The sequence below is a fragment of the Sebastes umbrosus genome, chromosome 2 (assembly GCF_015220745.1).
Source record: "Sebastes umbrosus isolate fSebUmb1 chromosome 2, fSebUmb1.pri, whole genome shotgun sequence".
Lineage (NCBI taxonomy): Eukaryota > Metazoa > Chordata > Actinopteri > Perciformes > Sebastidae > Sebastes > Sebastes umbrosus.
In genome coordinates, this window is record NC_051270.1 from 35321704 (window position 1) to 35437284 (window position 115581).

General features: G+C 40.1%; 3 protein-coding genes and 2 long non-coding RNA genes across 7 annotated transcripts; 2 read left to right on the forward strand and 3 right to left on the reverse strand.

Moving 5' to 3' along the window:
- The first annotated feature begins 9944 nt into the window (after positions 1-9944).
- On the forward strand, positions 9945-74926 carry kcnq1.1 (potassium voltage-gated channel, KQT-like subfamily, member 1.1). Of its 3 annotated transcripts, none has more exons than XR_005205305.1 (17): positions 9945-11569; positions 23448-23538; positions 32350-32476; positions 32956-33034; positions 34852-34948; positions 41180-41320; positions 46815-46925; positions 48760-48855; positions 49040-49156; positions 51047-51185; positions 58703-58759; positions 64989-65118; positions 69986-70061; positions 72545-72639; positions 72793-72859; positions 72961-73022; positions 73860-73934. XR_005205305.1 is itself a non-coding variant. In XM_037759234.1 (17 exons), the coding sequence occupies exons 1-17, from the start codon at positions 11232-11234 to the stop codon at positions 74124-74126; spliced, it is 2070 nt and encodes a 689-aa protein (XP_037615162.1). In that variant the 5' UTR covers positions 9947-11231; the 3' UTR covers positions 74127-74926. The 3 variants fall into 3 exon arrangements, 2 of the variants coding, with proteins under 2 accessions (XP_037615163.1, XP_037615162.1); XM_037759234.1 differs by having other exon boundaries at positions 9947-11569; positions 72813-72859; positions 73860-74926; XM_037759235.1 differs by lacking the exon at positions 73860-73934 and having other exon boundaries at positions 72793-72976.
- LOC119481932 lies at positions 24376-48240 on the reverse strand. The gene is made up of 3 exons (XR_005205321.1): positions 48210-48240; positions 31951-31953; positions 24376-24583 (listed from the first exon to the last, which is right to left on the reverse strand). It is a non-coding gene; the product is annotated as an uncharacterized LOC119481932 (long non-coding RNA).
- LOC119481929 lies at positions 64372-67683 on the reverse strand. Its single transcript, XR_005205319.1, has 3 exons — positions 67478-67683; positions 65678-65739; positions 64372-64570 (listed from the first exon to the last, which is right to left on the reverse strand). It is a non-coding gene; the product is annotated as an uncharacterized LOC119481929 (long non-coding RNA).
- Positions 74927-79043: 4117 nt separating the features above from the next.
- LOC119477893 (cyclin-dependent kinase inhibitor 1B-like) lies at positions 79044-80282 on the reverse strand. The gene is made up of 2 exons (XM_037752102.1): positions 79724-80282; positions 79044-79604 (listed from the first exon to the last, which is right to left on the reverse strand). Exons 1-2 carry the CDS (start codon positions 80139-80141, stop codon positions 79504-79506), a joined length of 519 nt encoding a protein of 172 aa, XP_037608030.1. The 5' UTR covers positions 80142-80282; the 3' UTR covers positions 79044-79503.
- Positions 80283-84706: 4424 nt separating this feature from the next.
- trpm5 (transient receptor potential cation channel, subfamily M, member 5) lies at positions 84707-114860 on the forward strand. Its single transcript, XM_037756835.1, has 26 exons — positions 84707-84790; positions 86858-86925; positions 88900-89056; positions 89151-89331; positions 89739-89914; positions 90015-90192; positions 93156-93220; positions 93631-93816; positions 94144-94243; positions 94401-94519; positions 96498-96845; positions 99062-99205; positions 102062-102185; positions 102391-102536; positions 104397-104509; positions 104603-104704; positions 105810-106068; positions 110243-110361; positions 110566-110698; positions 111795-111969; positions 112167-112335; positions 112501-112679; positions 113806-113938; positions 114332-114404; positions 114484-114574; positions 114715-114860. Exons 1-26 carry the CDS (start codon positions 84764-84766, stop codon positions 114858-114860), a joined length of 3711 nt encoding a protein of 1236 aa, XP_037612763.1. The 5' UTR covers positions 84707-84763.
- The last annotated feature ends 721 nt before the right edge of the window (positions 114861-115581 follow it).

Below are 115581 nucleotides of genomic sequence, written 5' to 3' on the forward strand. Positions count from 1 at the left end.
ATAAGCTTTCCATCACTGGGATAGTCTGAGAGTCTCTAGAGTCTGGTGGTTCTGGCTGAAATGGCTGTAAATTTAACATTTACATATGAAAAACATGCAAAAGTGCTGCATAGGTTTGTGATGCAATAAAAACACATTGCCTGGGCGTCTGGGTTAGCTCAGTTGGTAGAGCGGGCGTCCATATATTAAGGCTTGGTCCTGACCGCGGCGGCCCGGGTTCGAATCCGGCCTGTGGCTCTTTCCGCATCCACTCTCTCTCTCCCCCCTTTCAAGACTCTATCCACTGTCCTGTCATAAAAATGGAAAATGCCCCCAAAAAAATAACTTAAAAAAACCCAAAAAAAAAACACATTGCCTGAAGCCATACATAAACAAGTACTGCATTTGCCTTATTCAGAGTTTAATATGTCCATGACTTTAGATTGGAAATCATTTAAAGAAAGTAAATATGTCATTTCAAAGTGATAAAATAATGTTAAAGAATGAGAATCAGAATCAGCTTTAATAGCCTGGTATCAGTACACATACCTGGAATTTGACTCCGGTTTCTAATGTTCTCATTGTACACAGAAATACTGTAGAAATGCAGCTAAAAACAAGAACAACAAAGCTGAACATGAATAAACAAATATTAAGCTATTATATACATATTAATACAATGTCTATAACTCAGACAGCAATTGTGCAGAGTGCAAATATGCTGGAATAAATATTGAATGACTATTGTAACAGGTTGCTTCATATACATGGGTCAGGTGGATATGTAGGCTACAGTATATGCATCGATACATGTCAGTTTACAGCAGGGGTCTCCAACCCATTTCTGAGTGGCTCGTTAAAGGTTCATAGAATATGTACATAATTCGATAACACAAATTCACTTTGATTCTATTTTTTTTGTTTATACATTATTTTTTCCCTTTTTTCGAGGTTGTTTTCATATTTGCAATTTACAGTTCGTAATTACAATAGTTTATAAACCATTTTTTTAACTAGTTGAGCTTATAGACAAACTCATTAAGTACACTAAGGAAAATAACTTCAACATTCAAAATTGAAAATAAAATTGAGAAAATAAATAATAATAATAATAATAATAATAATAATAATAAAAAGAAAGAATAGAATAAAACAAAATAATAATAATAATACAAAAATAAGAGAGTAATAATAATAAATTTAAATAAACAAATAAAAATAATAGAAAATAAAAAGGGGGGAGGGGGGGAGCGCAAATATATAGTAATATCATTTACATGGGCACACATATGCATCCTCCTTAACATCATGTCACCTCCAAGCATATGTATATGTGCATGCGTGTTAACCCATGTAGCTATATATTTCCTTCTGTTAGACTCCATCTCTTCTCAAAAACATCCTCCATATTCCTTATTTTGTGAGTTCCCTTTTCCATAACTTTTACTTGTTGAATTACACTTTTCCATTTTATAAAATCCGGGGGTTTAGTTTTTTTTCCACCCTTTTGTTATTTGCTTCAGTGCTGTGATTCTGAGTATTCTAAATAAATAACGTTCATCTTTGCCAAGACCAATTGGAGGTTTAAACAGTATAAACGGCTCATTCTAAGGTAATGAAAACACAACGATTGTTATTTTCAGTTTCAGTTTAGTAAACACTAAACAAAATATACTTATTAATATTATACACCATTTCTGCCAATAGATCCCCCTAAATGTTACTCACCATTCCTCTAAATTTTGATCTAGTCTTTCCAGCTGATAGCGGTGTGCGAACAGAGAATGTTAAGGAGCTGAAAACAATGCTTAAAAGACAACAGTCTGTGTTTACCAAACTGACGAAGAGTGACTTCGTTTAGTGGCGCACATCCATACGAAACACAAAAAACCCTTCACCTATGGCGGAATGTAATAGAGGTGATGACTGTGGTGGCGGAAACATTATTAAAGGATCATAAAAGTAAGACAGAAATGATGACCGCTATTGGCGATGTGCAATGGTGCTATGTGTAGCTCTCGGCCACTTTCATTTTGGCAAATTAGCTCTCAGAGGAAAAAAGGCTGGAGGCACCTGGTTTACAGTAAATTCAGTATATACAGCACCTTAGATTTATAGTCCTATTTGACAATGATATGTACATGTTACAACATGTCTACAGTGTATAATTAAATGATAAAAATATCAAATATATAGTGTCATTCATCCGATGTTAACTGTTAATCACAGTGACGGCCTGTGGGAAGTTGGCACAGGTTGTGTCCAGGGTGTGACGGGTCTGCAGTGATGTTACCTGCCCACTTCCTGACTCTGGATGTGTATAAGTCCTGGATGGAGGACAGGTTGGCACCAGTGAGTTTTTCTACAGTCCTGATTGTCCGCTTGTCTGTTCCTGTCCTGTTTGGTGGCTGATCCGAAGCACTAAAGCATTAGCATGAAAAAAACAAATGTCAAGAACTGCCCACCATATATGCCAAATGTTTATCCGTGTACCCATAACGCCTGAGGTTGGATTCATCTCTTTAGTTCCCACAGCACTGCGTCTCATCCCCGGCCTCCCTTTGTGTGTGTGTTTATGTCTCTTTTTCAGATGCTGACATTTCCCACCTGTCCACCAGCCACCCTCACTGTGTTTTCCCTGGAGCCTGACTTTCTGCACAGCTGCTACTCCTCTCCTCTGCTGAGTCTCAATCGCATATTATACCTTAATTCTGAGTATGTAGCAGTAAAAAAGAAAAGTATATCTATAGCTGTCATAAACAGGTGTTTTTCTGGCACCATAGTGGTATAGAGCAGATGAAGGGTTGCGCAACCATGACGTGGTTCATTAGAGGGTATTATGAAGGTTCTTCCTGTTACGTAAATAACATCAAACGGTGGCTCCTCCACGTTTTCCAATGCTGAATTTGATGTTTGATTCAGAGAAGGTTCATGTAGTTTTCATCAAGTAGGGGAGAAATATTGCCAAACTATAACAGTATAAAATGATCCCAAGGACAAACCTTGTTTGGCCAGATGACACAAAATGTACAAATGAATCTTGACTGATGATAGTAAAGGTTTTATCGGTGCTATACCAGTGCTGCAAGCCCTGAATACAACAGCATAAGTTAGCATTGTTGCTAACCGGGAGCTTCCTCTCGTGAACACAGTTTACCCTTTTCCAAATGAATACTTCTGTGACGAAAATGCAACATGACAGTGACTTACGTTTACTCCAATAGCCTCCCCACCCAGTCATTGGATTTGAACCCAACAGAAAAGCTTAAGGCCTCAGAGAGTTACAACAGACTGAAGAATCTGCAGGGAACATGTTTATCAAGTCAGGATGGACCAAGATGTTTGTGTAGTTTCCACAGCTCTTTGTTGAAGCCCTTCCTTGAAGTATCTGCCATAAATCAAGGGTTGATGAGTAATAATGTTTCACTTTAATGGTAATAATATTTGTTTCAATTAATTCATTCATTGTGTTCATGCTAACCCATTTCTTGTTGGAAGAGAGGGGTGTTTTACCCTATCCAATCAAAGTGGACTGCAGCTGTTCTGTCACAAAGTTGCAGTGTTTCAAAACTGTGGTAGCAGCTGCTAGAGGAAGTTAATGTTTTCCACAAAGTTCAAGAAAATTGTCAAATTTAAGAAATGTATTTCTGTAAGTCGACAAACAGCCTTTGTAGTTTCAATGTCATATGCACTTGTTGTAATTTTTCTGGTCAATTGTCTATTGCTATTTTTTTAATGGCTGTAGCTACCTTTAGCTAGCTAGCTGTGAAGGAAGAGGACGTTCCCATTCATAATACCACCTACAAAGCTCTGATTGGTCAATTGTTTCTCCAACCGGTGGAAGCAGCCATCGGTGACCACAACGCCAGACATACTGTATATCTGCCTGACAAATCAGAGATGTGGGTGGTGATTCATTAGCTTGCTCGGCAAGATCATGTGAGTATCTTGTCAGGCTTCAAGTAATGCGTCGTGTCGAGCCAGCCAGGGCCAATCAGCGTCCTGCGAGGAGCTACCGGCAGCTACAGGCGTGGTTTAGGTGTGTGTGAGAGGCAACTGTTCGTTCTAAACAACAATGGCAGTTCCTAAAGAGGTTAGCAATAATGCTGCAGTAGCATCATTTGTATCAGAACTGGAGAGTGTTTCTTCATTGAAAAAAGAGCAAGAGCGGCACTGAAGGTTTTTTTCTCGAAGGAAGAGATATATTTGCTCTTCTCCCGACTGGCTTCAGCAAGAGTTTGATTGACAGATGGTTCAACCAATCACCTGCCACCTGTATTTTTTGAAAGTGCCTGCCCTTTTCTAGTTTCCAATGGCGGCTTCTCAGATGGTTCTGTGTAAACAAACCAGGTTAGGGGATTCAGAGGTTTGGAAATACTTTCAATTACAGTAAATTCAAACAAAACAAGATCCCTCAGGAGATAACATCACACTGTGGACACAACAAATGCTACCAGTGTATTTCCCCATTATAATGTTTCCAGGCTGCAAACAAACGGGCATTTATGTGTGAATTGCAATAATATTTGCACATTTCAGTGTTTCTTTATTTTACTTGGGCTACAAGTTTGACCAATGATCACTTGAACTTCAACTTCACGAACAAGCTGTGGGCACATGATTTGTCCCAACTTCATGAATTATTCAGGACAACCAGAAAGTGCAAGTGACTGGAGTGTAAGAGATTTGGGATAATAGCCATCTATGCAGACATTTGCAATTGCATTTTAAAAAAACAATTGTTTTGTTTCAGGGTGGTCTGAGATTGGCTAATCATATGACTGCAACATAACATAAAAGAAAAAATAAATAGGACATAGTTCTATTTTCCAGCCAGCGCAAGACAAAGTTGTGCACCAAGAGTGTTTTCAAATGGGAGTCGATGACAGTCGACTCTTTGTTTTGCCGTCTACAGTTCATTTTAGCCTCAAGTATCTGCACGTAGAATGAAGGTCACAAAGGATACACCAATTGTGTCCTTCATATTCAGGCGAGAGCGGGCCCATTTCTCAGGCTGCGTTCAGAGGAGCCGTTGGAAGGGGACAGCCATGTCATATTTGGTCTAGAAACGGAGACATCAAAGGCTGCGGCTCCTGAATTGGGCCACAGTGAGTATGTGCACAACTCAGTGATGCACATGCTGGAGACTCTTCATCATTATTAATTGGGTTATATCACAAAATGCAAAAAGCCTCACCCATCTTTACACATTATATGCCGCGGCTTGATTAGCCATGTCTTTACATGAATAGGCTCGACACTGATAATTTGTTTATACGGCCATCGAGGGATGGCTCCCCGTCCCTTTATGTGTTTATATTACTCATAAATATGGAGGACAATACAGTCTGAGATCCCATGACTAATTTCTCCTGACTGCCCTGAACGCTTGGACAGAGCCCGTTTGGAAAGGCTGTCTGTGCTACCCTGCAGAAACATTTCAACCTTATGTAACCAACTATGAGTTCCAAGCATTTATGACAAGGAAACTGTGGAAACTGTTTCGATATTCCAGTTATAATATTAAGGATGCTATCTCTGTATTATCTCTCCTTCTCACTGTTTCTTTTTCTCTCTGGCTTCAATTTTCTTTTATTTGAGATCATCAATTAATTAAGCATATCGTCATATAATGGTTCGTTCAGTGGGGACATGTCCAAACCAATATTTGAACAAACTCCATTACCTTTGGAGTGAATTCATATTAGATAATTCCGATATGCCCTTCCAGAGGCCACCTCTCCAAGACAACCTACTGTAGCATGCTAGCATTTGATTGGCTTAAAAGGAGGGGGCTCACGTCACACGCAAATATCGTACTTAAAGCTGCAGTGGGAAGAATTAGAGCAAATAGGATTATTTTTATATCCTGACAGTAGTGCATGAGACGGGTAATCTGAAAAAACATTCATGTGCCTCTGCGTCCTCCGGTGCTCCTAATGGCATCTGCAAGATTTCCCAGACCGGAGGAAAACAACCAATCAGAGCTGAGCTGGAGCCTTGCTGTCTCTGAGCAGCTGTAAATCAAATATTAATCAATATTCTGTTTCTGTAATGCCTATTTCTCTCCTCAAATGTTTTCAGAATCATCTTGTAGTGCATGATTTAGCTGTAAAATGAGAAAGTTTGTGATCCGGCAGCCATGTTGAGGTCTGTTGAGGAAATACCAAGCACCGCCCACTACCTGCAGCAAACTTTCTCATTTTACAGCTAAACGGTACACTACAAGATGTTTCTGATATTTGATCAGTGCTGCCTAGTTTGATCAGAGTTCGCAAGTGATTGACAGCTGCCTCCGTTGAATGAACAGCCAATTGGAACGCTCTCTCCCTCTGAAATGACCTGTGATTGGTCAAAGTCTCCCGTCACGGGCTGGATTTTTTAAAGCCTGAAAACAGAGCCATGAGGAGGTGCAGAAGTCTAGTTTTCTCTCAGAACACTTGAATTACAATATGCTGAAAGGTTATTATGGAATTTTTGCCCAATGAAGCCAAAAATATACTGCCTACTGCAGGTTTAACTGCCAGACACAGAGGAGGCAGAGAGCTGATCAGTGTGCTTCAGTTATTTTGACTTGTAAAAAGGTTTCATCATTAATTTATCACTGACGTGAATGAGTGCCACATGCACATTTAAATAGGTTACTCCTCCAAACAAAAGACACAGAAGGGGTTATATACAAATTATAGTGGCTCACAGTGTATGAGAACAGAGTGATTAATTACTATGGAATGTTATTAGTTGTTTCCCTCTTGTAAACTGGATTGATTGCTGCTGTGTCAGCTGGGGTTTGGATAAGAATCCCTTAATCTCATCTGGATCAGCCTTGGTAAATAACAGTTAATAAAAAACCTGCTTGCTTCATGTGCACCCGTGGAGGAAGATGAGCTTCTACATTTCTTTAACCTTATTGCAATGAGTGACACCAGACTCCAATAGCTTTCTGACTGCCCTCTGGTGTCAACCGCAGACAGTAGGAGGCATTTTCCTCTTAAGGCAGTCTTCTAAATTACTTGTTGGACATGGGTTGAAATGCGTAATATTATTCACTCGTGGGAGAATGAGTAAAGGATGATGCAACATGAAGGTTATACAATAAGTGTAGAATTGTCAAATGTGCATATAATACCTGTCGCAACTGATTTGAAAATAGTAAAATATAGCACATCTTTGGTTTGATTGACATTTGAGAAATCTTACCAGAGCAGTTTTCATCTTATGAGCAACATCAATAACCATACATATGGAGTCTACTATTTAAAAAAAAAAAACAACACTTTCTAATATGCATTATCTATTAATCTGATATTCTTGATTAATCAATTGGGCAATGAAATGTCAGAAAATAGTGGAAAATGCCCATCACAATTTCGTAGAGATTAAAGGGGAACTACGCCCATTTTCAAAATTCATATATGTTGTTCCTATTGGTCTAAGACAGCCAAAAAATATTAGTAAACATGAACAACTCTTTTCCAAATCCAAAAATGAGGGCTAAAAGTCAAATTTGTGATGTCATAGTGTATAAAGTGTGGAGCTGCTCCATAGACAATGAATTGGGAAAGTTGTTCTAGACGCTCTGAGAGCACCCAGGGGGATGTTCTGCGTATATTGGAACATTTCCTGTTTCACAACTGACAACACTACAATAGAATAAAGCTCATTTGGGTATTTAAAAGAAAACAAACATTCTTTGGATGCACAAAATCTGTCTCCCATTCATTGTCAATGGAGCAGCTCCAGAAGTTATACCCTATGACATCACAGGTTTGAGACTTCTTGCTCTGACTTCTGGGTTTGAGAGAGAGTAGCTCATGTTCACACATATTGGAATTTTTCATTTGGGTGGTGTTCCCCTTTAAGTTGGCGTATCGTTGCTGTCCAAAGAAAACTACGTATCTCCAAATTTGATGTTTTTGAGTTTTTCAGATGAACTTACTCTCATACTTCTTAAGCTAAAGAAAAAAAGAATAATTTTTTATTAGCTGAAAAATGCATTGTCACAAAACTGAAAAAGAGGCATTTTTTCTTCTAAAATGTTGGTAGTCCGACGGTGACTACATTCATATTGCTTGTTTTGTCTAACCAACAGTCCAAAATCCAACGGTGTTCAGTTTACTATCATAAAAGACTAAGAAATCCAACAAATCTTTGCATTTAAAAAGCTTGTATCAGAGACTCTTTGACATTTATGCTTAAAAAAATAACTTCAATGATTAATTGATTATCAAGATGGTTGATCATCAAATATTACATTATATTCAATATTTTATTTCCTTCACACAATCAAATATAAGAGCATGAGTGACCTTCAACATAACTACCCTGTCTGTCTTGATAACAAACACTCACATGTAGTGGGTGGCATCTAACAGCCGGAGTTGTGTTTAATGTCTACCTGGCAACAGATCCTGTCATCACATTGATGCCACTCGACTCCTATTAAAACCTGCCGCAGTGAACATGTTTCCTCCTCCTTGGACTAGCATGGCCAAGGTCACTGCAAAAACAAATCCACAGGGTAACCTTGTCAAACTAAGCTGCATGTGTCCCTAGAGTTTCCCTGGATTACACCAACATCAGGGTTGACGGTTGAAAGTTACTTTCAAACTGTAATTAATCACACTATAGGTCAGGGAACAGAAATGGTTTTCAAGCAGTAACATGTTGTATTCCTCCTGCTCAGGTATATATTAATGGTAATATGATCTATATCTTATCATTCATGTGTAGGCATTTCATTTTCTTCTTATTTTAAACAGCTAATTGTGGAGGAAAGAAAGAGATAGGAAAGGTTTTTAGTTGAAAAACTGAATGTAAAGTTAAAATCTGTACGCACACGATGCAGAGCTGCTCCGTGAACAATTGCTTCATCTAATAGTATTTACAGTCTCAGCAGTTACACATCTGAGTACTGTTGATGATAAGCAGTGGAGGACTCAAGCTGTCTGAGGGGCAGGGGCAGTACCCGCGGGTACCCGACCCAGTGCAGGACTTTGCCCTAGAGGGCACCACATCACGTTTTCTCCACTGTATGGGGCACCCTGGAGGGCACCTTATCACATTTTCACTACTGGAAGGGGCACCCAGGAGGGCACTTTATCACATTTTCACTACTGGAAGGGGCACCCTGGAGGGCACCTTATCACATTTTCACTACTGGAAGGGGCACACAGGACGGCACTTTATCATGTTTTCTTCACGGGCACCCTAAAGGGCACTTATAATGTTTTCTCCACTGAAAGGGCAGCATAGAGGGCACTTCTTCACGTTTTCTCTACTGGAAGGGGCACCCTAGAGGACACTTCATCACGTTTTCTCCATTGCAAGGAGCACCGTAGAGGACACTTTCTCATGTTGTCTTCATTGCAAGGGCATTTCATAATGTTTTCTTCACTGGAAGGGGCACCCTAGACGGGGCTTGATAACGTTTTCTCCACTGGAAGGGCATCGTAGAGGGCACTTCCTCATGTTTTTTCTACTGGAAAGGCACCCTAGAGGGCACTTTATTATGTTTTCTTCACTAGAAGGGGCAACGTACAGGGCATTCATCATGTTTTCAGAAGGGCAACCTAGAGGGCACTTCATCACGTTTTCGCCCCTGGAGGGGCACCCTGTAGGGCATTTGATAACATTTTCTCCACTGGAATGGCACCGTAGAGGGCACTTCCTCATGTTTTTTCACTGGAAGGGCACCGTAGAGGGCACTTCCTCACGTTTTTTTCACTGGAAGGGCACCCTAGAGGGCCCTTTATCATATTTTATCTACCATATAGGGGTATCCAAGAAGGCACTTTTGCAGCAGTTTGTTCGAAGAGATAACTAGGAGAGGAGAGGAGAATTGGGTACATATATCTTCCAAACATGCCAGACACTTCTTCACAATAAGTGTCATTTCTAACTTGCTTCCAAGTAACTGACAGTTTAATGAGGGAAAATGACTCTTAGTATCAGCTCAAACAATGGGAGGCCATTATACACTTCTGCACAAATGAACTCAGCCAATCAACACATTTTCTTTAGAGATTCATCTTTTCTAAATAATAAATGAATTCAAGAACGACAGCGTACAAAAAAATATGAAATTCAAGACATGTTACATATGCATTCATTTCAGTATAAAGGGGGATATACAGTATGTGTGTGCAACATGTGCAACAAAACAGTTTGCTGCACCTGCTGAAGGCCTTGGATCAACCTTGAATGAATCTTTCATTACTTTATACCATAGTGGTTATACACCCACTCTCTGTATACATTGCTGTTTTTATAGAACTTATTCCTCATAAAAAAAAATCTGTTCAGTCATTTTGACCACATACATACATATAACATCTATTCACATATAACATTGTAGAGCTTGTCTTATAAATACATATTTTGTGTTTCTAACTGGTCATAATTTAAGTTACAGAAACTTTTTTTCTTTTATATTGATTTTTAAAAAACCTGTAAATCAATTTAGGAAAGATAGCAACTTCCAATCTTGTGTTTTGAATTTTGATGGTGGGGTCACCCTTTTGTTATTTGTTTACATGTGGGTTAGCCATGTGCCTTTAGTTACTTTAAGTGTATGATTACCTAAGTGTGATGCAAGAGCTTATTTTTGCAGTATTGCAACACAGTTCACTGATATTGTTGAGGTATGTAAGTGGTTTGTTTGTTGCTCATTTGTGTATCTTCAATCACCAAATCTATTAAAGACTTTCATTATGTATATTTAGAATATCAACCACATGACATTTGTGTTTCCAGGTTTGGAAAAAAATATCTAGTTGCATTGTGTGAAACGTAATTATTGTGGGTAAAAAAAAAAAGTTAATGGTGTGGTGTATTTTTTCACACAGATCTGAGGATGGAGTTCATCAGCTCCAGATTGCCTTCGGGCAGTTTTGCAAAAAAACAAAACAATGAAATGTCTGAACAGCTGGCGACTCATAGCTCACCGCCTGGCGCCCCACAGCTCTCCAGGCTGATAAGTGCTGTGAAAGAGGTAGAGAAGGGATATTCATTCAGGGCTGAGACATCGCCATAACCTGGGCAGCCAAGAGAGCTGTAAAGTTAAATTAAAGAAACACCGTCCCGGTGATCTAGAGCATTAATAATAACTCTGTTAATGTTATACAGCTTTATGCGCCCTGGTGAGATCAGGCGCACAACAGAAGGTGAGCGCACATGGAACAACATTTGTCCGTTTGAGGAGAAAAAAAAAAGTGGAAAAGTTAACCCAGCGACAGAAGAATACCGGGACAATGTCTAATTCACGGAGGTCTTCTGGTGTGCCAAGAGGAAACCGACCACCGGATTTGGAGCTGTCGCAAACCAGGTTTTGCGCGCCTGATCCAGAGACACCTGTGGACAACGACACGTTTTCTGACAGAGACAGAATGCAAGACGATGGTAACACTCCAAATGTTGTCCCAACTGTCCACCTCCACCCGTACCTGTCTCACCCCCGGATGTCTGTGCGGATGTCGGTGTACAGCACCGGGATCCGTCCGGTCCTCACGCGCGCCTACATCCAAGGACGCGTGTATAACTTTCTGGAAAGGCCGTCTGGCTGGAAGTGCTTCGTGTATCACTTCTCAGTGTGAGTGTTTTTATTTTCATAATCATAATCCTGATCCGTGGGGTATTCAAGGGGTATAATTGCAACTCGAAAGATCCTAATTAAACAGGGAGTTAATTGCGCATGGAGAGTCTTGGAAAGCCCTCACTATACAAAGTGTTACTGTTAATCCGGTGCATTTTTTTAGGAAAGATGCTGCACAGATATCACTGCACAGGAGGTCCCTCTTGGAATATTATAAGTATATATATAAGTCTAGCCACAGCAGATTAAAAAAAAGACCACATAATTCATCCCAGACAAGAGCAACTCAGAGAAAACACCTTCTCACAGGAGTACTAAAGGGATATTATAAAGATCTTTCATTTGGGGAGGTTATTTTCCTCAGCACTGCACATTTAATTTAGCAGAACATTACAACACAGTTGCATTCAGTAGGTCCTTTCAACCTGACAGGGGATGTTTTAGTATTTCCCTTCCTGACAGTATGACAGGTATGTGAGACTACCTGGTTTAATGAAAATGAAATATAAATAACACATCTGATAGAGCAAATGAACATAAATCTTGTAGTAATCCAGTGTGGGATGGATTGCATCTGCTAAAGCTCCAATATCATGAAGATGTCACGTTATGGTTCACCACCCAAAATTGATGTGACAGCTTTGTCAGGCAGCTTGGAAATCTGTCCTTTTTTTTGACAAATGAAATGTTACTCGTGATAAACACCTCTTGATGTAATGCCAAAGGATACATTTCACAGATTTTGTTCTTTCTTGGTATCACCCATGTCCGGGACAGTCCAGTTGATCCAGTTTGGAGTGTTCATGCAGACATTGCAGAGGGTCAGGAATGTGGGATGTGATCTTCCAGCTGACCCCCCCATGTGTGCTGTCTGTCCCCACTTGCTGGTACTGATAGCAGGCAGCTAAACTTGGCAGCGTGTGCACGCTGTGGAGGAGGTAGCGGCCGTGTCTGGCTCTGCCACCCTGTGACCCTGCGGTGTCGGAGGGGAGGCAGGGGAACGCTGCCTGTCGGAGCAGGTTAAAGTCTCGGTGACTCAAAGGGAGCGTGAGCCAACGCAGTGCAACTCAAAACACATTAGAACATTACTAAGAATAACTGCACGATGCACAATAATATGCACAATAATAGGGGAGTTAGTGGCTGCTATGATCACAGGGAAATCTTTGTTTAAGCATCAGCATTTCAATTATATTATTAGACTGTAGATGAGGTGCAAACCAGAGAGATGAGGTGCCTTAACCTTCCTGTAATGGCGGTGACATGCTGATTCCAAGAAGGCTCTGACAGCACGAAATGACAGGAAATACCACAAAGAGCTTCTTAAAATACAAAATCAATATGTTTTTTCATAAGCCACAGTGACAGTGGCAAATGTCACTTCTTGTACAGTATGTGTGTGTATGCTGGTGATCATTTAGACAACTGTTGTTTCATTAACCCTCTGAGACCCAAATAGACATGTGTTTGGTCTTTTTTTAGGGGGTTACCGCACTGTGTGTGAAGTTCTTCTAGTCATAAAAATAAACATGAATTAATTCATTAAAGGGACTGTTTGTAACTTCTTACACGTATAAATCAATCCGGGTCGGTGTCCCATGCGCGTTCGCGTGTGGCTACGCTGTTCAGACAAGGCTCCAACACAAACTACACGGAAGCACCAAATCGCAAAGTTCTATCTAGTGAAGCCCGTCTGTTAAACAGTGTTGGACGAGGAGGAGACCGTAGCTTTGGTCTCCAGGGCCGGAGTCTCTGCTGTACTCTGCTCCGCTGCTCCTCTGCCTGCCTGCTTGCCTTCACTCACACACTGCACTCGTTCTCGCTATTTTGCTCCACTCTCACGTGCATGCGCGCACACTACACACTGCAGAATACTTCGTAGCTCTGAGAATATCTAGTGAATGTACAGTGGACGTTTATGCAGAAATAACTGCTGCAGCTCCTCCAGACCAACAGAGGTTTCCCGTGTCTTGTGAAGTGACGGGCCTCCGCAGAAAGAAACGTTATTGTCTCCGACCAAAACTCGGAGATCCCCTGTTCCCTCTGGCCGCGGCGGGAGACTGAAGTAGGAAAAGCCAACACTAGGATCAGCAGTGATTCATGGAGAGACCTTCGTCTGGTCAGCTAACATTACTGCCAAGCAGCTGAAATATAGAGTGATATTGTGGTTTTAGCTGACGTGTGTCGCCTCACTGTTTTGAGCGATGCTAATTCATGTCTATGTAGACACGGTCATAGGTGTTGCTGTTAACAAGTATTTCTGATTCTTACAAACAGTCCCTTTAATTAAATAATTAAAATAAATTTTAGAAGAGTACAAGAGTTTAGAACATTATAACAGAAGTAGATGATGGTCATTCCCATGCTCTATTATGTCTTATACGTTTTTTTACCACCTGCCAGAATTGATAAAAATTATCAATTATCCCTCCAAAATACCACATTAAGACACCAGGACCTTGAGGAACACAATAGGAAAAGCCATGCTGTGGTTTGGTATCAATAACTTTTGACATTTGGAGATTTCTGCAAGAATTGCATTTTTCAGCGATTGGATGGCAAGCATTTCTGTTCTGGAAACTGCTCAGCTTCATAGTGCTACCCAATTTATGTAATTCAAGACTGCTTAGGGACCCCAGTATGCAGAAATATTCAAAAACATCAATTTAGTATTGGCAGAAATAACACATTTGTACTCTATTCGAAAAACTACATGGTTTTTGCCCCAAACTGCATGTGATTGTGATATAGTGGGCATGTCTGTATAGGGGAGACTCCTTGGTACCCATAGAACCCATTTACATTCACATATCTTGAGGTCAGAGGTCAAGGGACCCCTTTGAAAATGGCCATGCCAGTTTTTCCTCGCCAAAATGTTTGGACTTCCTAATGTTTCTAGTTTCATTTGATATCCGTACCTTCTCTCTAGCTCTAAAACTGAACCTGCTACAGCCTCTGAGAGACAGTAAAGTCGGTCAAGACCGCGGGTCTCAGAGGGTTAAGCTGTTAAGGATGAAACAAGTGTGTTTTGAGGCTGACAAAGTTTTACAGTCTGTCACACTTAGCCCTGATAGATGTTTGTTTGCTGCAACTCAGATGATTTTTAACTTGTGGTTTCACATTAGTGTACCGTTGGATGAAACTGCCCCGCAGTCGGCCCCTGAACTGGATTTGATGGGACTGTTCTTCCGTTCATAGTAAATATTGAGCTGAGTGATCACAAACTGTAAACAGTCTTTTAATGGTGTTTCTCTTGGCTACACATGCACGTGGTCAAAGTTGAACTAAGGTGATCATGAAAGTTTAATTCCACCGGAGCCAGCGAGGAGATTGCACCAAATAAGGAAGCACAACCTTGTATTTGTCTGTTGTGTGGGCTGCGATTGAGGTGAAAGGGAGACAATATTTGCAGCAGTGTAATGTGATCGTACCTTTGCTGACAAAGATAGCAGGAAGCTGAACACCCAAATCCAGGCTTACCTTTAGAAACCTACAGTATATTTAAAGTTACTGTGAGGAACCTTTAACCGTCTCGATGTAATACTGAAGCCTCATTTGACCTACATAAGCAAACGAGACCATCAGCGAGAAAATTGCCTATTTCTATATGTAGTTATTCTTAATGCTTGTCGTCGGTGCCACCGGGTTGGATTCCGCATGAAATCAGATGAAATCATGCAGGTTCATCAGAAACTTCTTCAGCTCAGACTCAGCAGTGACCAACCCACCACGGACAGACCCAGATCTGGCTTCGCTGTCGCCTTCAACCTGCAATCAGAGCTCCGGCGGGATGTGGAGAGCACTCCCATCACACTCCCGATATTCCTGGGAGACTACCGTTTTTCATTGCCCTCTCCCGGTTTCCTCCCGGGGTCACAATTCTCCCACAATTCTCCCGATTTATTTCAGGTTTTCACTCCTTTTTTTCCTTTTCGTTATCTCAACCTGTTTCTGTCACTGTACAGCGTGTATAAGCTCTACTGTTTCCACCCGGACAACAATACAGCTACGGCTAATGTTGTTTACTGGCAGAAGAGAGCTGCTTGTCACACAATTCGGTTTGAGCTGTGCTCGCCGCACATCACAACATGCAGCGCACGAAGTAGGGCTTTGCTCGATGCAGCGAAAAGCTGTCGCGGCGCGATGCTAGCCATTGGAAATAACGGATTCCAGAGCGCAGTGGTGCTGTTGTCGCGTTGTGTCTGAAAGGACCTTAAGTGAGTGAGAGACGGAGAGGGAAATGGAGAGTACTAAGAGAAAGAAATACTCAAGCAGGACCTAAAAATGAATGAATGAATGAAAACTGATGATAATTAGTTTATGCCAGAGATTCACACAAGTTCAGGCCAGAGGGGAGAACTATTCTATAGTCTCTCCTGAGAATTAAAAGTGAAATTAAAAGTATTTAAAGGGACTATTTGTAACTTTCAGAATTGCTTGTTAACAGCGACACCTGGCCATTAAGTCAACGAAAGTCAGCGTCGGGCTCGCGCTTGCTCTCTCTAAATATACCTGAACGAGCATCGCTCGACACAGTGAAGCGACACACATCAGCTAAAACCACAATATCACTCTATATTTCAGCTGCTTGGCAGTAATGTTAGCTGACCAGACGAAGGTCTCTCCATGAATCAATGCTGGCTTTTCCTGCTCAGCCTCCGGTGTCTCCCTCCATAGAAAAGCGGGTCGGTGCCGGACACGTTATCGCCTCCCCGACCAGGTGCTGGTGTCTACCGACTGCGCCTGCAGGGAGACACCGGCACCCGGACGGAGGCGATAACGCTCTCGCTGCGGAGCCCCGTCACTTCACAAGACACGGAAAACCTCTGTTGGTCTGGAGGAGCTGCAGAATTTATTTCTGCACAAACGTCCACTGTACATTCACCAGATATTCTCAGAGCTAAACTAACTCTTCTGCAGTGTGGAGTGAGCGCGCTGTGTGACTGAAGGCAAGCAGCAGAGGAGACGAGGCTCCTGACACACGCGAGTGCGCATGTGTCGCGACCCGGTACATTTATACGCTTAGAAAGATACAAACAGTCCCTATAAGATTAAAAATGCTTGTTATTTTGATATTTTCATTCTTTAAAAGTCACCAGAATGCAGGAAACAAAGTCTCTGAAACTCATATTTTTATTTTTCTGGGGGAGGACCACCAGACCCCCCTGTTTTGATTTCGAAATCATCCCTATTTTTGAGGTCCTAAGGTTGGCAAGTATGAGCTCGCCAGCAGCGGCTCCTCTTCCGGCCTGGAGCAGAGCTTTGCCTCGCTGCCGGTCCCCGCTGGGAGCCGACACCGACACCATGCTGCTGGGTGTCCGAGGCCGTATAGCTGGGCCCGATGGAGGGAAGGGAGGCACGGGAGAACCAGATCCAGGACTGCTTGGGGCAGACTGTCAGACACTGCTACAGTAAAATGAGAGGTTTTCTAAAGGGACTCTGGTGCTTGGAAACACTACCGCTTTTGTCCAAAGGGACCACCAAAATCAACACAAAATGAAAGTTCCTTGTAGTAAAAAAGATGTTTCTGAAGTGTTAGCAGAACTCAGAGTTGTAGTTTTGTTACATTTGATTAGTTCAATTTCTTAGCATATCGTAGTGTAATTTAGACAAAACTCTCTCAGTTGTATAATACAAGCAGCCGTTGGTTGTACGAGCATCCTGTTGGGATGTCTAATGAACCATCCAGGAGGTTCTGGGGGTCAGTTCGGTACTTTGTTTTGCAAATGTTTGACTGGGAAAAAAGCAGTTGAGAACAAGCATGGCCTTATCACTGACCCAGAACTCCAACGTCAGAGTGACCCGAGTGCTTATCAGAGGTACCCTTGTGTGCTCGCATGTTTGCACATGCATATGTGTGTCAGTTTATGTGTGCGTGGTGATACAGTACGCTTGCAGGGACTCAGGTCTGTTTTCTTGTGGTAAAATGAACGAAGGAGTGCATGTCACTGGAAATGAACATGGTATATTTTTAGCTTTATGCAATTAATTAAGTATACCCTAAGCTCCCACCGGGTCTGTCTGCAGCGAGCTACAGTCTAACAGTAAATTCAGTATTTTGGTTTGGGAGCAGCATGGATCCATCCCACATGCTGGTTATAGATGAGTCGATCGGGAAAGTTAAGAGAAAACCCAAATCAGAAAGTGTTTTTCAGCCTCCAGTAAACTGAACCAGATATTCTGCTTCTAACAGTATGAAGCTGGAGGAAGACAGTTCTGACACAATTGTTTTAATGATTTAACAATCCAGGTAAGATGTGTTGTTGTTCTTTTCAATTTGAGGAACATTTTTTACTTGAGCTGTTTGTGTTCCATGTATATTTTAGTAACTGCAGTAAAGGCTTCCTTTCCTCTCTTCTACAAAACACAGGAGCTCAGATTCTTAATGGAGAACACAGACAAGGTCACTTGTTGGTGAATACCTTATATCGCTCAGCTATTAACCCTGTACTAGCCAAAGTTTTGGTTGAGGTCAGTGCTCGAAGTGGGCTAGTACTCTTCGGGACTTAGTACCAACTTAGTACTTCATTTTACTCCTTGGCGCACCGTGACTTTTTCTTGCACAGCGGCACTTCTCACAAGCTGCTGGTACTGTATTCTGTCCTCTCCATATTCATAAGGTTCATAAGATTCATAACAGCGCAGCGCCAGGGTATTTGCGCCGCTCTTCAAAAGCTGTATGAACATTAAAACTATGTGGGGAGCATCTGGGCGAGGGGTGCTGTGTATTTTATTAATAGTACAATATTCATGTCTTTTGAAAAACATTAGTGAACTGTTCGTCATAACTTTTTTTTTTATTTCTGAACTAATTAATGAAACATTATTTAAAAGTTTTCTGATTCTGCTCTTTTAGGGCAAGGATTTCCAGACAAATTAAATGTTCATTCGAAGGCTGTGTAGATAATAAAATAATCATTTTACTAGTAATAATAATGGTCCAGACTGATGTAAAATTGCATAGTTTTAAGTCAAAAACCATCCATTTGTCCTGGGGAGGAGCCCCAAACACAATATCTCCTAGTATCTTTTATTCACTGTAGAAATTCAGAATGTGTCTCTTTATCCTGCTGCATAATATGTAGGAGCAGCCCGACTGGGACCCAAATGATACCCTATAGGCTAAAAATAACACAGGAAAGCACGTTAACTATTAACACTAAACACACCACCTTAACCCTATAATGTCCCGTTGAAATATTATCGGAGTATCCTAGGCCAACTATAGAAGATGTACAAGTACAATAATAACAATAAAACCACAGCTGATTATGACTGACACAGTATAACATGCTTAAATAAATAATGAATAAATAGGAATAAGTCACAGTAGATTGCTGATACCGGCAGATACACACACCAACATGTGTATAAGAGGAGTACTGGCACTAATTTTCCACTTCAAGACCTGACAAAGGCTTCAATTGGTTGTCCAAATTACAGACAAAGGCCTTAAAACCTCACTTTAATACATTTTATTTTATCTTCTATCACATTGTATTCATCTAAACCTCTGTTTTGTGTCACATCGCTTTTGCTTGATTTATGTGTCGTCTTTTATCTCTCTAAAGCACAGTGATATTTGCGATACGTTTGACGGTAACAGCTAGTGACACGGTCAGCAGCGTCACCACTAACTCCCATACTGTCCCCTGGTTCGTCTCTACGCTCACTGCACAACAGACTGCAAGTGAATCTGCCCATCAATAATAGATAGGGGCATTGCTTTGAGCTTTTGTTTAGAGTTCGGCGGTGCCTATGTAGCCGAGCCAATGTATTATTTTGTCTGCTGCCACGCCGAGCCCACTGGAGGTAGAGGAAGTGAAATGTGATGGTGCAGTTAGTAGAGGAGGACTGACGAGTCAGATCGTCTCAGATGGATTCAAAGTGAAGCAGAAGTGTACGCTCAGCATACTGAGCGTGTATGTTTACTGGCATTTCAGACGCTCTGCAATAATTTAAGCAGAGCTTCGGCTGACAAATTACACCCATTAGCATACCGGAGTGTTTGGCTCGGAAAGTTTGATGTTCATTTGTGTTTCTTTTGATCCTCTTTTCAACTGCCTGTGTCACATATTGAACATAAGATTGTATAAATTACACCGTGTCCTATCTTGTTGCGAGCAATTTTTGTTTATGCCCAATGTGCCCTAATAGACAAATTTGCTCCCATTTACACAAGGTGTTGTTGTCGTATTACTTCTTCTGTTCTTTCAGACAGAAGCAGCTGCTTTGTTAGCTGCACCAGTCCATCTTCCCTGCGCAGGTCTCTCCACTGTCTTTTATCTGTGTTGACGTGTGGCGTGCACGTTCAAGCCTGTGTGTGTGTGTGTGTGTGTGTATGTGTGTGTTTAAAGGGGGGTATTTGGATTCCTGGCCAGTCTTCAATAAACCCAGGCTGTAGCATGTGGTGATAAGAGCCTCCATGGTGCAAACACTGACTGGAAACTCCCTCTACACATAGTTTCCATCAAGTGTGCTGGTATAGGCTCTAGACAGTGATTCTTTTAAGTCCGTTTTCTGAACAATAGTTTAAAGCAATATCAACTATGACAGTAGAGCAAATACTTCCACCAACACTGTATTGTCAAGATATGCCAGCTCTATATTGGGTTTCTTCCATGGCCCAGAACAGGCTGTTGTCATGCACTGTAATTTGTAGATATCGCACAAAATCAATTTGTGTGTAATCCATGTGAACCAGGAAATATAAAAGAGCAATAAACTCTGTGTAGCGAGGAGGTCAAGGTGGGTGGGCGGGTTCAAAACATCGGACTTTCACCCAGATGACCGGTGTTTGTGTCCAGTATGAAACCAAAAGTCAACGTTGAGTTATTTCTCACGTAACTTCTGTACTTAAAGCTGCAGTGGGTAGAAATGGAGCAAATATGATTAAAAAAAGTAATTAGTTAATAAAACAGTCACTATATCCTGACAGTAGTGCATGGTAATCTGAAAAAAATCATGAGCCTCTGTGTCCTCCGGTGCTCCTAATGGCATCTGCAAGATTTCAAAGACCGGAGGGAAACAACCAATCAGAGCCGAGCTGAGCCTACTGTCTCTGAGCAGCTGTCAATCACTCGCGAACTCCGATCAAATGGTCAAACTAGGCAGCGCTGATCAAATATGAATCAATATTCTGTTACCGTAATGCCTATTTCTCTCCTCAAATGTTAACAGAAACATCTTGTAGTGTACTGTTTAGCTGTAAAATAAGAAAGTTTGCGACCCGGCAGCCATGTTGAGATCAGTTGAGGAATAGCAAATAGGAACGCTCACTCTCTGAAATGACCTGTGATTGGCCAAAGTCTCCTGTCATGGGCTTTTTTAAAGCCTGAAAACAGAGCCATGAGGAGGTGCAGAAATCTAGTTATCTTTCAGAACATTTGAATTACAATATGCTGAAAGGTTATTATGGAGTTTTTGCCCAATGATGCCAAAACCTTTCGGCCTGCTGCAGGTTTAAGAAACCACTTCTGTAGGTATTTTAACCCAAACCACAATCTTTTCCTAACCCTAACCGAGTTGTTTCTTGTGAAAACAAAAGTTTATTTTGAAAAGTCTGTTTCCACATCTCAAACGCAAATTGGAACGTTGCTGTACATTCGTAGGAGAACATACAGAAAATGAGGAATATATTTTCGTAAGATATCATACTAACTTTTGCACGAGGATACATTGTCCAGTACCACTTAAGCAGTAACACTTGCCATTGTAACTGTATTGTCCTTGGTCTCTTTTTCCCCATTTCGTGTCACCTTTATATGGTCTCTTATTTAATAAAAAAAGCTTTTTTAAGCCCACACATTTCTCATTGATCTTTACCTGAAGAACCAGCCCGTTCGCATGAAAAGGCGTATAAATATCACGATAATGCACAAGGTGTTTAACGTGCAATAAGTACGCCTCTCTTGATATCCGCGTGTCATTTGTACGCCATGTATCCTGTACTGACTGCAATGTAAACGCATCTGCGTATAAATGCTACGGAAAGAGTTAGTGACGTAGTATAAAAAGTGAGAAAGACCACTTGTGGTGGTTGGGTCCAATAAACACAGGACTTTTAACCAGGAGGCTTGTGTTCGAGACTGTTGTTGACCAGTGTTTTGTTTTGTTAGTGATGTTTTTCACGTCTTCTGTAGTTGTGTTATGTTGTTTCTATACATGTTTTACTTAGTTTACTTACTTATTTAAAGCCCAACCAGGATGTTTTCCCTTACCCTAACTAAGAGGTTTTCTTGCCTAAACCTAATTGCAGCTTAATGTGTACTCATGACATGTGGAATGTCCGTGTAATGTCGTGGTATTTATACACCTTCCCGTGAGACCGGGTTGGAAGAACAAACAATGTCTGTCAATGTATTTTTTTTTTAGATCTTTAAGTTTTATTTTGCAAAGTTTCCCATCATGCAGCATCACATATTATAGTAATCAGATTTATACAATCAGCTAGAGTTTTGTTCAGTAGGCTTCTGTCACTGCACCAAGTTTCGAAATAAATACTGGCAGTGCAGTTATATCTAAACAGAAGGCCAACTTTCCAGCGCCTCCACGTTTTTTTTGTTAATTGGGCCAATCATGGAAGTTTGTTCTGTCAGCTGATTGGCAAATGAATTCAGATGGTGTCATGTGAATCCATTCAGAAGTTTCACCCGCCACATCTCCTGCCAACGGAAATGAAAAGTTAATCAGTTTGTCCTTGCCACAATGCCAGCTGTTTCACAGAGTCTAATGCACATTCATTATTCATTTTCTAAGATAGCCTGCTAACAGACAAACATAATGAAATTGGATGAAATGTAACCCCAACTTCAACTCTGATAGCGGAGACAATACTGCAGTAACAAAAGTAAAAAGAGAAACCGAGGCCGTCCGTGGCTCTGCGGGCTGAAACACGTGTGAACAAGGTTATGAGTGTGGCTCATCATTACAGTCTGCCTTGCGTTCCCATCTTCCTCCACTACCGTCAAATTAAACCTTCTTTCCTGCTTTTATGAACAGCTGTGAAAAATGACCACTATAATTTATTTGGTGTTACAAGGTACTATCTGTGGGCCTTTGTAATATAAGCTGCAATTTTTCTTTCCAAATAAAAGAAAAAAGATTGCTGAAATGTTGAAGAGTTTACGTGTCAGAAAGTCAAGGCCACATTAGAAAGAGTAAGATATGTTCTTGGTGTAGTGTCACAGCAGCTTGAAGCCTGATCTCAAAGAAATAAAATACCTTTCTATTCAGTAGGTTGAGGAGTAACAGACGTCTTATTGTTGCTGCAGTTGAAACACTTGTGACCTTGAGGGGGAATAAGGAGAATGTTAAGGAACAATTTAGTGTTTGTTGATACTGCGTGTGTGTGTGTGTGTGTGTGTGTGTGTGTGCGAACCTGTGTGCTCATTATTTGACAAGTTTATCATGCGCTTTGCATTCGTATGGTGAAGTTCAAAAGGTTCACAGTATTTCCCCCCCAGAGAACTGTCCTTGAATGTTTGCTCAAATTCAGTCAGATAACTTTTCATGACAAAAATATAAAGTAATGTTATGCTGTCTTGAAACTTTCCTCTTTTTTTTTTTTTTTTAAAAACTTGTTTAGAATCTCAGACTTGAACCAGACGCCAACGTTGACTGAAGTTTTGCTGTTTAAATCAAAGTGTGTAATGTTGACATGGATATGAGGTGGAAAGTGAACCGAGGAGATTCGTGTTTGCATGACTCGACTGGTGACGAGTTATGTAAAGCTTTGATTTGAGGAAAACACAGTTTTTTAAGTAAACGAGAGCCGGTTGGACATTATTTATCCAATTGGATTCTAAGAAAATACACAAAATTTATAACAAACACTTAATCCAGATTTATGTATAATCTGCTTTATTTCCTACAGGTTTCTCATAGTTCTGGCCTGTCTGATCCTCAGCGTTCTGTCTACCATCGACCAGTACCAGGCCCTGGCTCACACAACACTCTTCTGGGTGGTGAGTGTTGAATTTAATTATATTTAAAAGTAACACCTTCGATTAACCATAAACAACATTATTTAGTCTCTAATTTGTCTCATTGTCAGATTGGATCTACCTCTAATAGAGGCTTTAGATTAAAAGATAAAGATGGTTTTAATCCCAATTGGACCATCCTAAAGGCCTTTACACAAAAACTTGCCTGCGAATATTACATGTCTAGGGCTTTTATTGTGAAAGGTAAGAACAGAAGGAGTGGATCTGGTATGCGCTGCTTTTGTCGAGATTGAAAGGAGTAATATGCTGTGCGTTCCAATACCCATACTGCGATACTATTTAGAATGCCAGAAAAACATGAAGTATGTCCCAATACATAGTATGTCAAATGTAGTATGCCGAAAATACCAGGATGTCTTACTGCATCCAGCGACATTTTGCAGTATAAAAGCCAGCATGCTTTTCTGGCTATTCTGACCCACTGGAGCCGATTCAAGCTGACATTGGGCGAAGGAGGGGTACACCCTGTACAGGTTGCCAGTCTATCACAGGGCTGACACATAGAGACAGACAACCATTCACACCTACGGGCAATTTAGATTCAACAGTTAACCTAACCTGCATGTCTTTGGACTGTGGGAGAAAACAGGAGAACCCGGAGAACATGGGGAGGGTCCCAAGCCGAACCTGTGACCCTCTTGCTGTGAGGCGACAGTGCTAACCCCTGCACCACTGTGCAGCCCATGACAAAAACAACAGTTCGAACAAATATATTGACGTGTGTGCCGCTGTGTAAAGGCCTTGGCCCTTGAGAGCAGGGTTTGGGGTCAGTTGGGTCAAGATTCAACCTGATATCACACCAAAGCGTGGAATAGACCCGCCTGTCCACCAGAGGATAGCCTGTCAGTGTCACGTTTTGCCTCGCAGAGACCTGAATAGTACACGCCTGTATTAACGTGCAGTATCACCAGGGAGCAACAAAGCCACTGACTTAAGATTTGGCAACAAAACCACTTAGTTAGGTTAAGGGAAAACGTCATGGTTGGGCTTAAAATAAGTACGTAAACTGAGTAAAACACGTACAGTAACAACGTAATGTCAGTACGTAACTTACAAAACAAAACACTAGCCACAAACTCAGGTCTCCCGCTTGCAAGTCCTGTGTTTGTTGGACCCGCCCGCCATAAGTGGTCTTTCTACTACGTAACTAGCTCTGAAGTCAGACTTCCGTCACTACACAACATGAGACAAATGTCACTACAAAACACTGCACCTTCATGCAGGCGTGTAATATTCACGTGTCGGCGACACAAAACATGACACTGACACGCTTTCTTCCGGTGGACAGACGGGTCTATTACACGCTTTGCCGTGATAGGGAATTTGTTGCTCAAAACTAAAGACTTTAAAGCTCTGTTCAGGCCAAAAAGTGTCTTTGTGAAACTAATTAAATAGGTGTTGCTGAAAGCTTGGTTATGTAGTGATTATTTATGGGGCTAGCTAGCTCGGTCACAAACAGAACAATAAGTTAACTTCATTCAAGAGACGTATTTGTATGCTGCTCTCTCACAACTGCAGTCTGCAGATCTCACGCCACATTTCTGTCGTGGGGCAGTTTATACTCCAGCACACCGGGGTTATATAAAGTTGGATGGAGTGACACAACTGATATGATAGCTCTCTAGTCCTTTTTGGACTCTCCAGGTCTCTTTTCCTTAAAAGATCATTATTTTCAATCGGTCTGAGGTATGAACTCACAAGTCCTGTAGTGCGTAGCAATCAAAGTCTGAAAGAGTGAAATCTGAAAGTAATCCCGGCTATAACAGCGATGGAGAGTCTGAAAAAAGAGAGAAAAAAGATGCTTTAACACCAGCTCCGAGACTTGTGGTATACTCCCATAAAGATTATATGGATTAGTGTAGCACTTAAATGAGCAAAACAACTTGTGTTCCCGCATGATAAAGTGCCTCACGTCGTGGTGCATAACTAGACAAATCTGCTCGTATCTACCTGATAACAGATTTATCCCTCACCTTCATGCCATTCCACACACAGCATCTGTCTCTACAGTCGACGGTAGCGATGCTCCGTAGAAGGTAGCAGAGCGCCGGCATAAGAAGAGAAAAAGAAGACAGCCAGCCTTGTAAATAATGCAGCTTTCAAAACATTAAAAGAATTCAAACAATCAGCTTCATAGATATTTTATGAGGTAGCATGCATCCCGAGTATTTGTTAAACCTTAAGGATGTGCTTGGACAAGAAAGAATTAATGTAAACAAACGTTTGTCTACAAGAAAACTCCACGGTGTATCTTTAATGATGCTGTTCAGCGGTCCGTGAACCACATGTGTCTGACAGATACTAGGCCGGTGATTGAGATTTGAAAGAAACTAAATCTCTATTTAATCTAAATGCTTTCTTCTGACAGCACATGTTTACATTGTAGATACAGCCTGTAGTCTTTCCTCCCTCCGCGGCCTCCTGAGCTCATCTTCCCTTTGACTTTCACCATCTGCTCAGCACTTCTGTTTCGTCTGTTTTTGTTGGCTGGCGTCTGCAAACAGGCCCGATTCTAATCTTTTGATAGTTTTGTTCCCATTGCCATGTTATATCAAAAATGATAAGGATGCTCATAAAACAATGCAGATACATTGAGTCGTTATAAAGTTCTTTGAAATGACACGCAACGTATGTCCTCATACAACGGCTCGTACAATATCTTATGAAGTTATTCCTCATTTTTTTGTGCATTTTCCTACGAATGTCCAGAAACACGTGTCAATTTACGCTCGTTACATGCGTAAAGTATTTTCAAAATAAACGTCCGTCTTCACAGGAAAAAAATTGGTTGGGTTTAGGAAAAGATAGTGGATTGGGTTAAAATAACTCCGGATGTGGCGTAACTTAAGTGACAAATAAATCAACGTTGACGTCTGGTTTCACACAGTATACCGGATGCCAGTATACCGGATGCCAGTCTCCTGGACGAAAGTCTGATGTTTTTTGACCCACCCATCCATCCTGACCTCCTCCCTACACGCCGTTTGTCGCTCTTTATACTTCCTGATTCACAATTACTTGGATTACATACAAATTGATTTTGTGAGATATATTACAAATTACAGTGCATTCACTTTTCGTAGCTACGAACAGTGTATGAAATCAGCCCGATGTTGGACAACCTTAATAAAGCACCGGATAAATCTGACAGTAAACAGAAATGTTAAATGAATCACAGTTTGTATAAAGTGGAAACCGCCTATAATGATGATGGTTACAGTGATCAACAGCTTCTATGGATCAAAAAGCCTGGGACAGAATCGTTCCGATACAATTGCTGTTTAGATAATCCCCTTATAGTAATCGAGTAGTCCGCTTATAGCATTCATTTTTGGTCCTCTCATACATGACAACACATGGAAAAACATTTTAAAACTATTTTAGACTAATGTTAGTTGAATTTTGTTTTGATTTTTACTTTACTCCCTTGATACTTTGCCTCGCAGACCGTCTGCTTTCCAGCTGGATACCTGAGGCTGGCGCTGCATGCACATTGATATTGTGATGGTAAAAGTAATTTCTCTGCATAAAAAACAAATGTGCATGGGGAAAGCACCTGTGATTGAAGCCGTCCTCGTCAAGTGGTTTGATAGAGCCTGGTCACGTAATGCCCCCAAAGTGAAACTTTGCTGTTCAGCAGAGAACGTGCAGTCCGGCGCCCTTCTCCTTCCGAGCGAGCGACGAGCGTCATTCTGCATGCACGCTTATGCTGCAGAGCACATACCAAACACTGCAATGCCTCACCCTTAGTGAAGGAAAAGGCAGAAGAATTGGCAGCGAACCACTAAATAGCAAAGCTGTCCGTTTCATAACTTCATGTAATAAATATACAAATGTCAATTAAATGGTAATCTGCATGAGAAATGAAGTACAACAGCAAAAATTTGGTTATAATAATCATCCGCCTATAGTGATCAATTTGACCCGAACAGACGTGATCGCTATGAGCGGTTTCCGCTGTACTTCCAAAGGTGTTGCTGCAACAACCAACACCATGATTGTGAAGATGTTGCAGAAACAACAAATAGCAAACCTCAGATTCTGTTGTTTGAAAAGCAATTTCATGGGTTGATTGACCTCACCGCTGCCTCACAGAAAACAATTTAGGGACAATTTGGGTTGGACTACATAGGCCTTTTTTTTTAGCAAACAATTTCAGGGCGTCCCGCTGGCCTCCGGGGGCAAAGGCTCCTCCTCTAAAGTCAATAGTAAATGGGATAAACTTAACCCCGAGACAGCAGCTGCTGAGCACAGGAACTGTTTGGGTGATGGGTGAGTCACTCAAGCTCAGACAAAAGAAAAGCCTAAGAAAGGATAAAAAGGACTTGAGGATTTTCTTTTAGGAGGCCCGGAGCGCGCCACATGTGACAAGTTCACCTTGGCCTGTGGATAATGGGATGAAATGGTCATGGGGTTTCATGAACCAGCACATCAAATCTCAAATCCTACAGGTTCACTGTTGGATTCATAGAAATTCAGGCTTGTGTGTAGTCAGACCTGTAATTATGAAGAAAAGTGTGAAATATGTTTACATTTTATGGCAAAATGTTTTTCCACTTAAAGTTTGCCCTGGAGATATTTAATCTTCTTATTCCTCTCTTCAACACAGATAATGAATAATTAATATTTGCCATGCTACTAAACCTACCAGAATCTCCAACATTCATCTTTCCGGTCCTCCGTCCCAAAGGGACTGTTTTGTACTTTGGGCTTTCTAGTTTAGAGCTTTGCTGTGACCCTGCCTCTCTTTCATTCTCTCCTCCCCCACCAGAAGCATCTTCTTTGTCTTGTTGCTTTCTTCCTGCACACTCAAGGTTAACAGAGACCACTCTGTTATTTACTTGGAGAGGGAGCGCTGGCTGACAGTGTTTGTAGTCATGTGTTTGGCCAGATGCTTGGCAGTTTGCCCAAAGGATCCACATTCCCAAAAGGTCTTGTTTGTTTTTGGGATCCAAAAATAAGAGTCAACTTTTTTTAAAGTATTGCTACATTTGATTTAATTCTGCAAAAGAAATCCTGGTGGTCCAAAATTATGTAAAATTGCATAGTTTTAAGTCAAAACCCCCAAACCCAATATCTCCTAGTATCTTTTATTCACTGTCGAAATTCAGAATGTGTCTTTTTATGTGCTGCATAATATGTAGGAGCATCCTGACTGGGACCTGAATGATACCCGACTATAGGCTACAAATAACACGGGAAAGCACTTTAACCATTAACACTAAACACACCACCTTAACACTGTAATGTTCCATATTACTGAGTAGTATAGACCTACTATAGGAGATGCATAGCCCAAGTATAATAATAGCAGTAAAACCAGCTGATTATGACTGACACAGTATAACATGCTTAAAGAGATAATGAGTATATAGGAATAAGTCACAAGAGATTGCTGATACCGGCAGATACACACACCGACATGTGAAGAAGAGGAGTACTGGCACTTATTTTTTTCCACTTCAAGCATGTGGTCGAGCATGAGGGGGATGAACCGAGGGTTGAATGGGGAATCGATGATGTGTTTAGGTGGAAAGATGTTGTGGAGTGAGACTCAGTATGGAGGTAATGACTACAGTAAGTGAGGTATCCTAGTTTTATTTCCCCCCTTGTGACTCCTGTAATGAGAGAGGAGGAGGTGAGGAAGGATTTGAGGGGTGATGGATGTGAGAACCGATATGGAAGAGAAAGGGTTTAGGGACAGGTAGATTGATGAGAGTATAGGTCTTTGTCCTAAACTTATAATGATTCATAATTAATTAGTTAATTTCTAACCAGGTGTAATATAGCTGTACACTGTAAACCCAAACTGTGCCTAATAGAGTTGCGAGAACACCTGCGAGAAGCATTATAATAACAATGTCCAAAGAACAAATATAAAGTACAAACTGCTCGCTCCAAAAATAATTTTCTGTTTAAAAGACTAATTTATAGAAAAAGTCTTATTTCCACCTCCTGCACCAACATTACCTGTGGCCAACAGGGCGAAAAATACAGAGGATAATACTCTTGTAACCAATTTAATGTCTGTGAACCAAATTCCAAAAATAATTGTCATTTCATAAAAGACATCTTTTGCAAAGGCTACTGATTTCCTAAAATATTTTGTCCTGCAGTATTTATGAAGTACCATGTAATCAGAGCTGACGCTTGGATCCATTTGGATTTACTCAGGTATTAGCCACAAGAGCAAGACCCTACCTGACCCGATTAGCAGCGGGGACTGCCCATTGTTCGGACGTCCCATTATTCCGAAACCCCAATGAAGTAGTTTGAAAAATGTCCCATCGGACGGAAATCCCATTTGTCTGACAGCCTATTATCCCGAAAACAAACAACCATTGTTCCAAAGGCCCATTGTTCCAAAAATACACTTTCCTGCACCAAACAGAGGCACATGGCTAATTATTATGCAGAATGACGTAGTCGGACCTTCCCAATTTTTTTTCCTACTGGCGAAGGCATGACCTGCCAATCTGCCTCTCATTAATCGTTGCCTCCGTTGGTTGGATTGGTTAGGTTTAGGCATGAGAAGTGAGATTAGTTAGGTTTAGGGTAAGAATATCAGGGTAAGCCAACCAGAGGCACAGTAGGGCGGGTCATGCCTTCGCCATGGTAGGAAAAAAATATCATGACCGGGAAGGTCTGATGACGTAATTCTGCATAATAATTAGCAATGTGCTTTTGGTTGTTGCACGGAGAGTTTGTATTTTTGGAGCAATGGGTCTTTGGAACAATGGGAGTTTGTTTTGGGGATAACGGGCTGTCGGACAAATGGGCGTTCGGTCTAATGTCCAATATTTTTCAGGCTATAGATTGTTTCATTGCCATTCCATTGCAAGGGCAACAGCTTTGGTCCAAGTTTACTTCCTGTCAGCTACTGCATCAACAACCATTGGAACAGGAAATACAAAGGGGCCCATTTAGAATGTCTCTGTTATCAAGTTTGAGAAGGTCTAAGGGGATGGACCCGGTCCCACTTGGGTCCTGTGTCGGGTCTCATTTCATCAGACCCAAGTGGACCCGTAAGGACACGATCTACATCAGCAGGCAGATGGTATTTGCTCACTTGTCATGCTGTCTGTGCTTAAACTTTTCATTATTCTGAGCACTTTTAAGGGTTTCTGTTCCACGTTGGCTTAAACGTTGAGCTAGACGGATCATTCTCGATTGTGGAAACAGCTGTTTACGATACAGTCTAAACTCTTCTTTCTGGTTCTGGAGTTTCGACCATATCACACAGTCTTCTGTTTCCAAGGTCAAGCTCAAATTTTAAGCCAACATCTACAGTTTGATGACAACTGACAAAATGTGTGTTATACAGTCAAAAGCTCTGGGACAAGCGAGCAAGTGGACTTAAAAGTCAACTTTCCAAGTTCAGAATGTGTCTAGTTCAACAGAAAACACCTGTTTTGATTCTCCTCTATGCCTGTTTCTGCTCCCATCCTGTTTGTTAATGTATTTTTTTTTTGGATAGATCATTTGTTTTTCAACCTTGAAGTAGAAATCCTCTATGAATAAATTACGAAATACAACATTTTACACATTCGCTTCCAAGAACACAATTTAACATTTTATTAATCCAATTTTTGTTTTACAAGACATGCTATTTTATATTCACTGACGTTTTTTAATCTTTGGCTCTGATGAAGAAAAACACCTCCAATAATTCCAAACTGGAAACGTCTCCTGCTGTACAACATGAAACACATCTTCTGCTTGAATCCCCCAGTTTGTTCCTCCCTGCAAACTGATCATGTCACCATTAAAATCTCTGAAAGGGCATTGAGTCTCTCTCAGACAGCTTCATTTCCAAATGCTTGTCAATGATTAAGAGACGTGTGGAGGTAATTGCATTCTCATTCACACACAGTTCATTAATTTCCACGTGTTGGTGTAATTGTGTGCCGTAATTGATTTTTTTAATCCATTTGTCCTCGAGGAGCACTGGAGGAATTGAAATGGAGCGGCTTTAATTGAGAAGCTCTAACTTCATGTCTGGCATTGGACACATGCTGTGGCTTGTTCCAGTTATTGTCATGCAAATAAAAAAATAATGAGTATAAGAAAGAGAAGAATAGGAGGAAGTAATCCAGATGTGGTATGGTACATGTGAATACTGACAGCAGCTAGCTTAGCTTAGCAGAAAGACGGGAAACAGGGGGAAATGTATTAAATAAATTACCAGTTGTTGGGAAATAATGGAAAATAATTATTTAATAATGATTATAATAAAGTAATTTTCCATAACATGTTGTGGTAAATATTGGAGTCATTTGGCAGTAATTCCAAAGTAATTTAAAATAGATCACTTGCTAACTATCACCTGATTACCATGACATTTGTGGAACTTTACAATTAAGTGTTACCAACTATCTGTCAAGGTTACAAAATCACTTTTTTCATCTATCAGGTCCGAGTACACGTAGCAGCGGAAGTAAAGAATGAATCAATGGTGTGGTACAAATTAAACAATGACAAATGGCGCAGCTGCTGATTGAGAATCAATAAACCGTAATGAATTACTGTGACAGGTTTGTGTGAGAAGCTGCACTTAACAAATAAGAGGAAGTTGAGAGAACAGTTGTGCAACCCGTCGCATCTATAATTCAACAGTATCTGTTTTAAAGCACGGCTTTTTGAAGTCTGAGCAGCTGTTCAGGTGTTGTTGCACTGAATAACCTGCAACAACATCTGATGTGTTTTGTTTTTTTCCTCCCACCTGTCCTTCTCTCTCATTTGTCTGCTGTGTTTCCCTCATTTCTCTGACAGGAGATCGTCCTTGTGGTGTTCTTCGGCGTGGAATATTTTGTTCGCCTCTGGTCAGCTGGCTGCCGCAGTAAATATGTTGGCATCTGTGGCCGACTGCGCTTTGCCAGGAAGCCAATATCTATTATAGGTGGGAACACAACCCCCATACACACACGTACAGTATATCTATACGCATGCAACACAAACAGACATGTCGCTCCCCACCCACACACAGTATTTAAACAATATCTGTAATATATCCTGAGCTTCATCCCAAAAGGAGATACCTCAGACAAATTCAGCATGAAATTAAAACTGTCACTGCAATATCTTTCTCTACCTTTTTACTCTTCAAATTGAAACCTCCAGGTGGATTTTTTAAATATGCAGCAATGAATATTAGCATTAATATTATTTGTAACCCCTTCTCACCTCAACTGATTTATAGAATCATTTTGTAATGAATAGATGACTTTCTATCGACTTTATTCTTTGACTTTTCCAAGCCTCACATGAAGGACATCGCTTGCTCTTGTTATGTTGAACCATTGTATATTGAACATCTGCATGCTCATGCCATATATATATATATATATACTTACAGCCCTTCATTCTCTATCAATACAGATCTGATTGTAGTTGTTGCCTCAATAGTTGTGCTGTCAGTGGGCTCCAAAGGACAGGTGTTTGCCACCTCTGCTGTAAGGTAAGAGACAGTGGATGTGCAGGTGGAAACGATGTGACCAAAAGTATGTGGACACTTTGTGTACTTCTGGTCTGGGGGGATTTTTTTTATTGTTTGGATTAGGCTACATAGTTCCATTCAAGAAAAATCTTAACACTAGAGCATGTAGTGTACTTGTATCCCCCTTCTTCCTTATATTTTTCTGATGTCATCACCCTAAAAGAAATTACAAATCCTAAAAGCAATACCCTCAATTTGAGTAAAGTGATTCAGTGTAATAATTTAGTTGGTCATTTTTAAATAAATCAACTTTCTTTAATGAATAGAACTCGTCAGTGCCTCCCTCTGTGTGCAATGACCGGGAGAGCAAACAGGATTTGACCACAGTGAAAATGTTGTTTTTAAATGACTAAACACCAACAAATGTGTATTGAAGCAGAATATTTCGGTTGAAAATACATGTTTTTGGAATTTTGGAATGGATTACATCTATCTTTGTTCAATAAATGTTGACTTTTGGACTTAACAATGCTCTGGAGTTATTGGAAATGTTCAGATAACACAAGTCTGAAACAATACTTCACAGCCACCACTGGAGTCTACTAATAATATACTACTAATGATATAAGTGGAGCCTGATCTTTATCTGCAACTGTGCAGAAATAATGGATTTAAACACAATGTGTTCTACTAAGTAGCAAAAAACACTTTTGTAGAAATCAACCAGGAAGTGTGTTATTACAATTTTAGTTATACATGTGCAAATGTAATTTTGGACAACCTCAGAGCAGACTAATCCTGGAGCACCCCCTGTGATCTTTGGCACAGGTTGGGAACCATTGTTTTAGACAATAGTGTTCTTCTAACTTTGTGGCAACAATTTGAGGAAGGCTCTTATCTATTTCAACATGATAATGCCCCACTGCACAATGCAAGGTACCATAAAGAAATGGTTTTCACAGTTTGCCTGACTTAAACAGGGCCCCGACCTCAACCGCATCCAACACTTTTGGAATGAATTGGCCAACTGTGACCTCACTAATAGAACAAATCCTGGAGCAAGACTTCATGTGGGAAGCTTTTCTAGAAGATTGGAGATTACAGCAGCAGATTCATGCCAGCCGGGTTGAACGCAAAGGCGTATGAGTGACACGATAATTGGCAAGTCATTTAGCGTGTAATAAGAACGCCGTTCCTGCTTTTGGCATGTCATTTGTACGCCATGTAGTCTGAACTGACTACAATGTAAACACATCTGCGTAAATATACACTCAGAGCTGGTGATGTACAATAATAAATGAGAAAGACGGCTTATGGCGGGCGTGAGGGGAGGTGGATGGGTCCAACAAACACACAACTTTCAACCAGGAGACCGGGGTTTTGTTTTGTAAGTTACGTTACTAACGTTGGTGACATTTGTGATGTGTTTTCCCTATTTTTGTTATGTTTCTGTACATATTTTACTTAGTTTACATTGTTATTTTAAGCCCAACAACGACATTTTTCCTAAACCAAATGTAGTGGTTTTGTTGCCTAAACCTAAGTGAGTGTTTGTTTAGTTTCAGATGTTGCTGTAGTTTTGTTGTGTGGTGTACAAATGACACACGAAAAGCCTAAAATGCGTCCTCATGAAACGCAGAAGGTCCCTGTAATGTTGTGCTATTTATACGCCGTCCCGTGAGATTGGGTTGTTAATGCCCATGGATTTGGAATGAGATGTTAAACGATCACATTTGGGTGTCCACAAACGTTTGGCCTCATAATGTGTGTACATACATACATACATGCATTTGTTCTAAATACAATGTCGGCATGTAAATACTTTTGTTATTTTCCAGAGGGATTCGCTTCCTGCAGATCCTGCGAATGCTCCACGTGGACCGGCAGGGAGGAACCTGGCGTCTCCTCGGCTCCGTCGTCTTCATCCATCGGCAGGTACACAGTCACACCTTTGAAAACACATCAGGTCCAAAGCCATCAGGGTTTCTGATTGTTCTGACATGGGATTTATAGCCTCTCATCGTCATGTGTTATTTTTCACTACTATACGGTGCAGATTCTTCACATGGGAATGTATATTATACATCAAAATGGATATACAGCAGAGCCAGAAGAAAAGACCCACTGTGCAGTAGGTTAGGGCCATAAACTCTTCTGCTGGAGATGACTGCAGCCATTCCAGAGTGTCATTCAGCTCAGAGACAGAGGTGGCTGTGATTATCCCCACTGGCCAATATAGTTGTCCTCCATGTCTGTATAAAAGCAGAGTGAGGAAGGTGAGCAGAGCGTCAGGGATGTTGCTCATCCAGCACCGCCTGCTGTGCTTCCTTGTATTGGCCTCGGTTGATGACTATATTGCTCCCGGTAATCATCAACAGCCATTGACCTCAGCTGTAAAGAAAGAGAGGCACAATTCCAATCCGGCCCCTACATCCTCCCACTCTGTGGTGGACTGAATTCTGTTTGTAGTTTGTAGTCACACTCACAGCTCAATGAAGCTCCTTCTTTAAGGTGGAGGTTATCAATACAGCAGCCTTTTCAGGACGAACTTCCCTCTCTCCGGCAAGGAAATAAATATCAGAATCAGAAATACTTTATTGGTCCCCTGGGGGGAAATTGAGTTACGTTTTGCTCCTGTTCTAGAATATAAATATAAATATATAAAAATAGAGAAATCATAAGAAAATATAAATAAGAAATATATATAACAGTGCAAATAATAATGCTGAAAAATAGGTTCTATGCAAATAATATAAATGCATGCATTTATAAAAATGCAAGAATAGTGTAAAATAATAACATTAGTTTATATGTTCTGTATAAATAAATGCAGTGTTGCACAGCTGAATTATTGCACTAAATTATTGCACAGTTGAAGATATAATTCATTGTGGGGTTATAGCTCCTAGGGGTAAAACATAATAAATATAAGTTGTGTATATATATATATATATATATATAACAATTTACAATCTAATGAACATGTCTACCGTTTATATTTATTTCATCTATTTATTCCGCTATTTAACGATTATATGCTATTTCAGTATATAATTATTAAATAATATTATAATAAAGTCATTTTCAATAAATATTGGGGTAATTTGGCAGTAATTCCAAAGAAATTTCAAATAGGTTACTTGCTAATTATCATCTAATTACCATGAAATTTGCAGACCTGTAAAATGAAGTGTTACCCAGAGATATATATTTTCTTTCTTATTCCATGAGTCATCTTGTGAAGCCCTCAGATTTATTGAACCCCAGGTTGAGAACCTGCGGTTTAGGCTGCGTACATGACCAAAATAATATTTTACAAAATTAGCAAGATTTCAAATTCGTATGACGTTTCCTCCACTATCCTACACCTGTATTTCCCATGCATTCAGGGTAGTGGAGGATAACAAGTCAGCACTGGTGTAGGTTATATAAGGGTTTAAGTGACCACTCCACACTAGTTGGTGCACCCTTCACACACATGCACAAATGGAGGCAGATGGGAGATGGTATACAGTAAGTGTGTAGAGGCCAGAATGAGTTTGACCTTGGGACAGGCCAGCTTATAATTAGTCCTGGTCGGGCTTTAAAGGCGTCAGATGTGTCGTGTAAGGGGGAGCTTCTCTGTCAACACCAGACACTGGATATTATGTTCAGCCATCCCTTCCCTAAACATATGAAACTGCAGCCCTTCTGTGTTAACAGCTGGAGTTTTTAAAGTCAATGGCGTTTCAGTCACTTCAATCAGTATCCAGTCTTCGTGTCATTACAGCATTTAAATACACGCTGAGTAGCATTCTAGTGCTTGTGGCTTGTAAACACAATTTGCACAGTTGCTCCTCGTTTGCTCGCTGGCAGATTGGAAGCACATGTTTCCTGAATGTCTTTGCCAGGTCACAGTCAGCAGCAACATATGTACTGAACCTCTGGGAGTGACTCAAAGAAGATGTACCTGCATGCATTAAAAGCTGTTATTTCCAAGAATCACGCACTTCGAAGTTGCGAGCAGGGATGTTAGCTGAAGGTGTTACAGCCTCTCGTATTCAAACGCCAAACATTCAGAATGTGTCTCAACAAAAATGTATAATTTGAAGAAATACAGACTCAGTTGCTGGGTACCAATGGACCATAAGTACTATTTGTATATGGTAATGTAAGGATGGGTTTATGTTATTTCAAGGGAGGTAAACACAGGTTTTTCGAATAATCTGCTGCTGCTCTTCCGTGGCGCTCTGAAAAATCCGGGAGTGACAGTTTTGGGCCGAGAATCAAAATAAGAATTTCACTCATCAGGAATTCAGTCTGGTTTTAGTGCGGTGAGTGCCCCGGCACTCCGAGTGGTTAAACACAGTTTAAATTACGTAGTAGGTGAGTGCAGAGAGAATGTTCACTTAAAGAGCTCTTTCACAAAGCAGTAGTCCAATTACAGTCAGACAGGATAAGAGCCAGCCCCAATTAGAGCTCCAGAGCAAATCACAGACAGCCCCTTATTGAATCTGCAATGAGATGCTTCATAGTTATTTTAAATACACCGAGAGAGATCAGCTGTCTGGGTTTCAGACTCATTTATATTGATTTAGTGCCCATCTGACTCCAATCAACACCCCTCCAGTGATTATTACCCAGTATACTTTCAGTTTAAATTCGGTTGCACTTGTGGTTCCTGCATAAAACATAATGGTAGTTTAAAACTCTAGACATTTTAGTTGCGACTAGGGCTGTCAAAGTTAACGCGATAATAATTTGTTTCTAACGCCACTAATTTCTTTAACACAATAACGCAACTTGCGATATTCAGGTTGTAGCAGGATCAATTTTAAAAGCTTGAGTAAAGATACTGGCAACATATGAAACTATAAAACCTAATGAATCCACTGGTACCAACCATGTTATACTAGCTTGTCATGAAGGAGGTTAAATAACACTCCAAACTTGCGCTACATTTTGGCGAGAAAAAACTTGCATGGCCATTTTCAAAGTGATCCCTTGACCTCTGACCTCAAGATATGTGAATGAAAATTGGTTGTATGCGTACCCACGAGTCTCCTCTTTTCAGACATGCACACATCATGATAATCACATGCAGTTTGGGGCAAGTCATAGTCAAGTCAGCACACTGACACACTGACAGCTGTTGTTGTCTGTTGGGCTGCAGTTTGCCATGTTATGATTTGAGCATATTATTTAATGCTAAATGCAGTATCTGTGAGGGTTTCTGGACAATATTTGTCATTGCTTTGTGTTGTTAATTGATTTACAATAATAAATATATACATACATTTGCATAAAGCAGCATATTTGCCCACTCCCATGTTGATAAGAGTATTAAATACTTGACAAATCTCCCTTTAAGATACATTTTGAACAGATAAAAAATGTGCAATTTAGTTGTGATTAATTGGGATTAAATATTTTAATCAATTGACAGCCTCAGTTCAGACATTTAATCTAGTTTTAGTTGACATAAACACTTGACATTTTAGTCATCAAAAGATTAGTATCGACAAAAATGTTTCAGTCAAGACCAAGAATGAGCATTTTAATCAAACGTCACAAAACTGCCTTCAAATCAAATTGCATCCAATTGATTTTAGGCTAAAAAGAGCTGGCACTGAACATGAGGCACAAAAAGACAGGTTGTGTGATTAGAATGCAGCTTTGCAGAGAGGGTGTCTGGTCTGATGTTGTTAATTTGAGCAATACATCCAGGCATGAAACATGTCCTGATTTGCATATTAATTTTGAACAAACACAATTCAACAAATGAGGCCACTGGGTGAATGGAACATATGGTCTTTACAATAGACACCAATTATAAAAGCAGTCGTCAACAACAACAACAACAGCCAACAACGGCGGTGTCAGAGGTGCTGATTTAAATCTGTAATTTAAGCCTTAGTGGTGGTGTGTCACTACAATATGCTATGTGTTATATTAATTTGTGTATACAATATGTTGTACAGTACCATATAAACCAAATAGACTACATCAAGCAGGCATGGAGCCATTCAAAATCGACCTAACTATTAAATGTATGTAGCAATTATGTTACGCAGGCTTTAGTGAGGATAGCATGTCAACAAATCCCATAAAAAGACCAAAATGATGAATTGACATGAATGAATTGATCCTACCGTACTGACAACTGTTATCTGGGGAGCTAAAGCCTGATATAACTTATTCCTTTGTGCTATGCATATCAATGAGCCACACCGGTGCACTGGGTGACATGTTTCTTCATTACAATGAACACGACCACTGTAGTTTATTTTGAGCCAATCCCACATGCACCGTCCTGCTGACATAGATACTCACCAGCACAATACGTGTGTATTAATCTGTGGCTGAAAATAGTTAAAGGTTCTCTAAGCGACAGTCAGAGCTTTGCTATAGCTGCAAACAACTATTTGCTTCGTAAGGGGCCGTTCACCTGCTGCGTCTAAAAACGTGTGGAAAGCCCCAGCTGTGCCGCTTTCATCCTTTTATCCGAGGTGCTTGGGAGAGAAGCAACCAAAACCTGCGTGCTGTGGGTGATGATGATGATGAAGAAGGTGCGGTAATTTAGCAGTAAGCCTCACTGACTAAACTAAACAAAGTCAAACAAAGATAAATGCATTTCCAACACCGTAAATCCCTCCCAGTAGCTTTACTGCTCGATTTCTAGTCAAGTCAATCGTATTTGTATAGCCCGAAATCACAAATTTGCCTCAGGGGGCTTTACAATCTGTACAGGATACGACACCCTTTGTCCTTTACAGTGCGACCATCTCATCGGATAAGGAAAAACTCCTCCACAAAGAAAACCTTTTAACAGGGAAAAAAATGTAAATTAGAAGAAACCTCAGGCAGAGCAACAGAGGAGGAATCCCCCTTCCAAGATGGACAGCAACACAACCTCCTCTCCACGCCGAATAGATAGAGCCAGAGTAACACAACCTCTTCTCCACGCCAAATACAGTAGATAGAGCCAGAGCAACACAACCTCCTCTCCACCATGAAACCAAGAGAGACGACCAGATTTTTTATTTTTTTTTAATTTCTCTGGGTACGTTTGGCTGACTTTTCAAATGAATGTTGTGACGTTCTTGGAAGGAAAGGGTGAAGCAAGTAAAATAGTTTGTGGGACAGATCGTAAAGTTGTGGGGAGCCCTGCACTAAAAGGATTAACTTCTGTTCCATATATTTACCAAACGGCACAGCCATCACGGCCAGAAAAAAAGCGTTTGGGAACACTTTTGCGTCGCTCCTGCATTTGAGCGCGTCTACATTGACAACAACGGATTTGAGGGCGCAAAAAATGCGGCATGTGAACGGCCCCAAAAGATATAGAGTTATGTCTACCTGAGCAGAGAATGAATTCACGCTCCCTCTGTGTGTGTTGTAATCAGAGCTTCTCTGTGCTTTGTTGACATAGCTGGGCCGGCCGTGCGTGCCTTACAGTGCATGTTAGTGCCCCACTGGTTAGCTCACGGCCGACGTTCTGCACTGCGCTCGTATGGCGGTTACAGACACCGTCGTCATTGCGGAAGCGTAGCACTGTTGCCGTTGTTATCGCACCATTAGCTGCGAACCCAGGCTCAGCCATCTCCATGTTGAGAGTCGTGGGGAGCCACTAGATATGCTCTGAATCTCTAATTTGGCGCCGTCTAAAAAAGTGAAATGACCCATTTTTCAAGATTTATGTCTTCAGTAGGAGCAAATGGGCTTGGGGCTGAGAGCTACAGTATTGAGAAATGGACTCACACATTGTTGGTTTTGGTCTTTTCATGGGATTTGTTGACTATGGGAAAAACATAGGATAATGCCAGCCTTATCCTTTAAGTACATCATCCTACCAAACTGATAAGTAGCAGCTTAAAGTGTGTATCCACTTTTAGTTCGCCAGCAGAGCCAGCAGAATACTCAGAAAAAAAAAAAAAAAAAAAGATTTTAATCATCATATTCACAGCACATTTACATGAATATTCACATCCTTATGTCATATTAATAGCAAACAGCCACACTAGTCTCCAGGCAGTTAACTGGTAAAGTGATATAACTGATACATTGTGGCAAACAGGAGGGAAGATTCACAGTTATATCATTTTATCTTATTCTGTTCTTTGAAATTATCCCTTTGTTGTTTATTGCTTTTAAAATATGTCATACATTTGTGCATGTGTATTCCAGGAGCTGATCACTACGTTATACATTGGCTTTCTGAGCCTGATCTTCTCCTCGTACTTTGTCTACCTGGCAGAGAAAGATGCAGTGGACAGCAGCGGCTCCACCGAGTTTGGAAACTATGCTGATGCCCTTTGGTGGGGAGTGGTAAGAATCTGTGTGTGGGGGTGTTTGTGTGTGTGATGGTTGTGAGGAGCTTAGTCAAAAGTCAAAAGTGTGTTTTTTTCCACCATTGTTAGACCAATATTGACATTTACACCAGACCTGGTCCAGTCAGAAAATTATGAGGTTTAATTGACCGTGTTTTTATTGCAGAATTTTGAATTAAAGGGTAACTTCAGTATTTTTCAACCTGGACCATATTTCGTCATGTTTTCGCGTCTAAGTGACTAATGGGGACAATATTTTTTTTAATTGTTCCATCAGATGTGAAACAAGGGCAAGCAGCGTCAATGTAACGTTACGTTCAATAAAAGTTTGCACAACATTATGGAAAGGACCCGCCAGAGAAATAAAACATTTTCTTACCTTTCTCTTGTTCCGGACTGTTTGTTATTGTGTCCAAGTCCCGCTCAAGGAGAGTCTCATTGTGAAATCTGAACATCTGTAATCTCTGGCTGAAATAAATAAGGCGGCCAAAGACCTCATCCACATTGTGGAAATCATCTAAATATTCAGCCTTGACATTGAAAGTATTTAGATAACTTTCTGTACTCCAACACAACACAACTGTCTGACCAGCACGTGCGTTTCCACCGTTGTCTTCTTGCAACACGTCACCTCGCCAGATTTCAGAACGAGATTTCTGCTTGTGCGAGACTCCTTCCATAATGTTTACAGACAATAACAACAATCAGAGCCTGCCATGGCAAAAACAAGCACTTTAAGTGGACGTTAAAGGTGGTGTAAGCTTGCCCCAATGCGATTACATTGCAGCCTGTGAGCAGCTGACGTCTCCCTCAATACCGGACCAATTTCAGAAATTGTTGTCAGTTAGACACAAAAACATGGGAAGATAGGGTCCAAGTTGAAAAATACCAGGGTTAACCTTTAATTCATTTATCAAAGGAATAGTTTGACATTTTGGGAAATACACTTGAGATGAGAGGATTGATTCTGCTCTCATGTCTGTACAATAACAAGCTGTAACCAGGGGACTATTTGCTTAGCTTAGCATAAAGACTAGAAGCAGGGGGAAACATCTAGCCTGGCTCTATCCAAATTCTGCCTACCAGCACCTCTAAAACTCATTATGTGTATTACTCGTTATGTCTTATTTGTTTAATCTGTACAAAACCCATAGTGTGAACAGAACACATCTTAGCTAAGCTAAGTTAACCACATGCTGGCTGTAGCTTTATGATTAACAGACAGACATGCGAGTGGTATTGATCATCATGTGACTCTCGTGAAGATGGCAAATAAACATATTTCCCAAAATGTCAAGCTATTCTTTTAATTACCAGTTAATTAAGTCAACTTCGATGGCTATTTCAATGATTTGTAAAGTACATTCTTCATCACACATTATCACATTTAGATCAGACTCAGAATATATCTTACTAACATTGACATTAATTGTATTGTGTTTAAAAAAAAAGTTTAATTGACTCATCTTCTACATGTTGTTTTACTCACTTTCACGTCTTGCAAAAAGTAAGATTTTCCAGAAAACACTGTCTTGTTTTAAACAGAATTTGGCAAGTGAAAGGTCATAACATAAACTGTTTCATCTCTACTACTGTTGATACAGTAGGAGTTGTGTGAGAACCCCTGGGCACATCCAGTGGGCCGCTAATACAAGCAGCAAAACAAGTAGTGCAGAGAATACAGGATGGAAATTTATTTTCAGACAATAAGTCACCACCCACTCTGCTTTCTGGAAACTTCAGGGACTCTGATATTAAAAAACGTACACAAACAGCAAAGTCAGAACCACTTCTCTCATATAAATGATGGTTTATTTTGCAATATTTACGCATTATATACCACAACTTTTATCAGGTTTGGGTCCACTCTCACACGCTCACAGTCGGTGTTGGATACTCTCAGTGCATGAAGATGTTAGTGGGAGTCAGAGGGGGTGAAAAGGTTGTGGTTGTGGTTGGAGGGTCAGGGAAAACGTAGACCTTGTGCGCTACAGCAAACACTCAGAGTAGATTGATCACAACCAACTAGAGCTGTTTATTGTGTCAAGTCCAAAATCATTGACATGCCAAGCATGTTGACCATGTCCTTATGAAGCTGTGCTAGAAGTGGTTTACTTAGTTTAAATGTCCTTTCGCTGCTTCTTATTAGCCACGCTAGTGACATGGCTCTATGGATGGCAATATCGGTCAGTCAGTCGGTCCACTTTGGTCTAGATTAGGGCTGTCAATCAATTTAAACATTTAATCAGGATTAATCACATGATTGTTCATAGTTAATCGTGATTCATCGCAAGTTAATCACACATTTTTTATCTGTTCAAAATGTACCTTAAAGGGAGATTTGTCAAGTATTGAATACTCTTGTCAACGTGGGAGTGGGCAAATATGCTGCTCTATGCAAATGTGTGTATTATTATTGGAAATCAATTAACAACACAAAACTTTGATGAATATTGTCCAGACACTTTCACCGGTTTAGCATAAAGAAATATGCTCAAATCATAACATGGAAAAACTCTTGCCTCAAACTGCATGTGATTATCATAATGTGGGCATTTCTGTAAAGGGGAGACTCGTGGGTACCCATAGAACCCATTTTCATTCACATATCTGGAGGTCAGAGGTCAAGGGACCCCTTCGAAAATGGCCATGCCAGTTTTTCCTCGCCAAAATTTAGCGTAAGTTTGTAGCGTTATTGAACCTCCTTCGTGACAAGCTAGTATTACATGGTTGGTACCAATGGATTCATTAGGTTTTATAGTTTCATATGATACCAGTATCTTCACTCTAGCTTTACAATCCATGAAAGATCGATTGCTTCGATGCATTTAAGAAATTAGTGGTGTTAAAACAAATTTGTGTTAACTTTGACAGCCCTTGTCTAGATATAACTGTTCAACGGATTGCCATGAAATGTTATACATACATGCATGGTCTCCGAAAAATGAAGCCTACTGATTTGGGGGATCCTCTGTTTATTCCTCTAGTGGCACCATGGTTCACATTTTTGGTTTGGAGTTAAATGTCTCTACAACTATTGGATGGATTGCCAAGAAATTTGGCATAGACATTCATACTTCACTCAGAATGAATCGTAATTTGGGCGGCTCAGGGGGTAGAGGAGGTCGTCCTTTGATCACAAGGTTGGCGGTGTGATCCCTGGCTCCGCCTGTCCGCACGTCAAAGTGTCCTTGAGCAGAACATTGAACCCCAGGTTGTTCCCCGGGCGCTCCTAAATGCTTAGGATGGGTTAAATGCAGAGGTAAAATTCCATGTATGTGACTATAAAAATGTGTTTATTTTTTAAATAACTTTGGCGATGGCTTAACTTTTCCTTTAGTGCCATTATCAGGTAAATTATTTAATTTAATTAGTATAGTACTTTTGCTCATGACTAAATATTCTACCTACAAAACTGACATTTCCATCAACCTCACCTGTACTTTATATTAAGTGCTAATTAGAGATCCAATCAGTGATTGTTTTTAATCAGAAAACTGAGAAGCTTTGGTATTAGCCAACACATACTGTACATGAAATAGCATACAGAAGCCTGGTTGAAAGCATTTTATCATTTAACACAACAGCATGGTACGGCAACTTGAGTGCAAATAGCAAAAACAAGCTCTCTAGGATTGTTAGTATGGCAGGAAGGGATGATCGGCAAGTCACAGAAACAACTCTGCAATATATTTGACATGCTGTACACAGGAAGGCTAAACATATAGCTTCAGATACCTCTCATCCACTACACTCAGAGTCTGAGCTGCTCCCGTCTGGCTATCGATTTAGGGTCCCGATGGTCAGCCGCAACATATAGAAGAAGTCTTTTATTCCCTTTGCCATACAGGCATTGAACTCAGAGTGACTGCGTCAGGGAACATTTTCTATGTGTATTTGTATGTTTTAATCGTGTGTTGTATTATGTGTATTGTATGTAACTTTGCTATATTAGGAGAAGATAAAGACAAATTTCCACTGAGGTGGACAATAAAGTCAATCTATCTATCTATCTCTAGAGTTGGTCTGGGTCAAACTGAACCATGGTTCGGTTTGTTTCAAGCGTGACATTTTTTTGGGATGGTTCAGACTTTCGGACCAATTACAGGAAGTTCTGTCAGGCTGTCTGCAGAACTGGAAAAAGGAAAAACAACAAAACAAAATGAGCCGTGGTAGCACACGGGGAGAGGAGGAGACCAAATGATTAACTGACATTTGGTCAGACGACTTTACAGATAGTCAGATGGAAAACAATTCAGACACTTTTCAATTATTTTCCGAGTGGATTAGTGAGAGAGGATGTGAGAGGACGGGAGAGCCCGTCTACAAACCAATCAATGTCAAGTATAGAGAGACACAGCTCACTTGATGACGACAGGACGTAGGTACAGTGTGTCATGTAAAGTATCCGAGTGCACTCGCATAATTGCAATGTGAAAGCAAAACTAAGCAGATTAAATGTATGCAATGAAACAAAAACGCAATCTATGGTTCAGACCTTTCAGGTGTGAAAAGGCCCTTAGTTTATAAGTCAAGTAACACCTTCAGGAAGTCAAGTCTCACACCAGTTAAGTCTCACATCCTCATTTTTGTGACTTAAGTATAACTCAAGTACAAAATGATGTGAAATTGAAAACCCAATATCTCCTAGTATCTTTTATTCACTGTAGAAATTGAGAATTTGTCTCTTTATCCTGCTGCATAACATGTAGGAGCATACTGACTGGGACCTGAATGATACCCTGATATGATACTGTAGGCTACAAATAACACAGGAAAGCACTTTAACTATTAACACTAAACACACCACCTTAACCCTATAATGTTCCAGTAGGAATGTTATTATAGGCCGACTATAGAAGATGCATAGCCCAAGAACAGACAGAGCATTCTCCAGGGCAGCTTCCAGGCTTTGGAACTCCCTCCCACAACACATTAGAGACTCTGATTCCCTCACCCTATTTCAGTCCCGCCTCGAGACCCATCTCTTCTCCTCTGCCTACTCCTAGCCTCCCTCCACCCCCTTCCTTAACCATTTGTCCGTGTGTATGTATGAGTGTGCGCCTGTGTGTATCGTTTGTCTGCTGTTTGTCTCACACCGTTTCCCGTCGATAGTGTTAAGCGTCTTTGAGTACCTGAAAAGCGCTATATAAGTCAGATGTATTATTATTATTATTATTACATAATATAGCAATAAGATTACAGCTGATTATGACTGACAGTAAAACATGCTTAAAGAAATAATGAATAAACAGGAATTAGTCGCAAGAGATTGCTGATGCTGGCCGATACACACAGCAACATGTGAATAAGAGGAGTACTGGCACTTATTTTTTTTTCCACTTCAAACACTGCTCTTGCAACAGCTATTAACCAGATGTCGACAAGTGTTGAAACATTCCTAACAGCACTGTCAGTTCTTTTACAGAAGGAAACTGCCAGAAGGAAGCTTCTTGTATTAATTCCCATGTTTTTTTTTGTTTTTTTCCAAGGTGACAGTGACTACCATTGGTTATGGAGACAAAGTGCCACAAACCTGGATTGGAAAGACCATTGCATCCTGTTTCTCAGTCTTTGCTATTTCCTTCTTCGCACTGCCTGCGGTAAGTGGAGAGAGAAATTGCTGAACGAAAGCATCTTTCAAGCTAAACTGTGCTGTTTCCTTCAGATTAATTCCTTCTGAGCCACTTTTGTAATTAGTTTGGTCTTGTTTAGTATGTATTAAGAAAACACAAAGTGCCTAATTTAGTCTTTAGTATAGCTATGATTTACAGCATGTGTAAATCACAAATCCTTATTTCAAAGCTTGCTCGCACATGTTTTACCAGCCGCTGCAAAGATTTGAAAGGATTACAGTTAAAGAGTGTTGAGAAATGTACTGTCATAGTATTGTGACTTAGGTGCTGTAAGGACCTTGACAGGCTGTACAATGGCTTTACATTGTACTGTAATTCTCCTGCTGCAGCTCACAGGATTACATAAGATTTTTATAATTTACGTTACTGGATGTCTGTTAGTTTCAATTTGATTTAAATATTTTCTGTGTACTGTGGATGCTGAGCATAGACTGTATATAAAAAGTGGATGATGTCACCATGAAGTCACTGTGGACTACGGTTTTGAAGCCTTAAGATCGTCATTTGGCTGTTGCCATCTTGTTTTTTTTAAACCAGAAGGTACGCGACAGGGTGGAGCTAAGTACAACCAAACGCTAAATAAGACATTTTTAGGTGACCAAAATGTTACAATTAACTTTCATGAACTGAAGACACACTGTGAAAGGGTTAAACTTCTGAGACGGAAACATGGACAACTCTCAGAACGCCGTGGTAGCGACCTGTCAATCACAAGATAGCCACGCCCTAAAGCATCCCCTGCTTTATGGTCTATTTGACTCTAAATGGGACCATAATTTACTAAATGAACATCATGCTGTATTGAAGAAGACTTGAAACTAGCGATTGAGACCAGGAGGTAATAAATCAAGTGAGATGTAGGCTCATTTTCTCATAGACGTCTATACAATCAGACTTCTTTTTGCAACCAGAGGCCACCTCCTCGCACCATCTCAGGTCCCAGGACCTTAAAGTTGAGATATGCAGTAAAGATTAACAATAACAGCAACTTTGGTCTAAAAGTTTTGTGCATAAATGGAACCGGGACTCATCGGAAGGCGTATAAATACTATGACATTACACGGACATTTCGCATGTCATGAGTACGCATTTTAGCCTTTTCCCGTGTCATTTGTTCGCCGCACAAACGTCCGCATTTAGGTTTAGGCAAGAAAACCCCTATCTTAGGTTCAGGCAAGAAAAACACTTAGTTAGGTTAAGGGAAAACGTCATGGTTGGGCTTAAAATAAATACGTAAACTAAATACAATACGTACAGAAACAATGTAACACAACTACAGAAAACGCGTCACAAACCTCAATAAAGACTGTCACTAACGTAACTTCCTGGTTAAAAGTCGGGTGTTTGTTTTACCCATTTACCTCCCCCCTGGTAAAGGAGTTAGGATTAGGCATGTAAAGTTTGTTTATATTATTCATTATTGGATTATTCTTTGGTTCAATATTCATAGTGTAGTGTATAAATTTACAGTTTCAATTTGCAGTGATGTGATATTTGAAACTGTGAAAAAAGCAAGGAAACCCTCACATTTAAGAAACTGTAACCAATAAATAATATAGTGCATCTTTAGTTGAGAAAACACTGAAGTGATTAACATTTGAATCTATTTGAATCTATTAAATTCTGTTAATGAACAAAGTGAATAATAGATCTACATGTTTCAGCATTGAACAGCCCATTATTCCTTAATTTTTGTTTAACTTTGTGTTTATTTCTGTCTTTTGAATCCTGCTGCGGCAGCCTGTAAGTGTGTCGTTAAAACTGAATTAATGAGCTGTGTCTGCTGTGCTGTTGTTCACAGGGAATCTTGGGCTCAGGCTTCGCCCTGAAGGTGCAGCAGAAGCAAAGACAAAAACACTTCAACAGACAGATCCCTGCAGCTGCCTGTCTCATTCAGGTATTTGACCAAGAAATACTGAAACAGAACCACAATATAGCCGGCGGAGAGAACTGTCTCTGAGCCTCAGTCTTATTATTGAGCCCATCCTTTCATGTACTGTAACCCTTACTTTCTTTCTTTCTTGCATGGCATGAAATTAGTCCTGTCCAACCAATATATTGCTTTTTTCATGCTCCCTCAGACATCATGGAGATGTTTTGCGGTGGAGAACTTTGATTCTGTCACATTCAAGATGTTTTTGAGAAAGAAATCCAAAATCCCCGCCTCCTCTCTGTCCAGCCCCAAGCCCAAGAAATCGGTTAGTAACCATTTTATGGATTTCACTTTAACTGCTTCTCATACTCAGTTTCCAGTTTAGTAGGTACATCAAGGCAAAACTAATGCAATATGAAGCAACAGCACTGCAATACTGTGAATCCTACTTTCAACAAGGTTTTAATGGTCAGCTTTTGGAAACTGTTTTTGAGAGGTGTTGCTTCAACTGTATGGTGTATATGGTTTGTGGTGGATTGTTGTGGGGATTTGAAGCATTAAAGGTCCAGTGTGTAGGATCTTGCGGTATCTAGTGGTGAGGTTGCAGTATGCAAACTTCTCCCGTGAGCCAAGCGTGTTGGAGAGCTATGCCAGCCAACGCATGAACGCGAATGGCTCTCTCTAGAGCTACTTGTTGTAAGAGTACGTGTCCACAGGATCCGTCCTTTCCACGCTTCCCATTCATTGTCTATGTAAGTAGCCATAAAATGCATTCTGGTAGCATGGCGGCGACACGTTGGCTGCTCCTCATTTGCATAAAGTTGAGGTCTATGCTACTTTATGCAAATCAGGGGCGTCCGGCGCGACTCGCCAACTTTGGAAACTCCCAAGAAACTTTTAAAACTAACCGTTGTCAATCAAAAATAAAGAGATTCAGCAACTGCATGGCTTATTTCTTGCATAAAATGTTTTCAGAAACACATTTCCGTGAACTATTTTTGTTAAATAAGAGAACAAAGTTTCCAAATGAGCCGCCATGTTGGTTCCAGTTTGAAAGCTGGGAGCAGCATCCCAAGAGGGAAAGCGTTCATCCAATCAGGTGTCTAGTGCTTAGTGTCTATGGCAGCATATCAAGTGTCCAATGCTGGGTAGCGAGGGGATCCCACGTGTCCAAAAACGACGTACCATGACAGTAGCGTAGGTCATTTAGAGCAGAGCCAGTGCTTGGCATATGTGTGTGTACCTGGGAAGTGAGTGGTGAAGCAAGAGAGAGAGGGCAATGGCGACGGAAGCGAGTAACGTTATCGATCCCGGCCCAAAACAGTGTTTGGTTTGTCCAATCTGGGCGACAACATGGCGGTGCAACATGGCGGACTCCGTGAAGAGGGGATACGCTCTCTATGTAGATATAAACAGCTCATTCTAAGGTAACAAAAACACAATAATTCTTAATTTTGGTGGTTATACACTAAAGAAAACGTACTTCATTCATACCATTTCTGTCAATAGATCCCCCTAAATGTTACACACTGGTCCTTAAAAACTGGTTGATAAGGCTGAACATTTACAGCAGTTTTACAGAATTATCATCATCATCATTACTGTGATGGGTGTCTATGTTGGTGTGAAATCTCTGTGAGGAAAAAGACAAGAAAGTAAGGCAGAATGAAAGAGAACAAGATAGACAAGACAGCCGGCAGCAGTTTAATATTATTATTGATTATTCAGTACTACTGCTACTTGGGTATCAGACCATGCCCACACTAATGCATACTTTTTAAAATGTGTCAAAAAGTGTTCCCTCTAGACTTAGCCGGGCCTGACCTCAACATTGTGAAATGTCATAATAACAGCAATATGAAATATGTTGAATATAAAACCGTGATTTTACTGACCTGATAAAGCAACAGTAGTTCCTGTGTTGCTGCTCTTAGACCCTCAGACAAATCGTTACTCAATCTTCATACGTTCATCTGGCAACAAAAAGAGAAAACTACATATTGACGACTCTTTTATTTTGTTCTTGGTTTGATAAACACATATAGTCAGACTCTTAACATCGCTGCAAAGCAGAAATACTTATATACTGGCCACGTCAATGAAAAGAGGACTTGTATACGTACTGTATGTTTGCATGTTCAAATCTTTCCACATAGGGTAAACATGGTTTTGCTTTTCACTTTGTTGAACTGAGATGTTTGCATTTCTTGGGCAGGTGAAGATAAGGAGGAAGTTCAAGAGCTCTGAGAAGGACAACGGTCCAACTTCTCCCACAATTCCCAGCATCACCTACGAGTCTGTGTTTGACAGCGGGAGGGAGCTGAGTTCGGACGTCTACAGCACCGTGGGCACAGGTACTAAAAACACGATCTCATGGGAAGGCGTATAAATAGCACGACATTACAAGGACATTTTGCGTGTAATGAGGACGTATTTTAGCCTTTTCACAAACACGAGCAACATCATGGTTGGGCTTAAAATAATAATGCAATCTAAGTAAAATATGTAGGAAAACAAGGTTATCAGAAGTACGGAAAACACGTCACAAACATCACTAATGTAACTTCAAAATAACTCAACAACATTCTGGGACACAAACACCGGTCTCCAACGCTGGTCTCCCAGCCCATTCTCATTCCCAGGGCATCAAATACAGACACTTCGTCATGGCTGTCGGCGTTTGATATGAGACTCGCACCGGTCTTTCCATTGACTACAATGTAAACCCATCCGCGTCAACAGTAAACGCTCAGGGAAAGTGCTGTGGTGACGTAATTTAAAGAGCGAAAGAGACACACAAGGCAGGTGGGAGTGGAGGTGGATGGGTCCAACAAACACAAGACTTTCATCCAGGAGACCGCTGTTTGTGTCCCGTACGTTAACGTTTCACTTTCACGTTACAATCAGATGATCGTTCTTGTCCCGTATTCACAACATCAAGTGACATTTGCACTGTAAAAAATTTTGTAATTTTGTTGAATGTTTTTTTTTTTCCTAAACCTAACTACAGTTGTTTTGTTGCCTAAACCTAAGCTAAGTTTTTGTTTAATTCACAACATTAAGCACGTGTTTACTGTGACCGTAAAGGGACGTTGAGGGGTCGATAAACATGTGTTTAGTGTGATGGAAAAAGTGACGCAGAGGGTCTGTCAAAGCACCAGTATGTGATGCGTTGGGATGAGAACCTGTTGGGTCTCCTGGTTGAAAGTCCTGTGTTTGTTGGACCCATCCACCTCCCCTCCCACCTGCAATAAGCGGTCTTTCTCACTTTTTATTTTACGTCGTAGCTCTGAACGTAGCATATTCGCGGGGATGCGTTTACATTCCAGTCAGTACAGACTACATGGTGCACACATGACATGCCAAAAGTAAGAACGGCGTTCTTATTGCACGCAAAATGATTTACAAAATTACCGTGTCATTCATGCGCCATTTATTGCGACCGGGCTGGGTACTCAAGACGGGACAAACAATACAATATGCCTATCTCTGATTGTGTTCCAGTTCACTTTAATCAGTGCGAAAAACTTTGTTTGCAACAGAACATATTTAAGAATACACTTACGTGGGATGTCACTGAAAATAGGGCTCACATTTATCCTAAAACAAAACAGTCTTTCCCTGTTTGGTAAATGTGAAAACACTTTATGGGTGAATCATTTAAATGGTTCCATTAAAATCAGAATAAACTCTCACAATGTCACTCAAGATGCACATAAGCATGAAAAGAAATGATGACCAATGCTGTACTGGCTGCAACCCACACATTCAGTGATGATACAGTAAAAAGAAAATGTTTGATTTGGGCTTCAGTTGTAGGGTTGTAGCCACAGGAGGGGGAGAGGACATCGTCCAGACATTAAAGATGAATGAGCACATTGCAGCAATAAAACGTGAGGTTGCATTGATGAGTATGAACTCCGGTGCTGCACTGCTGAACTTACACAACTCCGCACAACATATCGTATATTGCTGGATCAGTAGTGGAGAGCTGAGAGTGATATCAAGAAGCAGTTCAAATGCTGCATCCTTCCAAAGTCATTAGCCCGTCTCTATCAATACCTTTTAAATGTGTTGCAGATGCAATTAGTGCCGAAGTATTGGTTGATAGGAAAATAAAACAAATTTAACAGAATCTCAGTTGACTTTCATTTTGCAGATGTCTTTGCCTTCAGTGCAGTAACGGTTCGGCACACAGAGATGTGGACTAAAAAGCAGGACTCACAGGCAGAGCAGTTCAAAGCAATCAATCGTTTAGTTGGTTAGAAGTTCAAGGCAGAGTTCGGCAACAGGCAATCAGTCATCGAGGGCAAGCTAAGCAGGCAAGGTGCTGGCAGGCGGAACCGGGAACAGGCTGGCACGAAGCAGAAATGAGGGCTCAACCACTAAGGCTGTGTAGCGGGCCGACATTAGACTATCTGGCAAATGACTGGGGAGAGAGGACTCGTATGTATGCAGGGGAGAAAATGAGGAAATGGGAAACAGGTGTGCTGGTGAGTGTAATGACTTTGGTAATCCCCTGTGAATTTTAATTGGTCCGACACTTTAGGTTTATGACCAAATACCTGCAAAGCTAATGGCATTCCCATCAGCTTCAGCTGTTGTGTTAAGCGCTCATTAGCAAATGTTAGGATGCTAACGCACTAAACCAGGATGGTGGACAAGGTAAACATTATACCTGCTTAAAGGATAATTTTGTACCCAATTTCCCATGTTTTTGTGTGTAAGTGACTAATGGGGACAATCATTTTTGAAATTGGTCCAGTATTTAGCGACAACACTGCAGCCGTTTAATGGGCTGCAATTGAATTGCTCGGGACAACTTCTCACCGTCAATACGTAGCCGACAAGCCTCTGGGAAAAGCGTCAGTCGTTGACGGCAATTTTCGTAGTGGCCAAACGGCGGTACGCCGTGTCCGTCACGTGATGCCATTGAGCCCAAAAATACTTTTTCCCATAGATTTAGATCGGGAAAGAGACGTCTGTAATTCAGCGGATAATTTCTTTTGAGGTAAATTAACTTCCCAGTATGAACACTTGAATAGCCCTTATTTAAATCATATAGGTCCTAAAAGTTGTAGAGTTCGAGACCGGTGTTTTGGTTAGGTTAATGATGTTTGTCACGTGTTTTGAAGTCACATGACAACCGTTTTCCACCCTGACGTTACGTACATGTTTTACTTAGTTTACGTACTTATTTTAAGCCCAACCATGACATGTTCCCTTTACCCAACTAAGTGGTTTTGTTGCCTAATCCTAAATCAGTGGCTTTGTTGCCCCCTTGCCCACCCTGGCACTGCACGTTAATACAGGCGTGTAATATTCACGTCTCTGCAAGTTGAAACGTGACACTGACACGCTATCCTCTGTTGGACAGGCGGGTCTATTACATGCTTTGGCGTGATATCGGGTTGAAGTGTCTGACAACATTATGGAAAGGACTCTACAGAGAAATATTTTTCTTTACCTTTCATTCTTTGCCATTTTGTAATCTTGTATTGCATCCACATTGTCGAAATCAGCTAAATATTCAGCCATGTCATTGAAAATTTGTAGATAACACTAAGCTACGATTTCTATACTCCAAAACAACACTGGCAGTCCTCTGTCCAACTCTCACTCACGTTTCCAGCGCCATCTTCCGGCAACAAGTCACATGGCAAAATAACAAACAGACCGGCTCAAGCAAAAAGTGGACTCAGGAATTATTTTTTTTTCTCTGTAGGGTCCTCCATAATGTTATCAGACACTTATAATAACAATCTGAGCCTGTCAGTGACAAAAACAAACACTTTTAGTCGACGTACATTGGCAGTGCGGAATTGACCCTAGCGATTAAATTGCAGCCCGTTTAGCAGCTTTCGTCTGCAACATTCTCCCTCAATATTGGTCTAATTAAAACAATTGTTGTCCATATTTGTCACTTAGAGACAAAAACATAGGACAATAGGTTCAAATATACCAGTTACCCTTTAACTTCTTCATGTTAGTGTTGTCACTTTGAGAATGCTAGCATTTAGCTCAATGTACAGCTGTGCCTGATTCACAGAGCTGTTAGTGTAGAAAAAAAAACTATTTTTCTGTGCAAAGCAACCCTTTACCTAATGACAGAAAATTGGAAACTGAGTTATTTGGCCCTCGGATCTCATTCTAGTCATTGTATAACATCAACACGCTTTTATTTCATCTTACAAATCCACCTCCTTTTATTCCTTTCTGCCATGAGTCCCTCAATCCCTCATTTGTTCAGAGTGCAGAAACGGATTGTTTAGAAATATGAAATGAAAAGATGTGATAAACAGACAAACAGACAGACAGACAGACAGCATATTGCAGACGCGAGTTATCCTCAGCCAGCGACCTTCTCACAGCCCTTCTCACAGACTTGGAATAAAAGTAACTGAAGTGCTTTCATCAAACCTAAACACTTTCCCAGAGCAACAAACACTCGCTGATTAAATAGCATCTTTGAAATGACCTCATTCGCTTTTTTACTCATTTCATTTTCCATGTTTATCCTTGATTGTGTCCCTTAATGCTTTCTCCTCATTTAGTATTTTACATGTATTTGTAAACCTTACCTTTTGGAAAAATTTAAACGAATAAAATGAATCATCATTATATCTCCACCAAGGAGGTTGTGTTTTCGGTTCGGTTGGTTGCTCTGTTTGTCAGCAGGATTACGGAAAAACTACTGAAACCTATACAATTTTGGAGGAGATTGGCCTTGGCGGAGGTCTGCGCTCTCCAAGTGTCGTTCTAATTATCATCATCATCAGTGCTGCAAAGCAACCCTGTCTCCTAATTATTACGTTCCCCTACAACTAAACTGCAATGTGAATTGCATTACGAGGGGAAACGTATTTTGTCACAATTATGTTTCTACTGTAACTTCTGTCTGTGGAAGTCCGTGTAGGCAGGAGGTCAGGGTGGTGGTCAAACAAACAGGGGACTTTCACCCAGGAGACCGCTGTTCCTGTTCCGTGGGAAACTAAAAGTCAACGTTCACTTATTTTAAGCTCTGTTGCCTAAACCTAACCAAGTAGTTTTGTTGCATTTTTTGTTTTGTTTTGTTTTGTTTCAATTTACAACGTTAACCTCGTGTTTAAAACTGCGGCTTTAATCCGGGAGAAATTACAAGTCTCTCCAAACGTAATTGAGAATGCAGTTTAGTTATACGGGAACGTAATTTTGTAGGAGACAGGGTGTGCATAGTGCTGGGTAATGGAACTGAAATAACCCAATACCAAGTAGTATTGAAACTTCTCCAATCAAACAATATGTGCATTCAATCCTTTTTGTACCCAGATCTAGAAAAAAAAAGTACTATTTGTACGGTTTTGCTCGCAGCAAATCACGACAAGCATTCTTCGATTTAATCCGACATGTGATTGGCCCAGTACCTGCAGTCTGTGGTGTGGTGAAGTGGAATGCGATTTATTTGATGGAGTTGGCAGTTCAGCGTGCTGAGATGCCACTAAAACGTTCGAAACGAACAAAAGTATGGCTATACTACATGCCTGTGGTATCTGATAAAAAAAAAAGTGGCATTTTACGCAACTGAATGCTTCCATTCACATTGAATGAAGTAGAAAAAAAGGTATCAATATTAATTGGCAATTGGTACCAATATCACTTTAAGGGTACTGGTATCGTCATTTTTGAAATGATACCCAGCCCTATTACTTGAAGGGCATTAATGGGCATTCTGTTCAATGTAGATGAACTATTTATACTTTTAGCATGCCTATAATATGTAAACATCTAACTGGATCATACTCTTTGTTGTGCTCATCCTTTTTATTTCACTCCAGCTGCTAACCTGAAAAGCTGCCTGGGTGCGTGACTGCAGTTTTGCCACCGACATGTAGCTGTGCAAATGGTTTTGCTTTGCACTCAGATCTCAGTACAACAGCAGAATTTAATTTGGCCCTGTTGTGAAGATGTACGCGTGTCTTTTCGCTTCGTGTTCAATGAAAATCAGCGTCTTTGATTTGAAGCTCAATAGATTCTGCAGGTCGCGCTGCACATCTAACATGTACACCGTGCTGCTTTTAACTATGAATCATTTAAATAAATTGCCACATTGCCATCTGGTGTGTGCTTTATATTGACTGGATACACCAAGTGCTCAGCTGCTTACAGAGTCAGCTAACATTATTGGCCTGAATGGATTTTCACAAAACATAACCTGTGTCTTTCAAATTCAGTCATTTATTTCAGTCATAATTTCCGTTTATTGATTTATCTATACTTCACATTGTTGAGATTATTGAGACTTTAACTTGTATTAACATGATTATTAGACTGGATCCAATGAGTTTCATGCTGGTTGTGAGCAGTGGTTGAGTATGAAGTATTACTACTTACACCCAGTAAATCCTACTGTCATCAAGGTTATAAGAGGTATTATATTATACTGACAGGTGTTTCTATTTTTTTTGTCCACCCCATTTCTATGAATGAGGGTAGGATAAATGATAGAAACACCTCTTAGTGTGTATATATATATAACACTCTTAACTATCATGGCCATTTTCAAAGTGGTCCCTTGACCTCTGACCTCAATATATGTGAATGAAAATGGGTTCTGTGGGTACCCATGAGTTTCCCCTTTACAGACATGTCCACTTTATGATAATCACATGCAGTTTGGGGCAAGTCATAGTCAAGTCAGCACACTGACACACTGACAGCTGTTGTTGCCTGTTGGGCTGCAGTTTGACATGTTATGATATGAGTATATTTTTTATGCTAAATGCAGTACCTGTGAGGGTTTATGGACAATATTTGTCGTTGTTTTGTGTTGTTTATAGATTTCCAATAATAAATATATACATAAATCTGCATAAAGCAGCATATTTGCCCACTCCGATGTTAATAAGAGAATTAAATACTTGACAAATCTCCCTTTAAGTACATTTTGAAAAGATTAAAAATGTGTGATTAATCACGATTAACTATGAACAATCATGCGATTAATCGCGATTGAATATTTTAATCGATGGACAGCCCTAGTATATGTACAGTATGTGTCAGGCTATTCTCATACACAGTCTGTAGCTACACCTACGAAAGTAATGCAATGTAATTTGTAGATATCCCACAAAATCAATTTTTATGCAATCCATATAATCATGAACTTGGAATTGTAAAGAGCGACAAATGCAGCATAGCGAGGATGTCGGAGTGGATGGGTGGGTTAAAAAACACCAGACTTTCACCCAGGAGACCGCTGTTAGTACCCCGTGAAGTCAAAATCTTGATTATGTCACGTAACTTCTGTACTTAGTTACAGCACTTACGGTGTTATTTTATTCCGAACCACAATCTTTTCCTAGACATAACTAAGTAGATGTTGCCTAATCCTAACCAAGTTGATCATTTCACAACTGTATGCATGAGGAATACATTTCGTAAGATACGATGCAAACCGTTGGTGTATGTAGTCTCTAAATCTGCTTCTTTAATCTATTTTAACTGCCTATTTTCTTGCTTGTTTCTGTTTTCCTCTCTTGATGTTCTGTCCGTGTTGCTGGTTTAGCAGGACCCCTCACTTTGGGAGGATGTGGTGAGCTGCTGTTAGTGTCCACGTCCTGCACATGTCCTCAGTCCACTTAATGTCCTCTCTCACTGTCCATTTTAACAGCCTCCTTTTTTATCCTCCCAGTTACTCTAACAGCATCTTTTTTATCAGTGCATGATCCTGTTGTGATATGCTCAGTTGTTTGCTTAATTATGTGAGTGATGAATAGAAAATTGCATGCTTAGCATCAGTTCGTGACTAACATCACTGTTGTTGTCCTTTTCTTTTCTCCTCCCCTGTGGTAAACACTGATCTTGTTTGTGTTTCTCGTCATATGTGCTTCAGATTGCCAACAGTCCTGGACGTCTTTGTCTTCCCTTCAGTTCAGCTCACCGCCTCCAGGTAACAACATGTGCTCATAGGAGTGTTTTTATGTTGCTTTGTCTCTGCAGAGGTAAATAGTTGCATCACATGGGTTAGGTGTAGAGTCAACTACAGTGTGAAATGTTGAGTTTAATAGAAGTTAAGGGCAAGTTGTATTATGTATCAGGAAAATCATGTGAAGTGAGTTTGAAGCTGTTTTTTTCGAAACAGCAAATCATTCATTTATTCATATGTGTGGTGGAGTATCACACAAACGCACCAACTTCTCTATCAGTCAACCTGTCACGGCTTGTCGTGTCACATCTGTCTTTCCTGGTTGACGGCACCAATTAAGTCCATTTCATTCAAACTCCATATGAAGCTGACACTTTTCCACACCAATTTTTTATTTTCAGACCAGTTTTATCACACTTCTCTAGTTGGTGTAGTTTCAAAACACTGCATATGCAGATTAAAATAATTAACACGGTCTTCCACAACAACTGGGGTTGGCAACATCATGCCAACCCCACGAGGATTTCAGGTTGTGTTAAAAACTGGCATCTCTCTCTGTCTCCCGGATTTAAAATAACTCTTTTTTATACATATTTCTGTTTATTAATAAAAAAAAATTATTCAAAATGAAACTGACACCCACACCAGACCATCTTTTGTGTTTTTAACACTCGACTGAGCCTGACTCGTATTGCCAAATGTTAGACCTAAATTCAAATCAACCTTATACTGGAGGACTGCCCCCTCTTCGTCGATTAGTCGACTAATCGGTTGTTTGGTCTTAGTCAACTAAGATTTCTATTGTCGATTAGTCGTTTTTTATGCTTTTTTCATGCTAAATGACTTATTTCCAAGAAACGTCTGAGCACATATCTGGTAAACACCACATTTAAAGCAGTGCTTTTGTGTGATTCTTTGTGGAGAAACTGTTGAATAAATCAACTAATCGATTAGTCGCCAAAATCGTATGAGTGTTAGTCGACTAAGAATTTCTCAGGTCGAGGACAGTCCTACAACCTTATATGTTAGTTTTTTCTTTCGTGAAATAGAAGAAAATATGGGTTCATTTCAAAAACAGATACAGTATCTGATTTGTATTTATTTTCCTAAATCATTTATTTTTTTATTTTTTTTATTTATTTATGAATTTATGTATTTTTTATTTTTTTATTTATTGAATGATTGATAGATTGATTGATTTATTGATTGATTTATTGATTTATTGATTGATTTATTTTTTTATTTTTTTATTTTTTTATTTGTTTATTGTACTCCAGGGATTATCAATCAAACAGATGTTGGTTTGTTTTGATAAGATATCTCAATTTTTGTTATTTTTCACAAATCATGTTTTTTTTTATTGTGCACTTGAGGGAATTACAATCCAACTGGTGTTGGTGTTTTGTGTATTATATTGAATGGTCTTCATTTGTTTTTTGCAAATGAACTCTTCAGATGTGCTGCACACGCAGTCAGGTTTCTCTCAAGAACAAAAATGATTTTGAAAATGCCACATTACATTACGACAAAACAGCCCGGTAGAAAAAAACCCACAAGTAGCCAATAAATCATTCCTTTTACAGCTTTTTTTTTCAATTGCTAACACACTTAAATGACACATACGTTATTGAAACTGACACAATCTCAAGTCTCCAAAACTCTAAACACATTTTCTACTTTGCACCCAATTTGCAATTCCACATGGCACTTTTTTGCAACACATAGCTATACTGTATATGACACAGGAATATGACATAAAGTTACTTGTTTGTCATTTCAAAACACTGCCATTGAAAAGAACAAACCCACGGAACAATTGGCTGATACACGTGCCACTTGGCCAAACACCTAATTGCTTGTTTGTCGGCTCATCAATCAGGATGTAAGCACTATAAAGAGACCACAGGTGAGTTCATGTTTACAACAGCAATGGAAGCCAACATCGAGTAGCAGGGAGAGGCCTGTTTTTGCTGTGTTTATGTACTGTATTCAGATTTTCAGTGCAAAATGCAACCTTTGGAAATGCACAGATGTATTCTACTGATTTTCACAATGTGGAGGCAGTGAAGTGCCTTTAGGTCAGATTCCTGTGTCTTCTGATAGCTGTGTGAACAGTGAACAGTGTGTTGCATGTGCCATGTGGAATCGCAAATTGGGTGCAAAGCAGAAAAATGTGTTTAGAGTTTTGGAGACTTGAGCTGAGGTTTTTTTTCTCTGAGTGTCAGTTTCCATAATTATTCTTTACGTGTCATTTTAGTGTGTTAGTGTGTTAACTGTAATTAGTGTTACCGTTTTTTTCTCGATTGTTTGCACACATTTTCTGAAAGCATACGTCATATTTTCAGAACTCTACACACACACACATACTAAAACTCACACACAAAACCCAAAACTCCACAAATCTGCAAAATCAAACTCTGCATTTAAAAACATATTATGTCTTTTCAAGAAAAAATATTCAAATGACACACCCACACACACCATGGTATTAATAGACATCTCTAAGGACCAGTTGAACACTGATGTGCTCAAGGTGAAACACTACTATGAACGGAAAACACTAGTGTGAATTCATTATCAGGAGACTTACTATACCGTTTTGCATGTTCGGTGTTACTCCTGTCAAAATAAAATATGTAATGTTGTGAAATATTTTTGCGTAATATTTGTATACTAAAATTTAAAACACACAAATAGACTGTAATATAAACAAAAACATGTTTTAGTTTTTTTTCCCAAAATACTGTATACATCCCAACAAACACAAAGTTGGATGTGTAAATTATATTATTAAAAATTATGATGTTCTTGTTTTATGATCTTTTTATCTATTTAAAGTGTCTTTGAGTTTTTAGAAAAGCGCTATATAAATAAAATGTATTATTATTATTATTATTATTATTATTATTATTATTATTATTAAAGTGTGCTACATACAGAAAAAACAATAGAAAAATGCACTGTATTCAGTGAAAAAACAATAGTCTATTTCAGTCTGGCCACAGCACCTCATCTACATCACAGCACATGTTCTCCCTGGCCAACACTGTAAATACTGCATCGGTACAGTAGGAATATAGTTCCCAATCTCATACATACTGTATATGAATCATACAGCACTATGGTCCACTTGCAGTACTACAGTAAGCATCGAGTATTGTGTTGATGCAGTACGACAATGCTGTAATGACAGTACATTTCTTACCTTACCTACTGTGAACCTGCTTACAGTAAATTTGGTTGTACTCTCTGCCAGATATTATGGCTCTCCTCTTCCTCATCCTACTCCCCGTCATCCTCCTCTTACTCTGACTCCTCTCGCTATGCCTCTCTCTCTCTCTCTCTCTCTCCTGCAGGCATCCATTGCACCAAAACACAAGAGCTCACCTGTGGCCCTTTTACTGTGTTGCTAAGGCTCTGAAGCTTATTGAATTATTTGTGCAACATGTGTTTGCATGTGAGGACTCAAAGTGGATAGTAGGGAATTTAATTTTAGCATGTTGAATGGCAGGGTGTTTCATGTGAGTGCTAGGGATTGTATCCTTGAAGATTGGGCCAAATGTTAGAGAATGGTTTGTAGTGTTTTGAAAAAAAGTGTGGATTAGAACAGCGTGTGTAGAGCAGTAAAAATGCTTTATCAGAGTTGGTTCAGGGGGTTGGTGCATGAGTTACAGGTTGTGGTCATTGCGTCTGATGTACTACCTCATGTTAGTGTGTAAAAAATTTAGAAAAACTATAAAAAGACCGCAGGTCAGTATCTGTTTATAACAGTAATGGAAGCCAACATGCAGTAGCATGGAGAGCCCTGTTTTCGCTGCGTTTATGTACTATATTCTATTTAGAACATGTTCTGTTCTGAGTTTCAGTGCAAAATGAAACCTTTGAAAATGCATGGATGTATTCTACTGATTTTTACAATGTGGAGACAGTGCACTGACTTTAGGTCAGATTCCTGTGTCTTCTGTAGAGAACCGTGTGAACAGTGAACAGCGTGTTGTAAAAAGTGCCATGTGGAATTGCAAATTGGGTGCAGAGCAGAAAATGTGTTTAGAGTTTTGGAGACTCGAGCTGAGGTTTTGCTCTCTGAGTGTCGGTTTCAGTAATTGTGCTTTATGTGTCATTTTAGTGTGTTAGCAATTGAAAAAAAAATGTAATTTGTGTTTACAGTTTTTCTCATTCGCTTTGGCTCATTTTTCAAAAACAGTCCTTAACGTTCTCTAAACTGTAAGTGCGATTGTCACAACTGCTTTATGAGACATCACAACTCTTTTGCATGTTTGCAAAAGGTAGTAATTCAACCAAAACACTTCATTCATACCTCAGAAGCTGCAGTAGTTATTATGTCAGTAACGCCAGCAAAATGATAATGGTTTGTCATCATGTGAGTCGTACTGGTCAAAATGTTTACATGTTTCTTCACCACGGCAGTCAACCCTGGACATATTTCTTTAATACAAATCTCTGTTTTCTTCTACTTGTTTGTTGACACTGACTGCTTCCTGTACTATACCAGAATGTCAGTTGTTGTCTAGCTGAATGCTGTTGTGTATCGCACCAAGCTTTTTAGGTTCCCATTTCAACAGCAGGTAAACGTTTACTGGGAAAAGTCAATACTGTACAATAGTAAACAGAAACAGGATATGTACATGTGTGTTTATACAGTAAACATATTTGTGTAGCGATGTGTTACATGTATTATATATCGAAAATTCACCTTGAGCTTGCATGTAAGGTCAGATACAGTGAACAGAACATTTGCCAAACAACAACAAACAAACCCCACAACAATGAAAGAACCTGCTGTAGTTCAGTAAAAAAACAACTAACTGTACTTCCTCAAAGAACATAACACCATGTGATAGATATTTATGGAATATACATGTATGTCTGACAGATTTTGATAACTGAATGGATCATTTTGGCATGTGACGGCTCAAGCGAGGAAGAATGTTTAGAAATTGTGAAGAGGATTCAGACAGTTTCACTGGGAATCAACTCATTTTCAGGTGTTTTGCATTTTGAGCAGAAGTGTCTTCCCCAATGATTGCAAGAGATTTCATTCTTCAACGTGTGTGTCTAATGTAAGAAACAGTGTGTAGGGTTTTGCACTCTTATGCTGCAGAATTGCAACTTGCAGATGAATGTGTCTGTAAACTCAGATCTTTTTTCCCCATCTGAAAACAACAGCTCTGTCCTTCTCTTAAACAGACTATGTACAGGCAGGGTCATAATGTTCCCACCATGAAGAAGCCTTCCCCTAACCCAGTAACCTAGTGAGCATTTTACCGGTGAAAAGACGCTCAAAATTGGTTCTTAAGTGAAGCTTTTTTCACCAACTATTTGAAGACGTTGATTGAATGTTCACCGGGATTTGCAATAGTGAAATGTTTCATCCTCTACATTGTGTTAATAATAGCATGTCATCATTTTGGAGCCTAATTATGAAACCGCATCCATATTTCTCAATATGTATTGCAAATATGAACGTTTAATCAAAAACGTTTTCAAATAGTCGGTGAAAATACGTTCACTTTTGAACCAGTTTTGAACGTATTTTCACCATAACTGTTTTTAAACACCTTTTAAACTTAAAAATGCTCACTGTAAAAGTAGTAGTAATTTACATACAGTATGTAGTCATATAACACATCAACAGTTTCCACTTAAAAGACGAAGAAAACCACGTGACACGGGCTACAATTAATCTGTATTTATTAAGCAACAATTTGAATATAACATGAACAATGTTTATTAAATACAATAAATGTTTTTGTCAAAACCATCCCCACCGGACCTCCCCAGAGCCTGTTTCAGATGGTCTGCCATGGTGGACACCTGTAAAATAAACCAAGTAATGTTAAATAAAAATAAATATTAACATCAGGAAAGGGTGAATGTCCATCAAGGGTCACTTTTGAACCGATTTTGAACGTCTTCTTTAGCATGCGTTTACTGTATTTCAGCTGTTTACTTTGGCTGTGACTTTTAGCTCAGCAAGCTAATGCAACATATAGACTCATTGCTCATTGCTTTTCCTGTTGGCCTTTGTAAGACACACACCACTGGTGCAGCAAGGGATCAAAAGAGAGCAATTAAGTAAATTGCATTGTAACTCCCTAAACCACAACCTGACCTGAGTCCCAACGCTATAAAGCAACAAAACATAATCAGCAGCATCTCTGAATGTTCTGGATGCACAGATATATTGATAACTAAAGTGTGTGTGTTTGTGTGTTTGTGTGTGAACGTGCAGTGAAAAGAAGCCCCGGCCTTTTGGACGTCCAGTCCCCCGGCCCCCTCCAGAGGAACTGCAGCTTTGCGGATGACCTGGAGCTGGAGCCGGAGCGATACAACGAGCTGGCTCCCGTCACCTCAGTGTCACAGTGAGTTCGCCACTATCGCGTTGATGCTGCGTTAATGTGTGACTGTATTTTAATGAGCATGCTGGAGAACGTTCTCATGTATTTTTTTTGTGCTCTTTGTAATTAACCTTTGTAATGTGCCGAACCCCAGGGCGCTCCTGTCTCTGCTGTGCAATGATTCGCTATTAGTGGAAAAAGCAGTACTAGTGCTGGCTGAGGCACTTGCACAGCGAGAGACGGAGACCGATATGAGGAAATGAGTGTTAAGTAACTGTGGTTAAATGTAAGTGCACAGTAAGTGAAACAAATGGTGCGACAGTTTTGACCCACGGGACTTGATTTGTAGATGGTGGGGTAATGGTGCAGAGGGGGAATTGCACGCAGCAGCGTTGTTGGCAAAGATCACTCTGTGCTCTGCTGACTCCAAAATACGTAACCAGCTGTTCACACAGAGCAATGCCACATCAAATCCCATGCTAAATTGAACCATTACAAGATGCTCCTGCTTGTTTTGTCCACGATGAGAGAACACTTAGCTGAAAAAAAAAGAAAAAACGTGAAAAATGTGCTTCTTTTTTACCAGGTTTGTCAAATTTCTGTTGAAAGCCTTCGATTTTTAAGCTGAATTCCAAAATGGTCCATCTACAGCGGTGGAGAAAGCTCAATTGTTATAAATCTAAGGTGATAGATTCTTGTTGTGGGATAGTTCACAGATGTCATATTTCTACAGCTGCCTTGTTATTGACAACACACTGCAGTATGTTTTGAAACTTGAAGATGATTGAGGTATTGGCTTTTAACAGAACTACCACACATTTGTCACAAACAAACACGATTTACACCCCTAGTAACGGAGCTTGTTGAAGTGAAACTAAAAAAAAAAGCTGGGATTGTAGCAGTTAGGTAGGAGGGAGGTAAAAAGGTTCACAGCCTCCGAGATACATTTTTCATCTTCCTCACGTTTGTTTCTGTCTCATGGAGCAGTTGGACCAATCGCAAGAGGAAATAAAAGGTGCGAAAGCTGTTGCACCGGGGGCGCATTGAGCCAAGGCGACACACTTTTCCTCGATTGTGACGGAAGTTTTAATTAAATACATTGAAGCACAGTTTTTGTTGAAACATGAATAATGTAATTTCCATCATGGAATTTCAGTAATTACTGCAAAAAGTTAGAGCTGTGTTGCTCCCAAAACTGATCAGAAATGCAACAACTTTCTGAACTGTCAAAAGAGGAAAAAAAGATTAGTATTAAACACTGACTGTAATTAAAAAGCTCTATCTGCTCAATAAATAGGGAAACCGAGCTGAGTCACAGATAAAAGGGCTGTATCTTCTCAAAAATGTAAATATACTGTAAGTACTGAATCATATATATACAGCAGAATTCACTTTTAACGCCTATAGTGTGTTTGCATTAAATAACACCTACAGGTATCACATAACACTTCCAAACACAAGGCTTCTGGTCCCTCTAACGCCGTGTCCTAACTGGACGCGAGCGTCCGACTATCGCACCGCATCGCGTAGCATCGGACATTCTCTGTCCACACTGAATGCGTTAAATATACACTTCTGTTATGTCATGTTAACATATCAGCTGTGTGCTCCATATCAGACTGGAGACGTAACCAGACGTAACCACTTCAAAGATGGGTTAGTAGTTCTATCTACGTTTGTAACCTACGTTTTAAACAGAAAACACACGTTTCATATTGTGATATTTACTGGAAATGACATACAATGTATACTCGGCACAAGATGCGGCAACAGCACAGGCAGTGACACAGACAGGTGGCGAGATACGGTAAACAGGGAGTTAAACAGATTAATCTAACATTATGACTGATGTCTTCATAACCACAATTTAAGTAAATAAAGACTAAATGATCTTACACATCCCTGCTCAGCCGGCTGTATAGTGTAACATTAGTCCATTGTGTATTGCACAGTACTGAACTAAATCATCCAAACAGGTACAAGGCGTAAGATGTAAGAGGAAGCACAGGATGCTTTTCTTACTCTCTTGGTCCTTATGTTTTAATGCACCTGATTTATAGGCCTACTTTCTCTCCGTTATTTTTCTGTTGAGCTAGATTAAATAAACACACAAACGTTTAACGGGAGCGGATCAGAACGAGGCTTCGTACTGAAATACTGTAGTGACGGCTCCTAGTTCCCATAGTTTGTGACTTTTGTACTGTGTGTTTGTGTTTTGTTTTAACCATTAGTGAGGGGGCTGTCACATCTCTTGACACCAGGTAACTCGTAATAATGTTTCTCTGGTGAACACTATACACATATAACTGTAAGTGTCAATGTTTGTGCTCAAAGTGGCAATAATCAAGTTAATGTCCTCATCTATACATCCAGGACAATTGACCTGGTTTTCTCCCGCTGTCGGCGGCCCTGACGGCTCATTTTATCTAAACTAATCATCCGTTCTTCGTCCATGTTGCGGCGCGCTCAACGCCCTCAACAGGGCGTCCGGTAAAGGTTCAGCTCAAAACGTTGCATCGCGGCCAGTTGGGACACTCCAATAGAGTTAAAGTCCTGGTTACTTGGCGACGTGTCCCAAAAGTTCCGTTCTATGACAGAGAGGATTCATCACGTCAAGTTTTGTTATTTAAAAAGACTACAGGAGATATTCAACATGTCGTCCTACACAGCAATACATATCTCATGACTAAATGTTGGAGCATTGATGCATTAGCTTTTGGGTTTGATGATGAAAATCTTAATAGAATAGTGCAACATTTTCCCAATATGCTTACTCTAGTTCGGTGAAAAGGTCAATATCTCTCTCATATCTGGCCATTCAAGATGAGCTCAGCTTAGCATGAACTGGACTTTGTGACTTTCTGAAGTCTTGTCATCATCATGAGGCCTGAAAATCATTAAAGACTCCAGGACGAAGTAGTGAGGCACCGTAAAACCACAAATTGTATTACACTTTGCTTTTCTGTACCTTCGTGCTTTTGTTCCCTTTCCTTTAGTGTGTTATATAGTTTTTTTGTTCATGTAAGAGGTCTGCAAAGTTACAAAGCCCAAAGTCCACTCCAAAGGGAGTTACTCTCCCCCACAGAAACACTGCTCCTTAACTTTCTGAAACACCTTGCTTGAAGTAACCAAGCCACAGAACGTTTCAGACAGAGGGTGAAAAGAGGTGCTTCAGCACAGCCGGTATGAGAAAAGTAAAGCATTTTTTAAACATTAAAGCATGAAAACATGTTGTAGTATAAACCCAAAATATGCTCCTGAAAATGACCATAACAAGTCATCTTTAACAAATCAGATATAACCTGCTAATTATTGAGCTTTACAGGTGCTCGAAGGTGGGTTTATTTTAGCTTTGGATAAGCCTAGCTAATCGTCTCCCAGCTTTATTGAGTGGATTCTAACTATCCAAGAAAGCGAATAATCTTCATTCCCAAAATGTCAAACTATTCTTTGAAGGATTACGACCTTAAAGTTATTTTAAGGTTTACACATTAATGTTAATGTAATTAACTCATTAATGTTCAGCTAAAGATAAGTCTGTAAGTAAGTCTGAAGAAGAGCATTAGCTCAAAACGTCCTTCTGGATGTTCCAATAAATTGCACTTAAAGGACCAGTGTGTAGCATTTTGGGGGATTTATTAGCAGAAATGGAATATAATATCCATAACTATGTTTTCATTAGTGTATAGTCATCTGAAACTAAGAATCGTTGTGTCTTTGTTAGCTTAGAAGGAGCCCTTCATATCCATATAGGGAGCGGGTCCTCTTCACAGAGTCCGCCATGTTGCTCCGCCATGTTTCTAAGGAGGGATGAACCAAACACTGGCTCTAGAGAGAGCCTTTCGTGTTTCTACATCACCTGAAGGCCATCGTAGTTCTCTGACACACTCTCCGAGCGAGGCGAACGCCGTTACCAAGGTTTTGTACTTGGTGGCGTTACCGCAGTCTTGGAAATGGGAGGAGTTAGCGGAGAGGCTCTCAGTTGGTTGCAATCTGCAACCACACCGCTAGATGCCGCCAAATCCTACACACCGTACCTTTAAGGGAGCTACTGTGTGCGTTTCTGTTTTCACCGGGTAAAGATAAGAAACATTCCCTATTCAAACTGCACTTTCAGTAGAATTCATTAGTCATGAAAGTCATAGAGTTGAAAGAAATTGTGCCTGTTTCATCAGTGCCATTTGTGATGGAAATGGATTTCTATAATAGATCTCAGAGCACTTTATATTTCATGATATAGTTCTAATTTGACAAAATGTTATGAAAGCTGCATTTGTAAATCAGCCCATCGCATTGCCTGTGAAAAGTCCATTATGAGACACACACAGACCTTATTCATCTCGTCTTTCACCTCGCTGGACTCGACAAAGAGCTGCTCTCCCCCTCACACACTCATTTGCTGATTTTCCATGGTAATGAACACAGATGAGTAATAGCTCCTTATAATTCCCACAGCATAATAATGGAGGCAAAATGCACTACAATTATTCTGGTCTTTTTATTCATGATTTTAAAAGAAACACACAGACTCCCCCAAAATCACCCGTGCTTTGTTCTTACAATAGATCACCTTGATCACATTCACGAGTCACAGGGGAGATGCTTTGGATGTAGGCTCAGCAGTAATCAGGAAACTGCGCTGCTGAATATTCACCCCATAGGTTTGGGTGTGAAGGCCATGACAACCATCTTTTCCCAGAAAAATAAAGCAGGGGTCTGAAGGAAATCTAAGAAGACTAACCTAGATGTTAAAGTTTTACTGGGTTAATCTGTTTTCTTTCTCTGCTACTTCTGTAAAAAAACGTTTCAACAGTGATTCACCACACTCTCAGTGACATTGCCAAATTTCAAAGTAACAACAAACTGATTCATATGAAACTCCTTCACACAGATTGACCGAGTCGCACCGAAAAGCCATCCGGGTGATCCAGAGAATGCGTTATTTTGTGGCCAAGAGAAATTTCCAGGTAAGTAAGAGTCTACCTAACAGCAAATTATGGTAACACTTCATTTTACAGGTCTGAAAATTTCATGGTTATGAGGTGATGATTAGCAAGTAACCTATTTAAAATTTATTTGGCATTACTGCCAAATTACCCCAATATTTACCTCAAAATGTATTAAAGAATATTTTATTAAAAACATTATTTAATAATTATATTCCGCTATTTCCCAATAGCTGGTAATTTATTTAATACATTTCCAGGAAAAGAATACAAACTTAATTGATAAGCTTTATTTCCATGTCTGCTGATAAATAGATAATAAATATCAAATAACTTATTCTTAAAAAAACTCCCTGAATCCTGACATTAACTACCAGGTTACATTTGTGTTGACAATAAGTCACACAATGGTGAGATTTGTGTCTTCTATTAGTTTTGGTTTTTCACCTCCGATGAAGAGCAGCACACAGCCGCTTCTCAAGCTTAAGGACCCTATTTTAACCATTATATGCTATTTAAGCATATAATTATTAAATAATGTTTATAATTAAGTAATTTTTGATCAATTTTGAGGTAAATATTGGGGTAATTTGGGAGTAATTCCAAAGAAATTTAAAATGGGTTACTTACTAATTATCACTTAATCACCATGAAATTTGCAGACTTCTAAAATGAAGTGTTACACAAATAACTTTTATTCTCATGGGCTGTTTTAACATTTTAGTAATCCAACTAACCTGAAATTGATTCATTATTAATTAAATAAACACCAAGCTCCGCAGCAGAGATCGGGGAGTGATGATAACAAACTTTACCCCAGGGGGATGAGGATTCAGAGCTACAGGTGGCTAGAGGTTGGGCTTATGATGGTAGCAGCAGTAGTGTTTGGAGTAGTGTTACAGCACAGTTTGCAAATGAGCAGATCAGCAGCAGCATAACAGAGCAGAGAAGTTGGCAGAGCTTTGACAGCTTAAATGGATCGCCTCATTTCAAACGGTTTGTTGCTGCAAGCAGTCTACTCACTGTACAGGCTTTGTTCCTTTTCAATCAGTCTACGGAGATAAAATTGATATATTAGTAAGTGAATACAACGTTTTCTATGTACAGAATTAATATTTGGTGTCTAGGCTCTAAACCTCAGATGTGACTGGCCAGATGGTTTGTTTAAACAGAACCATCTGGGAAGCCAGCATTGGAAGCTGTTTGGAATAGGGCAGGCACTTTCAAAATACTTTACTTTCAAAGTATACTTGGCAGGTGATCGGATGAACCATCTGTCAATCAAACTCTCACCGAAGCCAATCGGGAGAAGAGCAAAAACATCTTTTCTATCGAAAAAAGCCTTCAGTGTTGTTTTTTGCTCTTTTTCAATGAAGAAATACTAACACTGACGCGGAGCTGAGGGGTCTCTCATCACCCTGAAGGGGTTTCTTTCACAACAGTGACCCACTAGCTGTACATTATCCCGCTTATTACACGCCTACTTACTTAAAAGATCAATAATTTGACACAAAAACGTTCCACATCAGAACTGCGCCCATAGCAACAGTCTGTTATACATAGCAACAGAAATATATAACGAAATAGCAGACTGTAGAACGCTGTGACTAACCAATCAGAATCAAGTATTCAACAATCGTGTAATAAACACAAATAAACCACACCCGTAGCTGCTATAGCTCCTCACAGGACGCTGATTGGTCCAGTTACTGGCTGGCCTGACACAAACACATTATTTTAATTACACAGATTTTCGTGTGATCTGTGATCCGGCGATTCTTGCGTGATCTTGTGGTATCGCGAGAATCCAGCTGCTGTGCAAGGTAACTAAACCTCACCTCCTGTGCAAACATACAACAAACTCAGCAGTAGAGATTGTGGAGTGGCAAACCCACAACTAACATGAAATATTACCTGTACAACAAAAAAAAATGTTATGCCTCCGCACCGACGACAGCTGTGGACGGAGGCATTATGTTTTCGGGTTGTCCATCCAGACCATTCTCGCAATATCTCAGGAACGCCTGGAGGGAATTTCTTCAAATTAGTACAAACATCCACTTGGAGTCAAGGATGAACTGATTAGATTTTGGTGGTCAAAGATCAAGGTCACTATGACCTCACGTCCGTCCCATTCTTGTGATAGGAGGGAATGTATTACATCTGGCACAGACATCCACTTGGAATCAAGGATGAACTGATTAGATTTTGGTCAAAGGTCACTGTGACCTCACAAAACAGGTTTTTGGCCATAACTCAAGGCTTCATATGCTAATAATGACAATTTCACACAAATATGTAATAGGAAAAAATGATGAAGTGATGATATTTTGGACAGACATGGATGTAAACTGCACCGGTTGGCGGAGGCATACAACCGTGAGGCGGTAATTCTAGTTTTAAAGAAAAAGCAAGTTAAAGGTAAAGGTTTTATACCTAACAAGAAGTCTGTTGTGAAAATAATTTTTGATATAACAGTTCCTAACATTTTTTTCCCATCATAGCAAGCTCGTAAACCATATGATGTGCGCGACGTCATTGAGCAATACTCCCAGGGTCACCTCAACCTCATGGTGCGAATCAAGGAGCTGCAGAGAAGGTACAAACAGCTCAACTAAGAATATGAATTAGATCACCTGAGTAATGCATATGACAAATGATAGATTATGTTTTTTTATGCAAGCAAGACAAAACAATACTCACAAGAGGGAGAGTGTGTGTGTAAATATAAATTATATTCCTCTGACTTAAGCCTCCCGTTGTTTCTCTCAGACTGGACCAGTCTGTAGGGAAGATAACTCTGTTCCAGTCGGGCTCCGGTAATGAATCACTCCACTGGTCTCTCGAAATATATTACAGTAACTAAGGAACAAACCACAGTCTTTAATCCTTCTGTCTTATTATTTACATCTCTCTGAAGACCGAGCCAAAGACAAAGGCACCAACTCTATCGGATCCAGACTCAACAGGATGGAGGACAAGGTGGGATTTGTGCAACTTCAGTGGGAAACTAGAGCAATATTCCCTCGCCTTTTACTGTTTCACATCATTTCTTTTGAAAGTCAAACATTTACATGACCATGTTTGTATTCTATTCGTAATGTGAACTTTTATGAAAATGTAACAAATGAGCCTCTCTGTTGACCGTACAGCGGCTGTTTCACTTATCAAAGGCAACTCAATTTGGGAATAGTTTTGGATAATGCAACAAAAGTTGCTTTGTAATATGAAATACTGTATGTGTGCATAGACATGTGGCCCTGTTATTTTTGATTTCAAATATGAAACTTTAACAGCTTGTGCCAGTTCTGCAGCACAAAGAGAGAAACCTTGATGTTGTTTTTTTCTTTCAGTTCTTTTTATGTCAAAACAAAAATGTTGAATCACAACCTCCCCCCAAATCCCTACCCAAGTGTGCCTCACATTCCTGCCTTTTCAACCACGTATAAAATTACAAAACAAAATTCACCTTTTTTTTTTTTGGTCGAGAAATGAATTCAAGTTGTATTGTATCATTTTGTTATGAATACCTGTTATTTACACAGTTCTATTATTTCTTGAAATACAGTTTTGTTAGTTGGGCCATTATAGACCATGCACAGTACAGCAGTGAAATCATTTGGCACAGGTTGAAGGTTAATACTATGTTTGTTGTCACACACACAAGGTAATTAAATTATGAAGGACATAATTATAACATTCTCCTCTGAACTCTCGAATGACTCTTAAAAGTACTTATTTGGATGAGTAAAAATGCATCATAAATCTGAGCTGGTACATTTTGTTTTCATTTATCAATATTTGATTCAACTGTCATAGATAACGCACATGGATCAGACGCTAAACCGCATCGCAGAGTCCCTCACCTCTCTGCTAGACCAGAGAGATGTTGGTGAGGGCGAAGCTGGAGACCGGCCGAGGCCACGGCTTGGAAGGACCTGTAATGTCCTCCCCAGCCAGGACAGCCTGCCAAGCTACGACCAGCTGTCTTCATCACCTTCATCCTTCTCCTCCAACACTGCCAACACCGCAGCCGGCCCCAAGCGTCCCCTCAGCAGCACCGCCAGTCAGGATGAGAGCTGCTGAAACCTGGAACCAAACAGCCTCAACATTTTTCTCTTTTTGGTATAATTCATAAAGCGTATTCAGATCAAATGCAGTTTTTACTCTGTCCGTCTGACCGCCTGCCCGCTTGCTGGTCAAAAATGAGTTAAAGGATATCCTTTGAAGGTGCAGTGTGTAGGATTTGGTGGCATCTGGCGGTGAGGTTGCAGCAGCAGCGTAAATATCGACGGTGCAAACCGGTGCGGCACACCGGGGCACATAAGCTGTCAGGGGCCCAAATATCACCTTCCTACACTGTGTCCACACTGAATCCGTTATATGCACCTCTATTACGTCATGTAAACAAACCACAAAGGCTACCAATCAGCCTTGCGCTCAAGATCAGACTGTAACTATAAATTAGAGCTAAAAACCAAGCTGAAATGCAGTAACTAAACTCTGTGTTGGTAATCTCTGAGCATTTATTGCACTCTCTGCCACAGTTGCAGACAAATATAAAGCTAAAGCAACAGAACTGTAACAAGAGAAAGCTAACTAGCCATTGGGATGGACACAGCTAGTCAAATTTATTTGATTTGATTTTTTCCTGTTTCCTGTAAGTGAAAAATATAAATTGTGTAGAGCTGACATTTTGGTACATAAGTTTGTTATACTACATAACTAAATGAGGCAGAAGCTAAATCCATTCATGATGAAGGAAAATCCCCAGCTAGCTAAAATCCTGCTAGAGCTAACATAACTACATTAGTAACTGCACCTGATTCGACTGTTATCAGGCCATTAAATAGGCGTTATCAGCCGCTATAAGCACCATAGATGAGGGTCATTAGGGGCCTACTACGCCTACTATGTTGTAAAAGTGAAAGTTGAAACTTAAAAGCAACACATTCTAACATGTTGTAAAACTGAATGAAACGTTATATTTTGAACACAGAAAAAAGCTTCTTTAGGTTTAGGCAACAAAACTACAATTTATTTAGGTTTAGGCAACACAAATACAACTTCTTTATGTTTAGGCAACAAAACTACAACTTTTTTGGTTTAGGCAATAAAACTACAACTTATTCGGTTTAGGCAACAAAACTACAACTTCTTTAGGTTTAGGCAAAAAAAAACACTTGGTTAAAAGATACCTTGTGTTTTGGGTTAAAATAACTAAGAACACAAAGACAAATACACGTTGTTGGTTTCACACAGATGCAAATTCCATTTTCCTGGGTGTAAGCCCTTTGTTTTGTGTCCCATCGGTCGTCATCATCCCTTATGGAGTTTCACACTGTCTACACTACAGTACCTGACTTCCGCTTCTGCTCCTGTCATACGGTCGCTGTCGTGTTCTTTTATACCTTTTTTTCTGATCTATTATGGGAATAGATGATAAAACCTACTAGTGGGTGTAGTATGCCCCTATAGACCCACATCTATGGGGTTCATGGCGACTGATAACGCCTATTTAATAGCTTGACAACAGTCTAATCGACCTGGTAGCTAGTATTTCTTTGCTTCAGCTTTTGACTCTAGTTCATGTGCTTGGGTTTGGTAAATAGACACAAACAAAACAAGACAGATACTCACATATCTCACAAACGCTCTGTACTGAATTTTACAAAAAGTATTTTTGAACAAACTAGTTAAAATGGACAAGAAAGCTGAAAAACACAGTCTGTTGTTGGATACTGTGTTATTCCCTCACATTGGGTGAAGAATATAAAAAGGCAGATGGCAAAGATTTTTGGGGGGAGAGGGGGTTGTGGGGTGGTGTAGAATAATCAGCTTAAAAGGGGCATATAATGAAGGCATTATAACTTTTTTTTTTATCTGTTCCACAGTTTGCCAAATAATAGAAAAATTGAAACCATTTTCTCAACCTCACTGCCTCCATTATCAGTCCTACCCTCTGCCTTTATCTAGCTATCTAGCTGCTGCTGCTCTGCTGAATGTTGGCATAATTACGTGAAACATCAGATTTATATGTGAAAGAGAAACAACATCATTATCGACTTTTCAACACTGATTTTTTTCAGCATTAGTTTCATAACCTTGATGTTCAAAGTCTTTTAGAAAGTATTTCCCTATATGATTGTTAGTCGCCTTCTTTAAATATTACTTGAAATCTATTCTGGTTAATGCCAAAGACGTCATGTACTGTGATTCAATATGCTGTAGAAAAAGAATGTAATTGAATTCATACTTAAGGGAAGAGGCCTTACTGTACATTTCAATACTCCACTTGAAAGGTTTCAGTTTAATCAATTGCTGTTTTCACTGTTTTAGCTTCTTATGTTTAGAAATATTTTTCTGTAGCAATAAAAGATTGTGGTAATTATTTCCAAGTGCCTATGTGTTGTGTTTGGTGCCTTCGGGGTAATCTCTGACTAAAACAAACGAGCTAAATATTTCAGTTTATAGTGAGATTTTTTTTTTCCTTTTGCCAGAGGTGTTTGATAGAAACAAAAAGTTATGTTTTTACATTACAAAGTTAATGTTTTTTTGCAGTTTCTGTTCGCCTCAGTCATCAATCACACGAATGCTTCGCTTTTGAGTTTAAGAGATTTATTCAAGTTACTGTTTCCTTAATGTTTCCTTAGTGCACCGCTCGTGCTGGCAGCAGAATTTCCTACGTCGTGTCCTCGCTGACTTACGGAAATAGTCAAAAGCTCTTTACACAGGTGACCTTTGGGCAGCAGATGGTGACCTTTTCCTTGCTGACCATCCATGGGGTGTCCAGGCATTCCTTCACACAAGTGGCCATGTGGAGAAAAGGCCCAAGTGACCATCTGCCTCTGGTGTCCACAACAATGGGCCCCACCCTCCCAAAGTGTGCTGGAGGTGGTTGGCTTTTGTGCTGAGCAGGAGGTGGGGGAGGAGAGTTTCACCACAGGGAGGGTTCGGAGGTTTTATAAAAAGATCCCCCTGGGGAATCTGTAAAAGGAACAACAGTCATAAACACAAACAATATAAAGAAAACAAATAAAAAGAAGAACTACATTGTTTGTGAATATCTGCTTTGGTTAAATAATTATATTATAATAAAAAAAAGAATATTTTCATCTAAGGGTGCAGTTTACTAAGATGCTGTTTTCTGAATAATTAGCATGAATAAAATATACAAAGCTACAAATACATTCTTAATGATTTTTGGCGTACTACTTAAATTTTCAAACCTGTGCATTTGTGAATCTTCAACACTCCGAGGTGACTCATTTATCAAATTAAGGAAACTTAATTAAGCTCAGTTTGGGCTAACGTCTTCCTCCCCTGCAGTTATTCTCATTTAGCGTCTTCTAATTTGAACAATTTGATCAAAGCCTGATCGGGAGCATGCAGATTAATACCATTTCCATTCCTGAGTAGTAACATAGGTTTTTAATGTAGTGTGTGAACCGTATATCTCCAATACATTCAGCAACATTACTGTATTAATTGACACAATCACTGCACTGGTGGAAGCTTCATTTACTAATGATGTACTGAGCAGCTTGTAGTGTACATTTTTAAGAGACTTTAATTAAGGCATTGGGTGGAGAAACTGGGATCCCATGGGACCATTTGGACCCCGTGAGATAGTTTGATTATTGATTTACATCCATGGGAGCAGAATATAAGATCATTTGTCCCTAATGCAGAAATAACACTGGCTGTCCTTGGCATTTACATGTAGACGTTTAAAAATGTAAATGTGATGTTTGCTCTTTCTTTTATGCTTGTCCCTTTGCCGCAGTGGCATATAAAGCAAACACGAGCCGAAGTGAGAATGAACATTAGTCGGATTGGTTTGGGCACATGTCGGTGATAATAGCTGCTTTGACTCTGAAAAGGGAACGGAGTGAAAAGAGAAAAAAAGTTGAGGGAAGTCCTGGGGGGGTCGAGGAGCTCCAAAGGCTGATTTGCAGGTGAAATAGACGGCACACTCTGCTTTGTGGCCATTGTCCTGCTCCGCGGCCAGATGGCCTCTTGAAATTCTTTAGAGCCGAAACCCCAACACTGCGGGAGTGAATACGCCTCTGTGGGATTTGGCCTCTCTAATGGGCTAATTTGGCAGTTACAGCTCATATTAACGGATATAATTTCAAGCCTGACAGCACAGTCCTCACGATTGTGATTATGAAACATCTCATAATACAAGCCAGAAAATGCAATTACTCGAAAGACTTTTTCTCTTCTTTCGATTGGCAAACTTGCAAGTTGAATTGATTTTTCCAAGACTTTTAGAGGCACACTTATTACCAGCTTACTCATCTGTGGCTGCCACAAAGTCAGCGTATTACCAAAGACTTACTTTCTCATAAGGCTGCAGTCATATTGAAAATCTAACAATAAAGGTTTATAAGTCGCTACAATTATAGAACTCCAGGGTCCGTTTTTATGCCAGTTAGTTAACGCAGCAGCTCTTGGATAAAGAGTAAGTCACTCTCATGATGAGGACAATTTGTTTGGACTTTTAAAACCTGAAACTGCACTGAAAACTAACATTTTAAAAAACAGTTGCAGTGCTTAAAATATAAATGCAAGTCTGGCAATGTGTTTGTCTGTTGCTTCAGGCAATAAGTGTCACAATGCAAAAGATAAATGTTGTTTGCACATAAATATATATTATTTTCTGTATAACAAAACAGTGTTTTTGCATCCTGAACTATCAGTACATGCTGCAGGGTCCAGCTCACTTGGAAGCTTTAGACGTAGGAAGTAAATATGCATTATTTGGAGAACTGATGAAGTTTTATGAACTATTTTGTCAATTTTTACTCAAGATAGGGAACAAAACTACACGGCTTAAGAAACCAGTTTAATGTGGTGGATGCAAAATCATTAAATTAGCATTCATCAACAAATTAATTTGGACTACGGATTATTGTGTTTGTGTCTGTATATGAACTGCTATATCTCCTAAAAGGAAAGACAGCAGCAAATATAATAATCACTCAATCAGAAGTAGTGTCACTGATAAAGCAGTTTATTCAAATTGCAATATTTGCAGGCATTTTACAATCACAGTTAATTTAGGCAAACAAGACAAGGACAAAACAGAACAGTGCTTTTTCTTCAGTTAACAGAAGCAGCTCATTTTTACAGAAATCCACCAACAAAGATTGACAAAGAAATACAGAAACAAAAGGTCATTCAGTTATTTAAATGTTTTCACTCACAAAACAAGATGAAAATGAGGAAAAACACATATATAAACAAACATATTTGTGAAATTACCAATGAAATAAGACATTAAATAAAAGTCAATAAATAGAATAAATAACATAAAGTGGTATAATTTAACCCCCGGGTTCACAAATAAAATAGAATAAAATAAAATAAAATAACATAAGATAAAATACAATCTTTGGTGCAGTGAATATGCCTTGGTCCAACTAATAATATAAATAGTCCATTTTCCTCAGGATGTTCACCTTATTGTTTTGCACAGAGCTGCTTCACTGGTACTTGTGTGGAAAGGACTCAGGATGCTCTTGGTTTCTGTTGACCTCCTTCTCTTTGCGAAAAAATCTGCCAAGAAAAGCAAGAAGGAAAAACTCAGTTAATATATTCATCATTATAATTGAATAAGAGTGGGTTACACAGCATGACACTTATTATGTATATCTGTTGTAAGACTTGTTCCTCACCTGTAATTCGTGCGTTTCCTCTGCTGTTCTTGGCTGCAGACTTTGCGTGCGTCCTCTTCCTCCGGCCGGGCGTCACTTCTGCGGGACACTTGTGCGTGTTGGAGATGCTGGAGCAGTTCTCCTGGTCGGTCCCTGCGCTCTCTGTCTCTCCGCTGTCTCTCAGCCTGTCCTCCTCCTCGGTGTGTGAAGAACAGACATCCTTCTCATGATAGGCGGCAGCAGCGCAGTCTGCGGGGATTTGCTCCCACTGGAAGCGGCCGGACAGCGGCGTCTCCGTCTGGAAGTCAAAGTTCCATCGGCGGCTGTCCTGCTCGGCCATGTCCTCCAGCCTCAGTGTTAGATCCCGGCGCAGCTGGTCGCGGTCCACCGGGCCGAACAGACTCCTGCACACCGACTCTCTGTGCCTCATGGGATTCATCCTTCAGATGGGTTCTGGTGGGAGAAGTGTCTTTGTGTTAGTTTAAAGGTGAAGCTGCTGATGCTGTCTCCTCTCTGGTGTGATGCTCTGGTCCTTTCTTTGCTGCAGGGGGGATTTAAAGGCTGCAGGGCTCATGGTGCTCTGTTGGTACACAATGAGCACAGGCTGCTGATTGGCTGCAGCTCTCTCAATTGGCGGATAAAGGGAGGGGGCAGAATTCATTCATTCATTGTGAGACAAAGACCACAGAGACAATCAATAAAACCCTCAGGTTGCATTTGGGATAACATCTACAGACATAGGCAAAGTTGTTGGTAACGTTCCGTTAAAGAGAGAAAAACCCACAATGGTCACTGAAATAACTTGAAACTGACAAAAGTAATAATAAATAAAAATTCACTGAAAATTAACTAATGAAAATCAGATATTGTTTTTGAATTATGGTTCAGCAGAATCATTTAAAAAAACAAACTAATGAAACTGGCCTAGACAAAAATGATGGTAACATTAACTTAATATTTTGTTGCACAACCTTTTGAGGCAATCACTGCAATCAAGTGATTTCTGTAACTCTCAATGAGACTTCTGCACCTGTTGACAGGTATGTTGGCCCACTCCTCGTGAGCAAACTGCTCCAGCTGTCTCAGGTTTGAAGGGTGCCTTCTTCAGACAGCATGTTTCAGCTCCTTCCACAGATGTTCAATAGGATTTAGATCCGGGCTCATAGAAGGCCACTTCAGAATAGTCCAATGTTTTGTTCTTAGCCATTCTTGGGTGTTTTTAGCTGTGTTTTGGGTCATTATCCTGTTTGAGGACCCATGACCTGCAACTGAGACCAAGCTTTCTGACACTGGGCAGCACATTTCGCTCCAGAATGCCTTGATAGTCTTGAGATTTCATTGCACCCTGCACAGATTCAAGACACCCTGTGCCAGATGCAACAAAGCAGCCCCATAACATAACCGAGCCTCCTCCATGTTTCACATTAGGTACAGTGTTCTTTTCTTTGGATGCTTCATCTCTTCGTCTGTGAACATAGAGCTGATGTGACTTGCCAAAAAGCTCCAGTTTTGTCTCATCTGTCCAAAGGACATTCTCCCAGAAGCTTTGTGGCTTGTCAATATGCATTTTGGAAAATTCCAGTCTCGCTTTTTTATGATTTGGTGTCCTCCTCGGTTGTCTTCCATTAAGTCCACTTTGGCTCAAACAGTGACGGATGGTGCGATCTGACACTGATGTACCTTGACCTTGGAGTTCACCTCTAATCTCTTTGGAAGTTGTTCTGGGCTCTTTGGTTACCATTCGTATTATCCGTCTCTTCAATATGTCATCAATTTTCCTCTTGCGGCCGCGTCCAGGGAGGTTGGCTACAGTCCCATGGACCTTAAACTTCTGAATAATATGTGCAGCTGTAGTCACAGGAACATCAAGCTGCTTGGAGATGGTCTTATAGCCTTTACCTTTAACATGAAGGTCTATAATGTTCTTTCTGATCTCCTGAGATAACTCTCTCCTTAGCTTTCTGTGGTCCATGTTCAGTGTGGTACACACCATGACACCAAACAGCACAGTGACTACTTTTCACCCTTTAAATAGGCAGACTGACTGATTACAAGTTTGAAGACACCTGTGATGCTAATTACAGGACACACCTTAGTTTAACATGTCCCTATGGTCAAATTATTTTCAATCTTTTCTAGGGCTACCATCATTTTTGTCTAGGCCAGTTTCATCAGTTTGTTTTTTAAAATGATTCTGTTGAACCACAATTCAAAAGCAACAGCTGATTTTCATTAGTTAATTTTCAGTAAATTTTTATTTATTATTACTTTTGTCAGTTTCAAGTTATTTCAGTGACCATTGTGGGTTTTTCTCTCTTTAACGGAACGTTACCAACAACTTTGCCTACGTCTGTATGTCCTACTTTTTCTTTGCATGATTGCAAACTGTTTTTGCAAGGCAAAAACAATCCTCAAATCCTCAGGGTTGTAGTCACAACATCTCTGTTGATGTAGGACTACATTTTGTTCCTCTCATTCAAAGGGCACCAACATGCAGCAGTTTAGCTCCAGGGAGTAGTGATTAGTGGCCACTACAGGCATTTGTAGCAACTCAGAACGTAATAACTGCGCATAACGTAATAACTGCGCACAACGTAATAAATGTGCATAACGTGTATGAGAACATTATTACCTCCGCCAAGGTCAAAGGTCTAGGAAGGAGGTTATGTTTTCACATGTGTTGGTTTGTTTGTTTGTTTGTCCGTTAGCAGGATTACTCCAAAAGTCTCTGATGGATTTGAATGACATTTTTTAGAGGGGTGAGGTGTGGCACAATGGACAATTCATTAGATTTTGGTGGCGATCCGGATCATGATCCGGTTTCAGGAATAGACTTTAGATTCAGCATTTTTTCACATTAAACTCGGTGAAATTACAGTTGAGTTCGACCGAAGCACACTTGGTGATTGTTGGAAGTCTGAGGTCAGCACTTTCCGAGTGCCATTCTAATTACATTATAATCTTGGCAAAAAAAACGTTGAATGGTAATAAATCCAGCGCATAATGTAATCATTTTAAAAAATAGTACGCTCCCTGTCTTCTTAAGGCATAGGCATAGCATAGCATACAAAATAAACATTATGTTAATAGTAAATATGCCTCTTGCTTCATGTATTTAATGTAATGTAAGACGAGTTCCCACACTCCAAAAAAAAGGACTAAAGAACTGCAATAATAATGTATTGAACAATTATTTCACATGCTAAGAATCACCAGTATATTGAATTCGGCATCATCTCTGTAAAGGTTGCCATTTGTCCAGATCACTGGATATCTTGTAGTCTCACATCCAAGAGGCTTCATCAATATGGAGCCGATTGATGAAAATGTCCTCTAGACCAAACCAGACAAAGTCCAGTTGCTTTAAATTATCTACTCCACTTGTTTCATGTCAAACTAGAAGGTTCCTCTGCTTTAAGAAGACAAGGAGAGAACTCTTTTTAAAAAAATATGACATTATGCGCAGAATTTATGACATTATTCTGCTTTTTTTGCTAAGTTTATAATGTTATAATGTTCTCATAATGTAATAACCTATTACATTATGAACAAAACTGTTATTACATTGTTCGCTCAAGGTTTTATTACATTATGCACAGTTATTACATTATGAATTGCTGCAACATTTCTGCCTGTAGGCCACATAGAGACAAAAGTGTTTTTGCCAAAATGAGATAGAAACTAAGTGTCTAAAACGAAAAGTAGTTCAAACCAGGAGATGAGATTTAGTTAAGCTACATATAGGTCAAGACTACAGTAATTAAATAGTCATTGCTTTAATTGCTTTTTTACCTATTGAAAGAAGAGTTTTCCCCACAGATCACAGTTGTTCTAATTTTTGCAATTGCTTAAGAGACCCAAATCAATTTAGCTACTATATGTTAATTATGTTATAATTTCGGAGAAATTTGAGGAAGGCTCTGTTCTCACTCACACAATTAAACACCTTCACAGGGCACTTTTATTGATAGAAATGCAAATACAGTAGTGTGAATACATGGTTGGCAATATGAGCTAATAATGGCTGTGTAAAGAATGCAAGTATAACAGTTACATAGAGCTACTTAAACCAACATGTTATGATGGAGCACAACACAAATCTGAAAATTAGTCAGACAATTACTTTGATTAGCCTCCATTCAACTCATATTAAATATTGCAAAGCTCTCACATTGACAGAGTGACGATCAATGCTGAAGTTCAAAGGAAAAATTACGAATCTATTTTTCATTGTGCTATTTTGAAATCTGGATCTCCTATAATTCTTCAGCTGTCCACTTCAGCTGTAAAGTTGTCCACTATAACAGTAAAGTAATCGAGATACAAGTGTTTCATTAGGCAGCAGGAGTATGTGGTCCTGATGAGAGCAATTTGCAGCAGCTGACCAACATATTTGTTCATATTACCAATGAAAAAAGACATTAAATAAAAGTCCATAAATATAACAAATAAAAGACAGTGGTATAATTTATCCCCTGGTTCACACATACTAAAATGAAATAAAATAAAATAAATAAAATAAAATAAAATAAAATAATAATAAAATAATTTGGTGCAGTGAATATGCCTTAGTCCAGACCATAAACTATAAACATAAATAGTCCATTTTCCTCAGGATGTTCACCTTATTGTTTTGCACAGAGCTGCTTCACTGGAACTTGTGTGGAAAGGATTCAGGCTACTCTTGATTTCTGTCGTCCTCCTTCTCTTTGCGAAAAAATCTGCAAGAACAAAAGCAAGAAGAAAAACTCACATAATATATTCGTGCCAAAAATATAATATAATATATAAAATAATAATAAAGTTGTCCACTTTAACAGTAAAGTATTTGAAATACAAGTGTTTCATCATGCAGCATGCAGGAGTATGTGGTCCTGATGAGAGCAGTCTGCAGCAGCTGACCGACATGCAAAACAATGGTGCACAGCGGTGTCTGGGATTGGACGGACGGAGAGCCCCACCTTTGCACCACTTCCTGATAGCCCAGGTAGTTCACCTGAGGGGCCCTTACAGGTGTGGTTCAGCAGCAGGAGGAGGAGGAGAGGGACGCTCAGTTGAGTCATGCAGGAGAGACAAGGCACCCCTCTGGTAAGTATATGTTCAGTCTAGCAGCTGTCTTTTTTCTGTTTGTCACTGTAGGGACGTCTATTGACCAAGTGAATAGATTAAACGTTAGAATACACTGTATATGTTCTATGATGACTAATGTTTTCACATAAAGCAGTTTGTCTGTTAATAATACACATCACATTGAATGTCAAGGGTGATAAAGCAATATGGGAAAATCATTCTATGATTTATGTGTTGTATAATGGAAAATTGTATATGATTTCTTAACTGGAAGATGTAATTACACAGTTGTTTCACTTGAATATTAACCAGAAGTTGTGGATATTGTCTTTTTCTAACAAGCTGCAGAGATGTATTTCTTCAGAAATATTACAAATGTAGACACATATTTCATACATTTCTCCCCTAACTCAATCAAGCAGTACTTATGTTACCCAAATGCATAATTATATTCGTAAGCAACACTTTTTTATGTGCAATATCTTACCTCTCTTGGTTTATGGTAAAGTGAAAGATTGATTTTTCTTCCCATGATGCTGTTTTCGAGTTGAGATTCAAAAACAAATATTGATTTCGTAACAGTATATTGCTTTTCTTTTTCTCATGAATACATCTTTTAAATTTAAGGGAGGTTTCAATGTGCGTCTACAGTAAAAGGGGTTGCAGGGCCCTACAGTTTTACACACACACACACACACACTCTTATATACTGTAGCTGTGTGTTTGCTGCCTGATAATGTACACAAATAGATTACGACATCCCCAGATGGTTGTCTCTTCTGCTTGAGAAAAGACAAGTTCATTATGCCAGACTTCAAGCAAGATGTAAAGTGTCTGTGTGTGTGTCCTTGATATTAGTGCTGCAGCCAAGTTAGAGTCGCAGGAAAAACATTATTTATTCCCAATTAAAGTGGCCATGATTATTTGTGTAACATTTGTATCGCAGAGAAATACTTAAATATTGATAACATTAAACTTAAATTATCCATTTTTTTGAATGAAACAAATAAAGTATTAAACAAACACTCATTGGGTGAAAGAATGGGCACAGACAGGTCCACTACAGTATATGGATGTCCCCTCTTTGATAGGTAGACAAGTCTCAAGGATGCAAGTCCCCTCTTGGCAATTTCTTAAAAAAAATAATAAAAAGCACATTCAAAGTAATATTCTGGGAAAAGACCGTAAAAGTAAATTTCCTATTTTTGTTTTATTCAAAATGACCAGAAACAGAGGTCCCCACTTGGTTGGTGTAGCGTGATAGTCCCTTGTTGGTACTGTAGGAATGTATGTGTGTGTGTGTGTGTCCGTACCTTTGCATGCAAATCGTCCGCTTTGCATACCCAATAGTCTTTTCCCTCCCAGATCCAGACCTGTAGTCAAATAAGGGCCTCCACAACAAGCTGCTCACTTACATTAGAACAGATGGCTCAACACAAATTGACTCTCAGTCGGTGTGTTAACCATTGCGCCACAATTCTATTAAGACACTGTCCTCACCCAGGGAGGCTTTTTGTCAAAGATGCGCTTGTGCTGCATTTTTTTTTGTTCTAATCATCTTTCACAAACAGCCCACGCTGATAAAAAAAAGTCTGCATTCACTCAGGCAAATGGATAATCGTATCAATAATGAATGAGTTTCCTTCCTGAACTCGCTGTCACTTATTTCCATGAAAATAACCATTCAGAGATAAACACACTGTGGCTGTTTTCATTGTAAAACAATAACTACATACAAACCAAGTCATAATATCAAGAGACATGCTTTATAAAACTTAAATACATTATTGTCGGTTGACATAATATCAGAGGGATTTTATGTTTAGACATTCTGGTGGAAGCCCAACAGTGCTGTGGCCCAGTTTACTTGGTTTTATGTATATGAGTGACGGTGTTTAGTGAATTTCTAGTTCAAACATCGTGCAGGAAGCACTTTGCATATGAAGCGAGGATGAAAATTCTGCCAACTTTGCATTGACCACAAGTACTTCTAAGAGCCTTCCACTCTGTGAAAAGAGTGGTGAGTGAGTCATAATGGATTTAGATGAAAATGGACATAATATCTGTGTGTTCATTTGTTTACAGGGGACACTGCAGCCACAGACTCGCTGTCTGCGATGTGGGGACGTGCTGGAGTGGTCAGAGGAGCACAGGTACGAACACATACATACAGTAGGCCCATTCCCTCCATGTGAGGTGATATATACAGTATGACAACTGGCAGAAACTCTTATCTGAAAAAAATTACAGATAAAGAAATCATCATATCATTTGCAAGCAATCAGATCAGACTCGTGGTTAGCAGGCCATTTAATAGAAGAGGTGCCACAGGAAGCAAACATTTGTACTGGCCTAAGAAGCCTTAACTAATTCCAAGCATAGTTTTCTATTTCAATTATTCATGAGAGCTGGCCATACTTCCCTAGCTGTAGAATATGTTTTCTATTAAATACTAAGAGCGCTACATTCTGATACAGCAGATTATGGACAAATCAGCTGAACCATAAAGCACTCAGAACACCTCCAATAAACCTCCAATAAAGCAAAATTATCTAAATTAGTTGTTTTTAATGATAGAACATGTGTTTAGAATTTTAATCCACCACTGCATCTGGATCTGCTTCAACATGATGCATCGTGTTGCTGTAGAAACCTTCAATCCTGTCTGGGAATAATAGCACTTTGCCCAATTAAAGATGATAATAGTGTAGATTAGTGCTGTATCAAATATGGCATATCAAGAAATAAAAGGACAACATTTTGTGTTTGTCATCAGTCAAATGTGTTTATTGCCAATTATGGTGAAAACGGGATGCTTGTATGAATGGTATTGGTGGAAAGTCATTGAGACAGAAATGGGCATGGCATATGTTGAAACCACATGGTGGCGTTAATCTGTTGGTCCTTGGCCCATGGCTTTAAAATGTCATTGACGATTTGCAATCCGTTGCTGAATAAAGCCCCAAAAAGCAAACAGAACAACACAATAACCTCCTTGGCAGACAAAACTATGACTTATTGCAGTAGGTTAAAGGTGCTAAATTCGAAATTCAGTGCATTTCTATTGCCTCCACACAGCTCTCAACATGGCGACGGCTGAGCCCGCTGTTGGCTGGGTCAACACATTCTCACCCCCAGCTCGTCAAATACCGCAGTTTGGTCTATACCTCCCTCGGCATCGGAGACCACACATCAACAACTGTCAGTTTAAAAGTTTCTCGGGAGTTTCCAGTAGTGGAGAATCATGCTGGACGCCCCTGTTTTGCATGAAGTAGCCTAGACCTCAACTTTATGCAAATGAGGACCAGCAAACGTGACACCCATCTCTCGAAACTCGCCGCCATGCTACCAGAATGCATTGCACGGCTGCTTACATAAACAATGAATGGGAAGCGTGGAAAGGATGGATCCTGTGGTCACGTACCATTACAGACGCTAAAGGGTGTCTCCGTGCGTCGGTGTCCGATGCCGAGGGGCACTTACCAAACGGCGGTATTTGACAAGTTGTAAGTGAGACGGAAGTGGTCGGGACGGTGTTATCAACTGTAACTGCCGTATGAGCACAGTGCAGAGCGGCAATCATGAGCTAGGCAGTGGGGCACGCTCACATGCACTAAAGGTTCGCGTATAGCCTCTATGTAAACAAAGCACAGAGAAACCCGAAATAAAACACATACAGAGGGAGAGTGACTTCATTCTCTGCTCAGGTAGACATTACTCCTCTATATCTTTATGTAGCAAATAGTTGTTTACTGCTATATTAATGCTGTGGATATTGCATAGAACACCTTTAAATTAAGCACTGAGCTAATGGTTGTAGGACAGATTACACCTTTTTATTTAGAAAAAGTAGAGACAAAAAAGTTAGAGGTAAGAGATGAGTCTTACAGCCGATTAGATTGTTGTCAGGCTATTAAATAGGTGTTATCGGTTGCTTTAAACACCATAGAAGTGGCTTGCTACACTATAGGAGAGCAGGACGAGAGAATAGTTTTGGTTTATGAGGAACATAGTCAGGGCAATGTTCCAGGAGAGCAGCAAAATAGAGATTGTGCTACAGCGATTGTGTGCTGGTAGAAAGGACTGTATGATACAATACACACATCCATTGACTGTGTTTGTCTCAGTGTCCTGCTTGGCTGCTCCTGCTGCTCGACAGTGGATGAGACGCTGGAGAATGTAGCCAGAGGCATGGCCAGCAGAATGAAGAGGGAGAAGAGTCACTGGGCAGCCGGAAGAGTGGGCGACATTGACTTCGTTGGCCCTACAAAGACGAGAGGAAAGGTGAAACCAACAGATACTGAAGGTTATATAACGGTTTGCAGGATACATCTTTAGAGCACAGTAATGACATATCAACTTGTGTCTTTGTATCCAGTTTGTGAGGGTGTGCAGCAACACAGACCCGGTGCTGATCTACCAGATGCTGATAGAGGAGTGGGGCCTCGCTCCCCCACACCTGGTAGTGGCTCTGGTGGGAGGAGATGAGCTGACTCAGATGAAGCCCTGGCTCAGGGACACTCTGAGAAAAGGACTTGTGAAGGCTGCACAGAGTACAGGTTATAATCAAGGGGCTAAACCTGGCCTTGGTTTTTTGAAAGCATCAGCCAATGGTGGAGAATCTCTGTTGCCCCCTATTGGCTGGTAGCAGAATTACTATAGAAACACATTACCAAGAAGACATCCTGTCTTTTATTTCGATGTTAGTCTAAAATATATATTTTTTGTTTTTTAGGTGCATGATGAGTAAAATATGTTCATGACTTTCAATGCTTGTAAGGAGGACTAACACAAAATGCTTTATAACCATGCAAGGCAGTAACCTGATTAGCATAATCAATAGCCCAGCTGTTTATGTAATCCAGGACACAACTTTCTGGTTTGATACACTCACTTCTAGTTCCCCCTAGATCCTGCTACAAAGTGCACAAACAAACACACATTATACAACTGCTTTGTTCTCTAGGGGCATGGATTTTGACTAATGGCCTTCGCTTTGGCATCACCAAGCACTTGGGCCAGGCGGTGAGAGATCACTCGCTGGCCAGCACCTCTTCTAAAGTCCGTGTAGTGGCCATTGGCATCGCACCCTGGAACATGATCCACAACCGAGAGGCACTACTCACCAGCCACTACGCCAAGGTTTCTGTATATACACACAGACAACATAAAAACAGCAGCAAAAGATTTACACCTTTAATATCCATGTGTTCACGCCGTCCTCTGTCTTCACATTCTCAAGGTGGATGAGCCTGCAGTATACAAGCCACAGGACTTACCTCATGGTTCGGTGTATTCCCTGGACAGCCACCACTCCCACTTTGTGCTGGTGGAGGAGGATCCCAACAGACCAGGAGCCACCAGTGAAATGAGGGTGAAGCTGCTCAAACACATCTCTCTTCAGCGCACTGGTTATGGAGGTAAAGCCCTTAGGTCATAGCAGTCCTTTATTTCAGCAGTAATGGCAATACCGGAATTTAAAATATTAAAGCTTTTACTTATATAAGTAAATATATATATATATATATATATATATATAAACAGTAAAATGCACTTACATATTTAAAGTAGGAGTACTAATCTCAACAAACGGTCCCTGTCATGATGTTAAATTATGTATGAATGAAGCATTATTTCACTGTCGAGCTGTTCGTAGTACAGGTAGCTGCATCATATACTGATAGCTTTTTTAAAAAAAAAGCCCTGCTTCATGTTTTATGACCTTTTCATATGGCTTGTTGTAAAATCATACGCCTCAAAATTGTACACAAGTGACGTAGTCGAGTAAACGCACATCTGCTCAGAGCTGTGTTTTGCAGCACGTCTGCAATTTAAATTCTATGGGGGTTGAAATTCTGTGGACTCTTCGCTGCCCAAGGGAAGTCAAAATATTAGGGATGCCAATCGATTAAAATATTTAATTGCAATTAATTGCATGATTGTCCATGATTAATCGCATATTTTTTATCTGTTCAAAATGTACCTTAAAGGGAGATTTGTCAAGTATTTAATACCCTTATCAACATGGGAGTGGGCAAATATGATTGCTTTATGCAAATGTATGTATAGATTTCTTATTGAAAAACAATTAACAACACAAAACAATGACAAATATTGTCCAGAAACCTTCACAGGTACTGCATTTAACATTAAAAATATGCTCAAATCATAACATGGCAAACTGCAGCCCAACAGGCAACAACAGCTGTCAGTGTGTCAGTGTGCTGACTTGACTATGACTTGCCCCAAACTGCATGTGATTATCATAAAGTGGGCATGTCTGTAAAGGGGAGACTCGTGGGTACACATAGAACCCCTTTTCATTCACATATCTTGAGGTCAGAGGTCAAGGGACCCCTTTGAAAATGGCCATGCAAGTTTTTCCTCACCAAAACATTTGGAGCGTTATTTAGCCTCCTTTGCTAGACAACCTAGTATGACATGGTTGGTACCAACTGATTATTTTGAAGTTTCTTATGGTACCAGTATCTTCACTCTAGCTTTAAAATTGAGACTGCTACAACCTAAAAACCGCAAGTTGCGTTAATGTGTTGAGGAAATTAGTGGCGTTAAAACAAATTTGCCATAATGTGTTATTACCGTGTTAACTTAAGCACTCTCATCCCTTTAGCATTCTTTGTCTTCAAACCACAAATTAGATAAATAACAGGTGCTACTTTACAAGATTTCTGGGTAATCCAAGGTGTAGTTTTCTTGTAAGCAAACAAAAGTTGTGTTTACACTCACCAAAATACATAGTGTGTACCCTTGAGGTCTAAAAATGTGTTTAGCGCATTTCCTTCCTCATAAAACATTTTTGGAATATAAATATATAAATATAAATAAATGTAAATTATACATATAATATAAATTGTGCCATATGTGCTAGCTTGCGGTCTTCTCCTTCTCTGCCTTTGCAGGGGCATTGCTTCTCTGTGAGTCAGTGGAGTAGCCTAAAAGGAGCATCAGGAGTGTATATCGCATCGCCTGCATGCTCAGACAAACAAAACACGGACCAATTCTCAAAAACATTGCTCCTCCAGCATACTTAAGTGGTCAAAAGCTTGCTTTACAGTTACATCTTATTGCTTTTCAAGGCCACCATTGTGCAAAGTTGTATAATGTATATAAAGTATAAAGTTTCTTTTTTTCCTCTGAAACCCGAGCACATAGTGTGCACCTCTTAATATTGGTTCCCAACCTAGGGGTCGGGACCTCCCAAGGAGTCACAAGATAAATGTGAAGAGAGAGAAAAAAAACTTTTCTCTGCTCAATTTTGTTTAGAGGAGCAGTGTGTAGGATTTAGTGGCATCTCATATACACTGTTCGTAGTTATACCTATGAAAAGTAAAGTACTGTAATTCGTGTATATCCCATGAAATCAATTTGTGTGTAATTCACGTAATCATGAACCTGGAAATATAAATAGCGCCGAACGCCGGGTAGGGAGGAGGTTGGAGTGGATGGGTGTGTCAAAACATACCATACTTTCACCCAGGAGATTGGCGGTCGTGTCCCGTGTGAATTCAGAAGTCAACGTTGATTTATTTGTCACGTAATTTACGTACTTAAGTAACGCCACTTCAGGAGTTATTTTAACCTAACTAAGTCATTTTCTTGCCTAAACCTAAGGAAGTTGTTTCCTGTGAAGACAAAAGTTTATTTTGAAAAAAAACTGTATGCATGTAACGAGCGGAAATTGACTTGTGTTGCTGGACATTCGTAGGAACTAAAAAAGGAAGAAAAACTTTTTCATAAGATATCATACGAAATGCATGCGAATGCGTTGAGTGGTGTGGTTGCAGATTGCAACCAACTGAATACCTCTCTGCTCACCCCACCTTTTCCAAGTGTGTCAGAAAACTACGATGGCCTTCAGGTAACGCAAAAACGTAAAAGGCTCTCTCTAGAGTCAGTGTTTGGTTTGTCCGTTCTGGGCTACTGTAGAAACATGGCGGTTTAACATTGTGGACTCCCTGAAGAGGACCCGCTCCCTATGTAGATATGAACGGCTCATTCTATAACACAACGATTCTTGGTTTCAAGTGATTATACACTAATGAAAGCATATTATATTCCATTTATGCTAATCGATCCTTCAACCGTTGGATAGTTTCACCACTTGAGGCCTCCAAAACTGTTCAAATTTAACAATTGGGAACATCACTCTTCGGTTTAACTGCTCACAACTCGGAGACAAAGGGAACCTGTGAAAAAGATATTTTTCACTCCTACGTACTTTGGTCAGACAATGCTTGTTTTGCCAGTTGACAGAAGCCTATTCACCACTCACACAACAGTGGGAGTGTAATACCAGAGTGGTAATAATTTGAGGCACTCTGAGATGATATTATTATATGAATGTACTTTTTGCTGCTTGCAGGCACAGGCAGTTTCGAGATCCCTGTTCTGTGTCTCTTGGTCCACGGGGAGCCCAGGATCCTAAAGGCAAGTTTCATTTCATTATGCTGCGTTATAGTTACTCAAGAACTTTAAATACGTGACCGCGAAGAGACCTTTTTGAGAGCTAGATGTCTTTTGTCATGTGAATGTGCACAGTCTTACTCTGAACAGTAGCTCAGGCTCGAGAATTAGGCTCCACATCAAATTTTGGTTGTGCCACCGCCTGAAGTCTCGGGCCAAAGCCAGACGGAGAAACAAATTCTTTTCGTTTTCACAAAACTAATCTCTTTGGCTAGAAAGCTACCAGATTTGCATGAATAGAGCTATAACCAAGATTATGGAATGCAGCTAACACTGATCAATATAACGCTCTGTTTAGTTGAGAAGTTATTCTGTGGGAACGAGGATGTTTGTAAGTTTACCTGCGAGTCAGAACATTGTGTCCCCGTCTGCAGTGGATGTACAAAGGCATTGGCAATTCGACACCATGGCTGATCCTGGCAGGCTCAGGAGGCGTGGCTGACATCCTCGTCACGCTGATGAATAGGGGCTGCTGGGATATGGACAGTGTTCATGAGCTGCTGCTGGACACCTTTCCAAATGCCCACCACAGCACAGACATCAGTAACTGGGTCAAGCTGGTGAGAGCGATGTGCACAGCATGGAGGCAGGCACATATGCACATCACATTCACGTTGCCAGAAAAATGGGGCACACTGGGGAAGAGTGTGAGGGAAGCTAATGTGGGATTTTCATCCTTATCTTGAAAATGTGTATGTGATGACCTAATTAAGGATATGAAGGAGGAGGAGGGAAAGAAACTAATAATGGAATATTTTTTGCAAGCTGACGTACACAGTGAAGGCATTGTAATTTTAGAAAACAATGCATTAGCGATACAAAAAAAGCACATTGCTTCACTGAGATGAGGTGTGTTTGTAATAACTGACTGTCAAACTGCCAATCAGATTCAGAAGATACTCGATCATGGGCATCTCCTTACCGTCCACGACCCCGAACAGGAGAGCTCTGAGCTGGACACGGTCATCCTCAAAGCTCTAGTCAAGGGTAAAGTACCTTTTCAGAGATATGTTGTCAAAGAAACTTGCAATTTCCTCAAGCCGTACAATCACAGCACAGGTTTTGTGACTTGCCTGGAGAGATAGCCTTGACATTTTGAGCACATCATAGGTTGTGAACCTGTTGTATTGTGTGTGTGTATCAGCGTGTAAGAGCCAAAGTCAGGAAGCTCAAGACTTCCTGGATGAACTGAAGCTGGCTGTGGCCTGGAACAGAGTGGACATTGCCAAGAGTGACATCTTTAATGGGGATGTGGACTGGAAGGTGAGACAAATAGTAATTTTATAAGAGGTTTGTCACACTCTGGTATTTAATCTTATATTCAGTGTGGTTAAAACAATCAAACAAACAATCAAATTCAGTCGGCAATCAAGTTAAAGTTTAACATATCTAACGAATGAAATGAAAACAAGAGTCTACCACCATACTAGCGGTTCTGTGAGGCTATACCAGTGGGCGACCTCCGGTTCTGAAAAGTGAAGTGAAAGTGCCTTAAACTTGCATTATTTCTAACAGCCAGCAGGGGGCGACTCCTCTGGTTGCAAAAAGAAGTCTGATTATATAGAAGTCTATGAGCCTACTTCTCACTTGATTTATTACCTCAGTAAACATTGTAAACATGACTTTATGGTCTCAATCGCTAGTTTCAAGTCTTCTTCAATACAGCATGATGTTCATTTAGTAAATTATGGTCCCATTTACAGTAGAGTCAAATAGACCACAAACCATTGACAGGTCGCTATCGCAGCGTTCTCCGGTCTGAGTGTTGTCTTGTTTTTGTCTTAGAACTTTAACCCTTTCACACTGTGTTTTCAGTTCATGAAAGTTAATTGCAACATTTTGGTCGCCTAAAAATGTCTTATTCAGCGTGCAGTTGTACCTTAGCTCCACACTCTTGTTTCATTTGTGGTTGCAAAAAAACAAGATGGCGACGGCCAAAATGTCGAACTCGAGGCTTCAAAACGGCAGTCCACAAACTAATGGGTGACGAAACAGTGACTGTGTCCACTTCTTATACAGTCTATGGGCTATACATATGCACAGTTGTGCTGTAAGCTAAATGCTAATGTCAGTATGCTAATATGCTCACAATGAACATTCTAACATACTTTACTTAGTTTAGTGTGTTAAACGGTAATGGACTTGGACTTATATAGCGCTTTTCTAGTCTTCCGACCACTCAAAGTGCTTTACACTACATGTCAGCATTCACCCATTCACACACACATTGATACACTGATGGCAGAGGCTGCTAAGGTGCCAACTTTGCCCATCAGCATCTAATCTAAATACTCATTCACACACCGATGGCTATGCCTTCGGCAGCAATTTGGGGTTAAGTGTCTTGCTCAAGGGCACATCGACATGTGACCTGGAGCAGCCGGGGATCAAACCATTGGTGGACAACCTGCTCTACCCTCTGAGCCACAGCCCCCCAAATGTTAGCATGTTAGCATGCTAACATTTGGTAATGAACACACATCCATCGAATAGCTGACAGGACATATTACTGAACACCACAATGTATGGTCCACTGATGGTGGAACAATAGAGAAACAATCAGAGGATCATCAAATCCAATGGAATTCATCCTCTGAGGACCATGAAACTGGCAACCCATCCATTAGATTTTGAGATATTTCAGTCCAAACCACATGGTGGACCAATCAACAAACACAATTTTTCATGAGCATGTCTTTCATTTTAATCTTATTCATTTACATTTGTATTCAATCAATACGAAAGGGACTTCTTGTCTAGTGACTCATTAGAAAGCACACAAATAAGAGTGGCAAGCCAGTGTAAAGGAGAAAATAGCCTACAGTAGATCGCTAGATTTAGAATTATTTGTCCCAATAGGGCTATTTGTTTCCACAGCCAGTGCACAGAAACATACAGATATACAGATCAGATAACACACAAAATCGTATGAAAAAATATAAAATGTATGCACTCATTTCATCCCAGCTCACAACAGTGTCAGTGACGCAAATTGTTCAGGGCTCTTATTGTAGAAGGAACAAAGCGATTTCTTCTCCATCTCAGTGTTCTGTATATCTCCGACCAGATGGAAGTAATGTGAAGTGTTGGCTTAGGGGTTTATCAGTGTCATTTGATATTGTGAGTGCTCGGCGTGTGATGGCTCTAAGGTTCATAATCTGCTTGACAATTACAAAAAACTTTTCACAGGAAGAAGCGAAGACAGCTGCTTTATGAGCCATTGTAACAATGATCTTTACAGGCATGCGACCTTGAAGAGGTGATGATGGACGCACTGGTCAATGACAAACCCGACTTTGTGCGCCTCTTCGTGGACAACGGCGTGAACCTGGGCGAGTTCCTTACCTACGGTCGTCTGCAGGAGCTGTACTGGTCCGTGTCGGAGAAGAGCCTCTTTCACAACCTGCTCCTCAAAAAGTACGAGGAGAAGCAGCTTCTGCTCGGAGCTGCCAGGACACCTGGTCCACCTGGACACCATCCGCCTGAGCAAGGGGACCGGAAACCCCGCTTCACCCTCTTCGAGGTCGCCAAAGTGCTGAAGGACTTTCTCCACGACTCCTGCAAAGGCTTTTACCAAAAGACTCCCACAGTGAGTGATATACTCTGTCTCCAAAGTTCCAGTAAATCATACATACTGCACTGAATGAAAAATCCTTTCAACTGGTGCATTAAGTTCCACCTCGTATTGCTTCTTGCAGTGGTTTTCATTCTTTTAGGTTTGTGACACCTTAAAAAGAAGCGATATCTATCTGTGCCCCCTTGTCACAGTTTGCATTTGCTGAGTGATGAGTTTCGAGCGGAGAGTGGTTTCCCCCTCTAACCCTTTCAGACTGTTTCATTTGAAACAGTTAAAGGCCTGAAAGATGCTATGAAATACTATACAGTATACAGACTTCATGGTAAACTCACTTCCTGGAATACAGACCGTAGGAGTGAAACATAAAATCTAACTAATAAAGCTGTTGCAATTTTTAGGTAACCCCAGGGAAAATTGAATATGATTTATGTATCAGAGCTACAGCATGTAGTTTTCCTGTTTTCTATCCTGTTAGTCAACATGCGATCCATCAGATTTTTCTTGTGACCAACTAGAAAGGTCCTGACAGGCAGGGGCAAACTTTACCGTTATAAGGTGGGCCACTGCCTGGGGCCCCAAATAAAATGGCCCCTAACAGCTATAGATTTATTATGATGTTTAGATAGATATGAAAAATACTGAATTATGTACTATTAGGGCTGTCAAAGTTAACACGTTATTGCAAATTCGTTTTAACATCTCTAATTTCTTTAACGCATTAATGCAACTTTTTAGGTTGTAACGGCTCAGTTTTAAAACTAGAGTGAAGATACTGGTATCATATGAAACTACAAAAACCTAAGGAATCCATCGGTACCAACCATGTCATATAGCTTGTCGCAAAGGAGGATAAATAACGCTCCAAACTTACGCTAAATTTTGGCGAGGAAAAATTGTCACGGATATTTTCAAAGGGGTCCCTTGACCTCTGACTTCCAGATATGTGAATGAAAATGGGTTCTATAGGTACCCACGAGTCTCCCCTTTACAGACATGCCCAATTTATGATAATCACATGCAGTTTGGGGCAAGTCATAGTCAAGTCAGCACACTGACACACTGACAGCTGTTGTTGCCTGTTGGGCTGCAGTTTGCCATTTTATGATTTGAGCATATTTGTTTATGCTAAATGCAGTACCTGTGAGGGTTTCTGGACAATATGTGTCATTGTTCTGTGTTGTTAATTGATTTACAATAATTAATATATCCATACATTTACAGAAACAAGCATATTTGTCCACTCCCCTGTTGATAACAGTATAAAATACTTGGCAAATCTCCCTTGAAGGTACATTTTGAACAGATAAAAAATGTGCGATTAACTATGGACAATCATGCGATTAATCGCATTTAAATATTTTAATCGATTGACAGCCCTAGTTACTATTCAAACTCATTGTACCCCGAAATAACTTACAAAAGGCCCCCAAAGCACTTAAAAATGTTCAACTCATCTGTAATACAACTTACTGTGTACTACTACTTCAGAGGAAAACATTGTAATACTACATTTACCCTACAGAGAAATGTTACTGCTTACGTTGCAGATTCAGATTTGACTCACAAATTATAACAATTAAAATATGATGCATTATTAATCAGTAAACTATCCAGCATCATATTTGAATTGAAAGCTCCACCTTGAACAGACATTAAGTAGGTCACATGTAAGTACATTGTGCTGATAATGCCTCTCTTTCGCTCTTCACTTGGAGTCAAAATATGTACTTAGTGTAGTTTAGTAAAGCAAGACGCCGTTTGCCTGGAGCCCCCAAATCATTAAATCCGCCCCTGCTGACGGGGGCAGGGATCTTCAATTCCACCATAATTGCAGAAAGGAAGAGAAGGCTCAGCGCACACCAAACCTCCTGTTACACCCTGAGAAATGTTGTCTAAATATACCCTCTGGATTTGCAGTTAATTACCCATCTCTATATGTTGTGTAACTGTTTGTATCTTGACTGTATCTTGCTGTGCAGCAAAAAAAAAAGGTGATGATCTCAGGGGAGAAATTAAAGCTCAAATCAAATAGTTTCTTGACAGAAGCTCTGTCTGTTCAGCATGTTTCATACATTTTTGAAATAGCCTGTTGACAGACTGGCAGACTACCAGGCTGAAGAAGTAATTGGTTTTGCAATATTGATCATAGATTGTGCAATAGATTGTATGACTCATGTACTACATGCAGCTACTCTGTTTACATATTTAATACTGTCTGTGCGCTCCAGGAGAAGCCAGCGAAGGGTCGACTGTTCCACACCCAGAAGAACCTGGCCGAGTTAGAGGAGCGCTGTGAACATCCTTGGAGAGATCTCTTCCTCTGGGCCGTCCTTCAGAACCGACAGCAGATGGCCAACTACTTCTGGGCTATGGTCAGTCTTGACAGCTCCTTTAGTCTGTTCTATCTCAGCTCTGTGTGGTTCAATCAATAACCGTCTAAAATGTGCCTGGCATTGGCAAAAAACTATTCAAAGCAAACTGAAGCCGAGCTGAATTGTACTGTGCTCATTTGTATTCTGTATCCAGTGTGAACAAGAGTGATGTCAGCCAGCGCGGCACAGGTGCAGGTCAGCCCTGCCATATGAAAATGTCACTCCAGATAAAAGAGCCCAGCAAACGGCATATTTATGAAGAACTCAGGTGAACTAAAAGGCTATCTTATCTCATAGAACATTATTCAAATGAAGGTCATGGCTGCTTCTCGGGGCAGTATATTCAGCAAGCTGTGAGGTAGTGCCGGCATATCTAGAGTCCTGATGAAGTTAATGAGAAATATATCCTGACATGGGATTGATGCTCTGAATATTTTAAAAGACACCAATCAATGATAATTGCTCTTTGTTTTGCAACATCATTGCAAGGCACCTTTCATTTCTTCCCCCCGAACTAAGGGAACCAATTATTGTAATCTCACAAGCGGTCACCCTCATGTGCTCCTTCCCTGCGTCTTATTTCAAACATTATCTGAAATTATGGTAATTGCATTCAGTGTGTGTACAACCCCCACTGCAAAATCTTTTTACCACTCACACTCCGGCTGGGATATCTGCATTCATAATTTCATTGTTTGAAGTATCTCTCGTGCTGAAGGCCTCCTCACAATTATCCTTGCAGGCTGGCTTATGCTAGCAAAATACCCCTTATATAAATGAACCCAGGAGCTATATTATACAGTGTGAAGTATGGACATATTGATGATTTGAATAAAGAGGGTTGAGGTCCACACAAATGTATAGTGTAAAATGGAGAGCTCTCTGCTTTAGTATGTTGCCCTTCATTTATTTACATTGTGTCAGGTTAGTCTTATAAAGGTTTCTTCTACAGTATAGGGCCATTAAAGGGGACATATCATGCTCATTTTCAGGTTCATACTTGTATTTGGGGTTTCTACAAGAACATGTTTACATGCTTTAATGTTCAAAAAACACATTATTTTTCTCATCCTGTCTGTCTGAATATACCTGAATTCACCTTCTGTCTGAAAAGCTCCGTTTTAGCACCTGTCTCTTTAAGAACCCCTCCTGAAAAAGCCCATTCTGTGAGATAAATATGGTGCACCTGTGCAAAGGTAGTTCTCAAGCTGTGGGCGGTATATTCTAATGAGCCTGCATGTGACATAGGAAGGGAAGCCAAATCTGAATAGCCCACAAAAAACTGACTGGGTTGTCTTATTTCACAGTTTGTGGGTTGGTAGACACTCCAGATACCCAAATGGAGGTGCACAAGCACTGAAAAGTGAGCTTTTCATGAGTTGTCCCCTTTAAAGGTTGCTATTAACTGATGATTATAGAAAAGTCCAATATAAACATAATCTACTATAATGCCTTAATAGACAATGTCAATAACTTATCTTACCAGAAAGGATAAAATAAGATTGTCTCTGTGAAAAAGAACACATTGGTTATTTTCAAGCTTCTGTGTTCCTATAAACACCCCCTTCCTTTTATTTACATGCATGTGTGACTGACAAGAAATTAACCTGATGTTAAAACACTGGTTAAAGGAGTCTGAGAAGAGATACCATTCTCATATGTGGCCATTTAATATGAAGTTATTAGCTTAGCTTAGCATAAAGACTGGAAACAGAGGGAAACAGCTAGCCTGGCGTTGTCCAAAAGTAACAAAATCTGACTCCGAGCACCTCTAAAGCTCACTCATGAACATGTTACATCTTGTTTAATCTGTACAAAATCTGAAGTGTAAAAACGAAGAAGTTGTGGTTTTACAGGGGGGTTATATATTTCTCGAAGCAGTGTTGCTTCAGAGAGGGAGAGCCTTTGGACAGAGCCAGACTAGCTGTTTTCAGTCACTGTATGAGACTTGTAGCTATCTTCTCATTTAACTCACAGTAAGAAAAGGAAGGACCATAGAGCGGTCTTGAATATCTTGACCCATTTACAAAACAACTGCATATAGTTGGCAAAACTACCAAATATTTTCCAAAACTTCAGGTCCAGGCAGTCTTTGGTTTCCAGTCATTTCTGTAAGTTATTACAATCAACAAGCAGAGATGTTGATGCATATTTTTCAGATCAATCTGCACAGTCAAGCACATCATGCACCTTAGACTGAAGTAAATGAAGACATGCTGTTCACTATGATGAATCACCTCTTCTCAACAAAGTTTGAGAGTTGATTTTCATAGTGCACTGAAATGAATTGAAATTAAAGCCAGGAAGGAGTCAAGGAAAAAATAAAATCTTGAAAACCAATGGTATGCTTTAAAAAATAGTGAACAGAAATGTAAATTATATGCATGAGTTATAGTAAATGGGCATAAACACTGGCAAAGGAGGGAAGTTTTTTGTATCTCAGGTCTGTAAAAACACCACTTTAGTCATGTCCAAGGTGAGACAAGTCCACAACCAATGTTCAAAACATAGGGTTGGAACCTGCTACCATACCCAAACTGATTGACAGGTATAACAGCAACTTCATCTAAGATGTATGTGTTCACAACAGTGGTAAATACAGGGTAAAGTAAATTCAAATATCAGTTGAACAACACAGGAGTGCTTACATGTTATGCACCGTACGTATGTGCCTATAAACGTTACATGGTCATAACACTCAGACTGAAATCCTTTAGAAACAGTACTTGCATGTATAATTGTATCTATTGCAGCCTGATGCACTCAGTACACGCAGCTCTCTAAAATTCCAACTAGATTTCTCAGATCCCTCTCGCAGACCCATTTCTTGGATCCAGCTTTCTTTTAATCCTTCAGGGCCCTGAGGCGGTTGCGGCAGCGCTGGCGGGTTGTAAAATTCTGAAAGAGATGGCACGACTGGAATCTGAGGCTGAATCTGCACGAAGTATGAAGGAGGCGAAGTATGAGCAGTTTGCCCTTGGTGAGTACACAAACCGTTCGATGACAATGTGATCAGAAAAAAAGAGCTAAAGACAAACATAGCGAGAGGTAAACTTACTGACCTCCAACAACGCAAAAACAATCAGATCCTGCTGGAAGGGAATGAAATATGAATCTGAATGTGCAATTCTTTGAATGCAGCCGAGTGTCTGACACTGTGTACCCAACTGTTCTTATTGCGGCAGATGTCTTTGGAGAGTGTTACTCCAACAGTGAAGACAGAGCTTATGCTTTGTTAGTGAGGAGAACACACTGCTGGAGCAAATCTACGGTCCTTAACTTGGCCACTGAGGCAGATGCCAAGTCCTTCTTTGCCCACGATGGAGTTCAGGTAACAGGAGACACTTCCATGTGCTCATTTGGCTCCAATTTAACTGATTCTTTTTGTAAAACATATTAAAGGGGACATATCATGCTCATTTTCAGGTTCATAGTTGTATTTTTGGGTTGCTACTAGAATATGTTTACATGCTATAATGTTCAAGAAAGTCATTATTTTTCTCATAATGTCTGTCTGAATATACATGTATTCACCCTCTGTCTGAAATGTTCCATTTTAGTGCCTGTCTCTTTAAACCCTCCTCCTGAAAAAGCCCAGTCTAACTCTGATTGGCTTGTGAAAAAAATATGGTGCACCTTTGCAAGAAAGTCCTTAAGCTGTGGGTGGAGATCATAGACTGTATTTAAAGATGGACGATATGACAGCTCCCCAAAAGTGAAGCCGAAACATCTCGATTGCCCCCTGGTGGCTGGTTGCAGTATAGGTCATAAATCCCGCTCCCTCCATGTTAGCGGATAGGACATGAGCCAAAATAAAATGTAAAAGTACATGTCAAATACATTTTTCCCAAAGATGGTTTCTGTCGGAGGCTCAGGAATTGTACGGGAGAAGAAATGCAACTTTAACCGTCACAAGTCTGTGTAGTAGAACATGCGTTAATTTGATCATAAATGTAGTTATAGAGTTATTATGGTTAGTTTGTTGTGTCTTTCTAGCCAAACAGCTACCGTGGCACTAACGTAGCAGCTAGGTGGCTCACGCTAACAAGATTCGACCATGCTTGGCTCGTGATTTGCTCAGGTGGGTTTGTGGGCGGGACCTCGATACCGCGGCTTCAACTGCTCGAACACTAGTGCGCAGACTCCGGCTCCAAATGACATCAAAATCTCAAGATGGCAGCTCCCATATCCGGGATATTTTGGCTTCACTTCTGTACAGAGGGAAGAAGTTGAGACGTTTCGTCCATCTATATAATTTATACAGTCTATATTGGAGATACTAAGATGGGACGCGTTATATTCTAATGAGCCTGCATGTGACATAGGAAGGGGAGCCAAATCTGAATGGCTTGTTGAATCACATGTTTTCTGATCAATAGGCAGCCCACAAAACTGACTGGGTTGCTTTATTTCACAGTTTGTGGGTTAGTAGGCACTCCAGATACCCAAATGTATGTGCACAAAGACTGAAAAAGTGAGTTCTTTTTCATGATATGTCCCCTTTAATTTTCATCCAACAGTTTAAAAGTATTGTGCATTTGACCAGGAGATTCTGTATTGAAATACTGTGTTAACCTGCAGTTGTTAAAGAACCTTTCCAGGGCGCTGCATGCCATCGGATACTTATTTCAAAGTCATATAATTTTCCTGGTCACTGGACTCCATTCACTATACAATCTTACCTAAATAGACGTCCTTGTCATTTCAAAGTCCTCATTGAGAGTTAATTGGTATTCAATGTCAGCGGGGAATGTTCGTATGCAGAAAACTCTGACTGCAAAGTCATATTTTACTCAAAGCACACAGTTGGAAAAGATATATGTTTTTTTAAACGGGAAGCTGTGTAACGCTTCAGGAGAATATGTATTTTACTGGTCTGGTACAAACCCATGATTAAGCATCAGGTGTCCTTTCATGGAAACCACTCATCAAGCAGCAACTAGACAGCTGTGGAGAAGGAAACGGTTCACACGCCTTGATGAGGAGGGGAAATTAGCATTTTCTTCTCTAACCAGCTGGGTAACTCCCTGTATGATGCTTCCATGGATTTAGTAACAAGACTGTAAAGCCAGAAATACTCTGTGCTGTGACGCCCTCTGGTGGTAAACTTCATTCAGATGTTCATTTGTCCTTGCTCTGTAACCCTGTCGGATTTTAACCTACATGATACAAGACTGAACTTTTACTGCAGGCTCTCCTCACAAAGATTTGGTGGGGGGCGATGACGACAGACACGGCCATCTCCAAACTGGTGGTGTCTTTCTTCTGTCCACCACTCATCTGGACCAACCTCATCAAGTTCAGGTGATCAATCTTATGCTGCCCCACCATTTATCTTATCCTTCATGTGGATGTCTTTTTGTTGTGTGCACTGACATTCTCTTATGTGTTTCTCAGTGATGAGGAACTTGATAATCGTAATAAAAGCGAGCAGTTTGTGGAGCTGGACAGTCTGGATACAGAAAAGGCTTTACTGTTAACTGATGACGATGACCCTTTGTAAGTTTGCAATGAAGTAATACATATAAATTGTGGATAAATAATCTGAAAATGATCTTTGTTAATCATTATTTAAGATTTTTTTCTGCTCAATTTCTTATTCTCAGTAGTTCTTTCTGCATTGTATGCTGACCTCAGCTTAAATACAGCTACAGCATAAAAGTCAGATGCACCATTTTATTTTAACTTTATTGTCTTGCAGCCAAGTGAAACACAGGACACATACAAAACATGATGAAATATAGAGCTGCAACAATTAATTGATTAATCTATTAGTTGTCAACTATTAAATTAATCATCAACTATTTTGATAATCGATTAATCGGTTTGAGTAATTTTTAAGAAAAAAAAATTCTCTAATTCCAGCTTCTTACATGTGAATATTTTCTGGTTTCTTTACTCCTCTGTGACAGTTAAGGGACATTTCTGTGAGTTGTGGACAAAACAATACATTTGAGGTACCCTCACAGGTACTGCATTTAGCATAAACAAAATATGCTCAAATCATAAATGGGCATGTCTGTAAAGGGGAGACTCTTGGGTACCCATAGAACCCATTTTAATTCACATATTTTGATGTCAGAGGTCAAGGGACCCCTTTGAAAATGGCCATACCAGTTTTTCCTCGCCAAAATTTATAGCGCAAGTTTGGAGCGTTATTTAAAGAGTGATGATACCAGAGTCTTTACTTCAGGTTAAAACTGACCCCGCTACACCCTAACAATTTCAAGTTGCGTTAATGCGTTAAAGAAATTAGTGGCGTTAAAACAAATTTGCGTTAACGTGTTATTATTGTGTTAACTTTGATAGCCCTAATGAATACAAACAACTTATAAATACATACAATAAATAATAAAAATGAGTAAAACAGGCTAAAACCCACCACACACACTCACATAAGAAGACAATGTTCATCAGTGACGGCATAATATAAAACCTGGAGGACATCCAGCCTGCATCAACACCCAATAATCAATGGTTAAAACAACATAAAAAATCTTCCCATGTTCCGATCTTTAGATCACTAAATACTTGTTGGTTATGTTTTGTGTGTAAAACGAGTTTGAGAAGCTCTCGGGTGTCTTTCCCACCCTTTGTTTTCCAGGGACTCTTCGCCTGGAGGTCCAGAAGCTCAGAGCTGTGCCTCCGTCTGGTGGCGTTTCTTGCTCCGCCGCTGGCGCCGCTTCTGGAGCGCTCCCGTCACCGTGTTCCTCGGTAACGTCATCATGTACTTCGCCTTCCTCTTCCTCTTCACCTACGTGCTCCTGCTAGACTTCCGCCCACCGCCGCCCCTTGGCCCCGGGCCCCAAGAGATAATGCTCTACTTCTGGGTCTTCACCTTGGTGCTGGAGGAACTTCGACAGGTGACCGCCAAAGCATCCAATCTCACTGGCGTCTTTATAATTGAACACATTTTAAGATCATTATGTCGTGATTTTATTCGTTAAGGAGCCATATCTTTCTATGCAGTGTGAGCCCTCTTTTGAAGCACTGTTATTAGATGTGTTTGCATGACAGCGTTCAGCCCTGGATAGTCAGCCAAATCTGAGTAGGAGGTGATGCGAATCGCTACAATAAGCTCATTCTCTCTGGGGTTTTAAGGATTCATGAGCCGTTCACCTTTCTGCCTGACTCCCTCCCACTGAGCCCTCCCATGGGCACAAAGGCCCCAGATGAGACAGGCCTCGTTCCCTCTGCTCGCTTTCTTAACACGCCTCTCAGAAAGTCCCTGAGCTGAACAGAACTATGGCACGGGTTTCCAAATAAAGAAGCACACTGCTACAGGCGACCCCGGCATGCTACCGAGCCCAGGGGTTCATGCCTCTCCCTACAGGAAGACAATAGCACAGTCTGCGTCTCTCTTCTCACCATACTGTTCACAGAATGAAGTGAGAGACTGTAAATTTACCAGCTTTTTATATGTGGTAGATGAGCTGGTTTAAAGCTGCTCACTTTCACAAGGTTAGGAAAACCATTACTGTATTACTGTATATCTCATTACATCAACGGACCTCACTGGGGTTCACTTGCCGGGTGAGGATTTTCTATCCATTACATTGTAGTGCTAACAGCGTATTACTCAAGCCCCCAATTTTTGTAGTGGCCAAACGGCGGTACTACAACTTCCGTGTCCGTGACGTGATGCCATTGGGCCCAAAAAGACTTTTTCCCATAGACTTACATTGGGAAATGGGACGTCTGTAACTCAGCGGATAATATTTTTTGAGGTGAATCAACTTCCCAGTACGAATACTCTAATAGCCCTTGTTTAACCTATTAGGTCCTAAAAGTTGTAAAACCCACTAATAGCTGAATCCAGAGTTATTTACCTTCCTGCGTTCATGTGAATGAGACCCAGACCGAGGCTGCACTGAGGGCTGGGAGGCGGAGTTTGCAAGCCTTGACGACAGCGTGACGGCTGTGACCCTGTAACTGAGCCATGTGACCAAACGGACGCTACCGCAGCTGCTCCATGGGCCCAATGGATGCAGAAAATCGCCGGAAGATCCGGGTACTTTTCCAGTCAGAAGTCGAGCCATTTCGGCATCACGTGCCACTGAGCAACTTTCATAGGAATGAATGGGGCCCCGCCTCCAACGCTGTATCCAGTTCCATTAATACTTCCATGGTATTACTCCTGACTGTTCATATAATGTCAGTCTAAGAAAGGTTTTAGATAACCAGGGCTGTTTTATTGTTATTTATATAGAGAATTCAGAATATCACTACCTTATATTAAACCAACACCAGTTCATCTGTGATGACATTTGATCGGTTCACGCTCAGTCTCTAACTCTACATCCTATGCCTAGTTTACAAGACTTCCAGCTTTATATGCAAATCATTTATTCCCCCGAAAAGGTCAGACACCATCAGCAGTGCTGCAAATAAATAGGAAGGAATACCAGACTCCCCTACTGCTTTTATTAAAATATTTTGTTGGGGAATTCTGTCTTTTAAACACACTGAACACAGATCTGGTAGAAGTAGATTTATAGTGTCTTGCAAAAGTATTCACCCCCCTTTGTGTTTTCCCTAGTATGTTGCATCACAACCTGGAATTTAAAGGGACAATTTATAACTTTGTGCCAAACTCAGCCATTTATCCGTCTTTTTGTCACTAACTGGCAACTTGATCACTGACAACACAGAGATACCAGGCGATACCAACGTTGTTATACTATTGGCTCTCAAGCCTTGTTAGAAGTAGGAATGGAACATCAGATATCTTCCATAAATATGAACAAAACATTAATTTTGGACCCGTCAAAAATGTTTAAAATGATTAAATCACAGCCATAATAATTTGTCTGAGGAAAAGCCATATATTTATTCAGCCCCTTTCTAAAATGCATTATTTTTAAAAAATTATTTGTTTACATAAAATGTCGTCAATATAACCTTTAAATTTAAAAAAAATTATTTGTATTTTATGAAATGGACCTACACAAAACAGTCAAAATTGGTGAAGGGAAATGAAAAAAAAATTAAAAAACTGAAAAGTGGCGCATGCATATGCATATGTATTAATTTGCTATGAAGCCCCTAAATAGCATCTGGTGCTACCAATTACCTTCAGAAGTCACATAATTACTTAAATAAAGTCCACCTGTGTGCAATCTAAGTGTCACATGATTGGTCACATGATCTCAGTGTATATATACACACCTGTTCTGAAAGGCCCCAGAGTCTGCAAAACCTCTAAGCCAGGGGTACCACCATTTCACTTCACCAATTTTGACTATTTTGTATAGGTCAACAAATGAAACACAATGGGAAAAACATCAAGAGGGAGGATACATTTACTGTAGCGGTTGTGAAAGTGCTGCTGATTAGGACAACTGTGTCTTGCATAGTACTATATATACTATACTAGGATTTGGTCGTCATGCTGGGCTTTGTGGTAGGACAGTCAGAGCTTACACACCAGTCTATGTCCCAATCCCAATGTCCACACTCACAAGCTCACAGATTTTGAGGCGCGTTCCCACAAAGTCTGTGAGGGTTTAGAGCTGTCCCTCTGTCGGATCGTCAAGTCCATGAGGGCTCTCTTGCAAACATTTTGAGCCCTTCATATATACTTTCCGTAAGTCCGCATTTCTGCAGATTTTGCCAGAGGGAATTACCCACAATTCATAGCATTGCAATGTTAAACACAGGGTTACCGCGGTTACCAGTGGAAGCCCGGAGGCGTAAAAAAAACAAAAAACGATAAAAGGAGGACGGCACACGGGCGTTCAGCTAGGCATATTTAAATTTACACAGAAACATTAAGGATTTAAGATGGTACATAAAAAACACATGAAATCAGAGTAATACAAGCATTAATTTATATTACACACCTGGTTTATTTATCAACCATTTCTTTTAATTTTGCTTAAAGCTTCAGTAGGCAGTATATTTTTGGCATCATTGGGCAAAAAAATCCATAATAACCTTTCAGCATATTGTAATTCAAGTGTTCTGAGAGAAAACTAGACTTCTGCACCTCCTCATGGCTATGTTTTCAGACTTTAGAAAATATAGCCTGTGATGCGAGACTTTGGCCAATCACAGGTCATTTCAGAGAGAGAGCGTTCCAGTTGAGCGTTCCTATTGGCTGTGCTCCGGCTGGTGGGCGGTACATGGTATTACCTCAACTGATCTCAACATGGCTTAAGCATACAGTAACAGAATATTGATTCATATTTGATCAGCGCTGCCTAGTTTGACCTTTCGGAGTTCGCGATTTATTGACTGCCTCTAACACTCCCCACATTTACCACATCTGTTAATTCCGTGAGAGTTCAGGTCTTAAGGCTGTAGGGGGAGGGCGGGGGGGCGACATTGGGATTGGGCCTATCACTCTATGAAAACAGTATACTTCCCTCAGCTTGTTCTCAAACCAAGTGTGCCATCGAGGGACCAAGCGCTGGTCCTTGATGCACTTACAGGTGCCCAGTTCAAACCACAGGAGACAACTCAACCTTACACTCTAAGTGCAAGAGACATTTTACAGGATTGAGAGTTTGGGACACTGCTGGTGCTTCTAAAGCAGCAGGACTGTGTCCCCGCTAACTCTCTGTCGGCCCTGCAGGTGTGTCTGAATAGGACTCCAGTGTATGACCTGGGAGTGGGTATGTTAACATGAGAGAAATATTAAAAAAGCTTGAAAAGGTTTGTTAAAGCCTCATTTACGTTCAAAGAACTAGAACTATTAGGATGTGAATACATTTACATATGAAATGTATGAATGAATGAAACTTTACAGTAGCACACAACCTAAATTTAGATAGTAATGCTATTTATATTTCAGTCCAATTACTGTTACATATCACTTTCTACCAAATTACTACTAAAGCACATGAATATTGTATCAAAATGTTGGAAGTAGAAATGAAAGCCAGACTCTTGCAACAGGAATAAAAGTCACATCACACTTTGGTTGCTGGAAGGTTGCTGGAAAATGACTGGCTCTGTTTTTTTATTTTAGACTTTTAAAAAGTGTACAAATAATTATGTCCTATAGTAATGAATAAACTGTCTTTTATGACACAGAGCTTCTTCACGGACGAAGAGATAAACATCTTGAAGAAGTTCAAGCTCTATGTAGAGGACAACTGGAACAAGTGCGACATGGTTGCCATCTCACTCTTTGTTGTTGGGGTTTCATGCAGGTAAGTGACACTGAGGATATATAACAGAACATAATAGGCTCTAGATTTGTTGTTATGATGGTCTAGGTTAGAGCATTAAGATAGGAGTGGAGTGTGTGAATGAAGTGAGTGTGTGGAGTGTGTGAATGAATCACTGAATGGGAAGAAGGGATAGAATTTAATAAATCACACAGTAAGTAAAGTCTGTTTTCTTTGATTTTGCAGGATGGTGAGCAACACGTATGAGGCAGGAAGGACAGTTCTGGCGATAGACTTCATGGTATTCACTCTGCGTCTGATCCACATCTTTGCGATTCACAAGCAACTGGGACCCAAGATCATCATTGTGGAAAGAATGGTGACCAAAACAAAACATTACTATCTAAATATTCTAACTATGAAAATTTTAAAGTGGACATACTGTATCATGTTCGTTTTCAGGTTCATACTTGTATTTGGGGTTTCTACTAGAACATGTTTACATGCTTTAATGTTTTAAAAACACTTTATTTTTCTCCTACTGTCTGTCTGAATATACCTGTATTCACTCTCTGTCTGAAATGCTCCGTTTTAGCGCCTGTCTCTTTAAGCCCTCCTCCCGAAAAAATCCAGTCTACTCTGATTGGTCAGCATTTTCTGGTCTTAAGCAGCTGTACTTTCACCGATGACTGTATAGCAGTGGGCAACTCCGGGTCTGAAAAGTGAAGCTAATGCACCTTAAACTTGCATTCTTTCTAATAGCCAGCAGGGGGCGACTCCTCTGGTTGCAAAAAGAAGTCTATGAGCAAGTGAGCCTACTTCTCACTTGATATTTTACCTCAGTTAACATTGTAAACATGAGTTTATGGTCTCAATCGCTAGTTTCAAGTCTTCTTCAATACAGAATGATGTTCAAAATTATGGTCCCTTTTAGAGTCAAATAGACCATAAAGTAGGGGATGCTACCACGGCGTTGTCCAGTGTTGGACATTTTGGTCCCCTGAAAATGTTATTCAGCGTTCGGTTGTACTTAGCACCACCCTCTCGTGTCACTTCTGGTTGCAAAAAATCCATGGACAAAAGCGATGGACAAAAATTAAGATGGCGACGGCCAAAATGCTGAACTTGAGGCTATAAAACGCCAGTCCACAAACCAATGGGTGACGTCACGGTGACAACATCCACTTCTTATATGCAGTCTATGCTGTATAGTTGTGACATCACAACCTCGCGGAAGCCCCTGATGGCTCGTTTAGAGTTTCTGAATACGGGCTGTGTGCATTTCTCCGTGGATTGAGTATTTTGATACTTTCACAATATGACACCTAGACCTGCTTCATAGTCACAAGAGACATGGAAATCTCACTGTCTACAACATGACACCTTTAAGTGATATTCATGATCATAGATGAAGACAATGTAGACGTAGTGAAGCCCATTAAAAAGACGAAAACATGTCTGTTTCTCCCATGCAGATGAAGGACGTTTTCTTCTTCCTTTTTTTCCTGAGTGTGTGGATGATTGCGTACGGCGTCGCCACCCAGGCTCTTCTCCACCCCAATGACCCAAGGATTGACTGGGTGTTTCGCAGAGCCTTGTACCGCCCCTACCTGCACATTTTTGGCCAGATCCCCCTGGAGGAAATAGATGGTAAATCACAGCAGATGCTAATTTCTGTATTCATTCAGTGTATAGAAGATGCAACTTCTAAATGTGTGTTTATCCATGACAAATGTGCAGTGTGACTGTTGTGTGAATGTTACATTTTAATAATTTATGCAATCAAGGATGCTTTCCATTAGCCTAAATGTCTTCTAATCTCATTTTCTTCATTTAACGGAGCACAGCTGCTCGCATGCCTGAAATTAACTGCACCGATGACTCAGAGGAGATTATCATGGGCCTACGGCCACCATGTCCCAACATCTACGCCAACTGGCTGGTCATCCTGCTGCTGGTTATCTTCCTTCTTGTCACCAACGTCCTGCTGCTAAACCTGCTCATTGCCATGTTCAGGTAAGAGGCCGAGAATCCAGAAAACCCTCCATGTGTTTGTTTGTATGACGATATGCGTTGACATAGCTAGTGGCTTCTTTGTACATTATAAAATCAAAAAAACACAAACTGATTTTATTAGCTTTTTGTTCTTTCTTCCTTTTTTTTTTTTTTTACCATTTGCAGCTACACATTCCAGGTAGTGCAGGGCAACACTGACATCTTCTGGAAGTTCCAGAGATACAATCTGATTGTGGAGTACCACAGCCGTCCAGCTCTGGCTCCACCCTTCATCATCATCAGCCACCTCTCTCAGCTCCTCCTCAGCCTCGTCAAGCAGCCGGCGTCCAAGCAGGAGCATCTTGGTATGAAGGTTATATCTGCATATTTCACCATCTTTCCATTAGTAACTAATTTATTAAAGGGACTGTATGTAAGAATCATAAATTGCTTGTTAACAGTGACACCTGTGGCCGTTAAGTCAACGACAGTCAGTGTTGTCCTGTTGCTCACGCTTGCACTACGTAGACGCAAGCAATCATCGGTCAAAAGAGTGAGGCGACACACATGAGACTGAACGTGATTGACAGCTAAAACCATAATATCACTAAATATTTCACATGTTTGGCAGTGATGTTAGCTTACCTGTCCAATAGGAATTTTGCCGGCTCGTGGGCCATTTTGATACCCAAAACCAAACAAAGGTCCCTCCATGAAACGAAGCCCCGGCCGATGTTGATGCCAGTTTTCCCCCGATGTCGGTCACATTCCTGTTTTGCAAGACGGGCTTCACAAGATATAACTTTGTTTTTTTTGTGCTTCCGTGGAGACTGAGTTGTGGTGGGGGCTAGTCGTTTGTTGACATTAATAGACTACATTTCTAACCAAACATTAGCTATCATTGCACACTGTTAGCCCTGAAGCGCAGCTGAAGAGAGTAAAGGCACTCGTGAACGCGCATGACGTCACATCCGTTGGATTTTCCCGGAAAAAACGGCCTGCGTTCTTCACATTAAAAGCAGTCTACAGGCTGATAGAAGAAACTAAGAAAGTCACGGAAGGCCTCTTTTTTTTAGGTTATGTTACATGTTCACACATTGGCAATAAAAAAATGATTAAATAACATTTATACGTGTACAAATTTACATATTGTTCCTTTAAGCCATTCTACTTTATTTCAAACAGTTATTGAAATAGTCAATTTTGGCTTATCTGGCTAAATTAAAATTAATTGAAATACTGGAAAACCAACTGGGTGCTTATCTCTGTCCTTCACCTGCTCTATCCATGAAGATTGCCTGTTGGTTAATTGGTTATTGGACTGCCTCCTTGTGTGTGTGTGTGTGTGTGTGTGTGTGTGTGTGAGAGTGTGCGTGTGTGTGTGTGTGTGTGTGTGTGTGTGTGTGTGTGTGTGTGTGTGTGTGTGTGTGTGTGTGTGTGTGTGCGTGTGCGTGTGTGTGTGTGTGTGTGTGTGTGTGTGTGTTTTGCCAGAGAGGGAGCTGCCGGCGGGGCTAGACCAGAGGCTGATAACATGGGAGACGGTGCAGAAAGAGAACTACCTGGCCAAACTGGAACGCCAGCATTGGGAGAGCAGCGAGGAGAGGCTCAAGAGTACCTCCTCAAAGTAATGTAGATCTGTATAGTAGGAGTGGCTACGTTCCAAATCACATACTTTTTACTTTTAGTATATACTGCAGCTGCCCTTACAAAGTAGGTACTGGTCAGAATAACCAGAAAAGCGTGCATACTGCTTGCATACTGCAAAATGCAACCGGATATAGTAGGACATCCTGGTATTTTTGTCATACTGTGTTTGTCATACTAAATCTTTTTCTGGCATACTACATAGTATGTATGGGTATTGGAACACAGAGACACAAACAAGCTCTGATATCCCTACTGGACACTACATGCCCTGCACAAAAACTGTAGCTTGTTTTAAAGCTCTTTTGCCCCCTGGTGGTGGAATATTGATTATTGCAGCATTGAAATTAACAGATTTTTGTTTGTGACTAAGGGTTCAGAGCTTGCTCAGGATTGTCGGTGGGTTCAAGGACCAAGAGAAACGACTGACATCCATGGAGGCTCAGGTAAACCTGGAAAAAAAGTGACCTCAACTGCACTAGCCGAGAGTTTGTATAACCCTCAGTCATGTCTGGCTCTGTCTAGGTCAGATATTGTGGCGAGGTGTTATCCTGGATGGCAGAGTGCTTCGCTCAGAGCACACTCAAGTGCGGGAAAGAAGCTCCAAGAGCTCCAAGTGAGTCAGAAATCTAAAACAGGAAAAGATTGACTCATAATTGACAATCATGTGACAGTAGATAAAAATATTATTCTATACTCTTGCATTACTGTATGCATTTTGATCTAATATAATATCTATATGACATGACATTTCAGTTTCTCTAACAAGCGGCAAGGCAAGCAGCCCCACGGACGCACCTCAAAGTCAACCAGAAGAAGAAGTCAAACAAGAAGGGAGAGAAACCAGATCAGGTCACTCAGGATATGGAGCTAACAAAAAATTCCCTTACATTGATGAATAAAAGATGCTATATGTATGATTTTTTGAATATTTTGAGGTATGATGATGGTGCAATTGGGGGAAAGGGGACTTTTGATTTGGTTGGATTTTAAATTAATAAAATGGTGTTGGATGTATTCACATAGATGTCTCCCTGCTTTTTGAGTGTTGCAGTTCTGTTACATATCTTAAGAACTAAATTCACTTAATTCCTGTCATTCTTTTTGCAAGTTAAGCTTTCGAGTTTAAAAATGTTTACTAAATCAGAATCATCTGAAAAAATTAAGAACTTCAGTAATTCAGGACACATTATTAATACTTACACAGCGTCCTGTTATAAGACGAGACTACTCTTAACTCTATTTTTCTTAAAGGAAATATTTTTACCAAGTTCCTTTAGTGCAGCAAAAACCTTTACAATTTTGGTTCCTTGGTTTAAATAATAATAATAAAAAAAACAACAATTACAAATCAATTAATATTGTTTCCGTCATAATGTCTTAATTTCAGTAAAAGACATTAAATGTTAGACAGTGGCTGTGACTTTAAGTAAGTTTCACTTTAATTTAAGGCTATTTTCATCAGTATTTGGATCATATGCTGAAATTCGAGGCAAACAACATCTCATTCAATTATTAACATCAACAGTAATCATTATTTTACACAGTGAAATAAGTGAATGGCATCATAACAATGCAATGTTACAGATGTTTTACAATACTAAAACAAAAACAATACAAAAA

What these genes read in the sequence shown, in the direction of transcription:
- kcnq1.1 (XM_037759234.1), top strand. Translation starts at nt 11,232, where the DNA reads ATGTCTAATTCACGGAGGTCTTCTGGTGTGCCAAGAGGAAACCGACCA. An exon ending in ACACAACACTCTTCTGGGTG is followed by an intron (nt 23,539 to 32,349) that starts GTGAGTGTTGAA and finishes TTTCTCTGACAG; the next exon opens with GAGATCGTCCTTGTGGTGTT. An exon ending in GAAGCCAATATCTATTATAG is followed by an intron (nt 32,477 to 32,955) that starts GTGGGAACACAA and finishes CTATCAATACAG; the next exon opens with ATCTGATTGTAGTTGTTGCC.
- LOC119477893 (XM_037752102.1), bottom strand. Translation starts at nt 80,141, where the DNA reads ATGAATCCCATGAGGCACAGAGAGTCGGTGTGCAGGAGTCTGTTCGGC. An exon ending in AGGAAACGCACGAATTACAG is followed by an intron (nt 79,605 to 79,723) that starts GTGAGGAACAAG and finishes TTTTCTTGGCAG; the next exon opens with ATTTTTTCGCAAAGAGAAGG.
- trpm5 (XM_037756835.1), top strand. Translation starts at nt 84,764, where the DNA reads ATGCAGGAGAGACAAGGCACCCCTCTG. An exon ending in CCCCCTGGAGGAAATAGATG is followed by an intron (nt 111,970 to 112,166) that starts GTAAATCACAGC and finishes AACGGAGCACAG; the next exon opens with CTGCTCGCATGCCTGAAATT. An exon ending in CTCAAGAGTACCTCCTCAAA is followed by an intron (nt 113,939 to 114,331) that starts GTAATGTAGATC and finishes TTTGTGACTAAG; the next exon opens with GGTTCAGAGCTTGCTCAGGA.